Source organism: Puma concolor, chromosome C2 (genome assembly GCF_028749965.1).
Source record: "Puma concolor isolate L17-30 chromosome C2, mPumCon1.1.hap2, whole genome shotgun sequence".
Classification (NCBI taxonomy): domain Eukaryota; kingdom Metazoa; phylum Chordata; class Mammalia; order Carnivora; family Felidae; genus Puma; species Puma concolor.
The window spans coordinates 57,231,649-57,375,827 of NC_141675.1; positions in this window are offsets into that span (position 1 = coordinate 57,231,649).

A 144,179-nucleotide genomic window follows, 5' to 3' on the forward strand; every position below is an offset into this window, starting at 1 on the left:
TTCATCATGGGTAACATGCACTCACTGATGCATGGCTACCACCTGAAGCCTTGATCTGGGTGATTACATGGATGTACTCAGTTTGTTAAAATTCATTAAGCTGGATCTCCAAGATTTGTGCATGCTTTTTCTGTGTAATAAGATTGTTTAATGAATTCTTATATTGTTGAATTTAATCAATTGATTAGTTTAAAAGTTAATTTTTCCCTAGTTATGTTGTCAGGAATTGTGAGAAATAACAGATCAGATATAGAAAATAAGAGTTAGCTTTTACTTTTCTCATCTATGTGTAATGCCATGTCTAGTTTAAAGCCATATTTGGGCAAATTTCCAAGGAACTGAGATGTGAAAAATAACTTAGGGTTAAGTGTAAATTTATTGTGAAATAGTATATATTGTGATATTAACTATAAGACTAGATATATGAGAGGCACTTAATAAATGCTTTTCCTTTCCTCTTTGTTATTTTTTTAAACTTGCATTTATTTGTTTATTTAAAATAGATTGTATTCTTTTAGGGCAGTTCTAAGCTCACTGCAAAATTGAGGGAAAGTATAGAGATACTTTTATTATTTAAAGAATTTGAGGTTGCTCATATTTCTATTGAAACTCCATTCCTAAATTTTAATCTCTGTAATTTGGGTGAAAACATTATTAAATAATTTTAAAACCATTAAAATCACCCCTTATATAATAGAAAAAAGAAAAGTTCTTCCTAATTGTGTTGGTACCAAGACACTGTTAATCAGCACGTTTGCCTGGATATCTCTGCCAGAGGAAGCAGTTGTGGTGTAACAACTGGGTCACCTTCTTAACAGCTTTATTATGCAGTAGTTCCTGTATTTTCTTGTTGACAGATTTAGAGCACTTTGTGAAAGCAATAATTGTACTGGGACTACAGCTGGCAGGCTTCCTTAGTGAAAAAGTAGAATGAGGTTGCTATAATACTTTTAACTGTTAAAAGGCAAATGGAGCAGCCTGTATAGTTTCATTAAGGGATTACACTGTCTCTAACACTGGAACTAATTAAAATTGTTTTGAATAGACAATAGTGAATTGCTATGCAACATCTTCCCAAGTATAAGTTAGCAGATTCCTCACGAAAATGTTCTCTTGGATTACCAATACCAGAGGGATGCTATGAACACAAGTAAAGGAACCACAAAATGAATCACTTGGATATATTTAATTCATTGAAATTCATCTTTCAAATAAAACAGGGCAACTCTTCCTCATCCTTTAGTAAAGACCTAAAGGGAAGGTAAAGGTGTTATATTTCTATTTCTTTCTTTCTTACTATTATATATTGTAAATTGGTCCATCTTGTTAAATAAACCCTGTGTGCACAGAGGTAGAATGACTTCCTACACAAATTTAGCTTGCTATGTTTTGTGATTGAATAACTCCTTGTTTTGTACAAAAATTCTTTCTCACCAAGAATTCATCATTCTATCATAGAAGGTAAATCTGATGTTATGTATTCAGCATTTAACTGTAAATGCCTAATTCAGTAGGTGGCAAAAGCTTTGGTGAAATGTACTAAAGTGTAAATGTTTGGAATCATGTTATTTTCTGAGGGATATTGATAGAAAGTCATGTATCCTCTAAAAGTAACAGGGAGAGTGCAAAAATGGCAGGTTTGGCACAGCACAATTGATTAATTTTAGGAGTAGAGGAGCAAACATGAACAATTTTCTAAAAATCAACATCACAATAATATTTAATTTTAAAATGCAGTAGAGATAATGTAATATTTGTTGAAAATATACTGAATATATTGAAATGTATAGAGTCACTATTTTTGAATAATGTATCATTGCCTAATCCTCAGATTGAAGTGTCTTTTAAAAGAACATAATGAGAACATGAGATTCTAGGAGATTTATTATATACACATAAGTTAAATATGAAATAAAAAATTCAAATTTATAATTTGAGTATTAAGGCTTGTACAGTATTGAAGCATTCAGTCATTTAGTTTATGCATGTGGGATGTAGTTTTTATACTGCTGCATTATTTTGCATTTTTAATATCCTTTCAAGTTTAAGAGTCTTTGAAAACACCAAGAATGTTAGATATTTCTCCAATATTGAATTATGAAATATTGTATTATTTTTAAGTTATTAAAATAATTAATGCTGAATAGCTTATCAAATGCTCTCTTATATTTCTCAGAAATATAGTATCATTAAAGTAATGTAATTTTCATTTAAATATTTTTCAGTCTCACATTTTCTAACATAAAACATAATAGAAAAATGAGTCTCTGGTAAATTTAGCTTGTTAAAGAGAGACTACTATATCTTCAAGGTGATTATGGATGGAGATTTGAATAAATATGAATTTTTGAATACATATTGAGTCACTGCTCTACTTTGTAGAGCAAATGGATGTCTGACTTAGGTAAAATTTTTAGCCAATTTTACTCTAAAGATATAATTTTTCTTATATTAGTCAATATATCTCTGTAAGAGATATTTTGTGTCTTTATATAAAATTATAAACTTTCCTTGAATATTAGTACAGAAACCTTCCTAGAAACACATTTTAGTGAAACTGAAGAAAAAGAAGAGGAAAGTTTCTCAGTATTTTAGATTCTGGGGAAATATTTAGGTTCTGGAAATTATTAAATACTAAAAATAACTATATTATTTAATATACTTATAAAAATTAATGTGTTATTTATAATTGATATACAATTTTGCACATCTAACCTGTAGCTTACTGCTATATTGCAATTAATGATAACAGTTTTTTGTAATATAGTATGGATTATGGTTCATGAAAAGGGATACAAATAGAAATTAATCTATAATGTCATTAATATGAATGGCTGTATCAATATTGATTTCACTATCTTGGAATTTATAACAATTTATATTGATTTTACAATCTTGGAATTTTTAACAATTCACACGTTTAAAAATAATTTAACTGTAGTTTTGATTTCCTAAAAACCAGTGAGGGAATTTCTCCTTTTTCCCCAAATGAAGTAACAGGATGGGTGTTTTCCCTCTTGTCTAAAACAAAATATAAAACAGGCAAAATATCTAAAACAATAGGTCTTTAAGACACTGGAATCAGGGGGTAAAGGAGAGTAATTCTTGAAAGAACAAAAAGACAAGGTGATCCTTACAGTTAACCCAGTTTATAGTGCCCTGAGACAGCTTCGTGTATGTGGTATACTGAGGGGGAACTGAGCCCAGTTGACCAACCTCAGAGTCCAGCAACACAAAGGCAGCCAAGCTCTCAGAATATTGAAGAGAAGAGAGTGTTGAGAGAGAGAACACTAATGAAATGGAGAAGCCCATTTCTGAAACGTTCATCATTCCCTCTAAGACCAGAAATAAGAAAGGAACTTCCACGTCTCCCACTTCTATTCATTTTTGTATTGATGGATGGGTGCAGCCAGTACTATCAGACAAGAAAAAGAAATAAAATTCTTTCATTTTGGAGATACCATGTCACAGATGACATGATTGCCTAGGTAGAAAAGCCATAAGAGAGTATTAGAGCCACTAAGTGAGCTTAGCAAGGTTGCAGAATACATAATAAACGTAGGGGGGAAAAACATTTTATTTCTATATATTGGTAACAAACACTAAGAAATTGAAATTAAAAATACTGTTTATCCTAGCATTAAAAAATGTGAAATATTTAGGGATAAATCTGACAGAAGTGGGAAAGATGTACCTACATCCACATTTACAAAACAGTGATGAAAAAAAATTAAAGAAAAACTAAATAAATGGAGGCATTTGCTCTACTCTTGGTTAAAAATACTTAATATTATTATGTCAAGTCATCCAACTTAATCTTTATGTTAAAATATTTTCAATAAAATCAGATTTTTTTTTCAAAATTGAAAATCTGATTCTGAAATTCATGAAGAAATGCAAAAGCTAGAATAACAAGGTTGAAAAAGAGCATAGTAGGCAGGTTAACACTAAACTATTTCAAGACTTATTATAATTAAAACTATCTCTATTGGTGTAAGTACAGAAAAATAGATCAGTGTTACAGAACAGAATTGAAAAATAGGTCCACACATATTTAGGCAATGGATTTTGACAAAGTTTCAAGGAGATTCATTGAAGAAAGGAGTCTTTTTTAACAGTTGGTGTTGGAACAATTGGATATTCATATGTAAATAAAGGAACTCCCATCTATATCTCACATCATATATAAAAATTAACTCAAAATAGATCACAAAAGTATCACCCACAAGTATAAACTATCAGAAGAAAACATGGGAAAACAATTTTTGTGGCTTTGGTTTAAGTGAAGGTACCATAGATACAACTGATTGATCAATGAAAAAAAATTGATAAATTGGACATAATGAAAATTAAAAGCTTTAGCTCTTCAAAAGATGCTTTAAGAGAAACAGAAATAAAGCATGAGGGGAACCTGGGTGGCTCAGTCGGTTAAGTGTCTAACTTCAGCTCATGTCATGATCTCATGGATTTTGGTTCAAGCCCTGTATCTGGGCTCTGGTGACAGCTTTTCAAAGCCTGGAACCTGCTTTGAATTCTGTGTGTCTCTCTCTCAAAAACAAACAAACATTAAAAAAAAAAAAGAAAAAGAAAAAGCAACATACTATGAAAGATTATTTGCGAAGTGCATACCTGACTTAAGGGTTACATCTTCTGTGGTAGGGTCCCTTCCCTAAGGAAAAAAGATAAACCTCAAGGCAACCTGGCTCTATGTGTATGTGGCATCCCTCATGACCTTGTAACATGAGACCACTTAATCAGACTGCATGTTTGTGTGTTACCATATATGGGAGACCAAGAAATAAAAAATGTGTAAAAAACTACACCACGTGGCATTCAGGGCTCAGTTCTTCGGGTACAAATCCAACTGAGCCATGCTGGCACAAATAAAATTGCTTCCTGGAAAGAAAAGCCCGTTGTCATGACTCTCTGCGCGAGAATCCTACTACACTACAATATATGAAGAACTATTAAACTAAATAAAAGGACATGGGGAGAAAGCCACCATATAAAAATGGGCAAAATATTTTAACAAGGACTTTATCATAGAAAGTAGATGGGGGTGCCTGGGTGGCTCAGTAGGTTAAGCATCCAACTTCGCTCAGGTCATGATCTCGTGGTTTGTGAGTTTGAGCCCCAAGTTGGGCTCTGTGCTGACAGCTTGGAGCATGGAACCTGCTTTGGATTCTGTGTCTCCCTCTCTGCCCCTCCCCCACCCACGCTCTGTCTCTCAAAAATAAACATTTTTTGAAAAAAGAAATTAAAAAATATATATGGATGTCAGATAAGCTCAGGATTAGATGCTCAACATCATCATACATTTGGAAAATAAAAGCTAAAACTGTAATATCTCTATATACATATAAACATGGCTAAAATTAAAATGATAGATCATACTAAAATTAAAATGATAAGTGTTGGCAAGTATGTGGAGGAACTGAAATTCTCATACATTTTTAGTGGTAGGAGTGTTAGCTCATAACACTTCAAAAAATTACTCAGTTTCCTAAAACGGTAAACATATATCAGTTACATGATCTAGCCATTCTACTCCTAAGTATTTGCCTAAGAGGAAAGAAGGTTTATATTCTTACAAATATTTGCTCATAAATGTTCATAGCAGCTTTAATTTGTACGGGCCTAAAACTTAACAGATGAATGGATTCAAGTTGTGTATCCATACAATGGAATACTGAGTAATAAAGAGAAATGAATTTTTGATACAGCAGAATGGATAGGTATCAAAAATATTAGGCTAAGTGAAAGGATTTAGCCAAAAGACTGCGTATTACATTCCCATTCAGACAAAACTCAACGCAAACTCTAGTGGCAAAGAGCAAAGCAGTTGTTGCTTGAGGAGGTGTGGAGTGGCATGGCAGGAGGCAGTGATTATAAAGGAACATGAGAAAACTTGCGGAGATAAGAAATGGGCTCAGTATTGTGATTTTGATGATAATTTCCGGTACAGGCCTATGTCAAAACTTAAGAAATTGTATGCTTGAAATATGTGGAGTCTAATATGTGTTAATTATACCTCAGTAAATTTATTAAACACACTGATAAGTTAAACAAAAGAGGATGGGAAAGCTTTACCCCTACATTAATCTATCCTTAGATTGAGTTTCATCTGGTAACTGCATGAAAATACGGTTTCATCAGGTGATATTTTGTCAATTTACTTATATGTTATATACTTATGAAGTTTTATTTAATTTGAGGGAGAGCATGTGTGGGCAGGGGAGTGGCAGAGAGGGAGAGAGAGAATCCCACACAGGCTTTCAGTGCAGAACCCTACTTGGGGCTCAATCTCACAACTGCGAGATCATGACCTGAACTGTTATCAAGAATTGGACACTTAACCAACTGAGCCACCCAGCCACCCCCAAAATATTTTTAAAAGTAATAATTTCAGATATGTTGATTGTAATATCTTACTAAAATTTAATTATTGCTAGGGTAGTGAAGATAGTACGGTATTGGGAAAAATATAGACAAATAGATCAATGGAAGAGAAAAGAGAGCCTAGAAATAGACTTACATAAATATTGTCAACTGTTCTTTGACAGAGGAGCAAAAGGTGATACAATGGAACAAAGATTACCTTTTGAACAAATGATGCTAGAACAACTGAACATCCACATGCAAAAAAAAAAAAAAAAATCTGGACAGATTATATACCCTTCATAAAAACAAACTAAAAATGGATCACAGACCTAACTATAAAATGCAAAACTGTAAAACTCCTAGAAGGTATCGTAGGAGAAAATCTAGTTGACCTTGCCTATGGTGATGCCTTTGTGATACAGCAGCAAGGGCACAATCCATGAAAGAAATAATTGATAAGCTGAACTTCATTAAAATTAAAAACTTTTGCTCTGTGGAAGACAATGTCAAGAGAATCAGAAGGCAAGCCATAGACTTGGAGAAAATATTTTCATTTCATACCTGATAAAGGACTGTTATCCAAAAATAGAAGTCTTAAAACTCAGCAGTAAGAAAACAAACATATTTATTTACAAAAATAGGCCAAACACCTTAACAGACAACTCACCAAAGAAAATGTATAGATCACAAAAACATTTGAAAAGATACTCCAGGTTATATATCATCTAGGAAATGTAAGTTAAAACAACAAAGATATACCACTATACACTGATGAGAATGGCGAAAACCGAGAATACCAAATTCTGGTAAGGATGTGGAGCAAAAGGAACTATCGTACATTGCTGGTTGGGATGCAAACTCTCTCTGGAAGACAGTTTGGCGGTTTACTACAAAACTAGACATATTCTTACCATATGATCCAGCAGTTGCACTCCTTGGTATTTACCCAAAGAATTGAAAATGTATGTCCACCCAAAAACCTCACAAGTTTATACTAGCTTTGTTTATAATGGCCAGAAACTTGGAAGGCACCCAGATGTTGTTCAGTATATTAGTGGATAAAGAAACTCTGGTAGAAGAAAATAGAATATTATTCAGCACTAAAAAGATGTGAGCCATCAAGCCATGAAAACATATGCAGCAACTTTAAATGCATGTTACTGAATGAAAGAAGTTAATAACAAAAAAGCTACAATTTGTATCATTTCAGCTATATAACATTCTGGAAAAGCAAAACAATGGCAGCAGCAGAAAGATTAGTGGTTGCTAGGGGTTTAAGAAGAAAGAGACATGAGTAGATGGAGCACAGAGGATCTTTAGGGCAGTGAAAGGATTCTGTATGATACTATAATGGTATATACGTACCATTAAACATTTGTCTAAACCCACAGAATGTACAACAGCAAAGTTGAACCCTATTGTAAAAGTGGACTTTGGTTAAAATGATGTGTCAGTGTAGGTTCATCACTTGTAACAAATGTACCATTCTGGTGGAGAAAGTTGATAATGGGGGAGGCTATATGAGTGGGTGTGGGTGATATATGTGATATCTCTGATACCTTCTCAATTTTACTGTGAACCTAAAACTTCTCTAAAAAGCAAAGACTATTAAAAACATTAATGATAGTTCAGATGAGTCTTCTCAATTTCTATAAATATTATTTCCTTCCAATAATATTTTATAATCTAAAATACATTGATAAAACATTAAACATAACACCATGTGCCTAATATTGTGCTAAATATTTTATGAACATTGAATATATGCAAAATATGAAGTTATAAATAGGCAAGGAAATAGTAATCAAATATTTCAGTTCTCATAGTTTTGCTTAATAACAATTCAGAACTTATTAGTAAATATATATATTTACATACATTGCCTCCTGAAAAAAGCTTATGAAATGGTAGTGAACATATTTTTTGTCTTGTCTATATTCCACAGTTAATGTTATATTTTAATTGTTCATATTTCTTTTAAAAATGTTATTTAGAATTACCTTGTATTTAAAAATGAATGTACTATGGAAAAGAAACATTTTCAGTTATTCTTGTTGATGAAAGTGTAAATTTTTCAAACTCTTTGAAAGGTTTTACTAGTATTAACTGGTAAGATAATACAGGTATTATCTACTTAAATATTACAGACATACCTTGTGATTGTATGTTGTATACATATGTGGGTATGGACATTAATTATGAATTATTTATTGGCATATGTTGTATAATAACAATCCATATGTCCTTTAATAGTATGTTAAATACCAGTCATAAAGTAGGTGCTATATGGTTGTTGAGCATAGCTTTGCTAGCTACCTCTGTCACTTTATATATCTTGTTATGAAATTAACTCCTCTTAAGTAAGGACAGAAAAAAGAAGAGGTATAAAAATGTCAAAATATGCTACCATTTGTATTATAAAACATAAAAGAGAATACATATATACATAATATGTAATAATGTAGAAATATAGAAAATAAGATAGTGATAGTGATTCCTTGTGAAGAGGTAAACTATAACATTGTGGGAATGAGAGGAGGGGGATTTATGTTTAAATCCAGATCTATTTTTATGCATCAACATTTTTTGTCATATATATTTCCTAATAAGCATCCTGTGGCTTAAATCATTAGAGGGGCATTAAAATATTAAAAAAAGAAAGAAAAGAAGGAAGTAAAGAAACCCAAAGTCAAAGAAATAAAACACCACTAAGAAATGCTACTCTAAAAATATTTCTCCTTAGCAGTTTGGTCAGCAAGTTCACTCATCATCAAGGAGAAATCAATTTTCAAAAGCTGTAGACAACTATTTAAGTCAAAAGTCTGAATCACTCCAGTGGGAAATACAGTAAAAGATAAACATGCTGCTGTCACTTTGGGATTTATGTCTGTCTAAGTGAAGGAAACACATACAGCCCTGCATTCCAGATCTCAGAGGCCAAAATGACCTCCCTATGCTGAGATTGAAATACTCTTAAATAACCAGTTGAAAATTGATAGTTCATTCCTTTGAAAGAACTGAATCCATTCAAAAGTTATACTGCAATATTCTGTTTTTACCACCAAAGGAAACTTCTTAGCTGAGTTTAGTGTTATTTAATTTCACATACTTTTAAACCAAGTTGAAACACATCCAAAAGAATACGACCAAGCAGGACTGATAAGCATGTTTTCATAAGTCGTATCTCTGTCATTACTTTAATCTGGTCTTGAGCGTATTATTTACTTTTTTCATTTCTGCAGCTGTTTATCATTTGTGGATCATCATTATCTATCCATAGCCAATAATTGCACATACCTCCCCATGACCCCAAAGAATTAATGATAGCCTAAAAAATAAGGCAGGGATAATAATCACCTTACTGGTAGTGTAAGTGTATAGGATGGCTTGTAAGTGTATGGGATGGCTTGTTCCACTCTATGAAACATGCCACCATCTTTTTATGCACTGAAACATAATGTATAGCTTGAATCTTGGTAAAAGAAAAAAAAATACAGGTTTAAATGAAAACTGACTCTCTATCCTTTGGCAATTGTTTTACCTTTTTCAATCCGTTTTTGCTAGGTCCAGTGAAAGGTACTAATCCCTTCTTTGGAAAAGCCATACTTGAGTATTTTATGATCACAATGAACCAAAATGCACATATGAAGCTAGAAACAGGCCCAAATGGTTTCATTGCCTCTTCAGCCCCCATTCAGTGTGATGCACACAGAAGTTACCTGCTCTGTTCTTGCCTTCTTAGTGGACAAATGTTCAAAAACGAATAGCCCAGACCTCATTGTGACTGCACCTCATATGGCAAAATGATCATAAACAGAAGGACTTGTCCACTATCTGCCAATTAGATTAATCCTGAATCCAAAAAAAGTTATTTTATCACTTCTATTTTATTCTTTGTAACCCAAATTTTTGGTCAATTGAACTATCCAACCACAATTCTCATTTGTCTCATTTGGCACAGTGAGATTTCTATTATTAATAATATTTTATATATGTGAAAACTTAATGTTCATAATTTCTAAACAAAGAATTATTATGATTATGGAATTTATAGACATTCCATTTTTCTTTCTTTTAGCTGATGTCCTAGGAATAGACACACATAATTTGGTTTATTCTTTTTAAAATCAAAAGAATAGAGGTCCCTGGGTGGCTTAGTTAGTTAGGAGTTCAGGTCTTAATCTCAGGGTCATGAGTTCAAGCCCCCCATTGGGCTCCACGCTGAGCATGAAGCTTACTTAAAATAAAATTAAAACCTAAAAAAAAAAAAGAGACAACAACAAAAGAATAATGACAGCGTCTTAATTCCATCTTATCTCAAGATAAAGTATATTGGGTACTGGGTTGGGCCAGAGGTTTAAGACTCCTTATTTCATTTATAAAACACAGTTAATTCCATGGGGGTGAGTTTGTACATACCACCTCTGGTTGTATCATTATATGAGATAATGGAACAATGTCTGGAACAAATGGTAATTGTGCCACAAATGCAAGCACTGAGAAAATGGATTGGTTATTTGCTCTAGTAACTATGGTCTCTAGCTTCAAGTGGTGCTCCTGTCTCTAAAAGTATATTATACCCATGAGTGTACCTCTAAATAATACAGGAGTGATATCAACATCTATTATTTACTACTACCATATTTAGGTTTGGGTTTTTGTGCGTTAATAAGGCATGGCCTTGTTGCAGAGATACAACTACACTTTTTTTTAAGAATCACAGTGTATAAGCACTTTACTCCATTGATGAGTACTCATGTACTTTTCATAACAAGAAAGCAGTGATTTCTACAGCTAGATGGAGTGTGGAGAAAGTAAATCATATGGTGGTCTAATCTCAAACAGAGCTTTGAAGTCCAGACAATTGCCAGCAAGAATGCAAGGCAATGGGAGCTCTAATTCATTTTTGGTGGAAATGCAAAATGCTTACAACCACTTCAGAAGACAGTTTGACTTTTTCTTACAGAGTTAACTACAGTACTGCTCTACAGTCTAGCAGCTACACTCCCAGGTATTTACCCAATTGATTTAAAAATTTATGTCTATACAGAAACTTTCATGTGAATGTTTTTAGTAGCTTTATTCATAATCACAAGAAACTGGCAGGATTCAGTGTATCTTTCAAGATGAATGGATAAACAGTTTTGGGTATGCTTATACAATGGTACACTATTCATCAAAAAATTATAAAAAAAAAAGTAATAAGCTATAATCCACGTAGAGACATGGTTGGTTCTTAAGTGAGTATTGGTAAATGAAGGAAGCCAGTCAGAAAATGCAACATATCATGTGATTCTATTTATATGACATTGTCAAAATACAAATCTGTGTAGATAGTAAATTGATCTCTGATTGCCAGGGATTTAGGGTATACAATATTGAGAGTTGAATATGTGAAACACAGGGGAATTTTTTAATCCAGTGAAACTATTCCCTCTGGTTCTGCAATGGTGCATATGTGACACTATATATTTGTCAGAACCCATAGAACTTTATAGCTTAAAGACTGAAGCTTAATTTATGAAAAATTGAAAAGTCAGAAGGTTGAGGGACTGCAGGATGGAGTTCAAAGTGCAAAAAATAAATCTAACTGCATTAAAATGATGGAGCTACCTGCACTGATGGTGTGGTTGAGAAGAGTGGTGACCTAAGAAACTATAGAATGGAGTGGAGTCTGTAAGTCTAAAGGTAAAAGGAATTGAATATAAGCACTCTACTCAAGTTCATAAGGTCTTTCCCATGGGATTATGGGTTAACAGTTCTGAAACTACATGTACACTGGGATTGAGCAATTAAATACATGGCAGGTACTAGGGGCTAAGTTTCTTACTGGTAAACTTCCATTCTAGTACTGTACTGCCATAAATAATGCTACAGTGAACATCCTGTATATGAATTATAAAAATGCATTTGTTAATATCTTTGGATGTATAATAGGAGTAGACTTGTTCGATGGTAGACTGCCCGTGTACTTTATTCTATAATATAGGACACACTAGTAAGTGAAAGTAAGCTACCCTTTCGCTGTCACCCTGGTTGTGAGACATGCTGGTTTCGTGGTGAGATAGTACATTCTCATAAGTCTTTGCACTTGGGGTTTAGTTATCTGTTGCTGCCATCTTGAAATACTTAATAATTTTACCTTTAATTTGTGATTTGTCAGATCTGTTGGAAGATGGAGCATGTATAGGGATTTAGGGGAGGGGTATGAGGAGTGGCTTGGAGCCTCAGTTCATTTGCCATCCTATATCCCAGCACCGCTCCTTGAGTTGGGTTCTTGGTTGCTTGCTCCTCACATCCTTCCCACTTCCCTCACCTACTCATGTTCCTTAAGTTTAGCCTGACTTCATACTCCGGGCCCTGCTCCAAGACAACTGACACCCTCCTTCAGGGCAAGTTGAGCCAGTAAGGGAGGGGAGGCCTGAGTACTACAGTTGCCTGTCCCCAGCAGGGGCCTCAACTCTGGCACAGAGGAAGATGGCAGTGTTAGGTTAGGTAGTCTTCACTACCCCAGGATGCCATTGTCCCAGTTTTGATGAATGACTCTGGTAGGCCCAGCCTCATATTCATCCCTGACCCAGCTAAAGAGAACTTCCTGGTGAAGAGACTGCATTCACCATCCTCATAGATTAAGGGTGGCAGGCCCATGCGAAAACAAGATGGGTTTCTCTGCCCTCAAGCCATAGTTTGATGTGTCATTCTAACTATTGGCAGGAGGAGAACCAGGAGTTCTCCCTGCATGTATCCTTTGGCTCTTCCTTGGCTTGGTGTATTTTATCCTTTTATCTGCATGTTTGAGGTATTTGTATGATTTTCTCGTTCAGTTTATTAGTGTGGGAATTACATCAGTCTATGTTTCCTGATGTCAAACATTCCTTGCATGCCTTGGATAAAATTCAATTTATCAGCAGCACTTTGAGAACATCAAGTGTATGAAAAGTGTTCATCATAAGGTTTGTATAAAAATCTAACTCAGACAGGCAAGAAAGAAAGAATGAACAAATGCACTCACTTGGGTAATAAATACAGCTAAACATTATAATAAAGCTCAGCCAGAAGAAAAATCGTAAGTTTAAAAGGTAGGATAGAGCAAGTGAAATGCATTTCAGAAGCAGGATGGTTAAGTGTTAGAAAATTTACTACTGATTATCTTAATAGGGCAATAGAAAAAGGTAAAATGTCAAATAATTATGTAGAAGTAAAACTAGTAGGTGATAAAAATAAGAGTTAATTCACAACCCTGCTTAAAACTCTCATTAAAATGGTACAATAATTCTTTAATATGTCCTAATATAGTAGTAATCAACAGCCACTCTCAAATGTAATTGTTAAACGTTAAAGTCATTATCACTAAAATTCAGAAGATCATATACAGGGACATTTTGCTGTGTTCAAAGCAATGCAATAAGAATAAATATAGAAATGTAAAAAATTATCTACTGTTACAGGGTGATGATACTTTAATCATGTAAAGGTTGTTTAATTTTATAACAATAAAAATCTAAGTAAGTCAACTAGAAAAAAATTCTTAATAAGAATGTTCAGGAAGATAGCATATTCACAAATCATTAACTTTTTTTGAAAATAAAACTACAAGAACTTATTCTGAACAAGCACGAAGCAACACAATATGTGAATAAAATATCTAATTTCTGGTTACAGTATAATACAGTACATATATATTCTATGTAAATATAAGTTTTCTATGTAAATATAACAAATTAATAAAATAGGGTTGAAAGATTAACATGAAAAAATCTGTAGGTATAGTTACAGATAAATTTCATGTATGTAGATAGATTGATGTGAAGAATATAATTATTTAGCCATGTTTTTGTCTACTATATTACTTGCATAATGATAGTATGTCATCTCTATAGAAAAGGTAGATTGTAGGTGTAGTATGTCATCTCTATAGAAAAGGTAGAAAAGTAAGTGTTGTTTTTGCTTTTTATTAATGTAGATGTCTGTATAATCTTTTTTTATGATACCAATATATGAAACCAGACATGCTAGAAGTGTCATGTTTGATTGCATTAGTTCCAGGGGCGCCTGGGTGGCGCAGTCGGTTAAGCGTCTGACTTCAACCAGGTCACGATCTCACGGTCCGTGAGTTCGAGCCCCGCGTCGGGCTCTGGGCTGATGGCTCAGAGCCTGGAGCCTGTTTCCGATTCTGTGTCTCCCTCTCTCTCTGCCCCTCGCCCGTTCATGCTCTGTCTCTCTCTGTCCCAAAAATAAATAAACGTTGATTGCATTAGTTCCAAAAGACATATAAAATTTATGTCAAAATAACAAGGAGAGGAATCATATTTTAATATAAGTACATATTAATCTCTAATACTTAACAATATATTACAATCAGGAAGGGAGGTATACTCCAAATTAGAATAGATAGGGAGGGGTGCTTGAGTGGCTGAGTTGGTTGAACATCCGACTTTTGCTTAGTTCATGATCTCACTGTTCCCAACTTTGAGCCCCACATTAGGTTCTGTGCTTACATCTCAGAGCCTAGATCCTGTTTCAGATTCTGTGTCTCCCTCTTTCTCTCTCTCTCTGCCCCTACCCTGCTTGCACTCTGTCTCTTTGTCTCTCTCTCAAAGATAAATAAACATTAAAAAAATTAAAAGATATACATAAAAAGGGATGAATTTTAAAAAAGGGAGCATCAACAGAAAAGTTCTAAAATTAATATAAAATAGTATACAAAGTACAACATCACAAGAAATCAGAAATATGCAAATTAAAATAATTAGTGCTCATATTATACATTGATTATAACATGAAAACAGATAATTATGCTTAAAGAAACTGTGAAGTGGTTCGTGTCTGTATCAGTTTTGTGTTATTAGGCACACAGTTTCTGCTGCCTCACCTGTCAGTGTGTTGACCAAAAACCAAACACAGAAACAACTTAAAATAAACTCTAAAATGTTCCTAACTGTTGACCCAGTAATGCTCCTTCCAAATTTTATCCCAGGTAAGCTCTTAAGGATATTAGTCATGATTAAGCTACTGGAATTTTATTACAATGTTGTTTTTATTATCAGAAAGTTGACATCACACAAGAACAATGGGAGCATAAACCATGGCATATCACTCTGGTGAGAAATATTAATTCATTAAAATGAGTACTGTTGAATTAAAACAAAAGTTGTTGGTAAATATTTTGTGCAGTATGGTCCTATTTAAGTAAAATATGTTTTATCAGTTGAAAAAGCTATTTGGAAGTAATGAGGAAAACATGTTAGAATTGCCTAAACAAGGAAGTGTTTATTTTATTCACTTAACAAGGATGTAGTTGTTAGCATTTACCAGAGTCTTCAGGGTGCTGATCATCAGAGGCATTGGTTGCTTCATACTTTCTACTTCACCTTCTATAGTGTGTGAAAATCTTCCATCATGCTTATTTACTTATACTCCTGAGATGGTTTCTAAAGTCCTGGATATTATATCCACTTTCAAGAGGAATAAGAGAGAAAAGGACAGTTTTATCTACATATCTCTCCTCAACTTAAAAAAAAAAAAAAAAAAAAAAAAAAAAATTCACAGAATTCTACCCACATCTCATTGACTGAAACTTTGATGTTAACACTCCTAACTGGAGTTAGGAGTTAGGACAAGAATGTCCAATATGGCTCCTGTCATTCCACTTTCTTCCTACCCTTTTGTAATACTCTTTCCTCAAATGTGCCCTGAATCAATTCTAATGAATAGAATAAGGCAAGAATTAAAGATGTTATTTCGACATTAGGTTATAATTCCACAATTTTTGATATGAAAATAAACAGTTATTAAAAGTAAAAAAAAAAATAAAAACATTAGGTCACAAAAAATAATGGCATCATGTTGGGCTCTCTCCTTTTCTTGCTTGATGTGAGGAAAGTTAATTCTGTGTTGTAAGTTGTTTAAGGAGTGATGCATGTGGCAAGGAACTGATATCTCTAGCTAACCAGCACAAGAGAGAAATTGGAGGACCTTGAGATGACTCCAGCCTTGGCCTCAACTCTGATTGTAGCTTTCTTAGAGACCCCGAGCCGAAGGACCCAGGTAAATTGCACCAAGATTCTTGATTCACAGAAAGTGTGAGATGGTAAATGTTTGAGCAGTTAGGTTTTGGGGATAATTTGTTACTCAGCACTATATGACAAAGGCTACTCTATAGTCATAGATGTTTAGCTAGGAGACAGAAAATGTTGAAGAATCTGTAGAGAAAAAAAAAAAAAAAAACCTCTGTGAATAATTGCATTTTCAGTGTTTTATATTTTTGCTTTTATCATTTTGCTTATTGTTTTAATGAACATACATTTCTTGTGACAGTGAGATATATATAGTGTACAACTATACTTTAACACAAGTATTTGTGAACCCAAATATTAGTTTGAATCTCACATTCAGAAAATGATTAAGAAATTCTTTAATATACACTATTAACAAACTATTAAAAACACCCTTACTTTAAAGCCAATGATAAATTTAGGAATTCCTGTGGAACAAAGGTAACCATAATGGAAGAAAAAATTAGAAGTGAGGAAATATTCATATTTTGAAAAGTTTGTAGAAATTCATTGAATTAAAAGAAAACAACAAAAAAACAATGAATGAACTAGAAACATCAATAAATATTTTTCCCAAAATAAATTTCTTACTACTATTATTTACCAAGAATTAAAACTTAACTCTTCAATATACTCTTGTTAGAAATATTTCTCATGGTAACTCACATCAGCTGGCCTTGATTGAGCTCAGAATTTCTATTTTCAATCTGTTCTCTTTTAAGAAAAAGAATCTTATTTTTCAAAAAACTTGTGTTGCATTTACTAACTCATCCAGAGGTATCTCAATTTCTTATTCAATGATTTAGCATCATATTATTAAATCCTTTTGTGAAAATGGGCTTCAAAAGTGGAAGTGTAATTATTAAAATTCAGTTCATTGTCATGGAAGGTGAATAGAGTAGAAAATATTTATATAAAGCTAATCAGAATTGGTATGGAAAGTTTAGAGTGTTCAAAATCAGCATGAATAACAATGTAAGATCATTTACCTTCTTTAAAAATGTTACATACCCTAATATACAAAACAGAGAATAATTAACATCTTTATAACAATATTTTTAGATATTATATGGTAATCAAAATTCCAATTAATCAATATGCAGTTCTTAAGCAGTTATCAAGAGCAAGGTACGACATTAGATGGAAGAGGCTTGCTTAGTATGTACATTTAATACTTAGGTTGAACAACTAATTTAATATATATATACATATCATATATATTATAATATATTCATAAACTTGATGAATTATTCCAAATCATTAATATTATGGGTTGTCCTTATCATGACTAAATTTCTCAGACACTAGAAAACTGTGAAGCATTAGTGATGTTTATTTCCTAGCTAGGTTGCTGGCATAGCAGACAAACTCTTTACAAATGAGCTGCTACCAGTAGAAGCTAAATGCAGAGGCTGCATACCCCTGTTCCATATCCATTTCTTATCCATTTCTTCGAAACATTGTAACATTCTACATTCCATTTCCTTTCCCTAAATTTTTGTTTTTACTACGGACAATCACACATTACCAGAAAAAAGAATCGCTATAGGCCTTGTATCATAAGCCATTTGTCCCGCTGCTTACCGTGTCTAGTATGATACGCAGTTATGGTCACTCTGTGATTGACTGCACTTCAATCAGTGTCTTTAGGGTCTTTCAGTAGAATATGTCCTGTCCTGTCCATGTTCTATCCTGTTTTGTCACATGTGTAAGTGAGCAGGCATACCTTGTCTATGGAACGATACCATTCAAACATAAGATGCTCCTATTAATTATGGACTCAGTAACAAGTTCCTAAAATTTTACCTGATACCATCTTTTGCTAGCATAAATGGAAACATAAGAAACTTCACATATACTCTAAGAAACCAAGAAATATAAATAATACACATGAATACAATAATAAACATATAAATAAAATATATTGATATAGTTCACTTAGTCTCAAATAAGAACAATTATGAATCTGAAAATTTCGTTATTAAAAAAATCATTCTAATTATAATTTAATCAGAATTCATGGAATGCCACATAAAGCATCTAGAATAGGTTGGCATGTCTTAAGTCTGCCTATTTGTTCAGGTATTGGAAAGGATACTGTGGTTTTCATTAGTATATCTCTAGATATTCATATAAAAATAATACCATTAAAATGGCAACTTGAGATAAAACAAAAAACAGTATCTTAACATTATTGTGGAATATCATACATTTTTTATTTTACTACCTCTTGCCAATTTTCAACGACTGTCACTTTGTCCTGTAGAATTAGCAGGCCTGTAGTACAGAGTTATTTTTGAAGTAAACATATTCTAATGAACATCATAAATCTTAACACATTGTTTCTTCTCTTTGGAAATACTGCTTTATAGTTAATACACACATTGAAACAGCATATTAAAGAAACCACAAAATATGAACTAAGATCTTCAATTTGGTGTGCTAGAGAAGTGTTCAGTAATCAAAATATCTGTATTTGATAAATACTATGCAAGTAATTCTGTGCCTTGTATGAGATGAGACTTGATTGTGAATCAGGTTGCTTCAGATAAGCACACCTGTTACATTTGCATTTTATTGAGGTTTTAGTTCAGCACAAGCTATATTATCAACTATGTAAGGTGTTTTCCAATTTAGAATCAGTGCAGTCTCTGGAAACTTTGAAAATGCACTATTCAGTACTAGTTAATTTGTACCAAATACCATCCAAAATGTTTTTTTTTTTCCATCCTAAGTTAATTTGATTCCTTTTTGAAAGAGCTTTGCTCTATTCCTTGATAAATTGAGCAATTAAAAAAAAGCTAACTATCAACGACATGAAAGTTTGCCTGGAAAAAATTCAGCACCATTTCTCAGAGTAAATAAAAGAATGTTTACTGTGACCTGAGAATATGTTTAAGTAAAGAGAAAAATACATTTTCTAGAGGTACTAATGAATTGTGAAAAGGAAGATTTTAGGATTTCTATAAATAGTTGTTACATGAAGTCCCATTCTATTTTAGCAGAGAGCATGGTAGAAAAATGCAACGTAAATGAGCACCATCAATAACATTAATTACCTGCTGCCTCTGCAGATGTGTATGTTAGAGACAGCAGGCCAGACAGGTTTTACTAAAGCAAGACAAACTCCTGAATCATACAGCCACGAAGGGCAAGCTGTATCATGGAATCAGTTAGAGCTGACTTTATCACTGAGATAGACATGCTACCAGATTAAAATGCAAATCATGCTGCCAGTGCTGCATTGATAGACAACACTGTGCACAGAATAGGATGGATGCTGTATATACAGAGAAACAAAAACTGTCTAGCCCATGGAATGCTCCATGTATTTTGGAAATACATGCAAAGAATAATACTGCTGATGAGTTGGCATGCTTAAATAACTGCTTGTTTTCTACCTTATACCACTTCAAGACCTTGTATCTAACAGATTTCCTAAATACCTTGCAAAAGTCTTGCTGACTTATTTGTTACCCAAATCAACCATTTTTATTAAATTCAATAGAACTACAAAGAGGTGATGTACTGTATTGATTTAGAGAGATACAACAAATTTAGTTAGTACCTTTAACTGACAATGTCAGAATTTGAAAGTATATATGTTCTTTTATGAAAAAAAACATAAGCATACAAAGAATATAAGAAATATGAAGTATCAACATTTTGGGAAGCTATAAAGAAGAAGGATGATTAGTTACTACATGACAGCAAGAGTGACTTCTGTGTCTGCATGATCTGTAAAGTAGGAGTTAATAATAGTATCTAACACAAGGGGATGTTTGGAGAATTAAAAGAGAATATAAAGTTCTTGCCACAGTGGTATGTAGGTAATGCTATATAAGTGTTTGTTGATATTATTACTAATACAGATTACATACAAAGAAGTTAAACAGTAGGTTCCATTTTTTATTCCTGCCCAGCAAAGTAACTTCCCCACTTGGCATAAATGATATAATTTTTCTGGAGAAAGTAAACTAGAAGGATGGGAGAGATGCCTCCATGAAAAGATGGGGATAAAGTACTGGCTCCCTGGATGCTAGCAATGATTTTTATACCTCCTACACAGAAATTGGGAAATTTCTCCCTAGTTTAAATGACTCTCCAAATAGAAAATGTCTAGTAAAATTCATGTTTGGGGAGGCTTGACTGACAAAAAAAAATCATTGACAGCTTTATGACCCAACAGTGACCCCCATGAGAGTCAGGTCCTTTAGCCCATCTGCCCAAAAAAGACATATAGGTTCTAAACAACATCTATTGTCTAACTCTTACATAAGAATCAGAGCTGAGAATCAAAAAATATTTGTAGAAATTCTCAACAACAAAAAGGGAGGTTGTTTTAATTATCTGTGACTAAAATAAAGCTATGTAATAAACTACCTCAAAACTTAGGAGGAAAATGACACAAAGCATGCTTTCTCATTCATCTATCTGAGGATTGGGTGAAATTCACCTGATCCAAGCTGAACTCATCTGGGTTTTGCTCCAAATTGTGGATTGAGTACAGGTATGATCTGATATCTTTTATTCTTCTAGATCAGCATACTATCTAGTTCCTATTCTTATCATGGGTGTAGAGGTACATGAAGAGCAAAACACAGGATGCTTCTCAAGATCTAGGCTCAGAAATGGTACATTGTTACTACCACCCACATTTCACTGGCAAAAGCAAGTCACTAAGCTAAGAATAAAATTACTAAACTGGAGAATTAGGTTAGCTATTTTCAATTTACTTCTTACTAATTAAATTGAGAATTTGTTTCTCATATATACTCCAACCTCATAATACATACCTAATACAGTTGTGCACAATTTTGTTTTGGTTGAGTTTATACTCAGGTTTTACACTGATTGATAATTTTTTTTAATGTTTATTTAGTTTTGGGAGAGAGAAAGAGCAGAAAGTGAACAGGGGAAGGGCAGAGAGAGAGGGAAACACAGAATCTGAAGCAGGCTCCAGGCTCCAAGTTGGCAGCACAGAGCCCGATGTGGGGCTTGAACCCACAGACTACAAGATTATGAGCTGAGCTGAAGTCGGACGCTTAACCAACTGAGCCACACAGGCACCCCAGTTTTTGCATTTTCTACTATGCACATATAAATATTACAGTATACTAAAGCCATGATAAGTGAAGCCACTGTGCTGTCAGTGCATTTTTGTACATATTACTCTTTGTTTTATCAGCAGTTAATAATTGCTTCACTTTACTGATTGCTTACCTTATCTATATATGTAATACTACTTTATACCAACATTCTATCAGATCTGTAAAAGTTATCATAAGATAGAACAAACACACTGTATAATCAAGTAGCCATTGAAACTGACTAAAATCGAAAGATAAAAGAAATAGAAGATAACAGCATGGGATTTAGAAATGTTGGCTTAGGTAGTAGAGGAATCAGGCCAAAACAGATTCCTCTGAAGAAAGAGAACTAGGATGAAGAAGGATTGTGTCATAGAAGCCTCTTCAACATTATAAATTATAAGCTACTATTTGGCTAAACTATATATAAGTATTAACTATAGAGAATACTATATAATTTAAAAACATGTATTGATAGAAATAAAATTAATTAAATCACTAAATTTAAGGGGAAATATGCCAGTCACAGAGAGCAGAATATATAAAACAAGGAAAAAAGAACTGAAGGTTGTTTTTATTTGTAACCCATCAAGAAAGGAGAAAGCTAGGCATACTTGCAATGTGTCCAAACTGATCAGAGAGAGATCAACTATCATGGGATTGAGCATGTGCTAGTCTTAATGGTTTTAAAAGTCCACATTAGGATAGTGATATTATCCCATTGATTTTTAGAAAACAGAAATGGATGTCTTAGGTATTAATTAAATGATCCTTATGCCTATCCATGTTTTGAACCAGCTTTACCTATTGATATTTACTAAGAAACAGAGTTGTTTTTGTCCTTTATCTAAACTGGCCAAGACTGGTGATATTGTAGCAGCCAGATGCTAATAGTGCATTCCCTGCCCTTACCATCAGCCAGGCACATTGAGTCTTCCCTGAGGGGAGAGTAGAAACCCATGAGTCACTTAATTTTGTTTTCTTTTTTCGTAATAACAATCTATTTTTATGATCCTGATTCCCTTTCTCACTTTCATTTCCTTTCCTTACTTAATTTATCTATTTGTCAGGATACTTGTGAATATTTATGCCTCATGTTTAGCACAAGGACGTGAAGTAAATTACATATACTCTCCTTTCTCTATTGGATATATCTGCTTTTTTTTCAAATTTCAAACTACTCAACCAAATTTAATTTCCTTTTTTATAACTAAGGGAAAAGTTTCTTACTGATTTATTTTGTGAAAGAAGACTGAAATATCTTGGAGTTCTCTAAGAATAGGGTTAACTTTTTTTTTTTAATTAAGAGACTTCATTTTTAGAACATTTTTAGATTTACAGAAATACTGAGCAAATAATATATATGATTCCTCATATACCATCTGTACCACCCCACATAATTTCCCCTATTTTTAGCCACTTGCATTAGTGTGGAATATCTGTTACAACTTATGAACCAATATTGATGTATTATTATTAGTGAAAGTTCACAGTTTACACTAAGAATCACAATTTGTATTGTATAGTTCTGTGTGTTTTGACAAATGCAAAACACCTTTTATCCACCACTACAGTATCCTACAGAATAGTTTTACCATCCTAAAATTCCCTTTTGTCTCAGCTATTTTGACCATCCCCTCAATTGCTCCCTCAAGTTCTTAAAAAATACTGATCTTTTTACTGAGTCTGTAGTTTTGCCTTTTCCAGAATGCCATATTGTTGGAAGAGCACATTATATATAGTGCTTTCTCAGATCAGCTTCTTTCACATGGCAGTATGCATCTGAGATTCCTCCAAGTAATTTTGCAGTTTGATAGCTCATGCTTTCTTAATGCTGAATAATAGTCCATTGTAGGGATGGACTGCAGTTTTTTAAATTCATTTACCTATTGAAGAACATCTTAGTTGCTTCTAGTTTGAGGCAATTATGGATAAAGTTTCTGTATATTTATTAACAGAATTTTTGTGATCATAAGTTTTCATTTTAATTAGGTAAATACCTAATAGTGTGATTACATTTAGGTTTATAGAAAAAAAAAATTGCTAAACTGCTATCCAATGGGCTGTACTATTTTATATCCCACCAACAATGAATGAGAGTTTTGCTACTCCACATCCTAGCCAGCATTTGGTGTGGTCAGCGTTTTAGATTAGCCATTATAATAGAGTGTAGTGGTTATCTTACTGTTTTAATTTGAAGATCTCTAACTAATGACATATGATGTTAAATGACTTTTCAAATGCTTATTTTCCATCTTTATGTCCATTTTAGTGAGATATCCATTCAGATTATTTGCCCTTATTTGTTTTGTGGGGATATTTATTTTTTTAATATTGGGGTTAGAGAGTCATTTGTATTGGGATTTTTCAGAGAAACAGAAACAACCGATAGGATATATGAGGACAAGTATTATAGGAATTGGCTAATATGGTTATGAGGGCCAAGCCATCATCTGGCATCTATAAACTGGGTACATACGAAAGCCATCAGTGTCACTCAGTTTATTTATTTTTTTACTTATTTCTGGCTTTATTTGTTTATTTTAATTTTTAAATTTTTTAAAATTTGATATAATTCACTTTATTTTTTTAAAAAGAATTTATTGTCAAGTTAGCTAACATACAGTGGATACAGTGTGCTCTTGGTTTGGAGGTAGGTTCTCGTTATTCATTGCTTACATACAATATCCAGTACTCATCTCAACAAGTGCCTTCCTCAGTGCCCATCACCCATTTTCCCTCTACCCTCCCCCCCCATCAACCTTCAGTGTTCTCTTTATTTAAGAGTCCGTTATGGTTTTCCTCTCTGTTTGAAACTGTTTTTTCCCCTTCCTCACCCCACCATGGTCTTAAGTTTCTCAGGTTCCATATATGAGTGAAAACATATGATAGCTGTCTTTCTCTGACTTATTTCACTTAGCATAATAGCCTCCAGTTCCATCCACATTTTTGCAAATGGCAGGATCTCATTTTTCTCATTGCCAAGTAGTATTCCATTGTATATATAAACCACATCTCCTCTTTCCATTCATCAGTTGATGGACATTTGGGCTCCTTCCATAATTTGGCTATTGTTGAAAGTGCTGCTAAAAACATTGGGGTACTTGTGCCCCTACAAGTCAGCACTTCTGTATCCTTTGGATAAATTCCTAGTAGTGCTATTGCTGGGTTATAGGGTAGTTATATTTTTAATTTTTGAGGAACCTCCAAACTGTTTTCCAGAGTGGCTGTACCAGTTTGCATTCCCACTAACAGTGCAAGAGGGTTTCCATTTTTCCACATCCTCGCCAATATCTGTCATTTCCTGAGTTGTTAATTTTAGCTACTCTAGCCAGTGTGAAGTGGTATCTCAGTGTGGTTTTGATTTGTATTATCCTGATGATGAGTGTTGTTGAGCATCTTTTCATGTGTCTGTTGGCCATCTGGATGTCATCTTTGGAGAAGTCTCTATTCGTGTCTTCTGCCCATTTCTTCACTGGATCATTTGTTTTTTGGGTGTTGAGTTTGGTAAATTCTTTATGCTTTTTGGATACTAACCTTTTATCTGGTATGTCATTTGCAAATATCTTCTCCCATTCTGTCGGTTGCCTTTTAGTTTTGTTGATTGTTTCCTTTGTAGTGCAGAAGCTTTTTATCTTGATGAAGTCCTATAGTTCATTTTTGCTTTCATTTCTTTAGCTTTCGGAGACATGTCAAGTAAGAAGTTGCTGTGGCCGAGGTCAAAGCAACTGTTTTGTAATTGTGCCTGGTTTCTCCTCTAGGGTTTTGATGGTTTCTGGTCTCACATTAAGGTCTTTCACCCATTTTGAGTTTATTTTTGTGTATGTGTGAGAAAGTAGTCCAACTTCATTCTTCTGAATGTTGCTGTGCAGTTCTCCCAGAACCATTTGTTAAACACACTGTCTTTTTCCCATTGGATACTGTTACCTGCTTTGTCAAATATTAGTTGGCTATACATTTGTGGGTCCAATTCTGGTTTCTCTATTCCATTGTTCTATGTGTCTGTTTTTGTGCCAATACCATACTGTCTTGATGATTACAGCTTTGTAGTAAAGGCTAAAGTCTGGGATTGTGATGCCTCCCTCTTTGATTTTCTTTTACAACATTATTTTAACTATTTGGGGTCTTTTGTGGCTCCATACACATTTTAGGATTGTTTGTTTTAACTCTGAGTAGAATGCTGGTGCAATTTTGATAGGGATTGCACTGAATGTATAGATTGCTTTGGGTAGTATCGACATTTTAACAGTATTTGTTCTTCCAATCCATGAGTGTGAAATGTTTTTCCATTTCTTTGTGTCTTCTTCAGTGTCTTTCATACAATTTCTGTAGTTCCCAGCATACAGATCTTTTACATCTTTGGTTAGATTTATTCCTAGGTATTTTATGGTTCTTGGTGCAATTGTAAATGGGATTGATTTCTTGATTTCTCCTTCTGTTGCTTCCTTATTGGTGTATAGGAATGCAACCAAATTCTACCCATTGATTTTGTATCCTGTGACTTTCCTGAATTCATGTATCAGTTCTAGCAACTTTTTGGTGTAGTCTTTGGGGTTTTCCATGTCGAGAATCATGTCATCTGTGAATAGTGACAGTTTGACTTCTTTACCCATTTTTGTGCCTTTTATTTCATTTTGTTGTCTGAGTGCTGAGGCTAAGACTTCCAACACTATGTTAAACAACAGTGGTGAGAGTGGACATCTGTCATGTTCCTGATCTCAGGGGAAAAGCTTTCAGTTTTTCCCCATAGAGGATGATATTAGCTGTGGGCTTTTCATATATGGCTTTTATGATCTTAAGGTATGTTCTTTCTACCCAGACTTTCTTGAGATTTTTTTTTTTTTTTAAGAAAGGATGCTGTATTTTGTCAAATGCTTTCTCTGCATCTATTGACAGGATCATATGATTCTTATCCTTTCTTCTGTTAATGTGATGTATCACACTGATTGATTTGTGAATATTGAACCAGCCCTATAGCCCAGGAATGAATCCCACTTGATCATGGTGGATAATTCTTTTAATATACTGTTGAATTTGATTTGTTAGTATCCTGTTGAGAATTTTTGCATCCATGTTCATCAAGGGTGTTGGCCTGTAATTCTCCTTTTTAGTGGAGTCTCTGTCTGGTTTGGGAATCAAGGTAATCCTGGCTTCATAGAATGAGTCTGGAAGCTTTCCCTCCATTTCTATTTTTCATAACAGCTTGAAAAAGATAACTCTGCTTTAAAAGTCTGGTAGAATTCACTTGGGAAGCCATCTGGCCCAGGACTCTAATTTGTTTGGAGATTTTTGATAACCTATTCAATTTCTTTGCTGGCTGTGGGTCTGTTCAAGATTTGTATTTCTTCCTGTTTGAGTTTTGGAACAGTGTGGGTATCTAGGAATTTGTCCATTTCTTCCAGGTTGTCCAATTTGTTGGCATATAATTTTTCATAGTATTCCCTGATCATTGCTTGTATTTCTGTGGTGATGGTTGTGATCTGTCCTCTTTTATTTGTGATTTAATCCATTTGGGTTCTGTCTCTTTTCTGTTTGAGAAGTCTGGCTAGGGGTTTATCAACCTTGTTAATTTTTTCAAAAAAACAGTTCTTAGATTCATGGATCTGTTTTGTTATTTTGGATTCTATATTGTTTATTTCTGCTCTAATCTTTATTTCTCTTCTTCTGTGGGCTTTGGGTTTTTTGTTTATGTTTTTTGCTGTTCTGCTTCTAATTCCTTTAGATATGTGGTTAAATTTTGTATTTAAGATTTTTCTTGTTTCTTGAGGCCTGGATTGCAATGTATTTTCCTCTTAATACTACTTTTGCTGTGCTCCAAAGGGTTTGGAGTGTCATGTTTTCATTTTCATTTGCTTCCATATATTTTTTAATTTCATCTTTCATTGCCTAGTTGACCCATTCATTCTTTAGTAGGATATTCTTTAACCTCCATGTATTTGGAGGCTTTCCAAAAAAATTTTTTTGTGGTTGATTTCAAGTTTCACAGCATTGTGATCTGAAAATATGCATGGTATGATCTCAGTTCTTTTCTATTTATTGAGGGCTGTTTTGTGACCCAGTATGTGATCTATCTTGGAGAATGTTCCATGTGCACTAGAGAAGGATGTGTATTCTGCTGTTTTGGATTGAAAAGTTCTGAATATATCTGTCAAGTCCATCTGATCCAGTGTATCATTCAAGGCCATTGTTTATTTATTGATTTTTTTCCTAGATGATCTGTCCATTGTTGTAAGTGGAGTATTAAAGTCCCCTGCAATTACCTTGTTCTTATCAGTAAGATTGCTTAAGTTTGTGAATAATTGACTTATATATTTGGGGAATTCCAAGTTGGCGGCATAGACATTTACAATTTTTAGCTCTTCTTGATGAATAGAAGAGTTATTATAATATAATTATAACATAATGCCCTTCTTCATCTCTTATTACAGCCTTTTATTTAAAATCTAGTTTGTCTGATAAAAGTATGGCTACTCCAGTTTTCTTTTGACCTACAGTAGCATGATAGATGGTTCTCCATCCCCTCACTTTCAATCTGAAGGTGTCCTCAGGTCTAAAATGTGTCTCTTGTGGACAGCATATAGATGGATCTTGTTTTTTTTAATCCATTCTGATACCCTGTGTCTTTTGATTGGAGTATTCTATTTACATTCAGAGTTATTGAAAGATATGGATTTAGTGTCATTGTGTTATCTGTAGGTTTCATGCTTGTATTTATGTCTCTGGTCCTTTGTAGTCTTGGCAACATTCCACTCACAGAGCCACCCTTAGGGTCTTTTGCAGGTCTGATTTAGTGGTCATGAACTCCTTCAGTTTTTGTTTGAAGGACAAACAAAACATTTTTTCTCTTCATCACATTGAATATTTCCTGCCACTTCCTTCTGGCCTGCCAGTTTCAGTGAACAGGTCTGCCATTACCCTTTTTTGTCTACCTTTGTAGGTTAAGGCTCGTTTGTCCCTAGTTGCTTTCATAATTCTCTCTTTATCTTTGTATTTTTGCCAGTTTCACTATGATATGCCATGGAGAAGACCTATTCCTGTTACATCTGAAGCAAATTCTCTGTGCCTCCTGGATTAGGATGTCTGCTTCCTTCCCCAGTTAGGGAAGTTCTCAGCTATAATTTGTTCAAGTAAACCTTCTGCCCCTTTCTCTCTTCTTCTGGAACTCCTATAATATGGATATTATTACTTTTCATTGAGTCACTTAGTTCTCTAATCCTCCCCTCATGGTCTAGTATTCTCTTATCTCTCTTTTTCTCAGCTTCATAATTTCCCATAATTTTATCTTCTATTTCAATTTTTCTCCCCTGTGTTTCCTCCATCCTTGCTGTCACTGCATCTACTTTATTTTGAACCTCAATTTACAACATTTCTTAATTTCTTTTAACTATTTCATAGTTCCTTGATCTTCAGTAATGAATTCTCTGCTATCTTCTATGTTTTTTTCAAGTCCAGCTATTAATACTATGACTATTATTCTAAATTCTTGTTCAGATATACTGTTTCTATCTGTTTTGAGCAATTCTCTAGCTGTCATTTCTTCTTGGAATTTCTTTTGAGGAGAATTCTTCTGTTTTGTCATTTTGGCAAGTTTTCTGTCCCTTGTGTGTTTTAATAGCTTTTTCTGTGTCCTGCACCTGCGAGAACTACTCTATTAAAAAGGGGTCATGTGCTGTGCAGGGCCTTGACCTTCAGGAGGTATTTTTGGAGTGTGTCACATGCTCTCTGTTGTTGTGAGTCTGGTTGCTTTATCTCCCTACTCATAGTGGTGGTATGGACCTTTCATCAGGTGTGCTTTGATTTGTTCATTGGAGTAGCCCTGGGGAAAAAAAATGGGGGTGGTGATGGTGAAAGAAACCTTATTCCATACAAAGAGAGAAATGACAGGGGTGGAAAAAAGAAAAGAAAAAAAATGATGAGGAAGAGAATCAGAGAAACTATACAGCTTAATCCAGAGAGAGAAAGAGAGAGAGAGAGAGAAAAGAAGAAGAAGAAGAAGAAGAAGAAGAAGCAGCAGCAGCAGCAGCAGCAGCAGCAGCAGCAGAAGAGGAAGAGGAAGAAGAGGAGGAAGAAGAGGAAGAGGAAGAAGAGGAGGAGGAGGAGGAGGAGGAGGAGGAGGAGGAGGAGGAGGAAGAAGAAGAAGAAGAAGAAGAAGAAGAAGAAGAAGAAGAAGAAGAAGAAGAAGAAGAAAATAAAGAAGAAGGGGATATAGAAGAGATGTAAAAAGAACAGATTAAAAATGTCCGCTTAAGGGGAGACTGGGTGGCTCAGTCAGTTAAGTGTTGAACTTCAGCTAAGGTCATGATCTCATGGTTCATAGGTTTGAGCCCTGAGTTGGGCTCTGTGTTGACAGTTTAGAGCCTGGAGCCTGCTTTGGATTCTGTGTCTCCCTGTCTCTCTGCCCCTTCCCTGCTCACACTCTGTGTCTCTCTGTCTCTCAAAAAAAAAAAAAAATGTTTAAAAAATTAAAGAAAAAACTGTCTGCTTAAACAAACCAACAACCAGAATTTCCAGACTAGAGAAGGGAAGAACTAAGAGGAAGAAAAGGAAGAAAAAAGAAAAAAAAAGTGTGTGTGTACTGACTGGTTCAGTCAGTGTCAATCTTGCTCTGTTAGATAGCATTTACGAGGCACAGAGGGGCATGGCCTAGTGTAGGCAGGTCCCACCTCCAGTGTGGGTCCTTTGTCTGCTTCCTGAACCCCACCTTGTTCGTGATGGGGACAAAAATGGCGACACCCCAAGCTCTCCCTGCCTAGACCAGGTGTACCAAACCACTTTGCTCAGGCTGTCTTCACAGTGCTGCAAGGGTGCGAACTGGCTGGTTTGTCCTGCTACACAGTCTCCTGCACCAGGGCTGGCTGCCCCATGCTTCCCAGACATGCAAACAAGGTGGCTAACTCCAGTCTGAAGAAAGACCCACAGCTAGAAATTTTATTATTACTTCTCCGTTTTTTCTGTTCCCTGGTTCGTGATTTTTCTCTTGTCCAAATATAATCTTATACTTCCACAGCCTTTCTTTCTTTTCCTTTTGTCTCTCCACAGAAGGGGACCCTTCTTCTCCATTCCTATGCAGCCCATTTTATCTCTCCCAGTTTGCAATCAGGCAACTATGGACTGCCAAGTTGTTTCTGGAGACGTTTCTGTCACTCTATAGCTTGGATTCCTAGAATCCCAAACCTTCTGGCCTCAATACTGCTGTGTTTGAGGGACAAGAGAACTTCATGTCCCCCTACTTCTCTGCCATGTTGACTCCTCCCTCATTCAGTTTAAATCTGAAGGGCTGAGAAATAGGGGAGCTAATGGTGTAAGTCTTGGTTTGAGTCTGAAGATCTGAGAACCAGGATGACAATATTCAAGGCAAAGAAAAGATTGATGTCCCTATTCAAGCAGAGAGAAAATTTATACTTTCTCTGCTTTTTGCTCTATTCAGGCAGGCCCTTGTGGATGAGATGATGCCCATTGCCTTGTTGAGGGCAATCTTTACTCAATGTGTCAATTCAAATTCTAATCTCTTTCAGAAACAGTCTCACAAACATACCCAGAAATGATCTTTTACCAGCTATTGGGGCATCCTTTAGCTCAGTCAAGTTGACACATAATATTAACCATCATGAAGTCTTTTATCAGATATATGTTTAGCAAATATTTTCTCCCAGCCTTGGCTTGTATATTCATTCTCTTAACAGTGCCTTATCACAGCTGTGATTTTCTGTATTCATGGGTATCTATAGTTTTTGGGGTGGGAGTTTGCCTTGTGACATCAATTCTCTGATTGATCTAAGAATAGCGGTTGATTTTCAGTTTGTTCATCATTTTGTTGTTTTTATGAGAATATGAATGATGACTTCCAAGCTTTTTACTTGTCATAACTGAACACAGAAGTTGGTTTATCTTTTCACATTTTTGCAAAACTTTTTTTTTAAGTCTTTATCTAAATTCCAGTTAGGTAACATACAGTGTAGTATTAGTTTCAAGTGATTCAGCACTTCCATACAACACCCAGTGCTCATCACAAGTGGACTCCTTAATCCCCATCACCTATTTAAGTCATACCCCCATCCTTTTAAAACATAGACTTCTTAATCCAAGACCACTTAGAATCTATCCCTGAAATAAAGTAGTAAAAGCTACCAAAAAATGTGTACATTCACAGGATAATTCAAAGGAACAGTATTTTTCTACTATACATTATTTCTACAGTGAAAGAGTTACAGAAGGATCAAACAGATGGTACAGGGTTCCCACATACCTATCTCCCCACTGCACCACACAGGTCCCCTAACCATCAGTTATCTGCAATGGTGTGACACATTTTTTATAATGAACTAACTAACATTGGCTCATCCTTAGGGGTGGAAGTCCGTAATTTCCTTTAGGGTTAATTATTTCTGTTGTATATTCTATGGGTTTTGACGAACATATAATGACAAATATATACTATCATATCACATAGAATAGTTTTACTGCCCTACAACTCCCGTGTGCTCTACTTATTCCTCTCTCCCTGTCCCTAAATCACTGGAAACAATTTGTCTTTTCACTGTATCCATGGCTTTGCCTTCACAGAATGTCATATAATTGGAATCGTACAGTATATAGTTTTTTCACATTGCCTTCTTTAACTTAATAGTTTGTACTTAAGGGCCCTCCATTCCTTTTTATGGCTTGATAGCTCATTTATTATTATTACTGATTATTCTGTTGTCTGGATGTATCACAGTTTATTCATTCACCTGGGGAAAGACATTTGGTTACTTCATAGTTTCAGCAATTCTTAATAAATCTGTTATGAATATTTGTGAGAAGGTGCTTGTGAGGGCATACATTTTGAACTCATTTGGGTAAATACCAAGGAAAACAGTTTCTGGATCATATTGTGAGATGTTTAGTTTTGCAAAAAAAGCAAATACAAATTTTCTTTAAAAAATGTCTACCATTTTACATTCCTCCCAGTAGTGAATAAGAGTTGTTTTGCTCCACAAACTTACAAACATTTAGTTTTGTCAGCATTTTGTATTTTAGCCATTTTAATAGGTGTATACTAGTATCTTATTATTGTTTTAATTTGCATTTTCCTGATGACAGGATGTGGAGCATCTTTTCGTATGCTTATTTTCCATGTGCATATGAAGTTTGCAGTATTATGAAGTATCTGTTCTGATCTTTTGCCGAATTCTTTAAGATTTTCTTCTGTTGTTAATTTAAATCTTTTGTGTATATTTTAGACACCAGTCACTTTCAGATCTGTGGTTTGCAAATATGTTCTTCCTATTTGTGGCTTGTCTTTTCTTTCCTGTAACTGTTTTTCAAAGACGATGTGCTTTATATTTAAATGAAGTCCAGTTTATCAGTTTTTTCATTCATACGTCATGCTTTTGGTGTATCTAAAACGGGATCACCATAACCAAGGTCATCCAAGTTTTCTCCTATATTATCTTCTAGTAGTTTTTTAATTTTGCATTCTACATTTAAGTCTTATTCGAGTTAATTTTTGTGACAAGTATAAGTCGTCTCTATTTTTATTTGTTTTCCAAATGGATGTCCAGCTCTTCCATCATGATTTATTGAAAAACCCTTCTCTATGTTCCGTTGTCTTTGATGCTGTGTCAAAAATCAATTGACTGTATCAGTGTGGATCTATTTCTGGGTTTTCTGTTCTATTCCATTCATTTATTTATGTCTTTTTCATCCAGTACTACAGTGCTTTTATTCCTGCTGCATAGTAAGACTTGAACTGTCAACTTTATTGGTATCATATTTAAAGTAGCAAAAGGTTCACAAAATGGTTGTGTGAATATGTGATATTTTAACTACTTAAAATATTTTGAAACTTAAATGAATGAGGAGTATATTTAAACAACTTTTTTTTAATGTTTATTTTTGAGAGAGAGACAGAGCACTAGTGGGGGAGGGACAGAGAGAGAAAGAGACACAGAATCTAAAGCAGCCTCCAGGCTCTGAGCTGTCAGCACGGAGCCTGATGCGGGGCTCAAACTCATGAACAGCGAGATCATGACCTGAGCTGAAGTTGGACGCCAACTGAATGAGCCACCCAGGTGCCCCAGAATATCATTGAGTGGTCCTCAGCGCATTATGTTTGGTAGAAAAAATAAAAGTGAAACAGTGTGAAGGAAGGAATGGAAAAGAGCATAGCATTGGGAGAAGTGACAGAGACAGGATGCTCAGGTGCATTTGGATACTGAGACCTACAAACACTACTCCTTCAGATTTTACATTTTTATCTTAGTTGGTTCATATTACTAGGATTTTTCAGTCAATAGGATTTTCTCTCCAGTATCCTGTTTCTTTCCTAGATAACAGAAAATTCCGTCTTACCCATCTCTTCATTGACATGTCCTTGTTGGGGAACACTGTTCTCTAATGTGACAAATCAATCCAATATATTGCCATCATGGAGTCAACTAAAGTTCCATTTATTGTGTAGAACTCTGCCCAAAGTTCTCTGTTTGACAATATACAACTTTTTTCCTCTTTTTCTGTAACTTTAATAGGTTCCAAATTGCCTACATGAACATTTGTTACTTTATTACTTTCACGTGCAAAAACTTTATGGTTTAAAACTTAATAAAAATAATTATTACACCTTATTGACAACAGGCACACCAAGAATCCAAACTTTGTTTCTGATGCCATTTTCTAGTAAAAGGGATCACAATACATTAGATAAATGGCTGTTTCTAGGGCTCAAGCAGGAAGAATTCAAGATGTGTCTGAAGCATTATGGGTGTCAGAAATCAAGAAACTACTAATTTTTTTTAATGTTTATTTTTGAGTCAGAGATAGAGTGTGAGCAGGGGAGGGCCAGAAAGAGAGCGATACATAGAATCTGAAGCATGCTCCAGGCTCTGAGCTGTCAGCACAGAGACTGATGCAGAGCTTGATCCCACAAACTGTGAGACCACGACCTGAACCTAAGTTGGACATTCAACAGGCTGAGCCACCCAGGCACCCTGAAAGTAAGAAAGTATTAAAATCAAAAGACTAGGGGCATGTAAATGAATATAGAAGCCTATTAAAAAGCTCCCAATAGCCAAACCTGAAACAGTTTGAGCAAGAAGACAAACAAAAGAATAGTATTAGATTATAAACCAAAGTATAAAATAAATATCAGTGAGTCCATAGTGATATAAATAAAATGCTGAATAAATGCATAAATGAAAGTCAAGAGACAAGTCTTTTTAGTAAAACACCAAATTTTTCTCCTCTTGAGTGTGGACTATACTTAGTGGATATTTCTATAGAATAGAGTATATAAAGAGAAAAAGAAAATGTAAATTTATAAGTACAGAAACAAGGCAAATAGTACTTTGACTAGGTAATCAGGGTTTAGATCATCAGTGGAGAGCTCTACTCCCTGATGTGATGAGAATTGTACTTCTAATCTGTGCTGTTCTCCAAAACCCATAACTCCATGTAACCATAAAATAAACTGCAGACAAACCAAATTAAAATACATTCTACAAAATATCAATACTATTCAAAACTATCATGAAACAAAGTGTGAAAAACTGTTAACAGTGAAGTCTAAGGGGACATTTGGAGTAAATATAATGTAGTATGTTGGATGAGATCCTGGAGCAGAAAAATGACATTTGGGGAAAGCTAGTGAAATCTAATTAGAGTATGGATTTTAGTTAGTAGCAATGTACAATTTTGATTCCTAACTTGTGACAAACATGCCATACTAGTGTAAGATGTTAACAATTGGGGAACCTGGGTGAGAGGTGTACAGAAACTCACTGTACGATAGCTGCAACTTTTCTGTAAATCTAAAACTATAGTAAAATAAAAGGTTTATTAAAAATAATCACTTCCTTAAATTTTTATCTCTTGCAAGCAATTGTCACATACATATAATATGTACAATCTATTAACACTGTTTATTTTTTATTTACTACACCAAATAGGACATTGATGCACAAATATTAACTCTAATGCATTAGTTTTCCATTGTTGCCTAGCAATTTACTCCAAACATAGTGGTTTAGAACAATGCCCATTTACTAACACATGGTTGATATCTGGTACAACATGGGATTCTTTGTTCCGTGTCTCACTGGGCTGAAATCAAGGTATGACTAGGGCTCAGGTCCCACCTGGGGCTCTTTCAAGATCACTGGTTGTCAGAGAATTTGTTTCCTTGCAGTTGCAAGATTGAGGTCTCCCTTTCCTTGCTGGCCATCATCTGGGGGCCAACCCCAGCTTCTAGGGTTTGCCCATATTCTCATATCCTCATAAGTTAGAAATGGCATGTCCAGGACCTCATGGTATTTACTCATATCTGTGACTTCCTACCTTGCTTCTTGAGGGAAAATCTTTTAAAGGCCTCATGTAATTTTATTTGCTCTGACCTGCACCAAAATTCTGGGAAAATCTTCCTATTTTTAAAAATCAACAGATGAGTAGCATTAATTACATCTGCAACTCCCTTTTGCCATGTAAAGTAACACATTCATGGGTTTGAAGAGTTATAATATTCTCAATCCTCAGGATTACAGTGGAAAATATGGGGGGCATTTCTCAATGTAATTTATTGCTGGTCTGAATATTATACATATTTTATTTCATAGATGTCATTTGGAATTTTTGTAGGTTATGAGACAAAAATAAATATTCATATTAGGATTTGCACTAAATTTTGCTCGTATTTTAATTCCAAGATACTCTTTTGTGAATATTTTAGTTATATTTATGAGGAACTGGAGTTTGAGAAAGATTGTTGTTTTCTTAAAATTTTTTTTTTTCTTTTTTTCAACGTTTTTATTTATTTTTTTTGGGACAGAGAGAGACAGAGCATGAACGGGGGAGGGGCAGAGAGAGAGGGAGACACAGAATCGGAAACAGGCTCCAGGCTCTGAGCCATCAGCCCAGAGCCCGACGCGGGGCTCGAACTCATGGACCGCGAGATCGTGACCTGGCTGAAGTCGGACGCTTAACCGACTGCGCCACCCAGGCGCCCCAGATTGTTGTTTTCTTATAGTGCTTACGGTAATAGGTGCCCTGCTTATATCTGAACAGAAAACATTTGCAAACCAATATGTAATGAGAATTAAAGTTTATTTTCCATTGAGCAAAATAAAAGTATTATTACCTAAATTCAGTGGGGCATACAAGAAATATATATATATATATATATATATATATATATATATATATATATATATACACACACATACATATACATACACACACATATATACACACACACACACACATACATTCATAGTATATTTATAGTATTTAGAATATACTAATTTTTATAGTATATTTATTTCATAGTTACTGGATACTTGAATTGTTTCAAAGTGTTGGCTATTCTAAATAAGCCACTATGATAATTCTTGTATATATATTTTCATAAATATATGTAATCATTTTTCTTAGATAAATATCTAGGATAGGGATTACAAGTATAGAGTATGATGCTTAGCTTTAGTAAATAGCATCAAATAATTTTGCAACATGGTTGTAGGCTCTAATCATTTATACCTCCATCAGTAATATGTGAGACTTTTGCTTCACTTATTTGTCATTTATTTATTTACTTATTTATTCATTCATTTGATATTTGAACCATTGAAATGTGTGTATATTGTTGTTGCATTGTTTAAACATGCATTTAACTAATGACTAAGTTGAGCACTTGTGATTAATTTTATTGGCTATCTATATCTTTTGTGATTTTTTCCATTTAAGTTTTTTTTTTTTGCCCAGTTTTATTTCCTTTTTATTGCTTTATAAAAATTCCTTATATATTCTAGATGTGTTTGGATTTATGCATTCAAAATATTTTCTCCTGTTCTACAGATTGCCTTTTCACTCTGTTAGTCATGCTTTTTGAAACTAGTATTTGTTAATTTTATATTGCCCAATATACATTTTTATTTTCCTTTCTGGTTTGCTCTTTGATCCTATTTTTAAAGAAATGTTTGCTTAGTAAAAACTCATGAAGATGTTCTATATTTTCTTCCGAAACCTTATTGTTTATCCATTCACATTTATGTATGTATTCTATGTAGAATTAACTTTGAATTATGCTGTGAGATAGGAATAGAGGTCAATATTATGGCTTTTATATTTGAATATATAAATAGTACAGCACTACTTTTGAAATGACCATTCTTTCTTCCCCAAATTGCAAAGTTATCTTTACCATAAATTATTTGATTGCATGTGTGTGGGTCAGTTTTTTTAATCTCTGTTCTGTTCAAAATGTGTTTTAAATGATACTGCTTTAGTGCTTTGTCTGATTATTACAGTTATATATAAATAATAATTATTAAAACTTCTAATATTCAGTATTAACTATTGTAACATTTTGGTGAGTTTTCTTCTAGTCAATAAAACACAAGGGCACACACTCACACACACATGCACCGTGTCTCTAAATCATCTCCATGCTCTAAACCAATACTAATTTGGCACACTTTAATGTTTTTTATTAGTATATTTGTATTTTTCTAATTCCTTATTTTAGCCTGTGATTTGAAAAGAAAATAGTTTTAGTTTTTTAGTAAATGATCTTCTTGGCTTTTTATTTATAATGGAACTTTGATTATAAACTCTAACCCAAGGAAATTTTATGTGACTGAACATAAGCATTTGATAGTATGTCAACAAGGTTGCAGAATCCTAGCTTTGAGAATCCAAGTTGGATGGAGTTTAGGAATGAAGACGGGTAAGCTGTACTCATACAGATAGTTTTATAATTATAAAGCAGGATTTCTCAACACTCGCACTATTAGTATTTAAAGCTGAATAATTTTTTGCTGTGGGAGACAGTCTTATACATGTGGGGTGTTTAGCAGAATCCTCACTACCCACTAGATGCCAATAGCACTCCTCAGTTGTGACAACCAAGGATAGATAGCTCCAGACATTGCCAGATGTATCCTGGAGGAAGAGGATTGCCCTAGGTTGAAAATACTGTTATAGGGAAAAAGTTAAATTCCTTTGGCTGTAAGCTCATGTAATCAGTCTTTCTTATATTTCTAGTCTCAGTCTTCTATATCCATTCCTATGGGCCAAAGTCTGCAAGTGGACAATTCAAAGATATCTCTGAGGTTTACTGAGAGGGAAGGAAGTGATGCTAACATTCATTCTTCTGAGATTTAAACATTGTCTTTGATAAATTCATCATGCTCAGACTGCATAATCTGACAAGAAAATATGGCAGACCCTGGAAGTGTGTTGATAGTATTTAACAGTAGTACATGCTACAGAATAGATTTTGTGACTAAGTGCATTTCTGATGCTAGAATGTTCCATAACCTGCCACTTTTAAAATTATGTTAAAGCCTGTGCCAAAAATTGCTGATACATGAACATCTAGTTTACACAGAGATGGAAGGGAGATTGAGCGCTTATATGGTTATAATGCTGGGAAGAACTGACTTATAGACTGTCTTACCTCCCTACAGAACAAAAATACCATCAGAAGTTACTAGTAAACCTGAGGATGAGATGGTGATCATTGGTTTCCACATTATCCGTTATGTAATTGGGGTCTGTTGAGGTCTCCCAATAGTGGAGATGGGCGAGCCTTGTTGGCATTAGTACCCTGCAGAGTCCAGGGCAGAATAGCCAGGCTGAAAGCTTCAGTGATCACAATACTTAATACAAGGGAAATGCTTTGCCTTAGTTGGTTGAATATCATAATTCTGGTGGCAACATCATTAAGGGGTGCAAACATTCAGTGTCATGGGAAATAGGATCTTTCAGGGAACTGATACAGTCAACTGAACTCTATAAAGCAGCAATAATAACCACAAGTGAGGCAACTTAGCTCAATACTCAGCCTTTCCAGTTTTCAATTAATGAAACAAGGCATTCAGATCTGAGCACTGGGTTGTACCTGGGTTATACCTTGTAGTACCTGGGTTTTCCTAGGAATGATGGGCTGTGCAGTGTTGTTGGAGATAAAATGCAAGTGTCCTGTAATTTGTAGGCAAAAATCCCACAATATTTAATTAGGACACTAAATGAAATGGAAACATATCTGATTATTGAGTCAATTGGTAGAACTGGACAAGAGAGACACACTAATCTATATCGAATAAGGATGATAAGCTATTTAAACATTTGTAGTCCACTGAGATCTGGAAACTCAAGTGGAGAGATGAATGAATTTATTTATGGTGAAGTTAGAAAATGAGGAAAAATAATTAAAATATTTCTGCTTTGCATAATCTTTACCATTTATCTTTTCAAAACCTGCTTTATCTCTCGTAAGAACATAAGAGATTTCAAATCAAACTCCATCTGTTTTGTAACCCTCACCATGATGTAGCCAATTGCTGTATTTAGACTTCTCTGGTAATTAAACCAAAGACCTTCTACCCTGATGTGCTCACACATTTTTGTTGCAGCTTCAATGGTTTTGTCTGTCTTTCCCAAGATTTCATTATAAACTCTGGCTAAATAGTATAGAGTTTGTTTTGGGGGAGGGTGTGTGTGTGTGTGTGTGTGTGTGTGTGTGTGTGTGTGTGTGTGTGCGCGCGCACACATGCGTGTACATGAATGCCTGCTTAAATGACCTACAGTAATCTGAGCCTCACGTAGATGAAACATTGCTATTTCATTAATTTGAGTATCTCTACAAACTACAGTAGTGCCAGTTTTAAACTAGGAATAGGTTTATTTGTTCTTGCTTCAGTTGCATTATCCTCTTTATGGCTATTTTTGTAATTATTTTTAAAAAATCTTCTTTTATTTGGTCTTACAGAACTTATATTTGAAAATTCTAGTATCCTTCAGCTGTTCTTTCCTTGGCTCAATTCCATATATATCAAGTTTATAGATAACTATATGTATAAAGATCAATTAATTGTCTTCCTATATTAACTTCACTATTTGTCATTTTTTATTTGTTTTTTTTTTGTTTGTTTTTTGTTTTTGGCAGTAAGAGTAGGGGGTTAGTGATAAATTTACATGGACCAAATCGCGTGTGTATTTTGTTTTTTTGTTTGTTTTTTTACAACTCTGAGCAGTCTCTAAATGTGATTTTAGTTTTCATTTTTTCACTTTCTAATTACATCCTTGATCTCCTTGAACAATGTTGTCATTACTCACCATTTACATGGCTTTCACAATGCTCATGTTCCCAGTTGCTTCAGAAAGTTGTATAATCTTCATTAATTATTGCTCGGCTGAACTGAGCTCTATGTCATCTCTCGGGCTGCAGTAAGCCTTCAGCAGGCAGCATCCCATTTTCTGCTGAATACCCCTAATTCTAGAGCCAATGGATCTCTAAAATAAATAGTAGTTGGTGGCACAAATAGTTGTAACCATCTAAGCACCCAGTGCCACTCTAGAACTCAGTTTAGTGGGGCACCTGGGTGGCTCAGTCAGTTGAATGTCTGACTCTTGATTTGGTTCAGGTCATGATCCCAGGCTTGCGGGAACAAGCCCTGCATTGGGCTCCACAATGAGCTTGGAGCCTGCTTATGATTCTTTCTTTCTCTCCGCTCCACCCCCGCCCCAGTACTCACTCTCAAAAAGAAAAAAAAAATAACATATACATATATATCACCATTTAGTGAAAATAATATCTACATTCTTCTCCCAGAAGAAATATTTGTATCTGAAATATTTGTATTTAAGAGAAGAAAGAAAGAGCACTGGCTCTATTTTCTCCTTTTGTGTTTGTGTGGTGGTGGTGGTTTGTGTGTAGTGTTTTTTCCCTTTTATCTGAATTCTGATTCACATGGAAAAGTAGAAAGAATGTGATATTTACTCTAAGAAGACTCTTTAAAATTTTGTCCTACTTTGTGTTAAGAAAATGAACATGTGGCAAATTCTTAAATAGCAATTTTCTCAGCAATACCACTGAGGTATACTGGTCAAATAATAAACTGCTTGAACATTGTTAACTAGGTAGTTGGAAGAAATTTTAAAAACACTTTTATGTGATTTTTTTTTCTGTTTAGGTCATGTGCACATGAACTGAATATGTTGCTAAACCTTCACCAACATTCACTCTTAATCCTCTTATGAATAAAATTCACATATGTATTGCATTATCATTCCCTCCTTGTGTTCAGCATAGATCATTTAAAAACAAGTTATTTTAAATATAGCTGACTTTATTTTTCCTTTGAGCCTTTAAAGATACTTTGAACAGACAGACTATAGGTGAGAATTAAAATAAACGGAAGTATTTCTTTTTAACTGTATGGTGAAGGATTTTATCAAGGTTGCCAAGGATGGTCTTATATTCTGATTTTCATTTGCCTGAGATAGATAATAAACTGTGCTTCAAAACACTTATGCTTTGTAAGGATCTGTGGAAATATAACTTGAAGGCAATTATGAAATAGAAAAGCCAGACTATAGATCATTTAACCTTGAGGAAATTTGATTATATTCTAATGCCGTTTGCTTATTTGCATAATGGAAGAAGTATTATACTTTTGAATTGTACAATGATTTAGACATATGTTCTTTATGGTATGCTTCTGAAATCTGTGCCAGAGATTGGAAAGAAGTTATTGAATTCAAGAAAAATGTTTATGTAAATTGTTTTAACAGAATTTGGAAAATTAAAGTGTGTCTTTCATCACTCTCTTTTTTTCCAGTGATATTATGTTATTGAAATATGCCTATAGAAATATGGCTGTTGAAATACTGAAATATGGCTAGAAATCCTTCCCTATTTTTTGACATACTGATAAAACTTCATATATTTTATATCTGCTTATAATTCTACTGTAACTACATTACACTAAAATACCTGCCTGGATAGTAAAAAAGTGTGAAATTATGTACTGTAAAAAACATTCTGTTGAGCATTCAAATTTATCTGAAAATCATGAAATGCATTTCTTCCTTCCTTCCTCCTCCATCTCTCTCTTTCTCTTACAAAAATGCTTTTATTTTATTTTTTTTTCGACGTTTATTTATTTTTGGGACAGAGAGAGACAGAGCATGAACGGGGGAGGGGCAGAGAGAGAGGGAGACACAGAATCGGAAACAGGCTCCAGGCTCTGAGCCATCAGCCCAGAGCCTGACGCGGGGCTCGAACCCACGGACCGCGAGATCGTAACCTGGCTGAAGTCGGACGCTTAACCGACTGCGCCACCCAGGCGCCCCCACAAAAATGCTTTTAAATACAGAATTAAGTGTAGGAATAGAAACAGATTTATGGCCGTTTCTTGTTTTATTAGCACTAACAGGTGACTAGGCTTAGAAATAAATTGAGGTTTTGGTACTATGATTTCCATATTTATATTTCACTAAAATTAGGGATGTTACCTTGTTCTTAAATTATTACAAGTATTCAAATTAACAAAAGAGATGTCTGTTGAATTTTAAAGGATCTTTTTAGAGACTAGAGTGAGGTCCATAGAGTCCAGTACAAGAAATGAATAGGAAACATGTTCAGATTACTTCACAGTGCTGCAGGCAAGTAGCTTACCATATTTAAATAATCTAGTGTCTGACATGTATTTAGTAAATATCAATCATTTTTATTTTTCGTTTGGAATTTTGCTCAATAAAACAGGGTTAAATTATAAAATATTGTATATTTGTGGAAGCTGCAGTTTTATTCCTTATTGCACTTGTACCTTCTAGGTCCCTATGATTATATAGTATGCTTCAATTTGTCTATTAAATCATCATACATTAATCTAGTACCTATAATATTTCTAGAAGTTAAAATAGTCTTTTTTATTCATGAATTAGAAAACACATGCTGTAAATAATAACATAGTGATTTTCCTTAATATGTAAAGTAGTAGAGTGATGGAATAATTTAAAAGTCATTTGGGAAGCGCTATGCTTTCTTTTACCTCCCTGAATCACATGACTAGCTATTCCATAAGTGGAGGATATTTTCAAACTAAAGTTAGAAACCCTCAGTGAAACAATGGTACAACCTCATTATAGAATGAATGGTCTTTTCTGAACTAGTATTGAAACTCTTGTTTTTAATTTTTTTTATGTTTATTTTTGAGAGAGAGAGAGAGAGAGAGACAGACAGCATGAGCGGGGAAGGGGCAGAGAGAGAGAGGGAGAAACAGAATCTGATGTAGGCTCTCGGCTCTGAGCTATCAGCATAGCTCCTGATGTGAGGTTCGAACCCAGGGACCACAAAAACATGACCTGAGCCAAAATTGGATGCTTTACTGACTGAGCCACCTGTAGTAAAACCTTGATTTGAGAGATATATTTGTTCCAGAAACATGCTTAGCACTTGTGTATCACAGTGAATTTTAAGAACCATTGGACAGTTGTGATCATGTGACATTTGTCATAACGTACACTCATATTGCAAGACATTGCTCATTTATCAAGTTAAAATTTATTACAAGTGTTTGCTCGTCTTGCGGAACACTTGCAGCACAAGTTTACTCACAGTCCAAGGTTTTACTTATAATATAGTTTTTGATTGGGTGGGGGGTGTTCATATTCTGGCATAGTGCTTGGTGTGTGGTGCTTGATGCATTTTTATTGAATGTATCCGTTAATAAGTATACGTTCTTGTTTCTGACTTTAAAATGTCTTTTTGAGCACAACCCAAGGATTGTCTCATCCTGTTAGGAAATTCAGTTTGGGATATGGCGTGTTTGACCAGACCTGGTAGTTTAAAAAGGGTGCCAGAAAAATCTCATGGAAAAGACCGTATCAACATTTGTATTTGAAGGAGGAATCTGGAGATTAATGGTGGAAATTAGACCCAAGAAGATCTCTGCAGTACTATGGGTTTTGTTTTGCCCACATGGTCATTATGTCTTAAGACAGGCAAATTTTGATACCTTGAATTTGCCTGAATCTGATAAATGAAAGTAATGAGGTAAGATTTTACAGTGATAAAGAAAATTTGAGAAGAAAAAATAAATATCTAATTTGTTTCTTTTGAATTTTTGAATTTAACTTGGAATATTCATATTTTATACATGAATATTTACACATAAAAGATACCCAATATACTATTTCTCAAATAAGATGAAATATTGTTTTTCTATTTTCGGTTAATTTATTAAATAACATTTTAAAATTATTATTTGGTAGTGGTTATCATGTTTTATGCTTTCATCTTTTTCCCCATCTACAGTCTGTAACTAGACATCCATTCATTAAGACATAACTTATGCCTAGGGAAAGGTCAAAATGAAGGTGTCTCAGCATTGCCTTATGGTTGAATTGACCCCAGTGTCCTTCCATACCCGTAAGTGTCCAATAAATTGCCATATTTAGAAATATGTAGATATGGAGTACTCAATTGTGTTGGCATCTTCACAGCCTTTCTCTTTCTTTTTGGCAGATTCACTGCCTTTTGGCCAAATCACAATGAACAGTTCAAGAGCTTTTAATTATGCAGTATTTTCATTATCTTAGATAGAAATGATTTGAGTGGGGTCAGTATCAAAGGACATGATTTCAACTTTACATTTTCATATCTAAAACCACATAAGTAGGAAGCCAAAATCAAATAAAACATTTCTTCTCAGGAATATATCCATATTCCAAGTGGAGAAGCTTCAACTTTTAAATTTTCTACTCAAACCCCCACTTAGAAAATTGATATATTAAGCTATTAATCCTTTTATTAACAATTAATAGTATGTAGTGCTAAGGATCCAGCTTTTAAAGCAGGCTAATCAATAGAGATAACAGCATTTAGCATTGGCAGCTACTGTTGCATAAAGAATCAACATATTGTTTTTATTCTTGATATTTTTCAGTGGATTATTTTTTATCTGGTTAAAGAAGGTTACTTTTTTCCTGGTGAAAAAAGTTTCATTAAACAGAAAACTAGTAGGAAATGTTTTGTACACTCATATGACATCATAAGGTTCTACTTTCTTAGGTGGATTGAACCCCCAAAATTAATTTTGGAATTAAAACAGTATTCTTCCAATAGTAATATGTGTATTTAATCATTATGGTATATTTCAGAGGACACATAGAGTAGTTTTCTTAATTATATTTTTATTTTTAGCCTGTAGCCCACATGGACATGTTTCTTCAGTCTTATCAGGGCATGATATAAAATGAATCATATTATGATCACCTATTAAGGAATAGTATTATCTCATATGGAATGAACTTTCCTTGATTATTAATCTCTATTCTGTATATCCTCTTGATATAGACCCTCATGTTACATTCTCAGAGGAACTTAGGAGAGCTTCTTGAATTTTTCTGAATTTGTGTTCAATAAGTTTAGGCAAAGAGGCCCACAGCCTAAAATTCAGGAGTCTATATCCAGCATTTAGTTTAAAGAAACACAGTCCTGCATTGACGACCTTCACTCAGCCCTGGATGAGCTTTCAAAGATTTGTTTGTCCCTTGAGCAACAGGAATTCAGATTAGGTCTAAGCCTCAGTGTTTTATATGTCCTGAATAAGTAACTTATCTGCTAACAGCCTAATCACTGTAAGTTAAAAAAAAAAAAAAGAAAAAAAAGTCAGATCCTTTAGTTGCACAAATGTGAATTTACTCTAGAACATTGTATCTCAGGCATGTGAAATATAGGTAGGGTATCATTATATGATCCATATGAATTCTAGAGTTAATTTTGTCTAAGAATCCTAAACTCACCACTAGTGGCTATAAAGAAGAGAATCATTTGACAAACTAAATTCTGATTGTAACATCTTAAATGGAATGCTACTGATTCTTCTTCTTATTACCAACATAAGAGCTTAAAGTAGGAAATAAAGAATTGTATTTTATATCAAATATGTACTCAAATCTCAAGAGTTTAAATTGTACACTTAATCAGTAAAATTCATTGTACTAAGTTCAAACAAAATTTTCTTCAGTAATTTGTAGTTGAGGATTCTACTCTGTACTTGGCCCAAAGGATGGATATGTACATATATGTATATATATATTCTGTAAGAGTGTTTTTATATTTTTTAAAAGTTTATTTATTTATTTTGAGAAAGAGAGAGAATGGGATCGGTGGGGGGCAGAGGGAGAAGGAGACAGAGAATCCCAAGTGGACTCTGCTCTGACAAGGTGAAGCTCTACATGGGGTGCGATCTCAAGAACCATGAGATCATGACCTGAGGCGAAATCAAGAGTCTGATGCTGAATCTACTGAGCCACCCAGATGCCCCTGCAACAGTGTTTTTAAAACTAGTCATATGAGGATCTCTTTAAAAATGCAAATTTAATTTAGAGAGTTCTGGAGTGGAGTGGAGCAGGGGACTTATTTTGGTATAAAGGTGCAAGCTGGTCCACCAACCTCTCCTTGCGTATCAGAGTCCTAAAGGCCATTTAGTTCATTTGATAACCAAAGGTCTTAACAAATTAATGAGTGTAAATTTGATAAGTTTTACTATAGAGCTGGGAATTCGGCTTTAAGAACATATCAAAGACTGGGACACTAAATCTTTCTGGGGGTGATAGGGAAGGTTTTATTATGGTGGTAACATATAAACTGAGTCTGAGAAGATGTAGAACTTTGCTAATCAAGTTATTATTAATTATGACTCATTTCTGGCATAAGGAATAATATATAAAGACAGTGGCTCATGAAATTCAGTGTGGTAAGAATCTAGGTATTTATGTGGGAACCAGTGTACTAGAAGGATGTTGGGAGGGTAGGTTGGCCCAGATTGTAAGGGCCAAATTAACAAAATAGGTTTTATACACTGTACTTTGCATAAACAAAAGAGGTATACAGATAATGGAGTAGAATTACTGCTTCCTTTTTAACAAAATAATTCTGAAAGACATACTCAGAATACATTAAGATAGAAAGTTTTGTGACAATGAAACAAGATAGAAGACCCTTAAAATAGTTCAAAAGAGAGAAGATAATGGTCTACATTAAGGTAGATGTGTCAGGGATGGAGAAGAATAGCCCATTTTAACAAATATACTGGGTTTCATTAATAGTAACCGGTGACTGATATGGTCATGAGAATTAGAGGGAGCAATAAATTATGATATCATATTTTCTATTCAAGGAGACAGGATGGCAGCATTAAAAATTACCACATGTCAAAATTCTGTTCTTACTAAAGTATAGCTACCACTACCCATAAACTCAGTAAAGTGTTGTTAAAGTTAATAGATAATAATTATCAATTCACATATTACAAATCTTTTTTTAACATCATGTTGATCAAAATACTTTTATGTTTAAAAGTAGAAATGATTTCCATAGGCTTCAGAATTGTGAACAAACACATTTTCTTCAGTGTGATAAAGAAGAGAATATTTTAAATTTTTGTTGTTTTACTTTACATGTTACTTGCCAGTTTTTTCCTGGGCTTTTGGTAGTTTTATTTTCAATTGAAAAAAAAATGTTTCTGATATAATTGGACCATTTCCACTTTTACTGGACTCTAACTGCATGTTTAGCAGTGATAGTGAAAACATTATCAAAAAGTTACAATACACAGGTATAGGCTTATGGAGGATAAGGGAATTTATGGGTTTTGTAGGTAATAACTTAAGATTGAAAAGATAAAATTTAAAGTCAGAACACTATACTGCCATTTTGTTTTTAGGAACGGAAAAGTTTTCTAAATCCTTATTACATATTATCTGAACTCAGCTGTAGTTTATACCAATGTAAAAGGAAAAGTATTTTACACAAAATGAGTATAAATGTAAAGCCTTCCTTTCAGTAGTATCCTGCAGTATTTACAATAGCTAACAGCATGACTTTTGGAAAGTTGAGCATATAATAGTAATTTGTCATTTTTCTCCAAGTTCATTGACATTGTCAAGGCATATTTAACCCAGCAGGAGAATTTAAATTTCATACTTGGTGATTTCATGAAGTATTCCTCTTACCCTGAGGTTTCAGCTAAAAACTCCCTTTTCATTTCTTTCAATAAATTACCATCTATTCATATTTCATGGCTTCATTAGAATGTTCAGATGCAAATAATCAAAACACCACCTGCTTTCAAACTATGTTTATCTAAAAGTTTACTTCTCATTTGTAATTTGGATAATGGCTGAAGAAACATTTATGAATATAATCTCTGTAGGCAAGCAGAATTATGGAATTTGGTCAGAATTCCATGTGGTGTAACATGATTTGTTTTATCAGTTGGCTTCAATTTAAATTGGTTGTATTGTATTAGACTGTTATTACCACTGGGGAAAAATAAAACAAGGTAAGACAAAATGGGACAATCATATTTGAATTTCAATAACTAAAAGGAAAACAAAACTGTTTCTTTAGTAGGAACTGTGTGCTCCTAACAGTTTTGTTTTAACTCTGCTTAATAGAGAACCCCATCCTCAAATCAGTTTCATACTGTCTTATACTATCATTCCCCTGTACCGACCCTGGCCCCAAACTGGATGCCCCTACGTTCCTATGAATTATAATAACAGTTTTCCAGTTCATGCAGATAATGAGTCTTAAAGACCTCTCTCTTTACGTCTTTTCCTTAATATTCATAATGCTAATATCACTTATTAAATCTATGCAGTAACCAAGTGCTATGTTAAGTACTATATTTATTATCCTATAATGGGAATCAAAGGCAACAGATTGAAAAGAAAAAGAAAACTAGATCAAATAACAAATTTAGTAATTTTTGTTTCAGTAGATGTTATCATGCCTATAGTATGTCACGTACATTTTGTAGAGTAGGACACTACAGTTTATTTACCTTGCCCTATCAAGGTACACAGCAGGTACATGCCAGAGGTGAAATCTGAAACATTTTTCACTGTACTACATTGTTTCAGTCCTTTATATTTAAAATGTAAGAGGGGCGCCTGGGTGGCGCAGTTGGTTAAGCGTCCAACTTCAGACAGGTCACGATCTCGCGGTCCGTGAGTTCGAGCCCCGCGTCAGGCTCTGGGCTGATGGCTCGGAGCCTGGAGCCTGTTTCCGATTCTGTGTCTCCCTCTCTCTCTGCCCCTCCCCCGCTCATGCTCTGTCTCTCTCTGTCCCAAAAATAAATAAACGTTTAAAAAAAAAAAAATGTAAGAATTTTGCCACCAAATTATATCTTGTTTTATTCCAACTCTTAGATTCACTTTCCTTTTCTATTTGTACTTCACGGAGCCAGGTCCATAGTCCTGACAGTTCACACTCAGTTTGCTTTCATACCTGCTCCAAAATGGTCCCCCTACTTCTACCCTCATCCACTCTGCCATTCTGCTTTCCACTGCCAGCTAGAATCCTTCAGGTCTAAAATGCATTTACTTCATATAATGTCTCAAAGCAATGACATATGTTTGACTTACAAGGCCTTTCTAATTTTATCCTATCGCTTCTTAAATACATTTTTCGTTCTATTACTGTTGGATGTTTAGATATCTCATACTGATTTTATCGTTGCTAACAACCTATGTAGGCCACCGTGACTAGTGTGAATTTTGTGTTGAACTCCAGCCTTGAATCCTCTCCTGGCATTTTAATCTTCATCTGTACAAGTCCCATACATTTCACAAAGCACAAATTAGAATCCATTACCTACTTAGACATCATTTTACCTGTTGCTTTTGATACAAAGCTTTCCCATTGATAAACGCGATCTGGTCTTTAGAATAAGTTTTATATATTTTCCTAAAATTACCTATAGTTTATTAAGTTTTAACATGCATCAAGAATCTTGATAACTATGAATGCTATATTTTTTAATAATCACAGTAACTCACTGAGTCATATACTATCATTAAGCTTAACAGGAAAAAAAGAGTAGCTTCCTCAATGTTGCATAATTAGTAAATACTAATTTTATTAGATAAAGCTTTTTGTTTCCATTGTGGTTGATAGAAAAATTGATTATTTTTCTTTTTCCACACAGAGTGTAAATGATTTTAAAAACTTGAGGATTCATAGTCTTCACACTTTCTTCCAATCAATATTTTTATTTTTTTTTAAATTTTTTTTTCAACGTTTATTTTTATTTTTGGGACAGAGAGAGACAGAGCATGAATGGGGGAGGGGCAGAGAGAGAGGGAGACACAGAATCGGAAACAGGCTCCAGGCTCCGAGCCATCAGCCCAGAGCCCGACGCGGGGCTAGAACTCACCGACCGCGAGATCGTGACCTGGCTGAAGTTGGACGCTTAACTGACTGCGCCACCCAGGTGCTCCGAATCAATATTTTTAAAGTCATTTCATATCACATTGTCACATTTGACCGTAAGTCAGCACAGAGCCTGAGGTGGGGCTCTATCCCACAACCTTGGGATCATGACAAGCCGAAACCAAGAGTCGGATGCTTAACCTACTGAGCCACCCAGGTACCCAGAATCATATTTTTAACCCCCACACTTAAATACCCATGTTTACAACACTATATTATATTTTTAGTTTCTGTATACATTTCATTTATATTAATTATTTCTGTAACCCACTCAGATTTAGCTGTGGATAGGTTGCTAAATTGAAGACTTATACACTATACTACTTTCAACCATGCATAAATATCTTTGTTTTGTCATTTCACACATAAAACAAATGTGTGTAAGATAATAAGTATATAGAAGATCCTAATGTGTTTCCCTATTTTTGGCTAAAATAGCATTTGAAGAAGTCCGAGTATTTCTGCCATTTTATCTGATTATAATATTCAAACATAAATCATACTGTCTTTGAAATTAATGTGATTATAACCAAATAACTATTACATTGAATCACACGAAATTGCCTGTAATACACTATCTTGGTCTACATGACAATTTTGTAAGATTATGCTTAATATTTATGTATCAGATTTAACTTTGGTTCAGAAATTTATTCTTAAAAGATTAAAATTAATTCTAAAATACAAATGGTCCATAAATAAGCTGCTTGAAAGGTTGTTAATATGATTTATACATAAAATATTCATATTAATGAATGAATGTTGAAAGGGTTCTATTCAAAGCCCCCTCCTCAACCAAGCTTACAGACAAAAGTCACAGGTGTCTACGCTTGGCCCTAACTCTTTATTTTTCTAAGTCATGGTGCCCCACCTTCTCAGAAAAGACTCCACCTTCTCTAGCCAGACCACAACCCACATTTCTGGACAAACTCCAAAGAGAACCCCTCGAGAAACTTGTCACCTCATGCTCTACCTGGCCAAGAGTCAACCCCTTCCCTAGACCTCCTCCACAGTGAGTGTAGCTGCAACTCTCACATCCTTAAAACTACTTAAAAGGCCTAGTCTAACAGACAGCTGACATTCCAATTGATATTTGGTCCTTCACTCTTTGTACAATTCTGTGCCACCTGTGTCACCAGCCACCCTAACAAGTGTAAAATAAGAAAACCAGAGTATATTTTATGTTTTCTTCCTACTTTTATAATTATTAAAGCATTCAACCAACTACTATGTAAAGCATCCAGTAAAATTAGTCCAAGGCTAATTATATTATGGATATAAAATGGAGAAGACAGGACCGACTGGGTGCCTCAGTCAGTTGGGTGGCTGACTTCGGCTTAGGTCACGATCTCACAGTTCGTGAGTTTGAGCCCTGTGTCGGGTTCTGTGCTGACAGCTCAGAGCCTGGAGCCTGCTTCACAATCTGTGTCTCCCTCTCTCTCTGCCCCTCCCCAGCTTGCACTCTGTCTCTCTCTCAAAAATAAATGAAACATTAAAAAAATTAAATGGAGAAGACATATATGTAGATGTAGCCAGAAATTGGGCACAAGGTGCATTCACGAGCCAGTTTATAGGGTGTAGACATGAAAATATTGGAAAATACAGGAAACTGGATAAGTAAAAGTCAGTGGTAGAGACTTTAGTGTATAAAATAGATTTTGAAATGGATAATTTGCTTTTAAATGATAATTTCTAAATAAAGAGACTTTAGGTTCTAAAATGAAACTTAGATAAATAAATACATTTGTATATTTTTAAGAAGCTCACATTTCAGAAATGGTCACAGCTATGCATACAATGTTTTTCATACCAAGCTGTGTATACTGTTTTATGGTTATATAGGATGTTTGTTCATGCTGGTTAACACCAACATAATTTTTAAAACATTTTTTCTCATTTTAAAAGTAGTTTAGTTTCACGATAGGGTATCTAGAAAATATGGGAAATAAAATACTTCACCAGAAGCTGGGCCACGTTTTCCTTATCTGTTTTGCCCAGACTTTTAAATCTGAGATAGGTGTGTGCCTTCATTATTGTATGTTTCTCTAAGACTCATTGAGAAATTCTAATTAGTATCTGCTCAACTGTATTGAACATACTTGCTGCAAAAATTTATTAAAATTACAGAAAATACATCTCATTTTAAATATTAAATGTATATTACTACTGAATGTTTGAAGAGAAACAGGATTTGACTAATCTCCAAGTTTCTTCACCAACATATTAACTACAAAAGAAAAAACAGTAACCTTACAGGGGACTACTCAAATGATACCAACTTAGCCAAATGATCAAACTTAACATTATCAGTAATAACCTATCAATATCATGGACCCCTAGATATGATGTACTAAGAAAGACAAACATCACTGTTGTGCTGTTACTGCCAAACATGCCTAACTATTCCAATCATGAATGAATATCAGACAAATATAAATTGAAAGACATTTTACAAATGAACTTATCAAGACTCGTGAAAATTGTCAAAGTTGTGAAAGACCAGGAAAAAGAATATGGAATCGTTACATTCTGGAAGAGATTGAAGAGAAATAACAACAATTGCAATGTGTGATCCTGGTCACAATCTTAGAATGGGAAAAGGACATTAGAGAAAAAAATTGGTAAAAATTTCATGGGTATTGTTTAGTAATATTGTATCAATGTTTTTTCTTCCTAATTGTACTATGGTTATATATGATAGTAACATTAGAGGAAGCAGGGTGAGAAGACTCCCTGATATTTTGCAACTTCTTATTAATTAATTAAGTGAAATAAATAAATTTAATTCAAAATAGAAAGTTAAAAAAGAAAAAAAAAAAAAAAACACTTTAGCAGCCTACCAGAAAAAGGAAGAGGAAGAAAGGAGATGGGAAAGGAAGGTACAGTATAGGCAGAGGTAGATTTTTTTTTTTTTTTGTAAGACTGGAAAGAAAATTACAAATTAAAGCAGGGAAGAAGCCAAAAATGCTTTCTGAGCTTAAGCAGGAGAAAGCCAACAAAGTAAAACCTCTTGTTTCTAACAAAGTTTAAGCACAGTCATCAAATGCAAGTCTAGGATACTTAAAAGTACAGTCTAAGGGTATATATTTCATATCCTTCTCGGTGGTTACCTGGGAATAAAGTGTCATGAACAGCATTTTAGGCTGTGCTGAAACTTCTGGTTGACAGGCTCAGAGTATTGATTTCAGATGATTTAGAATTTTCTTCCACATTGGAGATAATAAGTTAATGTAGAGTAGGTCTGTGTATCAGTATAAAAAAAAAAAAAAACAAAAACGGAGGGTGGAAGGGCAGCAGAATTGTATTTACAGTCATATTGGTAATTGATTCATTTTTCTACGAATAGTTGATTTTTCCTTGTAGGGCTACACTGTCCAGAATATAATAAGCATGTTACTAAAATTTACACTTTCTGTCTTTCTACTGTGTTGTTTTCTGTTATCAGTTATGTCTGAATAAACAAAAGAGAAGACATTGCTTTGTTGCAGGAGAGAATCTGAGTATTTGATCTAGGCAGAAGAGAGTGGGACAAGACAAAATATCTCCATCCCTTTTCTCAGTGGACAGCACTTCTCTTTCAGACATATTTATCATATAATACCTATTGATCCTCAACACAGTTCCATCAGCCTTGATATAGTTGATGAGAATAGTTTACCCAGACAGTGCACACTAAGTTGTTTCTTTGCTTCATAGAACTCTTGAATATAATTGGTTCGCTTTTTTATTTATTTATTCAGGATGATTTTCCTAAGAAGTTTGGAGAAGTTGACACATGGGTTGCTCTCAGATTCCATTTAAAATTAAAAACAATAGTAATCTTATTTTATCAGAGGGAAAAAAGTGAGTTCCATATGTATTACATGTTGTGTGTGTGTGTGTGTGTGTATATATATATATATACGCACACACACATACATATGTACATACATACACACACATATAATTTGTTTCATTGAAAGATATCATTACTTTACAATTTTTTTAATGTTTGAATTTTTAGTTAAAGCTTTAAAAGTGGGTTACCAAAATAAAATCATATGTGGTACTTTAAATAATTGTTTACCTTTTCAAATTGAACTTTTGTGAATTTCCAGAAGATGAGGACTAGATATTTTGAGAATGTTTAGTGCGTCTGAGACTCCTCAGAACTACCCTTTAGTTTTTCTATTAATAAATACTGTATTTGACTTTTCTCATGGTTTGTTTCCCATCCACAGACCCTACAATGAAATCAACTACCAAATTATAGTTAATTTATACTTTCAGTACTAGGAGAAACAAGGAAAATATTCATCAACATGAACACCCTACCAAAATCTTTAACAGTTATTGCAGCTTGATCTTAACTGTAATAAACAAGTACACACATACTGGATTTGATTATTTTTCAGAAATTCTCTTTAAATCCTAAAGTGAAATGTGGAATTGCTTATTTTTTCTTCTTTAAAAGCATATTTATAGGTACTTCATTTGCCGGAAGAACTCTTTCTTCATAATATTTGATTAAAATATTTAGAGGCAATTATTCTATATTATGTTACATTTTTAAACTATAGTTCTGATTAAAAAATAAAAAATAATCTCAATCATATTTTTTTAGAAATTCTAAAGACATACAAATTTAGTTCTATCAAGAGCGTTCATTTTCATTGATGTGAATAAGTTAAAGAGAAAAGTGCCTAGCTCTTGTGGCTGCATATGACAATGCATACAAATATGGAGGTAATCTTTCTCAAAGTATTTTCATTAGCTGCTGTAAAAGACATGTGATATTACCTCCTACTTGATAGAGGCAGAATTAATAAAGACATGAACACATTCTAAGTATCATTGAGATGTACTACTAATCTATACATTTTCATGGAAAAATAAGGGTTGGAGCAATTTTTTACCTGAGTGGTTCTGTTATAAGCAAAAATGAATGTCCAGACTGTACATATGATTTAATTTTATGTTATCAATAATTGAATAGAGGTTTCCAATTTTAAAAATATCTCATTTTGATTTTGATCTTCGTGAAACATTGGAAATTTACTGTTGTCATTTCTCAGTGAAGATAACAGGGTCAGCTAATGAGTATACCAAGGTCACATCTCTTGCAGATTTTAATTTTTTTTTTCAACGTTTATTTATTTTTGGGACAGAGAGAGACAGAGCACGAACGGGGGAGGGGCAGAGAGAGAGGGAGACACAGAATCGGAAACAGGCTCCAGGCTCTGAGCTATCAGCCCAGAGCCTGACGCGGGGCTCGAACTCACGGACCGCGAGATCGTGACCTGGCTGAAGTCGGACGCTTAACCGACTGCGCCACCCAGGCGCCCCTCTTGCAGATTTTAAATATGAAACTCAAATATACAGTCTCTAAGTCCAGTAACATGTTCTTTCCATGACATGATGCATATCTATAGGATCAGTAGATATCCGAAGCACTCAATTAGGACATTTCCACAGTTTATTGAAGTATGAGGCAGTGCATTGTTATATAATATTTATCAGCCTGGACCCATGTTTTGGTGTTTGTTTTAACACTTTGAAATATTTATTGTATCTATAAAAATGTTACAAAAAAGTAGCTATTATAATCATAACATGTCCTTAACTATATCTCCTCCAGTGACATTGGTTTTACATGTGGATGTTTTGATGGTTTTGGTAACATATTTAGACTTGAATAGTGATTTAACTGTTTATTAAGTGTTAAGTATATTTTTATAACATTGTTACATTCTACGTATAACTTGTAGTATACATACACAGATATGTACATAAAATCATCCATATTTTTTCCTCACATGTACTAAGCAAAGGAAAGATTTCCAAAATTCCTATCTGTTCTGCATGTGAATGTACCTAATTATGTTCTGATTGACAAGGCTTTAAACTTATATTCTTGTAAAGGATAGATTTAGAGGCTTGGCTACACTAAAAATTATCATCTGTGTGCATTTTAAAATCTTGTTATGAAAGCATTATGTTAGCCATGAATTCTTTAAAGCAAAATCCTGTATAGAGTTTAGGTAATGTCCATTTATATACACAAACACCACATGTACACACATGTATTTAGCATAGTTTTGAACTCCTTAATACTATAATCACTCTGAGGTAGCCATGTACCATTTTTATATTATCTGTAAATTCTACAGTAATGCATATCTGAAATGACATGGGGGGAATGATATCAACATCATGATGGTGTAAGTCATTCCTCTTTTCTGTCCCCTTTGATTTACAATTATGGGACATAATTAACTTCAAACAAACAAACAGGCAAAAACACCTCAGCACAGTATACCAAGATATCTGAGGAATCCATTCATCTGTGCACCTGAAAGTGGGTGGATCTGACGGTGGAGGAGATGACAGAGCAAAGGAAGTGGGGATGGAGCCAGTGGAGGCAGAGGTAGTGATGTCAGAGAAGGTCACAGCTAGTTAAGCAGCAGGCCTGCAGAACCCATCTGTTACAGGAGGGTGAAGGCAGTGAGTGGGGGTCTGTCTGTCCATACTTGCTGCAACTGGAAAGACCAGCTTCTGTCAGAACAGAGAACACAGTAGTTGGGGAGGGCAAGGAAAAGGAAGGAGGCAAAGAGAATTGAAGGAAAGAGTCTCTTGCTTTCTGCCTGGGAGGTAAGAGAACTGCCCACAGATTTCTAGGACCCTCCCCAACTTTAGGATTCCCCATGCTGGGCCACTGGCACACCCAAAGCCACAATGGCTTGCTACATACTTCCCTGTTGCACTGTTGCCACTCTTTGCCTTTTTTTTTTTTTTTTAAATGTTTGTGGTCCCAACTTTAGCGGCAAATCAGCTCCTATAAGAGAAGCCAAAAACTTGTGCTATAGCGTCACTAGGAAAACAAAAGGAATGCTCCTATTAACATGTTGAACTATTTGAATCAAAGTAAACAAAACCTTGCCTAAATAAGGTGTTCACAACTTCAAATACAGCAGCAGATACATGTCCCATCAAACACCATGCAAAATCATGGTAATATAGTATCACACAAAGAAAATGACAATTTTCTAGCAACCAAACCCAAAGAATTGGAGTATTGTGATCTGATCAATAATTAAAAATAGCTGTTATGATGAAATTCAACAAGCCACAAGGAGACTCAGAAAGTGAATATAGCGGACTCTTGAACAGCACAAGTTTGAACTGCACAGGGCCACTTACACATGGGTTGTTTTTAATAAAGGCAGTACAGCACTGTGAATATATTTTCTCTTATTTTCTTCATAACATTTTCTTTAGCTTTATTGTAAGAATACAGTACATAATATAACATAAAGTATGTATTAATTGTTTACGTTATTGGTAAGGCTTCCAATCAACTGTAGGCTGTTAGTAAAGTTTTGGAAGAATCAAAAGTTATACATGGATTTTCAACTACATGGGAGGTCAGTGCCCCTCACCCCTGTGTTTTTTCTAGGGCCAACTGTACAGTGATCTCTGGAATATAATTAACATACAAAAGGAGTATTTTACCTAAGAGATTTAAATTCTAAAATAGAACCAAACAGAAATTTTAGAGTGGAAGAATTAAAAAAGAGATGAAGAATATATTAGAAAGCATTGGAAATAGAGCAGATGAGAGAATTACCAATCTCAAGGATGTTAATAGAAATGATTCATAGGGAAGAAGATAGAGAATTAAGATTTTTTTAAATGTGAAGAAACCCTGACTTCATTAGAAAAAACATCATCATAATGATGAGTATCCCAGAAGGTGAAGAGAGAATGAGGGGACAGAGAGCCTAATTAAAGAAATAATAGCTGAAAACTTTCCAAACTTGGGGAAGGAACTGGGTATACAAATCCTTGAAACTGATACAACACCTTATTATCTTAAAGAGATACCTTCTCTAGGAAACATTATTTTAAAACTGTCAAAGTCCATAAAAAAGAATTTTAAAAACAGCAAAGAAGAAAAATAGAGACAGTAACCTACAAAAGTACCCCCATTAGGCCATCAGCAGATTTTTCATCAGAAACTCTATAGGACAGGAGAGAGTGGAATGACATATTCAAGATATTGAAAGATAAAAACCACCAGCTAAGAATATTCTATCTAGAAATGTTATCCTTTAGATATGAAGGGGAAATAAGAGTTTTCCTTCACAAACAAAAGCTGAGGGAGTTCACTAACACTAGACCTGCCTTACAGGAAATGCTGAAAGGAGCTCTTTAAGCTGAAATGGAAAGAAAAAATACACAGAATTGTGATTAAGGTGATAAATAGAATGCTCTAACTTTTATTTTTTTTTTTATTTTTTTTTCAACGTTTATTCATTTTTTGGGGGGGACAGAGAGAGACAGAGCATGAACGGGGGAGGGGGAGAGAGAGAGGGAGACACAGAATCGGAAGCAGGCTCCAGGCTCTGAGCCATCAGCCCAGAGCCTGACGCGGGGCTCAAACTCACGGACCGCGAGATCGTGACCTGGCTGAAGTCGGACGCTCAACCGACTGCGCCACCCAGGCGCCCCGAATGCTCTAACTTTTAAAGAAAATAATATTAAACTCTTAACTACAGTACTCCACCCCCCGTCATCCATGGAGGACACATTCTTAGACTCTCATTGGATTCCTGAAACTGTAGATTGTACTGAACACTTTATTCTCATTCTCTCTCTCTCTCTCTCTCTCTCTCTATATATATATATATATACACACACACATATACATGGCTATGATCGAGTTTAATTTATAGATTAGACACAGGGATAAAGAACAAAAATAATAGAACAATTGTAACTATATTATAATAAAAGTTATATAAATATCTCTGTCTCCCCATGAGAGTATTGTACTGTACTCACACTTGTGATGATGTGAAATGATGAAATGCCTATGTAGTGAGATGAAGTGAGGTGAGTGACATAGTCATTGTGTCATAGTATTAGGCTACTATTGACCTTCTGAAACCTCAGAAAGTGGATAATCTGCTTCTGGACCACAGTTAATCATGGTTAACTGAAACAGCAGGTAATGAAGGACTGCCATATAGCATAAAGGTAAAAGGAAAAGGGCATTAAAAACTATACTACAACATAGTAACGAAGCCAAAGCATAAGAAGAAATAACTTGTGACATCAAAAATATAAAAAGTGAAGAGTAAAATGATAGAACCTTTATAGGCATAGAAGATAAGTTGCTATTAGCATAAAAAAGACTATATTATCTGTGAGATGTAATATGCAAATCTCATGGTAACCACAAAGCATAAGCCTAGAGCAGAGACACAAAACATTTAAAAAGGGGGGTGGTTATTGAGCAAATCACCATGGAAACCAATTTACAAAGGTACAAAGAAACAAAGAAAAAGAAACAATGGAGACAAAATAACCAGAAGGAAAAAGATAAAATGGCAGCAGCAAATGCCTACATATCAATAATCCTGAATATAATAGATGCATTGAACTCACCAGTCAAAAGGCTCAGAGTAACTGCATGGGTAAAAACAAACAAAACCACCAAACCCCAAGTATATATCCCACCTACAAGAGACTCATTTCAGATCCAAAGACATATAGGCTCAAAGTGAAAGGATAAAAGATGATATTCCAAGCACTTAACAAAAAGAAGGTGGCTATAACTATACTTAGAAAAAGAGACTTCAAGCCTAAAAGGGTAACAAAAAACAAAGACAGTCATTCATGATAAAGACGTTAATATATCAAGAAGATACATCAATCATGAACATATTTGCTCCCAGTACCAGGCCCCAAAATATATTAAGCAATTAATAGCAAAATTAAGGAAGAATTGGACAATACTATATTTTGGGGGAACTTCTACACCTCACTATCAGAAATGGGATGATTGTCCAGACAAAAAACAAGGAAATTTTCAATTGAATCACACTTTAGAATACATGGACTTAATAGACCTATTCACATTCCATCCATTATCATCAGAGTACACATTTTTCTCAAGTACGCATGGAACTGTGTCCAGGATAGATCATGTGATAGTCCACAAAACACATCTTAGGAAACCTAAGATTGAAAGCTACCAAGTATCTTTTCTGACCACAATAGTAACAAAGGTAGAAATCAACAGGAGGAAGGTGAGATGGTCTACAAATATGTGGAATCTAACCACACTTCTGAACACCCAGTGGGTCAGAGAAAAAAAATCAAAGGGGAAATAAACAGTTACTTCAAAACAAATGAAAAAAAAACCATATCAAATATTATAGGCTGCAATAAAGGCAGTTCAGAGAAAATTTTACAGTAATGCATGTATTAAGTTAGAGATTCAAATAACCTAACTTTATACCTCAAGGAACTAGAAAAAGAATAAATTAAGCCCAAAGTTAGCAGAAGGAAGGAAATGCTAAGGCTCAGAGCAGAAATAAATGAAATAGAGACCAGAAAAAAACAATTGAAAACATCAGTGAAACTAAACCGGTTCTCTCAAAAGATAAAACTGACACATCTTTAGCTAAACTAAGAAAAGCAGTCAAATAAAATCAAATGAAAGAGGAAACATTTCAACTGATACTACAGAAATACATAGAATCATAAGAGACTGCTATGAATAATTATATGCCAAAAAATTGTATAACCTAGAAGAAATGGATAAATTTCTGGAAACTTATGACCTACCAAGACTGAATCAGGAAAAAATAGAAAATCTGAACAGATCAATAATGAGTAAAGAAATTGAATCAGTAATCAAAAAACTTCCAACTCTCTCTCTCTCTCTCTCTCTCTCCAGGACCTGATGGCTTCACTGGAGAATTCTATCTAACATTTAAAGGAGAAGTAATACCAATCCTTCTCAAATTCTTCCAAACTATTAAGGAGGGAACACTTTCAAACTCATTCTATGAAGCCAGAATTACTTTGATATCAAACCAGGTAAGCATAGCACAAGAAAACAAAGCTATTAGGCCAATATTCCTGATGATATAGATGTAAAAATTCTCAAGAAAATACTAGCAAAACGAATTTAAGAACACAGTAAAAGATTTATACAATATAGCCAAATGGGATGTTTCCTGGGATGCAGGGATATTCAACATACACAAACAATAAATATAACATATCACATCAATAAATTGAAAGATAAAAATCACATGATCATCTCAATAGCTGCAGAAAAAGCATTTGACAAAACACAACATCCTTTCATGATAAAAACTTACCAGACTGGGTGTAGAGGGAACACACTTCAGCAAAATAAAGGACATACACATATAACAAACATTATATACAGTGGATACAAATTGAAATGTGTTTCCTCTCAGGAACAAGGTAAGGGTGCCCACTCTCACCACCCCTATTCAGTGTAGCACTGGATGTTCTACCTAGAGCAATTCGGCACCACAAAGAAATAAAAAGCATCCAAATGTAAAGGAAGAAGCAAAATTGTTTGCTGATGATATGGCCCTATACTTAGAAAATCTCAAAGAATCCATCAAAAACTGTTGTAATTAATAATTTCAGTAAAATGGCAGGATAAAAACAACATAAAAAATCAAATACATGCCTTTATGCTAATGATGAAGCATCTGAAAATAAATAAAACCATCTCATTCAGAATAGCATCAAAAACAATAAGATATTTAAGAATAAATTTAAACAGGTAAGTAAAAGATCTGTACAGTGAAAACTACAAAACTTTGCTGAAAGGAATTTAAGAGGACACAGACAAATGGAATGACATTCTGTGTTCATGGATTGGAAGAATTAATATTGCTAAAATGGTCACAGTACCCAAAACCATCTTACAGATTTAATTCAATTCTTATCAAAATACCAAAGGCATTCTTCACATAAATAGAAGAAATAATCCTAAATTTGTATGGAACCCCAAAGACCCTGATAGCCGAAGCAGTGGTGAGAAGAAAGAACAAATCTAAAGGTATCATGGTTCCAGATTTCAAACAATACTACAAAGTCATAGTGATAAAAACAGTGTGGTATTGACATAAAATAATAACCACATTGACCAAAGGAACCAAATAGAGATCCCAGAATTAAGCGCTGGCATGGACATTCCACTACTATTCAACAAGAGATCCAAGAATTTCCAAAGGGGAAAGGATAGTCTCTTCAACAAATGGTGCTGGGATGAAGAAAGACACGCAGAACCATGAAATTGGACCCTTATCTCACACGGGTCGTTAAAGTTAACTTAAAGTGGATCAAATACTTAAACATAAGACCTGATACCATAAAATCCTAGAAGAAGATGTAGGAAAGAAGCTCACCAGTATTGGTCTTGGCAACAATTTTATGGGCATGATGCTAAAAGCACAAATAACACAGGCCAAAATCCACAGATGGGACTACATCAAACTCAAAATCTCTGCACAGCAAAGGAAATAACAAAATGAAAGACATTTTAGAGATAGGAAGAAAATTTCTGCAAACCATTTATCAAATAAGGGGTTAATATTCAGTGTATTAAGAATTCAGTCAACTTAGGGGCACCTGGGTGGCTCAGTCAGTTGAGTATCTGACTCTTGATTTTGACTCATGTCATGGTCAAGTTGTGGGATCGAGCCCCGCATCAGGCTCCACACTGGCTTAAGATTCTCTCTCTCTCTCTCTCTCTCTCTCTCTCTCTCTCTCTCTCTCTGTCCTTCTCCCCCATTCACGCTTTTGTGCTTTCTCTCTCTCTCTCTCAAAAAAAAAAAAAAAGTCAAATCAATAACAAAAAACAAAAAATCTGATTACAAAATGGGCAGAAGGATTAGATAGGCATTTCTTCAAATAGGATGTCAAAATGGGCAACAGATACATGAAAAGATGCTCAACATCACTAACCATCAGGGAAATGCAAGTAAAAACCTCAATGAGATACCAATTTGCACCTATTAGAATGCTGCCATCAAGATGTCAAGAGACAACAGGTGCTGGCAAAGATGTGATATAAAGGGAGCCCTGATACATTGTTGGTGTGAATGTAAACTAATCCAACCACTATAAAGAACAATATGGACGTTTCTCAGAAAATTAAAAATCTACCACCCAATCCAACTATTCCACTTTGGGTATATACCCAAAGGAAATAAAAATAGGATTTTGGAGAGAGGTATGTACTTCCATATTTATCACAGCATTATTCACAATAGCGGAGCTATGGAAACCACCCAAATACTCATCAACAGATGAATGGATGAAAAAAAGATATGATACATATGCACAATGGAATATTATTCAGCCATGATAAAGGAGAATATCCTTCAATTGCAACAGCATGGGTGAGCACATTATGCGATATGAAGTAAATCAGAGAAAGACAAATAGGAATGATATCACACATAGAATCTGAAAGAGTTAAACTTATAAAAAACAGAATAAAATGGGACTTACCAGGGGACAAGAGTGATGAGATAATAGCGATTGTGTTTAAGAGTATAATTTATAATAAGTAGTAAATGAGTCATAGAGATCTGACACACAGTATAATGAATGACAATAATATATATATAATATGTATTATAATTATGCAATGTGGTAAACATGGTTATATCTCATATTACAATATATAAATATATTAAAATAACATGCTGTACACCATAAACTTAAAAATGTGAAATGTCAAATTTATTTAAAAAATAAACAATCTAGATTAAACATGAAAAATTCCATGGAAGTTCACTATACAGTACCTGACTATATTGCAACTAAGAAAACAAATACAGGCTAATAGACTAATGATTTTTGTCAAAAAGTACTTGAGTTATAAGGTTCAACCTAGCATTGCTAGATACTTATCTTCATTTTTATGAACATTTATTAAGTCTTCATTCTATTTCCAATGAAAGAGATATAATTTGCAAAAAGCCTTTCTTTATAGGACAAAGGTGTGAAAGTATAAAATAACGTGTGGTTCACAAAGTACATCACTACCAAAGCTGCACTTGATACTAAAGCAGTTACAAGTTATTACCAAAAACAAAACAAAACAAAAAAAATGAAAAAAACAAAAAAATATTTATATACATAAGTAAAATTATAAGTGGGGTATATACTATTCCTTAGCTTGTCCCAGTGGATTTACACATTAAACAGTGATTCTCAATGTGTTTCTCCGAAGAAAATCAGTTTGGAATTTCTGCCCTCATACCTTATTTCTCTAGACACAAGCATGTAAGTTTAATTTTCCTTGAAGGAGGAGAGGAACTGTTGGCATCTGATTGTCATTTTTTTTTCCTGAAAGACTTTACTGAGATATGATTATATTTAATAAAATGCATTCATTTATATTGTTTGAGGAGCTTTAACAAATTTTATTTATTTCTGTTTTCTTTAAATGTTCCTCTGAGACTTCTTTGTTGGCTTCTCTCTTACTCCCTTCTTGAGGCCACCATTTATTTGCTTAGCACTATAGATCATTTTTCTCCTTTTGGGAACATTTTGTATGGAATTAAAAAAATATGTCTGGCCTCTTTGACTCAGAATAATGTTTTGGATTAATTTATGTCATTCCATGTGTCATAAGTTTTTCTTGTTTTCACAATCACATGCGTGTGTGTGTATGTATGTATGTTTTGGGCAGTAGCAAAGAAATATGGGGGATTTACTCATCTAAACAGAGGGCTCAAACCTTTGCATTGGATCCTTATTGAAATATTTTCCAATAAACTGCTTGTCTTCCAATATGTTATATGCAACAGGAAATTTTCGCATTTATTAATCTGTCAGCATTCACCTATCAAACTGCCATTCCTTGCAGACACTTTCCACAGATTTTCTCAGTAGAGTGACATTATAGAATCGAAGTTTAATATATTACAATTGTTCTTAACCAATGGTTACATGGAAAACTTTTATAAGAATTTCCCCAAACTTAGTATAACAATTTAAATTAACAAAAATAAGAAAATTTGAGCTGTATTTCAAATATAACTGTAGAATATCAGGATCACAAGTAAATATTTTGAAAAAAATATGTCAAATGCTGACAATGGGGATGTATGTCTGAGTTCTTCTTGAATTTGAGAAAGGCATCAGAGCCTCCTTCTCAGTCTGAACTATTCTCTGCAACTGCATATTTGTCCTGTATATGGTTTTTTAAGTGTAAATATGTTCATATTTTTCTCTTGTTTTTGTTTAGTGTTGTAAAAATGGACTTCTGAAATTTGAAAAAGTGTGGATAAAATGTAGAGAAAGAAGCAAAAATTTAGAAAAGTAATTTCAATGTAAGGAAAGATGTACCTGCAAATAGTTAGGTGACCAAGAAATAATGTTTTAGGCATTTTGTGATTGTTATTTCTACATAGATGTTTACTGTGTTTTGATGCATTTTAGGAATTTAATGGGGGAGTTCAATTGATGTGTAACACGGATATAATATTCCAATTTGAAATCATGGCATTAGGTTCCTGGTTAATATTATCAGGCAGAAATATGGATTTTTTTAAGACTAAATGATATCGTTACTCACGAAATACTTGATTCTTACGGATTTTAAATTGTGCCAACGTTTTGGATGATAATTTTTTTTCATGTAAGTTTATGAAGCTAGCTTACTCTTAAGAAACATCTTGACTTGGAACATAAAAAAGGGCAGTCTTACATGTGAATACACATGAGAAAAATCTAAATCCAATATCAAACTTAGCAACATAAATATAAATAATATGAGTGAATAGTTATGTAAGATATCAGTATAGCTCTAATAGAGAATATTTACTTCTTTTTAAAATATTATTAATAGGCAAAATGAGAAAAAAACATCAGTTGATAGATGATAAAATGACATTTCAAATAATTAAGCATTAAACATGAAAACGTTTATTTTATATAAATTATTATTTATAGAGTTACAATAATTAATAAATAACATAATACTGTATCTATTTTAAGCTAGTAGTCAATGTCATTATAATAGCTGGCACTCTATTGATGGCTTATTATGCCCCAGGCACTGCTTGTTAGTTTACATGCATTAATTTAATTTTCACAAGAATTCTAGATTTAGGTTCTATCCAATTCACCATTTGATAGTGAGAGAAACAGAGAAATAAAAGCTTTTATGTAGAGAAACAGAATCTGACCATATGTAATCTCAAATTAATGTATGTGCCTTTAATATTTCTGCCATTCTGTCCCTTATATCATATTTTATTTTTTAAAAATGTTTGAGAGACGGTGAGCAGGGAAGGGGCAGAGAAAGAGGGTGACACAGAATGACTAGCAGGCTCTCTGCTGTCAGCTCAGAGCCCAGTGTGGGGCTTTATCCTGTGAACCATGAGATCATGACCTGAGGCGAAACCAAGAATTGGATGGTTAACCAACTGAGCCACCCAGGTGCCCCTAACTTAGATTTTTAATGAAACAAGAACTAAATTTACTGGTTTCAAATTCCACTGGAGGTTCATGAGCAGAACTTTTCCCAGTAATTGTTTTGATTTTATTTGTACAGCAAGCCAGTTGGGTCATGAGAATGTCTCCTCCTTCTTCCAAAGAGAGAAATCTAGCTTTGTCTGGGCTTGTGGTTTACCACTTCTTCCATCTTTATGAAGCATAATGGATTGTAACAATCCTCAGGCCCTAAAGTTACTAAGTACAGAGTAGCTAACATTCTCAGATACTTCTCTAAATAGTTAGCACTTGAAATCCAGATTATACAAAATCAAAGAGCCTGTGCATTTTCTCATTATCTGAACTGAGAACAATGGGTATTATTAGAGCTCCTCAGCTAGATCAGGACACATACTTTATCCAGCAGAATTTCCTGGCTTTGATGGGTCTTTCTGGGTAATGATAGGAAGATAATGATAGGAGAATGAAAGACACATGTTTTTGTTTTTGTTTTAATAAATTATATAGCATAATCAATACTATGTAATATGGCATTCATTTTTAAATTCTGGTGTATAAGAGATGAAAAATAGGAAGAGACTCTCCATCCATGATACAGATTCTCTCAATTACTAATGGTGTGACTTGAGGCAGATAAATTACTGTTTTTTTTTTAATTTTTTAATGTTTATTTTTCAGAGAGTGAGACAGAGCACAAGTTGGGGAGGGGCAGAGAGAGAGAGAGAGAGGGAGACACAGAATCTGAAGCAGGCTCCAGGTTCCGAGCTGTCAGTACAGAACCCGACACGGGGCTTGAACCCACAAACTGTGAGCTCATGTCCTGAGACAAAGTCGGTCACTTAACTGACTGAGCCCCCCAGGTGCCCATAAATTACTCTTTTTGACTCAGTTTTCTCATACATTAAAAAAAAAAAAAAATATATATATATATATATATATATATATATGTTAAAGTTGTAGACCCAAGGCACAGTATCTGGTATGTAATAAATTTCAGTAAGTGATAATCACTGCCATTATTAATTGCTACCAATATGTCTATTACCACCATTAAACTATTGTAATATGAAAAATGCCACCAACTAGATTCCTAATAATATCAGGACAGAGATGCATGATTTTAGCACATTTCATATTCTAGAAATGAAATTTGGTAAGAAAAAATGTGAGAAGTATAAATAAAAGAAGAGGTAATTATTTGGAGTATTTTTAGATAATGTGATTTTTAAATTAGAAATCTAAGAAAAATCAACTGAAAATGTTATGACTAACCTAATATAAAAACTGTGCTTGGGGCCCCTGGGTGGCGCAGTCGGTTAAGCGTCCGACTTCAGCCAGGTCACGATCTCGCGGTCCGTGAGTTCGAGCCCCGCGTCGGGCTCTGGGCTGATGGCTCGGAGCCTGGAGCCTGTTTCTGATTCTGTGTCTCCCTCTCTCTCTGCCCCTCCCCCATTCATGCTCTGTCTCTCTCTGTCCCAAAAATAAATAAAAAAAAGTTGAAAAAAAAACAAACAAAAAAAAAAAAAAAAAACTGTGCTTTTCTACATAGTAGAAAATGTAAAAGGAAGAAAAGATTAAAATATATTGAGAAAAGTGATCTCACTGATAGTTCAGTACAAATATAAGAAATCCATGGAATGCATTTAATAAGATATCTGTAATATGTACATGAAGAATATTGCAAAAATCAAATGAGATCCATGAAAGAAACTTGAAATAAGTACTAATTGATATCTTCCTATAGGTAGAAAGAATACATAATTTTTAAGTTGGTAATTACCTCAAATTTGTAAACTTTATATATTTACACGGTATCTTGTTTTGGTTTCAGAAATGATCACAACATTTTCCTATGGGAAATGACCATACCTATTTTTAAAAACATAGTTGTTTTAACATCAGGTCTTGATATGTGCTATAAATCTATTGCAAATAAATTACATAATTGATTGTGGAATGAATAAATAGACTGATGGATCATAATATAAAATCAATATCCTTTGTAAATACAAAAGAATGAAACTAGATTTTGGATTGGTTTAGAAAAAGTAGATTCAATAAGTGGTTAACTAGGAAAACATTGGGGGTGAAATGAAGTTGGAATTCTTAACCTTACACCAACATTTTACAAGAAATGTTAGATATGTTCCTATGCTCATGGAAGTCTTTTATAACATTATGTAATATAGTTACGTAAATTATTTTTATTATATACTTTAAAATATTTTGTTAAAGAACACAGAAACAAAATTTAAGTGACAGGAAATAGTCTGAAACATTATTTGCATTATAAATAAAATATGGATAGACTGATAATGTATGCTCAAAAATGTCAAAAATCCTATAATATTCTCACTTTTGAACCTAGTATTTTAGTTCTAGAATTCATCCTATAAAACTATGTATATATGTACATCCAAAGATTTTCATTGTAGGTTTGACCTTACAAACAGGCTAAGCATCCATCTATTTAATATTAGTGTCAATTTGTAATGTAAATAATTTAGTCTTTAAAAATGATTCCATTGAAGAATATGTATTGACATGGGGAGATTTACATTTTATGTATACATATATATCTTATATCTTAATATATAAGTATTATATATGTGTGTTTATAGACATGCAATGTTTCATTAGTTTCAGGTGTACAACATAGTAATTCAACAATTCTATACATTGTGCTATGCTTACCGCAAGCGTAAGCATATGCTTACATACAATGCTATTACATACAATGTCACCATACAATGCTATTACAATACCATTGCCTGTATTCCTTATGCTGTGCCTTTTATTCCCATGACTTTTCATTCCACAACTGGAAGTCTGTATATTCTACCCCCCTTCACTCATTTTGCCCATTCCTCCTTTTCCCTCCCCTCTGGCAACTGTCAGTTTGTTTTCTGTATTTATAGGTCTGATTCTGCTTTTTTCTTTTTTTTTTTTTTTTTGTTCATTTGTTTTTCTAGACACTACATATGAGTGAAAATCATATGCTATTTGTCTTTCTTGGCATGACTTATTTCACTCTAAGTCCATCCATGTTGTTGCAAATGGCATGATCTCATCTTTTTTTATGGTGATATATATACACAAGTACCACACACACACACACACACACACACACACACACACACACACACACACACAACATCTTCCTTATCCATTCCCATGTAAACACAATAATATTGTTGGGGTTATGCTTTCATTGAACTCCTTAAGTCTGTTTTCTTCTTTCAATTTAATACAATTTGAACTATAAAAAATATATAGAATATTTTATTTAAAAATTTTGGAGAGAAACACTAATTTCACTTCTATGTGGAATTTAAGAAACAAAACAGATGAGCATAGGGAAAGGAAGAAAAAGAGAGTCATACCACAAGAGACTCTTTTTAGTTTTTTTTAATGTTTGTTTATTTTGTGAGAGAGAGACAGAGAGCAAACTGGAGGGGCAGAGAGAGAGGGAGAGAGAGAATCCCAAGCAGGTACTGTGTTGTTAGCACAGAGACTGACTTGGGGCTCAAATTCACAAGCCATGAGATCATGACCTGAGCTGAAATCAAGAGTTGGATGCTTAACAAAATGAGCCACCCAAGGTGCCCCAGAGACTCATAAAAAGTTATAGAGAGGAAAAGAGACAAACTATAAGAGACTCTTAAAAACTGAGAATAAACTGAGGGTTGATGGGGGCTGGGAGGGAGGGCAAAGTGGGTAATGGGCATTGAGGAGGGCACCTGTTGGGATGTGCACTAGGTGTTGTATGGAAACCAATTTGACAATAAATTTCATATTAAAAAAAAACCAAACAGGGTTGCTGGAGGCAAGGTGGGCAGGGGGTGGGCTAAAAGTGTAGTGGGTATTAAGGAAGACACTTGTGATGAACACTGGGTCTTATATGTAAGTGATGAATCACTGAATTCTACTTCTGAAACCATTATTACACTATATGTTAACTAACTGGAATTTAAATAAAAACTTGAAATGTAAAGAAAAAAAATTGGGAGTTGCTTGGATGGCTCAGTCAGTAGAGCATGCAACTCTTGATCTCGGGGTCATGAGTTCAGCCCCATGTTGGGCACAGAACTTAAATAAATAAATAAATAGATAGATAGATAGATAGATAGATAGGCAGGCAGGCAGGCATGACTCAGTTGGTTGAGTGTCTGTCTGACTCTTAGTTTCAGCTCAGGTCATGATCCCAGAGTTGTGGGATCGAGTCCTGCATCAGGCTCTGTGCTGAGCATGGAGACTGCTTAAGATTCTTTCTCTCTCTCTCCCTCTGCCCCTCTGCCCTGCTTATGCACTCTCTCTAAAATGAAAAAAAAAATCATAAATAAATAAAATATCACAAAATCTTAAAAAGAAACCTATTAAAATGAGACAGATGGGGACCTAATTTTTTTAAAGAAATTAAGATTTAAAAAATTGTTTCATTCCCCCGCACCTTTGTAGTCACTCCAGACTACTTCAATCAGATTTCAGTCAATATAGCTTTGCCATTTCTAAGTTTTCATGAAAGATGGTGTCATAAAGAATGAAGTTGCATGCATCTGGTTTTTTATTTACCATAGTGCTTTTGAGATTGAAACAATTTTACGTGATTAATAATTCACTTATTTTCACTGCTAAGAAACTCCAATTAAATGTTGAATAGTAGCTATGATATGAAAAAACCTGTCAATAGATGAATAAGTAAAGAAAGTGTGTACTTATAGTTGAATATTATTCAGCCTTTAAAAAGAAGGAAATACTGTCATATGCAATGACATGGATGAACCTGGAGGATGTTATGCTAAGTAAGCCATACATAGAAAGATAAGCATTGCATAATTTAACTTATATGTGGAATCTTAAAAAATAAAAGTCAAATTCATAGTAATAGTAGAATGGTGATTACCAGAGGCAGAGGTGGAGGCTACAGGACAGGTGTAGACACTGATTAAAGGATACAAACATTGAGTTATAAGTTGAATAACTTTTGGAGATCTGGTGTACATTACAGTGACTATAGTTAATAATGTACCATATACTTGAAATATCCTAATAGAGTGGATCTCAAGTGTTCCCACTACAAAGAGAAAAACAAAACGTAACTATAGGAGATAATGGATATGTTCGTTACCTTGAATGTGGTAATTCAGTTCACAGTGTATACATATACCAAAATACCATGTTGTATACTTTTTTTTTTTCTTCATGGTAAGGGTACTCTTTAATCCTCATCACTTATTTCACCTATCTCTCCACTCACCTTCCCTCTGGTAACTATAAATTTGTTCTGTACAGTAAAGAGTCTGTTTCTTGGTATTCTCTTTCTCTTTTTCCTTGGCTTATTTGTATTGTTTCTTAAATTCCACATGTGAGTGACATCATATGGTATTTGTCATTCTCTGATTTATCTCACTGAGCATATACTCTCTAGCTCCATCCACGTTGTTGCAAATGGTAAGATTTCATTCCTCTTTATGGCCGAATACTTTTTCATTGTGTATATATACCACATCTTCTTTATTCATTCATCTGTGAATGGATATTTGGGTTGCTTCCATAATTTGGCTGTTATAAATAATGCTGCAATAAACATAGAGGTGCATGTATCCCTTTGAATTAGTGTTTTGTATTTTAGGGGTAAATACCCAGTGGTGCAATTACTGGATTGTAGAGTAGTTTATTTTTAACTTTTTGAGGAATGTCCATACCGTTTTCGAGAGTGGTTGCACCGGTTTGCATTCCTACCAACAGTGGAAGAGGGTTCTTTTTTCTCCATATCCATGCTAACACTTGTTGTTTCTTGTGTTTTCAGTTTAACCATTCTGACAGGTGTGAGGTGATAGCTCATTGTAGCTTTGATTGGTGTTTTCCTGATGATGAGTGATGTTGAGTATATTTTCATGTGCCTGTTGGCCATATGTATTTTCTTCATACTTTAAATATCTTCAACATTTATTTGTGAAAAACAAATAAGTAAAAATTCAGAAAAAGAAGTTAGAGGGCAGTAATCATTACCTTCTTTCATTCAAACTTAGTAGAGAAAGAATCCAGTCATTTGATACTAAGTTGATGTTGACTTTTGAATTTCTGCAGATGACCTTTATCAGATTAAAGGTTACCCACATTTGGGAAGACAGTTTGCTTTACTCTGTCAATCAATTCCAATGTTAATCTCATTTAGAAAACCCTCATGGACACATCCAGAAATAATGTTGACCAAATAAATATCTGGGCACCCTATGACCCAGTCAAGTTAGCACATATAAAGTTAACACAAATAAGGAGTATAATAAGAACATAAGCCTTCCTAATATGATAACAACTATCCTGAATAAAACCAGAAATGGGCTAACTCTTACCCAGCAGAGAATGTAAGGTCCATGTGTGATGTTTACATGTTTACTTTTCTCTTTGATGTCCCGTAACTTAAACATTATGAAGCAAGTTAACAATACTTAAATATTATGATATAAAGTTAATACATCTTATGTTACATGGTAAGGAAATAACAGAAGGAAGAAAACAGAGACTAGTGTGTATATGTGTATATTCACAAACACACACAGGTATTTTTATAAATATTAAGGAGGAAATTCTAATGAGAATTATAATCCTCATTTTTGTTTCTGTAACTGGTTATGTGGTTGTAGCCAGTATTACAGCTGCCTGTTTCCAATGTCCATTGCATTTCATTTGTCTTCAGGAACCACCTCAGCTGGTCATGGTTCTTTACTCAGTGGGGCACTCCAAACCTTCATTCCTGAAAAATCTGGTCCATATTAGTAGTTCTTCCTGGATTAAGTTGCTGTAATTTCCCATTTACCTTAATCACAGGGCATGCATCTTAGTGAATTTAGGCTTCTATGAAAAAAATACTATAGACTTGGTGGCTGAAACAACAAACATTAATTTCTCATAGTTTTGGAGCCTGAGAGCTGGCAGATTTGCTTTCTGATAAAGAACCTCTATCTGATTAGCAGATGACTGCCTTCTTGCTGTGTTCTCACGTGGTAGTGATGGGGGTGGGGGGGAAGAGAGAGAATAAAAGAGAGAGACAGAAAACTAGAGAGTCACAGTAAGAGCGAGAGCGAGCAAGCAAGAGAGAGAGATCTGGTGTCTTCTTATTATAAGGGCATTATTCTCACCATAGGAACTCCACCCTCATGACTTCATGTAAACCTAATTACCTCCCAAAGGCCCCACCTGCAAATACCATCACATTGGTGATTAGGGCTTCAACATGGAATTTTAAGAGGACACAATAGCCCACAGGAGGATAGTGATACCAAGAGATGATCTAAGGGGTCTCCTGTATTTCAGACATACTCTTCTTTACCTCCACAGTGCAGTAGCAGTTTAATTTCCCATTGATAATCAGGATCAATCCCGCAGATAGCACAGTCCTGTCCTCTTTGTTGATTTAGAAACATGAGGAGTCTATAGTGATCAGGCAGCAATCTTAACTTGCAGTTAAATCATTGCTGTGTCTACTTATAGAAGTATTCTTCCCTCTGAGACTAGGACCTCAAGGTGATAATATGTAAGGTTGAAGGTCAGAAAGCAAAAATCTTGCTGGTGCCACTCCCATTTTCACACCTTGATTCCTGGACCCTTGAGTCCTTTCTGTGGGAGAAATAGCACCATATATTGGGTGCTGGTTCAGAACATACACAGCCTTCTGGAGAACCTTGCCTCAGCCTTGCCAGATTCAAATTTGTTAAATGCCTATAGAATATATTGCTTCAAAATTTCATTAGGACAATTTATAACAGCACTCCAGCCAGTTTTAAGGGTTAACTTGTTTTAAGGTAGCACACTCCTTCCTTGCTGACATAAAGTCCTTGATCTGTAATAGAATTACTTTACTTTCTTAGAGATTTGTAGAACGGTGGCCTTGGGAAATTAAGGACCAGAACATTCTCAGGCCACAGAGGCCAGCAAGTCGGTTTGAATCCACCTTGGCTTTCTGATTAGCTCAGTAATCTTTCACCAAAATGGTTTTCTTTTTTAAGGTCACACAGATGACTTTACTGACTTCCCTTTGTACATCTGAAGACCTTACCCTCCTTTGCAGAGAGAACAGAGTATACTCTTATACAACCCTTGAGTACCAAGGAATCAGCCCCTCTTGGCCAACCACCTCCGGATACCAAATAACTAGAACTTCTTGCACAGCCTCTGAGCACCAAGATAATTCTGTAGCTGGCATCATAGAGTCTGCACATAATTAAGAAATGTCACTGATTTAGCTGATAAAACCCCTTTAAAAAATCTGGGCAAGGCAGAAACCTGGGAGTTGGCCTTTGGACAAGAGTCTGTCTTCTCCCTCCTGGTGGTGGGGCTCCTGAATAAAGTTTGCATTACCTTCAATCAAAACTCCTCTCTTGAGTATTGGCCTTTCAAATGACTGGGCAGCAGAGCTTGGGTTTCAGTAACAAATCGAGTCAATAATGTTTTAAGCTGTTGAGTAATTTTAGAGTAATCGATTTTCTTAAAATAGGTAAATAGATCAAACTTGGTAACTTTGTTACATTCACATAGCTTTGTTCACACTGGAAATCAAACACCAGGTTAAAAATTTTTTTAATGTTTATTTTTGAGAGAAAGAGAGCGTGAGCAGGGGAGGGGCAGAGAGAGAGGGAGACACAGAATCCAAAGCAGGCTCTAGGCTCTGAGCTGTCAGTACAGAGCTCGATGCGGGGCTAGAACTCACAAACCATGAGATCATGACTGGAGTCGAGGTTGGACACTTAACCGACTGAGCCATGTAAGCTCCCCAAACAGCATGTTTGTATACAAACACAAAAGATTATGACAAATTTATTAAGGACTGATTGTAATGTTTAAAAGTCGAAGACATGAAACTATCATAACTTACACTATTCATAGTTGTAACTGATTTAGTAGACCAAACCTATAATAATATATTAGAAAGATGTATTTTTGAAAGTGTACATTGTCATTGGCTTAAAAAGAAAGGAATGTCATAAAATGAAGACTATATATTTCTCATCTAATTGGTCGTGGCATAATGAATCAGTTAAATCATACTTATTGAAGCTGAAATGATGATACATTGAATTCAATTTTTAGAAAGACTGTTCCTCAACTTGGGGGCTTTGTTTTCATTGTTACTCTTTTCATTTTTCTTCAAAAACTTTCTAAACAATTACCATCTCTGTATCACCTGGTATGGAGAAAAATGACATTATGGGTATTAAATTATTATGTTTTGTTTATAACACATGTTCATGAAATAGTGTGAAACTCATTATTTCTGGCATTGCACAGAGCAGTGCATTAGTAAATTAGGAACAGAATTTTCTACAGCATGAGTGATATAATTGATTAGTCCACCCCAGCATTCTAAAGCCTGCATAATTTTTGAAATGGAATTTTCTGCATCTATTTCTATAAGAGTAACAAATCTCATCTAGTTAGTGTAAGGGCATTAACAGTGTCTAACAAAGAAATATTGGTGATTTTGTAGAGTTCTTTGAAAGGAATAATCCTAAGTATCATTGTCTAAAATTTTCATAAATAATAAGCATAAATGGGAATGGATTGGAAGGTGTATCTTCCATGATTGAATGAGAATGGACAAATAATGTTTTGGAAGAGAAGAAACTTAGAAGAATCTAGGGAATACAGCAAGGGGCCTAGAGAGACCTGTGAAGTTCTGCCATTGAATTCATATAAGTCTTAATTCTGTTATCTTGGAGACTTAGTCAAATTCTCAGGAAAAAGGGAAGCTGACTTATTTAGATTAGATACACATTCTTAGTCTAGTTATATAGATTTGGGGAAGAAAAGAGGAAGATCACACAGTAGAAACTGATTGACAGTGACAGTAGTTTGTCAGTGGAGAGACTGAGACCACGCCTAAATGATCACCTTCCTGGGAGTCTGAAGGAAAGCTCCTATTCAGATATCCTTCAGGGAAAATGCTGAGAATAGTATCTACCACTTTTCTGCAAGCTGTATTGTGTTCTTTTATTTCATTGGTAGGATTTATCTGAGTGTCCACTATTCATTTTGTTTCTCATAAACCTTATAGATTTATTGAAAATAATAAATTGCCTTTTGTTCCATTTACCTAGTTTTCTAGAAAAGCATTTCATTGTACTCCCAGCTGCCCCCCATCTCTATTGTGTATCAGTGCAATAACTCTTTTCATATTTATAAACATATAATTTCTGATTTTTCTCCTGAGATTCCTCAGCTGGCGTGGTCTGTCCACCTGCTTGGATCGGCCCTGGTAGACCATGGGGTCTATTGCACAGCTACAGTCTGGCAACTTCCTCGATCTCTTACCCTTATACTTTTCTTAGTTGCCATCCAGGAAGAAACCTGTAGAACCCCATGTAGAGCAAGTATTGCTTGTGTCCTGGATTTCATATTTTACTCTTTTATATTTTCTTTTTTGCTGTATGATACACACTGAAATGAATATTTGGGCAGAGTTCAGAGTATGGCAATTTTTGTTTAAGTTTTAAAATGGTTTTATCTTAATTCTTGACTGGAATCAGAATTCTGAAATAAAAATACTTTTCAACCAGAATATTGAAGGCATCACTTTGTTGCATTATAATTTTTCTAAACTAGTAATCATTTTGTCTTTACTATATAATACTTATATTGTGGATAGTATATTAGGCAAATATAACAGACAACAAGGACTCTTTGCCCAGTGCTTTCTAATGAGACATATTTCTGCCTGGATGTGATAGCTTTATGTGCAGTATATAGTCATGCTGTTCTATTTCCAGAAACATTAATCAAATTAATAGTGTTTTATCTTATCCGATAGGTTCTATAATCATCAATAGGTATCAAAGACAAACAAAGTAAAGTTATATAAGGTATTAAATGTAAAAGATTAGAAAATATAGCATCCAAAAAAATAAGTGTTCTAAAAAAATGAGAAAATGAGAAGGGGGAATATGTCAAAAGGATCTTCATTTAGTTGTGATTTTGAGAGAAGCACAGCTGATAAAGGTGGTCTCCTCATCTTGTTCCCTAAATATATCTTTCTTAACTCATTTTAATGAATAGTTGTATCTTTTCCCTAGTTTATATTTAGAAACCAGAAAGTCTATATCTTTTCTGTTGACATAAAGATAATACATATTTTATTTCTCTCTTAATTACCCAGTACTCTATATCTACCTGATAACCAGCTTAATTCAAACTGTCATTGCTCCCTTCAATTATTTTTCCATTAACACTATTCTCACTCTAAATTGCAAATATTAACTCATAAAACTTCAGTATGTCTCTGTTCCCTTAATACACAGCTTTAATTTTTTAGGACACTTCATAAAGGCTTTTTTATGACATAATCCTTGGTTAAGTGACAAGAATTCCTGTATACCCTACCCTTATCAATGCCTTTACATACTAGCCTTACACAGTAACTAAAACATCTTAGAATGTTCCATCGTCCACTTTGTCTGTTTTCTGTAATTGTATATGTTCCTATCAATGAATTGGAAGATCTTCCCTCACCACTCTTATTGAAGCTAATGCCTACACTTACTAATCTTGACATTATTAATAATCCTCCAAAAAGCATCTGGAAAGATTACTATACTTAGGGCTTTGGGTACATCCTTTACTTACCAAAGAAACTTTTCTAATATGCCCTATTGTGACTGAAATTTCCCACTAAACTGTTGGTTCCACTAAATTTTGAGTCATTTAAAGGTATAAATTGTGTTTACTTCATCTTGGACTAACAGCAAGTAAAGACGTGGTATAAACTAGGTGTGAAATAAAAATATGTTGAATAAATAGGCAGATGAAAAAATTGGGCAAATTCTCAACATTTTCTTTATTTATAGAAAAGAAACACTGGACTAGCTGTTCCATACACTGCTACTGAGATCAATCCAACCAAGGAAACAATACAGTTTCTTAAACAGGATCAAATGAGCTTTGCATTTGAAAGGTTTTGAAAAATTTTTATTATTTTTTTTCCTGCTGTGACATCTATTGTTGTACCAGCTGAAAATGTTAAAGTGGTTCTGTAAATGAATCTGAAATTTGCAAATTTGGTTGGATATGACACATTTCATGTTTTCAAGGTATTATAGCCAGGCAATAATTGCTCACAGTACTAGTCTTCCATAATACATTGACATCTTGCTGTGGATTACTCATTTCGCTAAATGACACAGTGTTCCCACTGTCAGCTCACAGTGTTTACACAACAGATGTACCTCAACAACTTAAAATTATTTTACCTAGCAAAAGGAGTTTATATATTGGAGATTATATAACAGTTCTGAAGCTAACTTCTAACTTTGCTTATTTAATCAGGCAAATAAAATGTTTTCAGAATTGAATAAGGCATTGGAAAAAAAGGACTCTGAATTTTCCTTTCAACCTTGAGATTTTCTTTAATTTTTTGGAAATACTATACACATGAACAGAATTTCTAGTAAGAGCTCCAAGAATCTCATCAGTTTTAACTTCAGCACAATAAATAAATAAATTTAGAAGCATTTTCTATCTGTTTTTTCCTGAAGCTCCCAAAGAACCCTATATGTGAAAGCCAAAGAATTTTTGTCCTATTTTGTGCCTAGGAATAGAAGGTATTTTATAATCCATTCTATACTTTGAGCACTTGATTTTCTGGTACATGCTTAGTGACCTACTATTAACAGATTATAAGATCTTATTATACAAGCCTTTCTATCCCTTTCCTTTTCCTAAGTAATTTTTTTGCATTTGTAGATTTTTTTTATACTTAAAAAAGAAATAATATGCATGAACTGCAAATCCCATCATTACTGAAGAAATAAATTCAAAGATATATATAATTCTTAGATTTTCTTTTTTTATCTTTTTCTGGGTAATTTTTCCATTAGATTAAACTAATTTAATCATAGCTTGGAAATGATTGCACAGAATAGTAACTATGTGCATGCTGCTAACTCTCAAAATTTCTCTAGGTTCTTGGCAGGTTTTCAGACCATACTTTAGGGTTTTCACTTTATATCCAGTTTTTATGCATGTTTTATGCAATTAGCATATTTTATTGTTCCCAGAGCTCCAAACAATATGCAATTGCAATTAGATATGTGTATATCAAATGGTTTTTAGAATCTCAGAAGTTAAAATATGTAAACACTTCCTGGGGTAGTTTAGCACAAATTTAGAAGCCAACCATTTTTTTTTTTTTTTTTTTTTTAAATTTTTTTTTTTTTTTTTTTTATGTGTATTTATTCTTGAGAGACAGAGAGAGATCGAGTGTGAGCAGGGGAGGGACAGAGAGAGAGGGAGGGAGGCACAGAATCCCAAGCAGTCTCCAGGCTCTGAGCTGTCAGCACAGAGCCCGACCCGGGGCTTGGGGCTTGAACCCACGAACCGTGAGATCATGACCTGAGCTGAAGTCAGACGTTTATCTGACTGAGCCACCCAGGCGCCCCAAGCCAACCATTTTTAAAAAAGTTTGATGTGGGGCGCCTGGGTGGCGCAGTCGGTTAAGCGTCCGACTTCAGCCAGGTCACGATCTCGCGGTCCGTGAGTTCGAGCCCCGCGTCGGGCTCTGGGCTGATGGCTCAGAGCCTGGAGCCTGTTTCCGATTCTGTGTCTCCCTCTCTCTCTGCCCCTCCCCCGTTCATGCTCTGTCTCTCTCTGTCTCAAAAATAAATAAACATTAAAAAAAAAAATTAAAAAAAAAAAGTTTGATGTGAATAGAACCCAATGCTTATAATATTTACACAAAATGCATAACTTGGAAAACAAAGCAAAGCAAGAGACATACTCTTAAATTTTTATCAACAAAGATTTATTGGATTAAGATAATTACTGGATCTCTGTATGTGTCTCTGGTTTAAATATCTGAGAGCTAAAAGTATAATTCTGTGTCAGTTTATGAACTTAAAATTACAAACTATTTTATGTGTTAAGGGCCTTTCCAGTATTTAAATCATCACATCCAAGCCCCAAGTGATAAATATTCCCTGTGTAACAGTATTAAAATGAATTTATTTACAAATCTTGTTGAGCCTAAACTTTGGAGAACAGTGGGGTGCCTGGGTGGCTCAGTCGGCTAAGCATCCAACTTCGGCTCAGGTCATGATCTCGCAGTTCGTGAGTTCGCAGCTCAGAGCCTGAAGCCTGCTTCAGGTTCTGTGTCTCCTCTCTCTGTTCCTCCCCTGCTCATGCTCTGTCTCTCTCTCTCTCTCTCTCTAAAAAATAAATAAAGGTTAAAAAAATTAAACTTTGGAGAATACTAACTTTTTGAAACATGTTCATATGTTGTACAGAATTCCCAAGTTTGCCATCATCCTCTATGTTATGCTGACTGAAAATCCAGTATTTCAGTGTTTCATCATATCACAGCTCAGGCTGAATGCGTGCTTTTGTCTTTACAAAAGTTCAAATTCCCCTTTGCCCCTCTGTCAATCATATCACAGTACCCTAGTGTCTCAAATTCATAATCTGTAATCTTGTGAAAATAATTCAGTCTGACCATTCATAATAGACATTGATTTTTTATCTTTTCACCCCAACTTAATAGCATCTTTGCACTTCTGTGCTTCTGTAATGCTGGCTTAGATTTTTATATAGGTTGACACCATTCTCACTATATGGATAGACCTTGACTGACCAAGAAATCACTGTATCCCCATTAGTCTTACAGGAAATTCACATGAATTAGTTAAGGGTAAAGCCCAGGATACATTTACAGAGTTGGGAAAGAAAAACGGTTCCTTTTAAAAGTAAGAATATTTGGTATGATCTTTAAAAGTGCTTTTGCCATTTCTGGGAAATCCTCCTAAAGCCATATCCACACATGAAGAATGGAAGATCTAGGAGGAATACTCCAGAGATTCAAAACTTTTTATAATGTGTAATGTTTTGGTCAAATAGTGTTTGAGTTTGGGTATGCTCCTGAACTTTACTGTTACTTAGACTGGTAGATTATGTTTCTTGATTAAGGCTGTTTAATTCTAGTTTCTATGATTACTAATGGCAAAATGCTTTAGAAAAGAAATTTATATACTATTTTCATTTTTTTAATCTTTTAATGGTACAGTGGGAATCACCAGAAAATGAGTTTTCCATGTAGGAAAGTGACTAATCCATGTAGCAAAAATCATAGGAGAACAATAATTAGAGGAAAGAAAAGAAAAGAAAAAAAGAAAAGAGAAAAGAAAAGAAAAGAAAAGAAAAAATCATCCTTTGTTAACGGGGTTTCTTTCATCCTGGTTAAAACAAGAACTGCATATGGAAAGAGGAAGTAGTAGTTAAACAACAGGAGACATTTCATTTATATCATCTTTTGTTAGCATCTTTTGTTTATTGCCTGTTTTGCTTTCAGTTTTAATTGTTGTCACTGCAGCTCTAGAATTAACTTGACCAACTTGTAATTATCACTTAGGCATATCAGTACACTGATAGCACTTGATCATAGATTTCTATAAGTTAACTGATAAGCATAAGAAAAATTAAGAATCTGTCGACCATATGTTTGCTCTTTTGCTAGGAATATCTTACAGAGAAATGGTTCACATTTATGTTTATGTCTGTTTCTGTTTATAGATCCATCTAAATATCGAACTAAATATGTATTTTTAATTTTTCTATATATCTGTCTTTCCTGCCTATCTACCTATCTGTATATATAGAGAAAGAAAGAGGACAGATGATAAGGTCGTTTAAACAAAATCAGTGAATCATCTTTATTTTCATATGACTTGATTAAAGTGTAAAAGAAACTATATGAAAAACGAAATCTGCCTCAGACTTTGAGTCTGGGGTTCTCTCTTGTCCTGCCAGAGAGTGGATGCAGAACTGAATATGAGAGAGGTTAATTACCAGGAGGAGACAAGAGCCCCAAGTAAGGGTCCTTGCTCCATATTTATTAGGATCAGAAGGCTTACAAACCTTTTGGACATGTAGAAAGAGACAGTAAGACAGTGATCATTAACTCATGTGTTTGAGAGAAAGGGGGTTTTGAAAGTAAGCAGCGTTAGGGTTTAGGGTCAATACAAATCAAAGTCCCTGCACGAAGCAGTGGGGCGCTTACTGCAGTCACCAGGCACCATGTCTGTTTGTCTTTACTTTTCTAGGGGCTAAGACAAATACACCATGCTACCTCAGGGTTAACAAGGCATTTTTCTCACTAATTAGCTCTGGGTGCTTTCACCCTGTAGTGGCTTTCCACTCTATGCATTGTTTTACTTAATGATAAATCCTGGAAACTTTTGCCCTGATGCAGTGGCTTTCTGCCTCTACCTGTTCCTCTACCTGTTCTTGGACTCTTTTGTCCTGTGGAAGTGGCTTTCCGCTCTATGCTTTGTTCTACACTGGGCATTTTCACTCTGTGTTGGCTTTCGACCCTAAGTCTTGTTAACCCATTGGTGCAGGCTCAGGGAATTCTTAAACGTATTCCCCATAAAAATCTTTGAATCCTTAAATGAATTTGGCAAGGTTGTAGGATAAAATGTCAACATAAAAAATGTATTTTATATACAGTGAAGAACTAAAATATGAAATAAAAAAAGCTAAATACGTACCAAAAAATGAATTGCTTGTGTAGGGAGTGTGTATGTGTGTGTATGTATATGTGTGTGTGTATGTGTGTGTGTATGGCATCTAGATGTGAAAAACTACAAAGTGTACTGATTAGTGAAATAAAGAAAATATAAATAAATTCATGGTCATGGGTTGGAACATTCATTATTGTTAAGACGTCCTTTTATCCAATTTGTTTTATAGATTTATTTATTTATTTTTAATTTTTTTTTAACATTTATTTATTTTTTGAGACAGAGAGAGACAGAGCATGAACGGGGGAGGGGCAGAGAGAGAGGGAGACACAGAATCGGAAACAGGCTCCAGGCTCCGAGCCATCAGCCCAGAGCCCGACGCGGGGCTCAAACTCACGGACCGTGAGATCGTGACCTGAGCTGAAGTCGGACACCCAACCGACTGAGCCACCCAGGCACCCCTGTTTTATAGATTTAAAACAACTCCAATCAAAATCTGTGCACATTTTTTTTTTTGCGTATATTGAAAAACTTATTCTAAAATTATATGGAATGCCAAAAGAACTAGAATAGTCAAAACAAGTCTGAAAACAGACAAACATAAGATTTGGAATATCATAATACCTGATTCCAAGACTTATAAACCTATAGTAATCAAGACAGTTGATATGGATAAAAGTATAGATTTATAGACCGGTGGAACAAAATAGAGTCCATAATTAAACCCAAACAGATATTGTTTAACCAATCTTTGACAAAGTTGCAAAGGCAATAGAATGGGTTAGAATGATATTTTTAACAAATAGTGTTGGAATAATTTGACTTTCATGTGCAAAAATAGAATGAGCACTGGGTGTTAAATGTAAGTGATGGATCACTAGGTTCTTCTCCTGAAACCAATACTACATGTATGTTAACTTACTTGGATTTAAATAAATACAATTATTTAATAAATAAAATAATAATACAATAAAAAGAATGAATTTGCCATAAATCTCACACATTGTACAAAAATTAACTCATGATTCACAAACCTTAATGTCAAAGGTGCAGATATAAAAAGTCCTGAGGAAAACTTGGGAGTAAAAATGTATGACTTTGATTTGGCAATGAATTTTTAGATACAACTCCAAAGGCATATTCCATAGGAAAAACAATGATGGAAGTAAAAGAGTATGGAGAGAAAATGGTAACCTTTGAAGAACTCTGGCTAATACTGTCTTAACTAAGTGATCAAGGTTAACATCACCAGAGGTTCCTTGTGGACATCATTACCCCTTGATATGATGTGATAGGCATTTCACCTCTGTTTTATTCTTTCCAAAACCATGTCCAGTCATCAAACAAACCCAAATTGAGAGTTATTCTACAAAATATCTCATAATTATTCCTTTTACTCCTCAAAACTTTCTGGGCTGGGAAAAACAAAGACTAAGAAACTATTCACAGAACGGAGGGCATTAACGGAAGCACAGTATTTAAATGAAATACAGTATTCTAGATGAAGTCCTACAACAGAAAAGACATGAAAGAAAAGCTGGTGGAATCCAAATAAAATCTAGAGTTTAGTTTTTAAAAATCAGTGAATCTAGGTGAAGATTATAAGGGTGTTTCTTATATTTAAAAAAACAAAAAACAAAAAAACTTAGGTTTGCCTTGCTGGCTCATTCAGTGAAACATGAGACTCAGTCTCAGGGGCATGAGTTTGAGCCCCACTTTGAGTGTAGAGATTACTTAAAAAAAGTCATTTTAAAGTTCCTATAAAAACTCATGAAGATAAAATTATTTATTCTCATTGACTACAATAGTAAAAATGTTACTGCTGTTCTGGAGGGGAAATTTTGGCTCTAAATTATCATACCATGATAAGTAAACTTATATATAATTTATTGGAACTTAGTAATAAGTAGAAAAATCTTTCAGAAACAACTATGTAAAATGTGAGTATCAACACCGAAGTCATGTGACAACAGACAGCAGACACTGATTATCTTTTTAAAAATTTGGCTGTTTAGTGTTGGTCTATTTTCTCTTTTAATATATTATGTAATATTACTTTAAAATGCAATGTGGAATTATTCTTCTGGCATAATGGATCACCAGCTTTGTTTCCTATCATGATCATTCTGCCACAGGAAAAATAACAACACAAAGCAGAAAAAAAATCAAATAATTTTCACTAAAATAATAACCCAATCTCTCCCTCCCTGTCTCTTTCTCTCTCTCTCTCTCTCTCTCTCCCTCTCTCTCCCTCTCTCTCCCTCTCTCTCCCTCCCCCTCCCCCTCCCTCCCCCCCACCCTCTCCTCTCTCTCTCTCTCTCTCTCTCTCGCTATATATATATATATATATATATATATATTCATTTGCATATTACAAAATAAAGAAAGGAGACTTTAGGTTGATGTTAATATGACGTTATTCATATTTTTTACTGTTTATTTTTGAGAAAGAGACAGAGCTTGGGGCTGGGGGGACAGAGAGAGAGGGAGACATGGAATCCAAAGCAGACTCCAGGATTTGAGCTGTCAGCACAAAGCCTGACGTGGGGCTCAAACCCAAGAACCAGGAGATCATGACCTGAGCTGAAGCTGGACGCTTAGCTGACCAAGCCACCCAGGCGCCTCCCACCTTATTCATTTGCATCATGGAAACAGATGTCTTACTAGCTGTCACTTCATTTTGAGGTAGAAATTATTTGATTTACCCGTTTTCAAGGATTTTCAATTGTGCTTACTCATAAACTTTTAAATATATCCTTTAATTCCAAGATGATAAATAATTATTGTTGATTTTCAGCCAGTTTCAGCACCCCTCAGGACATACTGTAGTGCCCTCAGCTCTTCTGATTATCTTCCTCCCATCTCTGCCCCTACCTAAGACCTAACAACAAGAGGTTTAATTTCTAGAGTATAGAAGAGTTCCAAAAACCCTACTGTCTAGGCTTTGCTAATTGGTCAGGTATTTTGAGTTTTGTCCATATCATTGATATATTAGAAAATAATTCTATAGACCATTTCCTTAATTGTGTGAGATGGAATAGTCATCCTAGAAATATCAGTAGGTATACAAGCAGAAACGGTGTTTGTGCTGAAAGGTACATGGAAGGTTTCTTGTTTTTCTCCTTTGAGAGATTCATATACACATAAGCATTTTTAAGGCTCAGAGCTATCTTCCCATAAATAAATCTATTTAGATTTGATTAGCTTGACATTTCCAAGTTGTATTTGAAAGGGTCACAATTTGTTCAGGGTTATCTCTTTACTAGTCACAGAATGCTATTATGTAATGTTCTGTATAACACAATATAAAAGTGCTACTCTGAACAGCACTTTTTGGTGCCAAAATATATTTAGAAAATATTTGCACAATAAAATGTATAGAAATACTTTGTATTTTATTTTTCTTAGAGCTGCTCAAATAAGAGTTGGATGTTTACCGTGGGGTATTGTAAAAGGCGAAAGATTTATGCGATCTGAAGAGAAACCAGAGTATAACTGTGGGGTATTGTATAAGCTAACTCACTGTTGTGAGACATCTCCTTTATTTTTTAAAAGTGGTATAAATACATTCTTAAAGAAGAAAATTTACTTTTAAAAAGAAAATCTGGTAATGCTTGTTTAATAATCAGTTTTAGTAGTTCATCAGATTTCAGGGGCTTATGATTGTAGCATATTTTCCTTGAATGGGTGACTTATGCATATTTAGAAGTGACTGATATTTTGAGTTTAGGCTACTGCTAGTATTCTCCATTGTAACATGAAGAGAAATATGGGGGAATTAGACATCCCCAACTAGGGACAATCCAACTACTGAATTGTCACATTCTTTATTGGAGGGCCTGAGAAAGGGGATTTGCTGGTTAATAAGCACAGGATCCAAAGGGTTAAGGCACTAACACTTTATATTTTAATAATTCATAGCAGAAATTCCAGAAACTATAGTGAGGGACCCAAACAGGCAAATAGAATAGCATGTACTTGTGAACATTTGCAATTATACAGTAGGATCCTATTTTTAGGAATGAGTTTACTAGAAGAAGAGAGTAGTAAGTCTTAAATTGTTGACTATCAAGGGATTGTGAACATGAATAGTTAGTGTTCCAGTTATCACAATTTTGGCAAAGGAAAAAAAAAATCCTAGTAGCACTAACTGATATGACCAGATCTGCCTAATTCTCTGTGGCCTCGATTACTATGAAGACAGACTTAGCTTATAAAATACCCATTATATTATCTTCTCATAATGCATTGTAACATTTTTCTTTAAATCAAGCCAGAGTCGGGGGATAAGTTCTCAAATTATTCCCCCTTTGGAGCCTTGGGAGCCTGTGTAATTCAAGGTCCAGGCAAGGAGATGATTGCTTATGGACAGACACTGGTAAGGAAGCTGGGAGTGTGGTAGATCACACTGCGTTGGAACATGTGTTTTGATAATTTTCTGAAGTGTTGTAATTAAAATAATAAGAGATCAATTTCTGCTAAAATGGCTTATAACATCAAATGATAATTTTATTTGAATAGCTGACTAAGAGGCTGAGGTTTGGAATGTGTTTAGTCATTTTGGAGTTGCGAGAACAGGGGATGGTGCATAGGGAGAGGGGGCAAGGGAATCTTATACGGGCTCCATGCCCAGCGCAGAGCCTAAGTCAGGGCTTGATCTCATGACCATGAGATCATGACCTGAGCTAAAATTAAGAGTTGTGCGGCACTGAGTTGTGCCTGACTGAGCCACCCAGGTGCCCTGAAGTATAGTTTTTATATTTATTCATTGTGTTTTTGAGAATCTGTTCATATCAGATGAAATTTTAAAAGTGGAGCAGTTTTATATTTGGCAAACATATCTCCTCTTTGCTAATGCAAGGAGAGTAACATGGTCCCTAATTGTCTTTTTTCCATTACATACTAGGTAAAATCATACAATGAATCTGTGTTTAATGTATGCTTTGAGATCTGTGGCTACCTAAACGTGAAGAAAAGCTAGATATTGCAGCATGGAACTAGCTATAGCATAGAAGTCTATGATATTTACATGAGGTGCATTTTCAATATGTTATTCAGAATAAAAACAGGACGCTTGGGAAATCATGCTAAACCCATATATTACTTAAATTATTGTCATGTTCTTAACTTCAGATAATAGTATGTGAGTATATGCCATATCTTTCTCCTTTTATATCCCAGTAACCAAGTGGTTTATAACAATAAGAGAAAGTTTCTTACTCATGTGGAAATTATTGCACATGAGCAAATATGTGGGTTTTTTCTTCAAACAGGCATAGAATCATCATTCCAGATTTCCTGTAAATTTAGGCACTTCTACTTCCCCTCGCTCAAAAGGCATATTTGAAAGCAAATTAAATTACTTAGCTAATTTTCCAGTCACATTAGGAAATAGAATCCCCCTTTGTGTAGAGGGCACAAATGGTACGCTTGAGCTGGAATGCGTGTGCTGAAAAAGCCCATGCATATCAAGGGTAAAGTGCCTATAAAATGCTAACTAGCTATATATCATAAACATCACTCATTTTACCATTGAAAAATTATTATAATTAATGAGCCCTCAGTGCATATTAAAATAGCAGTAGTTGAAATGGGCCCTGTAGTTGCCTTTCATGTATGCTCTTGTGTTTAAGGTCCTTTTGGATGCTAACAAATCCTGGGGTGTGTTTTCTTGATTTGGATACATCAAGTTATCTAATTCACTCTTAGATTGTCAATTAATGTTTACGAAATAATGTGCTCTTGAGTTGTAGAATAATATTTCTTTAATTCCCAGATTTATTTATTTATTTTAATTTTTAAATTCATCTTATATTTTTTATTTACCTATTTAATTAAATTATTTTAAAATGCTTATTTGTTTTTGAGAGAGAGAGAGAGAGAGAGAGAGAGAGAACAAGGAGTGAAGGGGCAGAGAGAGAGGGAGACAGAGAATCCAAAGCAGAGGGAGACACAGATGTATCTGTCTGTCTGTCTATCCATCTATCTATCTATCTCCTGTCAACTATGTCAAAATTGCCAGATACTTCTCAGTATTACTGCTAGTTTTAGTTATATAAACCTGGTCCATGATATTTAAAGGGCATTAATCTGAAATGACTTATTTTTCTGTTATTTTTCACTTTATTGATAAAGATAGGTAAAATTTCAGGTTTTTCCATTCTGGCTATGATTAATTGTATTGAAAATACAGTCTGGCTGGAATCTACTATAAAACCAGAGAAAATATATAAGGCAAATTTTTTCGGCAATAGAAAAGCAGTTAATCGGGCGCCTGGGTGGCGCAGTCGGTTGAGTGTCCGACTTCGGCCAGGTCATGATCTCGCGGTCCGTGAGTTCGAGCCCCGCATCGGGCTCTGGGCTGATGGCTCGGAGCCTGGAGCCTGTTTCTGATTCTGTGTCTCCCTCTCTCTCTGCTCCTCCCCCGTTCATGCTCTGTCTCTCTCTGTCCCAAAAATAAATAAACGTTGGAAAAAAAAAAAATTAAAAAAAAAAAGAAAAGCAGTTAATCTAGAGAATACCTTTGAGCAAAGACAAACACAAGGTTGGCCCACATTTACCTATGTATTCTCCCTGGGGTCAAGTTTTGGACTATGGCCTAGTGTCTTGAAGTCTAAACAGAATAGTGGTCTCAATGAGCTGAGGAAGCATAAATTGACCCGAAATTGGGGCTACTAATCCAACTGGAATTTGGGCTCCTGAGTACCAGGAGGAGGGTAGGGGCAGAAGTCTGCATGGTAGTTCCTTGCAGGTCCTTGGCCAAGCATTTATTTTGTTGCTTCTTGAGTGGCTGGTCTCCTTGAATGCTATCAAGTGTGCTTCCTGTCAAACTGAGTGAAACAAAGGTTATCAGAGGTCACACAGGGCTCAGACATGTTGAAGTTTAGCCTAGTGAGTGAGAGAAGACACATCACTGATTACTTCAAACATCACCTGGGACTTTAGAAAACCATAATTTAGGAGTAAGGCTCACATTCTAGGGTAAGAACTATGACCTTGGACTAAGGAATTTTAACTTTCTGCCAGGAAAAAAAAATCAAAACCTTTTTAAACAGTAGAACACAAATTTCTTTCAGTCTATCATTTACAATGCTCACCACGAAATCTAAAATTATTGAACACATAAGAAAAACAGACTTTAGGGGTGCCTGGGTGGCTCAGTCAGTTAAGTGTCTGACTTCAGCTCAAGTCATAATCTCAGGGTTGGTGGATTTGAGCCCCGTGTTGGGTTCTGTGCTGACAACACAGAGCCTGGAGCCTGCTTTGGCTTCTGTGTCTCCCCCTCTCTCTTCCTCTCCGCACTCATTTTATGTGTTTCTCTCTGTCTCTCAAAAATGAATAAATATTTAAAAAAATTAAAAGAAAAACAATTTAAGATCACTTAGCATTCAAGATAATTAGCAGATGCATTTTAAAGAAGTTATTACATCTACTCTCTCTCTCCCTCTCTACTTCTCTCTCTTTACATCTATTCTCTCTCTCCCTCTCTGCTTCTCTTTCTTTCCCTCTACCTCTACTGCTGTCTTCCCCTGTACCTCTGTCTATACCTTTATCACTTTATGGCTAAATATTGAGGGCAAAGATGACCATAATGAGCAAACAGATTAGGATTATCAACAGAGAGAAGGAAACTAAAAACCAAGTGAAAATTCTGGAACTAAAAATACAATATCTGAAATTAAATCAAACAAACACTGAAGTTTTTAATAGATTTTGAAGATATCAGAAGGATTATTAGTCAATTTAAAGATGTAGAAACAGCAGTTTTTCAATCTGAAGAAGATAAAAGGGATTGACAAAAATTATTGAACCAAGTTTTGGGAGCCTCTGGAACAATACTAAATATGCTACCATACATGCAATTAGAGACTCAAAACAGAAGGAACACAAGGGTACAGAGAATATTTGGAAGAAAAAAATTTACAGTTTCTCACAGTTTGAGAAAGATAGCAACTACAGGAAGTTATGGGAACCTCATACTGGATAAATCCAAAGAACATAACACTTATGAAAATCATAGTTAAGCTGCTGAAATCAAACAAAATAGAAAATTGCTTTAGAACCATTCTCTTCTACCAACTAGCTGTGTGGCATTGATCTTATTTTTATTATTTTTTTTGCTGTCAGTCCTTTTTCTTATCCATCTGACAAATACCATTTAATAAATTCCATAATAGTAAAGTTTCTAACAATTTAAAAACACCAGTACTAATGGAGCGTTGGAAGAAATATCTCTGTCAAGTGGTGCAATAATAAAAAAGGAGAAGGAATAGGAGCCGTGGGTGATGAAGTTACTTATTAGCCATATACTTTCTGTTGCTTATCATCATTATTATTGCTATTATTATTATTATTATTATTATTATTAAAATAATAAAGTGAAGTATAGCTGTTAAATACTAAAAATATTAAATTATAGAAAATGATGTTTTTCTGGAAGGGAAATCACATAGAGGAATTAAAGACTGATGAGGAGGAATCCTAAGAAAGAAATATTCAGGAGAGAGAGGGTAAGTGTTGGACAAAGTTTCCTGAGAATGCAAAACCAGTAGCACCATGAATAGATGAGAGGTGATGGGTTAGCCTTGGGAGGGAAAAAGGTATGGCTCTCCTTCAGACCAGGTCAGGGCATGGACAGCAATAGGTACTATTTCAGAAATGTTTTTAGATGTAAGGTTGGGAAATTGGACAGTTGATGCTAGATAGTGTCTATTTGATCTGGATTGTACAAGATAAGGTCATCACTTGAGATGATAGGGGGCAGTGGTAGAGATTAAGACTGGAAAATAGTGATAAAATTTAAAATAACTATTGTAGAAATAGAAAATTTGGCTGACTCTGGGTTAAGTATAAAGATTCTGAGTTTGCTTGAGTGTCTTGGCTTAACATATAAAAAAATCCTAAGTCCTAAATGTGTAAGAGTGTGGAGCCAAAAGATATGTGTGTGTGTGTATGTGTGTGTGTATTTTTTTCTCCTAGCACCACTGAGCATGCTGAGAAAACGGGATCTCAAATTATTTTTCCTGTGTAGGAAGTATACATACTGGGTGGGAGAATTATGTTAATTTTTTAACTGGGAGATCTTATAGTAGAAGTTGACACCGTTTACTAATGAGCAGAAATTTTATGCATAATCATCTGGAGCTATTCAAGCTCATGAAGTTACTTGTTGGTCATGGAATTTACATGAGAGATCCTATGTTACAGTTTTAATACCTGGCAGACTGTTATGGGAACACAGTCAGTGAATTTATGCTGATAGTAGCACTTGGGAATTAGGTGCTGAAATTCTGCTGCTTCGTAATTGGATTTTGGCAACTCCTCTTAATTTCCTCTGGATAAAACATAGCACTACTAGCAAGTGGCATACTACAGTGTTACTTGGAGTTTTGTTAAGTGGCAAATTGCTGTTGAAACTACTGGCATTTTTAGTCAACACAGAAAAGCACGATACAATTTAGAATAAAACTCATGGGGTTAACCCAAAGTGTTTCAAAAAGGAGGAATGCCATTCCTCAGTAGGAAACATTAGATTTTCCTACTTTTTGAGGAAATAAACTATTTATATTTAAGGCTGTTTAAGAAGGGATTTTATGTGACTGCTTTATGTTTCGTAGCTGCTGTTGCTTCAAATAAAAGGTAGAAATAACTTTGATTCTTCAAAATATTTAGAAAAGGACCAAGAGCTGTTTATTAGTTATGTGTCTTATCAAGTTATCTTGCAGAAGGGTCAGTATGTTAAATAGAAGATCAGGCAGCTTGTAGCAAATTCTTTGTAGTCAAGGTCAAGTAGACTTAAGGCTATAGCACAGAAAGACACAAATCTTTCCGTTTCTTCAGGAAGCTTATTAAGCACAAGAGAGGGGCTCAAAGCCATTGTTCTAAATGGATGGTAAATTGGCTAAGAACTGTGGTCATGAAGTCAGTGTTGAGTTGGATGCTTATATGGTGATAAGGAATTTAGTTAACCTCAGGGGTGTGATTATTTAGCATTAATTGTAAAATATTCAAGCCTTCCTGCCTCATGATATCTGTGCCACAAAAATACGTAACATAATGAAATCTTTAATGAGTTTTAAATTAAGTTGTTTTATAGAGATAAGATATTTACAATTCATTTTATAATAGGTGGGTAACACATCAGGATTGGGAGCTAACTATCAAAGCCCAAATTAAACTTCATTTTTACTAGGATGCTTAACCTTCAGTTCTAGTTAACCTTTAACCAAGGATAACGGTGGGTATTGAGATTCTCCGAATGGCATTTAACAGCAACTTTTACTCCAAATCACTTCTTTATATTTAGCGAAAAGAGAAAGAGGGGGCAGGTCATGGAGAGGCTTGTCAACATTTTCCATTGGTTCTTGATTTCATGAATGCCTTCAAGTAAAAGAAAAAAAAAAAAAAAAACAAGTACAGATTCTAGGATATGTTGAAAGTAAGTACAACTGGACCTGTGAATAGATGAGTAAAAAGGGGAGCTCTTGTTCATAAAATCTCACAATGGGAAATGAATCAGGAATCATCCTTATTTTGGTTGCATAGAGTAGAACACCTATTCTTTGTACCCTCACCTGCATTCTTTGTATCTCTGTTTTCTGAAGCCCTCCATTAACAGAATTACAGAAAGTGCTCTAACTTTTCTTTAGCATTTTCAGCAAAAGTCTTTCTTAGACATTATCATTATTATTGTATACATATACACCTTTGTGAAATTGACATATGTATATGTATGTGATGTCCTAAGGTAAATTACATTGTTTTTTGTAATGTTCACCCATGGTCTGTATTCTTAAAAACACGTAATTCTGTAGTAGAGGACATCTTTCCAAGAGCCCTGATTCATAATGACAGAGGTTCTACTGACTGAGGATTTTGCCCAGATTGCTGTTTACTGCATGGTGCTTTAGGAAAAAAACTTGAATCTTCATTTTAGTTGCTTTGGTAAGTTTCAGAATTAGTTCTCATACAGACTTTCCACCCCCCCATGCAACAAACAATAAAAGATAAAAGACTTGGAAATATAACATTGGAAACCTTTTAAAGATGGGCAAAAGTAAAAATATTTAGAGAGGTCAGTTATAGTTACCTAGCTTTCAATTAATTTTCCAGTTGAAAATCCATCAAAACATGTATTTCCTGTTTAACATGTCATAATTAGGTAAGACATGAGAAGCTAATAAAACATTTTTAAATGGCTTTATATAATCTGTATCAAGATGGAATAAATATTTATAGTCCAAGAAAATGGATACTGCTGGACTTCAGCTTCTGTTTTTGTAATTCATCACATTCCTGCAAAAATAACAGCAATTATGTTAATAGCCCTCTTCATAACAACTATGGTTGATAAATGACATCAATTTACTGGTGTCCAGACATGAAGTAAACTTTTTGGGGGCTCCATAATTCAGATCACAGTTAAATCCTGACATTTTCCTATCACATTGCTGTTATCTGCCTCTTCATGGGCATCGAGATTGCTGTGCCTGTGAACTGTTCTGGAAAGCATTATTATAATTGTTTAGTTCCCAGTTGAAATAGCTCCTCTTTGTGGACATCTTCCCATAGTCACACTACCCACAGTATTTCAGTTTTTCTTTCTCCATCTGTGTTAGGGTCAAGAGAAGCCCACTTTTTAAAGTTTCCTGTGAATGTTTGTATTATTCACTGATTCATTTGTTGAGGATTTTTTTATTTATTTGTTTCCAGTATGCCTATTTCATATTTCCATATAAAATATAGATTATTAATTTCTGTATCATTTATATATACAAGTTGGTTTTTACATTTAAGTAAAAATTATTTCTACACATAGAAATTGGTTTTTACATTTATGTAGTCTGTCTTCATCTTTGAAACATCCATTTGTACCAGTAATTTTGTTCTGAAATGGCTTTGTTTACCTACATATATAAATCAACTTTCTAACTCTTTTTTTCATTTGCCCTTTCCTTTTCTACATAGCCAGAATCTTCTTTTTTGAAATAGAAAATAATATGTAAATAAAGACATGATAAAACTCAACTGCTTGAAATCATCTAGTAGCTATCCCATTTACTTGGACCAAAACTCAACTCCTTACCATTGACTACTAACTAGACTCTGTATGATCTAGCCTCTGCAAACACTTCAGTGTTATCCCTAATTGCAATCCAGCCATGTGGACCTATTTTCTGATTCTAAAACATGTGTTTGTTCTCATATTAGGGAATTGCCAATTTCTCCTCACTTTGCCTAGAATTCTTTTATTTTCCCCCGACACCTTTACATGGCAGTTGGTTTTCTGATCATTTAAATTTTAGCTGAAAATATCATCTCTTCTTAAATGTCTTCCATGAAATCCTTTCCAAAGTAAAATGTGTCCCATTCCTCAGAAATGCTCTCTGTTTAAGTGCTCTTTTTATTTTTATTACAGTTTTACTTACCTGAAATTGTCATTGTTTGTTTCTTTGTTCTTTGTCTCCCCTTTAATATAATAGAATCTCCATCAGAAAATGAACTTTGTCTCCCTTGTTCCCTACTGTATCCCCGGTGCAGGAAATATTGCCATGCAGATCGCATTAAACAACTATTGAACTGTCTTTCTTACACGATTCTCAGTAGATTCTTTCGTTAATAATATGAATAGAAAAGACCCCAATCTTCATTCCTAGATGCTTCTTTATGTAAGTTCACTTCATTTCACTAGAAGTAAATGCCAAGGAGGAGAAAAGTTCTATCATTCATGAAGGGCCTAGGAAATGAAATGCAGTAAATATATTTTTTTTTTTGGTAATTTTTGCAAGAACCCTATGACGAAAGCAGCGTTATCTCTGTTTTACAAATGAGGTACATGAGGTTGAGAGAGATTAAATAATTTGAAGTTCAGAAATTGCCTCAAGCGCTGTTTCAAAGATTGTGATATTTTTATTACACTATTCTTACTCTCTTTGCTGAAGTATATATAATGTTGATTTTTAATATTCTGTAGCATATATAGGCCAACGGGGATTGCATTTTTCACTATATATTGTTCATTTAGAAGTTCAGGGTAACAAAAAGTGGTATGATTCATCAGATGTGTAAGAAATATTTTGTGTTGGTCTTTATTAGATGTTATACAAACTGTTTAGTCACAAGGATATTAGAACTAAAGTCAATTATTCTAAGGTAGTTTATTGACTACAGCTACATACCCTTTTGATGACCTCTACTTATCTGTGTTCAGTGACATAATACATAATGTTCATTTATATGAGTCTAAAATCATCTAAAATTTAGTTGTACAAATATACTGACATGTTTTTATTATAGTAAAACCCTATGGTAAAAAAACAAAATGAGTTTGTCAAAAGGTATTTTATATAATGATAATTCTGGTGATTTAATTTACAAAAACTGTGTTAGAGTCTTACTCATTTTCAAACTCAAGAAGTGTGAAAAAATGCTTGGAAAAAGACAATTCACTGTGATTTTTAGGGTAAATTTTTAGATACATTTCTGAAGTACTAAACAATTACTAAGTAATGAAGTCTATTATAAACGACCAGATTTAAGTTGAACTGCTGATGCTGTTGTTGAGTAATGCATGGTGCTTCATAGGCTTCTGCAAATTCTCTACAGCAGAGTCTGATACTCCTTTCCCTATAGTGGAAAACTGACAACTTCCTATAGCAAAAAACTGATATCAAATTGCTTTATTTGAACAATTTTAATCTCCCCTATATTGTTAAGTAACATTTACCCTAACTAGCTCCCTAGAATTTCCAGATTTGCTTCTTCACTTACTGAGTGGTAATGAAAACAATATCCTGGAAAATTATTGCCTCACTATGTTGTACTAGAAGATGATTGCCTTATCTAAGAGCCCTCTATCCCCCGCCCCTGCCACCTTAGATATTCCCCACGGAGGAGTCGATGTTCTCTGTGCCAATAGGTTATATGTTACAAGAAGTTCTCAGTAGGATCTTCCATATCCAGGATACATTTATTTCTCTAGTGTTATGCAAAGCTCAAATTCAGATAGGAACTCAGTTCTATCATATGCATATGTGGAGAAACTTCTAATATTAATCTAAAAATTATATAAATATGTATATAATTTTATATATTATTTACAATTTATATATTATTTACAATTATATATATATGTACATATATATATATATATATGTAATTGACTTTAGTGACTCCATAAACAATGATTTGACACTGATATCTAACAACCAGTTTCTTAAGGACTACAGCTTCTAACATGAGTCTTGCTTGGTTTTGGCTATCTGCAGGGTCTCAGGTAGCAGAGGATACTATCATAAGATGGAGGGGGTTTTTTGTTTGTTTTATTTTATTTTTTTTATTTTTGTTTTTGTTTCAAGTTTTGATTTAAATTCCAGTTAACGTATAGTGTAATAATTTATTTCAGCAGAATTTAGTGATTTATCAGTTACATACAACACCCAGTGGTCATCACAAGTGCCCTCTTTAATCCCTATCACCCAGGTAACCCATCACCCCACCCACCACCTCTCCAGCAACCCTGTTTGTTCTCTGTAGATAAGAGTCTGTTTTATTGTTTGCCTCTCCCTCAATCTTTTTCCCACCTATGTTCAGTAAGAAGGAGTTTTATGTACGGTAATAAAGGTGTTACACATATTATTTTGGGGGAACTCAAAGAGAACAATCAAATCTAAACGTTGGCTGAAAATTTAATTAATCTTATCTCTCCGGACTGATTCCCAAGTTATAAAGAAAATAAATCCTAAGAAAGTTCATTCATTTATAATTTCAAAATATTTGAAATACCCTTAGGGGCGCCTGGGTGGCGCAGTTGGTTAAGCGTCCGACTTCAGCCAGGTCACGATCTCGCGGTCCGTGAGTTCGAGCCGCGGTCCATGAGTTCGAGCCCCGCGTTGGGCTCTGGGCTGATGGCTCAGAGCCTGGAGCCTGTTTCCGATTCTGTGTCTCCCTCTCTCTCTGCCCCTCCCCCGTTCATGCTCTGTCTCTCTCTGTCCCAAAAATAAATAAACGTTGAAAAAAAAAAAAATTAAAAAAAAAAAAAAAAAAAAGAAATACCCTTGGATGGTTTATTATTCAGTCAAACCAGATTAACCATTTTCTTCATATAAAATGTATTTATAAAGCAGATGTTCTTCATATTTTGAAGCTATAAAATGAATGTTAGTTCATATAACTAATCATGACTGGAGACCAGTTATTTTTCTACCACCTGTTCTTAGCACCTTTCCTCCTCAGAACACTGAGGGCAAATTTTAAGAATCCTGACCCAGAAGATTGTTTCTGGAATTCTTCTCAGACAGGATGATATAACACAATAAAACACATTATAATACAGCAAGTCCATCTAGTTTGTTGTTCTTTTAAAATCTGTTGTTTTTAACATAGAAGTCCAAGAGTATATATGGCATTTCCATGCCTTTTACTTGGGCAAAAAGGGACCATCTAAATACTGGCAAATAATCTGTAAGCTCTGGTTTGCTGATGTCTCATTGGCTTAACAATGCAATTTACAATCTGATGTTAGCAATTATCTTATTTTAAAGAGATCACTTCCATTCACAGAGGACAAAACCCAACCTATAAACCTCAGGGTCGCATAGAATGCTTCAGTGCTCTCCTGTTTCTAAGAGACCAGGGTAGCTACTTAGGTTTGCCTACATGTAAGTATAGTAACCCATAGGTTGCTTGAAATGGGAAGTAGAAAAAAGTGGTGAGAGAACCCAGAGATTGAGAGACCCTGTGAGCACTGAACCTATGATAAAAGGCATTAGAATGCTGGTTTGACAGATATTCTTAACTATTTATGCTGGGTTGTTAAACACGATGGTAAATGCAGACACATTAAAGAGGGAGATAGGAGAGAATGGCCTGGGTGCGAGTTGGAAGGCAGGAACTAACAAAGCTGTTTTTAGAAATAAACTTTATATTTCTGCTGCTAATGTTACCAAGAAGAAAATTATATATTTCTTTAAGTACTTTAAAAAATGCCTCAAAGCATCTGAACGTCAACATTTAATGTAAAGGGAAACATTATTTTTTTATTATATAATCCAATTTGATAAAATAACATTTATTTTTAACAAAATTTATTCTTCAGTAATGGGAGTATAATAATTACAAAGTTTAAATAGAACTGTGGATTTCATGTTTGCAGATTTTAAAAACGCATATTCTTTATTAGCTAGGCTATTTGTTTAGTTGCTTTAGTAGAGAGCAAATAATAGTGCCTTAAACAGGGTACAAGACTCATTTCCTCAAGCACACAAAAGTCTGATAAAGTGGGTTGTGGGGTACTGCAAGTCATATAAGTGCACAACTCCTTCTGCCTTCTTGCTTCATCATCCCTAATTGCACAGCCAGTGCTGGTGCATTCACTGCCTTTTTCCATACCAGTTCTTAGAATAGAGAAGAGAGGAAGGAGAAAAACAGCTTCTCCTGAAGGATATGATTAAGAAATTGTACACATAATTTTCCCTCCTATCCCACTGAGCAAGATTGAATTCAACATGGTCTTTGCTGCAAGTGGGGCTGTAAAAGTCTAGCTGCAAAAAGGGCTTGCTAGCCCTAGAAATTTCTCAGGACTGGAAAACCAAAATTTCCCTTACTAAATGAAACGGGGGGGGGGGGGGGGATTGGTATTGAAAGTCTCTGCATTTTTCCTTTTTTTTTTTTTTTTATTAAAAAAGTTTTTTTTAACGTTTATTTATTTTTGACACAGAGACAGACCATGAACAGGGGAGGGGCAGAGAGAGAGGGAGACACAGAATCTGAAACAGGCTCCAGGCTCTGAGCTGTCAGCACAGAGTCTGACGCGGGGCTTGAACTTATGGACCGTGAAATCATGTCCTGAGCCGAAGTCGGATGCTTAACCAACCGAGCCACCCAGGTGCCCCATGCATTTTTTCTTAAAAAAAAAAAAAGTTTGTGAAATTAGTTGCTGTTTTTAACTTCATTAAACAAAAGAGAGAGGTACAAAAATATATATCACTATTTTAGATTTAAAAATAACTGAGGAGCGCCTGGGTGGCTCAGTTGGTTAAGTGTTTGACTTCAGCTCAGGTCATGATCTCATGGTTCATGAGTTTGAGCCCCACGTCAGACTCTGTGCTAATAGCTCAGAGCCTACAGCCTGCTTCAGATTGTGTGTCTCCCTTTCCCTCTGCCCCTCCCCAGCTCTCACTCTATCTCTCTCAAAAAATAAATAAACATTAAAAAATTAAAAAAAGAAAAATAAAAATAACTGAAATATCACTTAAATATATATATGTATATATATATACACACACACAAAATGTATATGTATAAATACATAATCTGATGTTTATAATTAATTTATTTTTATTTGTCTTGAATTGCTAAATGTTATATGATACTCCCATACTGCCTTTACATTTAAACATATTTATAGTTTGATTTTACAGATAATAAAAATATATACCAAAAAAAAAAATGGATAGTCCTTTCAAAATGCATGTGAGACTTAAGGACAGAGTGATAACTAGGACACAAATACATATAATTCTTTATTTTTAGGTCATTTTGAACCACCAGACTCCCAAATATCTTTGTATCAAGTTACACATATTGACCTGTGAGGATTCTGAATTTCAGGGGCCAATGTTTTCATAAGCTTACATAAATCTAAGTAAAAAGTAATAACATACTAAAAATAAACAAGCGTGTTCTTATCTTTTATCTTTTCCATAGGAAAATGTACAAATGCCACTTCTCATAACCAACAGAAAAATGTCTAAAGTAGTAAAAAAAATATATAATATTGAAGGAAAAGGAAAATAATAAAATAACAACTGTATTACCAGAAAGAAAGTATAGTAGTGTGATTATATGTTGCAAAATATGGAGAGTGAGTCCTTGTTGGTCAATATTATGCTCCTAATCTATATTGATAGACTGAATGTAATTGCCTTATTTCGGAAATACTTTTTCAGCCTCTCTGTTAGCTAAATATACTTTAAGCAACAATTTTTTTTTCTATACTACATATATTAAAAAAACAACATGTGAAGTAGCTTCCTTATAGTAAAGCTTTTGAAACACGTGTATAAGCTATATAATTGGTATATTTTATGTTTTACATGTAGTATGTAGTAAAATAAAATATATATTACTTAACTAAAATTTCTAAAGTATATCACTGAAATCTTTTACTCATTTTCTACATGGGTGGAATTTTTCTTGTGGGAGAGAAGACCTGAAAAACTGAGGGAAGGGGAAGAGGAAGTCATTGATAAAAGGATTGATTGATGATGATGCTCTGAATTCAGGTTTCCCAACTCAAACATTATTTATCCTTATTTCAATATTTCCAGATTTTGGTCAATTATCTTCCACATTTTCCAGGATATGATTTCTTCATATACCTCGCCCTCCTAATCTTTTATTGGTTCCAGTAGATAACTGTCCTCTAAATTCACGAGAAGAGGGGCGCCTGGGTGGCGCAATCGGTTAAGCGTCCGACTTCAGCCAGGTCACGATCTCGCGGTCCGTGAGTTCGAGCCCCGCGTCAGGCTCTGGGCTGATGGCTCAGAGCCTGGAGCCTGTTTCCAATTCTGTGTCTCCCTCTCTCTCTGCCCCTCCCCCGTTCATGCTCTGTCTCTCTCTGTCCCAAAAATAAATAAACGTTGAAAAAAAAATTAAAAAAAAAAATAATAAATTCACGAGAAGAAAATTGAATAAAAATAGAGTAATTCACCTGTATATTTATCCACATTCTATATTTTGAATCCTATTTTAACAGATATTATCCTCCCTCTGCTCAAAAGTTCATCCATTTATTTTATTGTTTCTCTTGCATTTTAAAAACTCTCTCAAGTATCTACATCACATAAATGTCTAAAATGATGTTCTTCAGGGCGCCTGGGTGACTCAGTCAGTTAAGCATCTGACTCTTGATTTCTGCTCAGGTCATGATTTTATGGTTCATGGATTGAGCCCTGCATTAGGCTCTGTGCTGACAGCATGGAGCCTGCTTAGGATTCTCTCTCTTCCTCTCTCTCTGTCCCTATCCTGCTTATACCTTCTCTCTCTCTCTCTCTCTCAAATAGAAAAATAAACTTAAAAAAAGTGATATTCTTCAAATTTTTAAAACTAAATTGTGTAATTTAAGGAAATTAAAACTATTACCAATCACATTCGCAGTTAATTCTTTCATGACCCCTCTAAGACAACCTCATTAAAAAATTATATCCTCCCCTTTCAGTTTTCTTTGACTCTCCCACATACTTTTTTCCTTAATATAAAATATCAGTTCTCCAAAGATCTCTAGTCTTTTACATTATTTTTCTTTTTAACACTTATTACAACTCACATATTTCTTTGTTTACTGTCTGCCTTTCACCCACAATCAAACATAAATACCATGAGAGAAAGGACTACATATGTTTTCTCACTGCAACCAACCTTACCTCTCAAAGAGTTTCTTTTACATATAGCTGCTCAACACTTATCTGCTAAATGAACGATCAAATGAGCAATGTTGACTTTCCTTGTGGTATGATATTTGGTATTAAATGAGAAAATACTAAAATGAAGAGAACTTTCAAACAATTTAGTTACATTGCCAGTGTCATATGGATAAACTCAAGATCAGGGGAATCAAAGCAAGTGCTAATACCTAAATTTCAAAGGTTTTAATGAGAAATAGTTTAAGGATTTTATTTTTTAATGTTTATTTACTTGGAAAGAGAGAGAGGACACACAAATAGGTGAGGGGCAGAGAGAAAGGGAGAGAGAGTATCCAAAGCAGGCTCCATGCTGTCAATGTGGAACCCGACATGGGGCTCAATCCCATGAACGAGATCATAACGTAAGCGAAAATCAAGAATTGAATGCTTCACTGACTGAGCCACCTGGGCACCCCAAAATAGTTTAAGAATTTTAATATGTTTTTAGAATGACTTTGAAGCTTAAACTGTAAGTACTGTCTTTATCCATTTAAATTTCTTTAATATTGTTTAGAAATCACACTCCAAATCATTAAATAAATCATAGTAAAAATTTTGATAACATGTAAGTTTTCATCATGGATTTCAATAAATTTGATCTGTCAGTCCTCTCTTTCAGGTTACATTGGTTTACTTTTTTATATTTAGACTTTTATGTTTGTAAATCATTGAGTAAATTCCTATAACATAAGCAGCTCTTCAGAGAAATGAGAAATAAGTTGATGCATTATCTCAGTGGAAGGTTGGAATGTGTGGGAATTACTTGTTATTTCACGGAATTTCAGAAATTCAGTCAGCTTTGATATAACAACTGTTGGTTGACCTGATTAAAGTGAACCTCTCATCCAGTTGATTTAAGTCTACTTCGCTGCTACCAAAGAATCTAAAATATGTTCTATTTTAGACAACCATCTGGCCCCTAAATTCAAAACTTTACTTGACTGCAGTCCTAGGAAACAGACTTTTTGTTTCTAATTAAATTGTGTTTTATTCTGTTGTATATAAAACTTCTTACAATCTGGCAAGTACTTTTTTTTTTTTTTTTACTTATACGGATAATTTTCCTTTATCATGAATTTTACCTGAATAAAGCAGTCAGAAGAGTTAGTAGAAAGTCAGTCATGGTGAAAAACTGATTTTGGATTTGTCAGAGAACTGTGACAAGGAGGAAGGAAGAGAGAGAGAGAGAAAAAAATTTTCAGAAGAAAATAATTTAATATACTGTATTGTAATCATGTTTTTCAGACAGGGTCGAATTCTCTGCTGATAAACTGAAAGATGACGTGTGCTTCACGATTTTTATATATCATTTATGTTGTCATTCCATCTTTCTGGGTATCTAATTTAGTAAAGTTTCCTTCAATGAAGTTTACTGGAAATTTTGATAATTTTTATTCTTCCCTCAATAACATGGACAGTTCATGTTAGTGGTGAAGAGATAGCTGGAGGCTACTGAACAATAATGGATCCACAATAGAAAATGCACCATTTGGGGCGCCTGGGTGGCGCAGTCGGTTAAGCGTCCGACTTCAGCCAGGTCACGATCTCGCGCTCCGTTGAGTTCGAGCCCCGCGTCGGGCTCTGGGCTGATGGCTCAGAGCCTGGAGCCTGTTTCCAATTCTGTGTCTCCCTCTCTCTCTGCCCCTCCCCCGTTCATGCTCTGTCTCTCTCTGTCCCAAAAATAAAAAAACGTTGAAAAAAAAAATTAAAAAAAAAAAAAAAAAAAAAGAAAATGCACCATTTTATGCTCTCAGTGGTGGCCTCCAATGGTGATTTGTATTGATGGTTTCTAATTAAAATCCCTGAAGGTCCCTCTTGAAGGTTTTCATGTATTCTAAAAGTATTTATCAGGTGCATATTGTGCACCCTCTATGTCTGGCGCTAGAGGTACAGAGTTAAATCAGATTGACACAGTATCTCTTCTCAAGTAAGAGTGCATTTAACAAAAGTGAAGTGCCTGGTTGAGGCTTTAATGTCAGTATAAATAAGTACCCTTTCCTCCTCATTTCTTTAAAGGTGTTTGTAATTATAAGTATAGAGTTTTTTTTTTTTTTTTGAAAAAGCAAACAATATAGAAGTATAAAAAAAAAATTGAAAGCACCCATCCCTAGCCTTCATTATGCTTTATGTATCTACCATCCACAGTGTGCACACGTACATGCATATTGACATACATGCTCCATGTTTTTGTGAGTCTTACCTCCAGGAGTCCTATCAGGGTCTCACAGAGAATTTGGGGAATAATTCCTCAATGCTTCTGGCAATATGAATATAGTTGAGCTGAACAGCATAATCAGTCAATTGCATTTAATTAGCATCTCCTATAGGCTGAATTTGCCCCCAAATTCATATGTTGAAATACTAACCCCCCGATATGATGGTATTAAGAGGTGGGATATTTGGCAAATGATTAAGTCATGAGGGTAGAGTCTTTAAGAATGAGATTAGTACCCTTATAAAGGAGACACCAGAGAGTTCTCTTGCTCTTCTTCTGCCATGTGAAAACACAGTGATAGGATGGCTGTCTGTGAACCAGGAAGAGAGTCTTCACCGGAATTCCACTATACTTGCTCCCTGATCTCAAACTTGTAGTCTCCAGAATTGTGAGAAATAAAATTCTGTTGTTTATAAGCCACTCAGTCAATGGTATTCTGTCATAGTAGCCTGAATAGATCAAGATAGCATCTATACACTACGTCATCCAACAACAGCAGAATACACATTCTTCTTAAACTTACTTGGAACATTAACCAAGATAGACCACATACTGTGACATGAAACATATTTAACAAATTTAAAAGAATAGAGACTGTATAAAATATCTTCTCTGATTGTAATGGAATGAAACTAGAAATCAATGATGGAAAGATAGCTGGAATAACTCAATATTTGAAGACTAAACAGCACAGTTCTAAATAACCCAGGGTCAAAGAAATCCTAAGGAATATTTTAAAATATTGTGAACTAAGTAAAAATGAAAATATAACATAAAATTTGTGGGATACAGCAAACGCAGTACTTACATGGAAATTTAAGCATTGAATGTATTAGAAAAGAAGAAAGATCTATAATCATAAGCCGAGATTTAATCATAGGAAGCTAGAAAAAGAAGAACACATAAAACAGTATAATGAAATGAAAATTAGAGCAGATGAAAATCTGAAAAGAGAAAATCAATAGAGAAAGATCAATAAAAATCCAGATCTTTGAAAATATCAATATAATGGAGAATAATCCAGCCATGCTAAATGGTGGAAGATAATTACTCTAGTAGGAACCAAGTGCTAAGGCAATATATAGAATAAAGTTTAGTGATTTCAAATTTTTTAATGTATTTATTTATTTTTGAGACAGAGAGAGATGGAGCATGAGCAGGGGAGGGTCAGAGAGGGAGGGAGACACAGAATCTGAAGCAGGCTCCAGGCTCTGAGCTGTCAGCACAGAGTCTGACACGGGGCTCGAACTCACAGACTGTGAGATCATGACCTGATCTCACCTGATCATGACCCAGGTGCCCCAAAGTTAAGTGATTTTAAAGAAAAGTAAGGAAGTTAGTATGATTAGAACTCTAGATCATGAGAGAATGAACCTATGGTTACTTCACATACTGCCTTGTAGGGAATAATAAAGAGTTTGTATTCATTCTAAAAGAAATAGACATTTGAAAATTTATAAGTATGAAATCACATGACTTATTCTACATATTTTATCAGTCATTCTGACAATGTTGTAAAAAATTGAAGAGCATGTTTAGAAACAAGAAGCCAGGGGCACCTGGCTGAGCACCTGGGTGGCTCAGTTGTTTAAGCATCTGACCTCAACTCAGGTCATGATCTCTGGTTCATGAGTTCGAGCCCCATGTTGGACTCTGTGCTGGTAGTTCAGAACCTGGAGCCTGCTTCAGATCTGTGTGTCCCTCGCTCTCTGCCCCTCCCCTACTCACCCTCAGCCTCTCTCTCTCAAAACTAAACATTAAAAACAATAAAACAAGGAAGCCAGAAAGTTAGATTTTGCACAAGGTTTATTTAAAATAATGGTGATTTGGATGTTGAGGTGGTAGCCAAGGTAAAGAGAAACTGATGTATTCAAGACATAATGTTATGGAGAATATATTCCTAGAAGCATATTATTCAAATAATTTTTAAATTCTTAATTTAGAGAGGAACTGTCAAGTTATACTCCAGAACTCCAGTACCAAATAACACTCCAATTGACAAGATATGTTTGTCAGTAAAATTGGTTACCATAATTTTTTTCTGTCAATTTACCCTCAAAAATATCCTAATTCTGTTTTGCATAGTTAGCAGTTAAATGTCTCTAATTTGAGTGCAATCCTCCCCTACCCTGTGTGCTGTGCTTTTTCTTTGAAAAATTTGATACATGTAATTGCCTTAGGCAACTTGTGTTATATTGTAATGCTGTAATTTCATACACATTCTAACCAGGGATCTATGTTTTCACTTTTATTTGAGTCCTATGGACAAGTCCTATGGATTTGATCTTCAGAAAAGTTCTTCCTTCAGGGAGTGAAAGGTATCCAAACAAACTGAGAGACTCCTGTCCCCGTGAGTGCATGCTTGAGTATTTGGGATAAAATCCATTTCTCATCTGACTTCAGTGGGGTTGGATTCACTCAGATATAAGATTGAAAATACCAACATATAAATCTAATCTTCTGTTATCTCCATCTGTTATTGTCTTTAGACCTAATCCTCCTCAAAAATGCCAATTTGAATTTAATTTAGGTTAAAAAATGAAAGAACAGAAAGATTCTCATTTTGCAACTTAAAAAAGTAATTGTTACAGAAACCTGCCGTGGATTTATATTTGATATGAAATTTACTTAAAAAAAAAGTTTCACTATTCTTTATTGTGCCATGATAAATCTAAGTTGCATTCACCAAAGGGACTAATGGGCCTGCAAATTGGATAAACTATTTACTTTTCTTGATAGAACAGAACTGTGCTGAATTGGAAAATGAAACACATTTTTTTTTTTTAATTAATGCCCCAGTGCCTAGGTCAGGCTTGGGTGATAGGAGGAATTCAGTAAATATTTATTGAGCAAATGGCTAAAAGAATGAACAAAAATGTAATGTTTTATTAAGCAGGATTATGCATTAGTTTAAACATTCCCCTTAAAATAAATCACAGGAGTTAGCTTAATGTACTACAGCAAGACTGGTTAGCATAGATAATTCTCAATTCATATCCCAGACCTTCCACCATAAGAGCCAAGTGACTTTGAGAAAGTTGAATTCTCTGGGATTCTTCCTCTGCAAAAAATTTGTTAAAAGAATGTATATTTTACCTGGTTATTATGTGCTTTTAAGATATTGAATATAAAGTTACTAGTACATTGTAGGAGAAATGAGTTGATAGAAATTATGATGTAGAAATATTATTTAAAAATAATTTTAGTGTAATTAAATGCCTAGGATTTTTTATAACAGCTTTATTGAAGTATAATTATCTACTATATAATTCACTCATTTAAGGTATGCAGTGTATCATATTTTTAGTTTATTCACAGTTGCCCAACATTATTACCACAATATCTTATCATGCCCTCTCAAAAAAAAACATAGCCATTAGGATTCACTCACCCACCATCTCTCCCCAACCCCACAGCCCTAGGAAAAGATTAATCTGCTTTCTGCCTGTTTAGATTTGCTTATTCTGGGCATTATATAAATATACATATATATACATATGTGTATACACACCCAGTTTATAGATATACACACGTAGTGTGTATGTATATGTATGTACAATGTGTATATGTATGTATGTATATATATGTACACATATATATGTATACATAGGGTGTATGTATGTATATGTATATACACACAGTACATGTATATACACACACACACACATATAGAAACTCATTTATCTTTTGTGACTAACTTCTTTTACTTATTACCACAATATTTTCAGAGTTCATCAGATTGTGACTTGTAATCAGTTCTTCATTTTTTATGGCTAAATAATACTCCATTTTATGAATATATATATATATATATATATACATATATATATATATATGTTTTTAATAAATATTATTTACCAAATTTATTTTCCATTCTTCAATTGGTGAATATTCAGGTTGTTTCTATTTTTTTTGGCTCTTATGAATGATGTTACTCTGAACATCTATGTACATATTTTGTGTGGATTTTTGTTTTTAATTCTCTTAGGCCTATACCTAGAAGTGGAATTCCTGGGGCATAAGATAACATTGTGTTTAAAGTTTGGGAGATTTTTCCAAAGCAGTTGTACAATCTTAACATTTCTACTAGCAGTATATGAGAATTTTGAGTTCTCCCTATTCTCAACAATAGTTGTTATCTGACTTTTTTATTCTAGCGTGTGAGGTGGTATCTCATTATGGTTATTTTGTTTTTTTGTTTTTTTTTTTTTCACTATGATTTTGATTTGCATTTCTCTTGGTTGCTAATTGCTTACCACCAAACTTTCATTGTTTTACAGTTCTCTTAACTCTGGCTTAACTCAGAGTGAACTTCATAGACTCAGTTCTAGCTAAAGTCAGTTTCCTCAGGAACAGCTTCATGGCCCCCTGTAACATGGCATGTCTGAGGTAGAACTACTACTCTGTGACTGTGGGCTGGGTAGAAGAAGAGGGTCCTAAGACATCTTAGCTGTGTATTCCTGAATAGAGCTTCTGCAACAGGGAGCCGGGGTAGATGATAAATGCTGGTGGCCTGCCCCTCTGAGGTGTTGCTGCAGCCCTTGACTTGGAGCATGGGGAAAAGGAGCACAACCTTCGTGGTCACACTCACCTGGTCTGGAGCTTCTGCCTTGATGAGCTGGTGTGTTTGGAGGGTAGCTCCAAGCTAATCATGGCTCAGGTACCGTGGACTACCACTGCTCTAATGAAATTTAAAAGGTTTTCTGCAATTTTTTTTCCCCTCTATTGCATTCCCTTAGGATGGTTTCTAGAGACTTTAAGTGCTTTGTTTGTTTGCTTTTATCATTTTTACCAGTTGTGGTTGTTTTCACTGGGAAGCAGATGCACAGTGAAACTCGGAAGTCATTCCAGAAGTTGTCAGCCAAACTTGGATTATTTTTTCCACGGAAGAGCAAATGATTAAAATTATTTAATGCAGCTAAAATTGATGTCACATGCATGGTTAACTGTATGTGGCTTTTGTGGTTTCTTAAAATTTTACTAAAAATATAAGGCACATATAGAAAAGCTCATAAATATTGTACAGCTGAATGATTTATTAAAGAACAGAAAAAACCTGAGTAATAATTACCCTGAGTAATTACTCAGGTTTTTTTGTATACACACACACACACACACACACACACACACACACACACAAAGGCCTGGATTTATGCTGATAATATTAAGACATACTATGAGTATGTGGACAAATGTCTTGCTTTATTTTGTATTATATCTTGTTTAAATAAATGTTTAATAACAGAAACAGTCCTTAAAAATCCAAATATTTACTTTTGTCCTCAACTCTAGCATATAGGGAGCTTGGAAGTCACCACTACTCTCAGCGTAACAAGAAAAAATTAGAAAAACTCAAAATCAGTTACTTGTCCTGGACATTATAGAAAACTGAGGCCGTAGGGCTGTCTCTGGACGGACAGGCACATAGAGAAAAAGAAAGCAACTAAGGTCTGCTACCCAGAGCAAAGTCTTTTGGAGCTACAGAGTAGTAGGAACATGGGTGGTAGTAATGGATTGATGGACACCGAGTGTGGGCTAGAGTGTGAGTCAGAAACTCCTTGGTGCTCAGTCTTCATATGGCCTCTAAACTTTTATGGATCTTTCCCTATAGTCACATCATATGTTTGCAAATGCAATGAATATTGAATAGTGACCAAGATGGTAGATATTATTATTTCAACTATATTCATAATCCCTTTAGATCAATCAAAAAGAATATAAATAAATTTTTTTATTTTACTTTAGGTTGTTCCTTCTTCAGTGGACTCTCTTTCTTTATGTAAATCCACATTTCTGAATTTGTTTTCCTTTTCTCTGAGAAACATCTTTAAGCATTGCTTGCAAGGCAGGTCTTCTAGTGATGAATTACCTTAGGTTTTTTTTTTTTTTTTTTTTTCCTTTGGGTCTGAGAAAATTTTTGTTTCTCATTCACTTTGGAAGGAAAATGCCACTGGATATAAAATTCTAGGTTGTGTGTTATATATTTATGTGTGTTTTCTTTCAACCCTTTAAATAATTCACTATACTCTCTTTTTGTTCCACTGTTTTCTGATTAGAAATCCATTCTAATTTTTATCTTTGCTTTTCTATGGGTAAGCTCTCTTCACATTGTTTTTCAAGATTTTCTTTCTTTTGTAGGCAGTCATATTATGACATGCCTTTGTGCAGGTGTTTTTTTTTTTGCGGGGGGGGGGGGAGGTATTTGTCCTGTTTGACATTCTCTGAGCTTCTGGTTGTGGTTTGGTGTCTGTTATTAATTTGGAAAGGTATCAGCTAGCATTGCTTTAAATATTTATTTTGCTTTATTCTTTCTTCTCCCGTTATTCCAGTTACAAATGTCACCTTTTGAAATGTCATACAGTTCTTAAATGGCCCATTCTGAGGTTTTAGAAAAAAAATGTTTTTCTCTTTATATTCCAATTTGTAAAGTATCTATTGATATATCTTTCAGCTCATGATTATTTTCTTAACTTTGTCTGTTTTGGAGGAGCCCATTAAAGTCATTCATCATTTGTATTACGGTACTTTTTATTTCTAGCGTTTCTTTTCTATTTTTCTTAATCTTCTTGCTTACATTACTAAATTATTCTTATATCTTATTTTTTTCATGAGTTCCCTTATCATATTAACCATAGTTATTTTAAATTATTTATCTGATAATTCCAAAATCAGTGTCATATATGAATCTGGTTCTGATGCTTCCTTTATCTCTTCAAACTATGCTTTTTCTTGGTTTTTAGCAAACCTTGTATTTTTGTTGTTGTTGTTGAAAGCTTCACACTAAGTCTTTAGTGTGAAGATTTATGTTACTCTGGGTAGGCTTTGTGCTATGTAACATTTCTGTAGCAATAAGTGCCAGGGTTTCAGACCTCTCAATATTCCTTTTATTTTTCTCTCCTGTGGCCTTTGAGCTTTACTAAATATTTCTTTTAAGAGAAGATCTTTCTTTTTTTCTTTTAATTTTAGAGGAAGGTGGAGAGGTGGCAGGGGGAGAGAGAGGGAGGGAAGGAGGGAGGGAGGGAGAGAGAGAAAGAGAGAGAGAATATCTCAAGCAGGATCTGTGCAGAGCTCAACCCAAAGTTTGATGTCACAATCTTGGGGTCAAGACCTGAGCCTAGGGGCGCCTGGGTGGCTCAGTCGGTTAAGCATCTGACTTCGGCTCAGGTCATGATCTCACGGTCCGTGAGTTCGAGCCCCGCGTCGGGCTCTGTGCTGACAGCTCAGAGCCTGGAGCCTGTTTCAGATTTTGTGTCTCCCTCTCTCTGACCCAACCCTGTTCATGCTCTGTCTCCTCTGTCTCAAAAATAAATAAAGGTTAAAAAAAAAATTGAAAAAAAAAAAAAAAAAGACCTGAGCCTAAATCAAGGGTCAGACACTCAATCACCTGAACTACCCAGGTGCCCCAAGGATCTTTCTTGAGCTCTTTTTACTGAAGTCCACTGTTGTTACACTGGAGCCCTCCTGGCTTGTGGTAAGGTATAGGCAAGGAGAAGTATTCTATAATCCTGTGATTAAATCCATCACTTAGTGGGTCTGTTCCATGGGGTGTGGCCTGCACAGTGTTTCCTAGCCACCTCTACCCCGTGCTGTAAGACAAGAGGTTAAAGGGGACTACAGTCAGGGAAATGTCTTTCCCCTGTGTCAGCTCACTCAGCGTTAAAGTCTTTTCCACTGGACAGTAGGTCTTTCTGAGGGAGGACACTATGAGTATATTTCACAGTGGTAAGTTTTCCTTTTCCCCTGCAAGAGCTATGATGGTATCTTTCCTGTGATTGCTCCTGGTAACACCCTCAAGGCTACGGTGAGCTCCCTAAGGCTGCACTTTCTCATTCTCATATTAGTTCACACTCTGCTTCTATTAACTCTTCAAAACTTAACCATTTAAATGATCCTGCCAGTTCCTGGCTGGAGGTATCTATGTTATGTATACAGAATTCTGCTGGGACTCTCAGGGTTTATTTCTCTCCAAATATTAGGGTGGCATTTTGCTCCCTAACCTGACTTCCCTAATGGGTGCAGCAAATGTAATTGATATGTTTGCTCAGCCTTTTTAAAAAAAAATATTTTAAGAGAAGGAGTAACAATATTCAAACTCTTTATATGCCAGAGGTAAAAGTGGAGTTCTCAATCATCACTTTAAATATGGTTATATAATGATCCAAGTTAAAAGACAGTGCATTAAAACATAACTCTTTGTTGTCCTTTAAAAACTCACTTTAAATTAAATGCTCAGATTAATAATAGAGGAGTGAATAAAAAAAATGCTAAAATTAAAGAAAACTGGAATAGCTATATTAATTTCAGACAAAACTGAGTTCCAATAAAATTAATCCGAGAGAAATAGGAGCATTACATAATGATAAATGGATGAAGTCTCCAAGAAGACATAATAATCTGAAACATAAATGCATCTAAAAAGAATGCTTTAAAATATATGAAGTAAAAACTGATATAACTTAATAAAGAAATATAGAATTCCCTGTGGTAATCGAGAACTTCAACACCCTTGTCAGTAATTGATATAACAAACAGGCAGAAAATTTGTAATTATATAGTAGACATGAACAGCACTATAAATCAACTTACTATAATTGACATTTGTAGAGTACTCTAACAACATCAGAATACACTTATTTTTAAGTTCACAAAAATATTCACAATGATAGAACACCTCATGAGTATTAAACATACCTTAAGGAATTTAAAAGAATAAAAATCATATGAGGTACGGGGGAGCCTGGGTGTCTCAGTCATTTGTGTCCAACTCTTGATTTTGGTTCAGGTCATGATCTCATGGTTTGTGGGATCAAGCCCTGTGTCAGGCTCTGCTGTGACAGCCCAGAGCCTGCTTGGGGTTCTCCCTCTCTCTGCTACTTCCCTACTTGTACACACTCTGTCTCTCTCAAAATAAATAAATAAACATTAAAAAATTTATATGAGGTGTGTTCCAAACATTATTTATAATATATATATTTTTAATATAGATATGATCACTTTATTTTAATCCTAACAGCTCAGCTTCATATCAGTAATGGTAGAAAAACTCATTTCTTAAGACTTACCTAGCTTTTTTGTTTGTTTTAATACTGGAATAGGCAAAAACAAAACAAAACAACAACAACAAAAAAGTAGTTTTTATCCCTTGTAGTCTTCATCTATTTGTCTACATATATTAGAAAAGAAGAAACCTCTTAAATCAATAACCAGGGTACTAGAAAAGAAGAACAAATTAGGCCTAAAGCAAGCAGAAGAAAGAAAATAACAATTAGAGCAGAAATCTAAATTTGAAAACAGAAAAATAATAGAGAAAAAAATAATGACATAAAAAACTAGTTCTTTCAAAAGATCAAAAACTGATAAACTTCTAGCCATGGAAACCAAGAAAAAAAAAGATACAAATTACTAAATATCATATGAACAGTAATGGAGTATTACAAATAGCTCTGTGTTCAGAAATTTTGTAATTTAGATGAAGTGGACTAATTCCTTTAAAGTCACAAGCTACCAAAAGTCATATAAGGAGAGACATAATCTGAATGCATGTATATCTGTTAAATAAATTCAATCAATAATTAATAACCTGCCCCAAAATAAAGCGGTAGACTCAGATGGTGTTTTGGTGAAATCTATGAGACTTTTAAGGATGATTGGATGCTAGTTCTCCATAATTTCATCCAGAAAATAGGAGCAGAGTTAACACTTCCTAACTCATTTTGTGAGGTTAATGTTATCCTAATACCAAACAAAATAAATACATTACAGAAAAAGGAAACTGCAAACCACTGTTTCTCATGAACAAAGTTGCAAGCATCCTTTGAAGAATAAAAACAAATTGAATTCAGCAATATAAAAACTATATTATGATGGGTGATTCATTCCAGGAAAGCAAGGCTGGTTTTAAATATATAAATCAATCACTATATTTCATGCTACAAACAGACTAAAGAACGTGTGAAAGTATAATACTGTAACAAAGTAGTCTGAGAAAATCAGTTCAACATAATTAGAACAAATTCACAATAAAAGGTAAAGAATAGGAAGAGAGAAATTCCTTAACCAAATAAAAGCAACATAGAAGACCCAGCTATACTTACAGCTAATATCATCCTTAATGCTGAGAATATCTGGAGGCTTTTCCCCAGATAATCAAGAAAAGGCAAGGATATCCTCTCCAATGACTCCTATTCATCATACTGGAAATCTTAACTAGTTCAATAAGACCCAAAAAAGTGTGTGTGTGTGTGTGTGTGTGTGTGTGTGTGTGTGTGTGTGTGTGTGTGTATGCTATATTTTATTCGTTTATTTCTAACCTGATTATGTAGAAAACTCCAAAATATCTTGAAAAAATGTCTGGAACTAATAAGCAAGTGTAGCAAGGCCACAGGATACAGGTTTTATTTTTGTATACCCAAAAAGTCAATCCTTTTCCTATGTATCAGCATTGAGTAATTGAAATTTGAAATTAAAATTCAATACCCTTTATTAATAGCACCAAAAAAGTATTAGGTATAAGTAACAAAATATGTGCATGGTCTGTAAGTAGAAAACTATAAAAAACCAATGAAGGAAATTAGAGGAGCTAATTAAATGGAGAATTATTTCTCCACTTGTTTAGATCCAATGTAAATCTTATCAAAATATTTGAAGGGTATGTTGTAAATATCAGTCAACTCCTTATGAAATGTACATGTAATGGCAAAAGACCTAGAATATTCAAAGAAGAATAAAGTCAGAGGACTAAATGGTACCCCAAACCAAGACAACTCTACAGCTACCACAGTCAAGACTGCAATACTATGAAAGAATAGACACATAGGTCAAGATAACAGACTAGAGTGCAGAAATAGAGCCACAAAAATAAATCTAACTGATATTTGACAAAGACACAGAGGCAATTTAGTGGAGGAAAGATAATTTTTTCTCCCCAGTAAACGGTGATGGAGCAATAGGTTGTCCTTATGAAAAAGGATAAACCTAAGCAAAATATATATTTAACACAGAAATGAAATAAAAGTGGATGATATCCCTAAACACAAATGCAAATATATAATATTTCTAGAGGAAAACAAAAGTAAATATATATTGCCTTGGGTTTGTTAATGAGTTTTCTTAAAAAAAAAAAAACAAAAAACAAAAAACAAAGGAATGATCCTTAAAGGTAAAAAAGAAAAAAAAATTAGTAGGAATTTTTAAAATTAAAACTTATGATCTCTGAAATGTATTGTTAAAAGAATGATAAGATAGGGGTGCCTGGATGGCTCAGTTAAGTGTTCGACTCTTGGTTTTGGCTCTGGTCAGGAGCTTATGGTTGGTGAGACAGAGCCCCATATTGGGCTTGGTGCTGCTGGCATGGAGTCTGCTTAGGATTCTCTCTCTCCTTCTCTTTGCCCTTCCCCTGCTTGCATTTTCTTTCTTTCTTTCTTTCTCTTTCTTTCTTTCTTTCTTTCTTTCTTTCTTTCTTTCTTTCTTTCTTTCTTTCTTTCTTTCTTTCTCTCTCTCTCTCTCTCTCTCTCTCTCTCTCTCTCTCTCTCTCTCCCCCCAAAAATAAACTTAAGAAAAGTTTTAAAACTAAAAAAAATTAAAAGAAAGAATAACAAGACAGAGCACAGAATGGTTGAAAATGTTTCCAAGTTATATATGTGGTAAATTACTATACTCAAAATATACAAGGAACTCTTAGATTTGAAGATAAAAAAAAGGAATGAAAGCAATCTCATGACCCTGAGGACTATCAAAGATTAGTACCATAATCAAAATTTGAGAAGAGTTTTAGTTGCATAATGATTTCTATTACCTGTCAAATTCTATAATTTGAACATAGGTGGATCTTGAAGATTATGATTGTAATAAATTTAATAGGATGACAGCTTTTAATTACCTGTTATTTAAATGAAATATGCTTTTTGGACTTTTTCAGTACAAGACAGATTCTTGTACTTAACATGTGTTTATGAACTGGCCAATGCTTGGTTTCTCTATGACAACAATCCTCCAAATGTGGCCTGTGAGACCCTGATGGAGGATTGGGGAGCAGGGCACTCAAGCAGGTTGTTGTTGTTGTTGTTGTTGTTGTTGTTGATTTTAATTTAATGTCCTAGAAGAGATTAATCAAGAAATACTGACTCATGAGAATCTTTGTGAGAGTCTGTGAGGACAAACTAAAGTCACATAGAATATTTCTGTTTTTAAGTTTGGTTATATTTGCAAAAATAGTACCTAACTTTAGGCACATCAGCACAAATCATTGTAGTGGCCCTTAAAAGATGAAATTAGTGTGGATTTGGAGCCAGAAGTTAAAGGATCAATGCTTTTCAGGTTCTGAAGAAAATCATGTTTAACTCTAGTTTTTCTGTTTTTTTTTTTTTATTATTTTTTAATTTTTTCAGAAGAGGTTGTCTCTGAAGTATATAGACAAGAGATAGAAAGTTCCAAACACTGAAGAAAGAATATAATGTTGAACATATGATCTGTCCAGCAGTTTGAACATAGAATTGCAGAATTGTCCCAACATCCATACTGTTTTCCGAACCTATCTAGGAACAGAGATGGCTGGGAGAAAATGAAGATCCACTAAAGCGATTTTGGTCGTGTAGCTGTTCTGACTTAGAGATCTATTTTCAGTGACTCTCTAGCAGTTTTGAACCATTGGGTAACACCTTAACTCTAGTTAATATTGAATTAATCCCTTGTTTCTAATGTAGCGATATTTAATGTAAATATGGAAATGAAGTATATTATTTGGAATACATTTACTTTGAGATGGCTTCCTCATTATTTCTTAGCTTAAAAATGCGATTCTACATATAAGTGAATGTAGAATATTTTCCATCCTAGAATCAGAAAACAGGCTGAACACAAGACATATTTTATAGCCTTCCTTCTAACTGATGGTATAGTGTAAGTGCTTTGTAAGTGGTATTACTGAGAATAGTGCAAGTAGTCGTTATTAAAGTTTTTACTGCCTTTATATCAGAGTCCTTGCCAATGTTAGATAATAAGGTAAATTACTCTATATTAACAACTATTTCATGCTTTTAGGAAAATTAAGAGTTTCTTTGCTCTTCAATTCTTAGTTTCATAATTTAACATGATAACTACTTTGTAGAATTCTTAGTTTAGGTTGGTTTTGAAATAGTTTGTATGTCTCTTTTGACATTGATCTCATCATTCTACATTTGCTCTACCAAAAAGTAAGAACTATTATCCAATGGAATTACTTGGTAAACATTAAATTCATCCTTATATATACAAAATGTATATTTCTGATAAAAAGCTTTACGTGTTACTTTGATAGTGGTATTATTATTATATAAAATGTCATTTTATCTCACAGTACCTTGCAAAGAAATTATCATTGCAAGTAGAGCATTCTGTAAATATTGTGAATCCATATTATCAACTAGCATAAGGGCATTTCCTATAGATGCTTCCTAAGTTTGTATTGAAGAAAATTATTATATTACCTAATGACTATCATTTACATTATTTTTTTTTAACGTTTATTTATTTATTTTTTTTTATTTTTGGGACAGAGAGAGACAGAGCATGAACGGGGGAGGGGCAGAGAGAGAGGGAGACACAGAATCGGAAACAGGCTCCAGGCTCTGAGCCATCAGCCGAGAGCCTGACGCGGGGCTCGAACTCACGGACCGCGAGATCATGACCTGGCTGAAGTCGGACGCTTAACCGACTGCGCCACCCAGGCGCCCCTCATTTACATTATTAAAACTTGATCCAAATAGTTGTTTTTCCCAGTTACTTTTATTCACTTATTTTTAAGTAAACTTTTTATTTTGAGATAATTTTAGGTTTACAAGCAGTTTTGGGAAATAACGTTGAGAGATATGTGCTCTGTACTTGGTTTTCCTCAATAGAAATACCTTGCAAAACTGTAGTTTTCCAGGATATTGGCATTGATACGGACATGATACAGAACATTTCTATCAGCACAGGATCCCTCTTGCTGGCCTGTTGTAGCCAAACCAACTTGGTAATTGTTACACATTTCTTAACTACCAGCAGACACACACACACACACACACACACACACACACACACACACACACACACACACGCAGGAACAAACTTGAATGATTCAAAGAAAAGCAAAGTGAACAAAGAGGTATGGCTGGATCTCAGTGGGAAAAGTGAACGGTGAAGAGACCACAGATTTGCAGGGAACTAAATTTTATAGTGCCTTATAATCCATGTTAGGAATTTAAACTGGTTTATATTTATATTTGTTTTGGTTAAATAAAATGATGCATTTTAAACTAAAAATTCAGAAAATGGAACAATTTTAGGGAATTTGCCTTTTTAATACATTACATTTACCTGAAAAAAAATTACAAGCCCAAACCAAATTAAGTTCCCATGCTGAATGTTACTGCTGAACAACAATTGTCCTATCTTCACAGTCAATAAGTACTAAATGATTAGCAGAATTTAGTTACTGAAGATTACCCCTCAGCTCTCACTTCTTTACTTTAATTTTCATGGAATCTGTTATTAAATATTGGTCTCTTATTGTCTTCAAAATACCTACTAAATTGGTTTTTCAGAATAAATTAATTTTTCAAAATTATGGTAATAAATTGAGAGAAATAAAACAATACATTTATTACAAATTGTAAACTTTTCATCTCTTTTTAATGTCAAATCCTTTTGTCCGTGAATATGTATATGTGGGTTTTTATTCATATTAATTATAAAATAAATCCAATTTTCATCATTTTTTTCACTTAACATTATATAAAGATCTTTCATGTTTATTATATTGCTGATAGTATCCATTCTGTGCTAAAATCTAGAACTTATTAAAGAATACCTTATATTATAGGGACACCTTGGGTGGCTCAGTTGGTTGAGTGTCTGACTAGGCTGAGGTCATGATCTCCTAGTTCCTGAGTTCCAGCCCCACATTGGGCTAGCTGCCATCAGCTGGGAGCCTGCTTTGGATCCTCTGGCCATCTGTCTCTGCCCCTCCCACGCTTGCACTTTCTCTCTCAAAAATAAATAAACATTAAAAAAAGAATACCTATTTATTATCAACTCAATAATGTGACTTGTATTTTCACAATCAACACAGGGCACCTAATATAATATTAAATTACAGATTATATTTATTATGCAGAAATAATTTATAATTTATCCTTATAAAATAAGTATACTTTGGCAGTCTTGCTTCAAAATACCTCATTATAGACTTTGCCTTAATACTAGATGATTTTTCTAAGACTTTTCACTGATTGTTCATATTATAAATTTGACAGAAAACAAAAAATATGTATATTTTCTCTCAGCACCAGTTTAAAATTTCGGAATGCAAATACACTATTATACAGAACTTCATTGGTTGGAAAAAATTAATCCTATCTATAGGCTGTAGCCATGAATATTCAAAATGTTCCAAACACTTAACCATAATTGTACATTTCCTAGTCCTGTTATGATTGCAGAATAAATATACTTTCATTTCAGTTTGTTATTTGAGAGATATGTCTTGTGGGTAAGAAAGAAAGTAATAATTTCTTGTCACAAAAAAGCTATAATTATATGTATTTATATTTAACCTTTGTAGATACTACTCATTAGCATCTAGTTGCACCCGCTTGGTTTACATCTTGAAATACAACTTCGGTATAATGCCAGTAATGACTATGGTAATCTTCGACCTATGACTTTTTTTTTCTTTAAAAGTACTGCATCAGTGTCAGAGTGTAAATTTCTAAGAAGAAGGCTTCAGGTGGTAGCCACACCTTTTTTCCTACTATTATAATAAATTCAGTCATGTGAATACCAGTTTTAGAAAACATCTGCTCTTTTATTATAAAATAGAAAGATAGCACTAAAAGAACTGACCTTAAGAGCTAGTGTTGAAAAGGAAGAACATAGAACAGAATTGACTCAAGAGAATTCAAACTCATTAAATAATAGGGAGGGAGAGATCTAGTTACTCTGACTTTTTACACCTTACAGTGCTGAATAAAATTAAAACTCTTCTCAGCAACTAGTTTTAGTGTCTTGAAATTGGAGCACACCAAAAAGCAATATGAATTCTTTTTAAAGTATGTGTTCTGTCCCTTTTATCGTTTGTCATCACCCTTATGTATATATTGTATTATTAAAAATAACATTGTGCAGGTTTTGGAAGTTTAAGGAAATTTTGCCACCCTGACATGTTTCCGCATAGCTCATATGTGCAAATGTTTGTTGAATTTAGAGAATCACAACTGCTTTTATCCCTTTAGAAATGTCTTTTAGATTTTGTTCTCACATTAAATGTGTTTAATGGAATGAAAAGTAGAATTAGAGCAAAATGATCAGGATTCATTTGTGCTAATGAATGGATTATTGTGTCATATGTTAATAGATGTGGACAAGCCATTTTAGTCTTTCAGAAGGATAAAATAGATGACCTGTTGTTTTACCCCCAATTTTTTTAATGTTACTTTTGAGAGAGAGAGAGACAGAGTATAAGTGGGGGAAGGCCTGAGAAAGAGGGAGACACAGAAGGTGAAGCAGGTTCCAGGCTCTGAGCTGTCAGCACATAGCCCAACGTGGGGCTTGAACCCACAAACCGCAAGATCATGACCTGAGCCGAAGTTGGATGCTTAACTGACTAAACCACCCAGGTTCCCCTGTTTTATCCAAAATTTAAAATCTGTCATCTTTATTTTTTTGAGATATTCAGATTCCATGACTATTAAAAACAAGTAACATAAAAGGTAAAATAGAGATGTTTCACATTTTATTTCATATTACTACTAGCTATCCTAATACTTACATTAAATATAAAAATAAGTGTGTGTAGGGGCACCTGGGTGGCTCAGTCGGTTAAGCATCCAACCTTGGCCCAGGTCGTGATCTTGCGGTTCATGAGTTCAAGCCCCACATTGGGCTCTGTGCTGACAGCTCAGAGCCTGGAGCCTGCTTATGATTCTGTGTCTCCCTCTCTTTGCCCTTGCCCTGCTCGTGCTCTGTTGCTCTCAAAATAAGAATAAACGTTAATAAAAAAAAAAAAAAGTGTATGTATCTGTACCATAACCAATGAATGTTTTATTATTTATAGTTATATTCCTCTTTTCTGGCACATGTATCATTTTCTTCTGGAAACACCTACTTGCTTGTTATTATCTTTTGTGATTTGAAGCAAATTGCCCGAATCTGACTCTGATTAACAATTCCACTAGGGTTGTGGTATAATTATCTGTGGTATAATTATAAAAAAGACCAACCTCAACTGACAATGCTTCTTACCAGAGAAGGTTCTTAGGGAAGGATGAATTTTCCAACCTGTTTGGGACTAATCAATCTCTTGTCAAAGGCATATCTTTCTTTTATTATCTCATGGTAGATTAGAAACTTCTAGCCTATATATAGCACCCAGTTTCTGTGCTTCTTAGGTATACACTTACCTAAAATGATTACATAAATTTGGACTTTTTCATAGAGCCTGCTTTCTTCTAATTTTTTTTTTTATTTCTTCAGCAGTTTTCATAACACAATGAATGTGAAAAATTCACTGTGAAATAGCGCTAACATATATCCATTAAGGTTAGTTACTCTCTAATAAAGTCCTCAATTTATTAGTAAGAAAGTTTTAAGTTAAAGGAAGTTAAATTATTTCACATCAAAAAAAACTTGAAAATTACAGAAGAACATTCTCACCTTATTCTATGAGGTTAGCATAATCCTATTGTAAAAACTTATACTAAGACATTATAAGGGAAGTAAAATTACTAAGATTAATCAAAAATAAAGGCTTACATATTTTATTAAAATACTGACCATAAAAAGATCCATCAGTATTTTTTAAAAGATAAAACGTCAAGGCAAGGTAGAATTTATGTGAAAAATGAAAAGTTGATTAACAATGAAAAAGTCAATCAGTTTAATTCAATAATTCTAAAAACAACAAAAAATTTCTACTGACAGAGCTTTTAACAGTCATTTCTAGTAAAACTGTCAGCAAACCAGGAATATAAAGAGATTTTCTCAGACTTATATCTGGCATCTATGTGACTTGGGGAGATGCAAAGATTTTTGAAGGAGAACACAAAAATCATAAACTGTAAAGTGAAAAAATATATATAAATTTAAAATATCTTTTAATGAGCACAAGGCTAATTTAAATTTAAATAAGTCAAATTTATCATTTATGGTTATCTATTTCTGCTATTTATTTCTAAAATGCATATATTATTTGGAAAATTTATAAATATCTTATATTTTGGATGCTATTTGTTATGGTTCATTGCTAGAATTTAAAAGTATTTTCAATTTTTGTATATTAAAGTTGTATTCTATGACCTTGCTCAATTGGCTTATCCTATCTATTAGTACCGTGCACATTCCTTATGACTTATTACAACATTAACAATCATGCCATCTAAAATTAAGTATGCTTACTTTTTGAGTTTATTCTTCTCATTTTCTTACTCTGTAGAAATGGCTAGTATCTCAAGTTCATTGTTGTTTACAAATAGTTAAGTGTACAGATATTCACCTTGTTTGCAGTTTTCTGGAGAAAAAGTTCAATATTTCAACATTAACCATGGTGGTAGCTGTTACTTTTCTTACTTGCAGTTTTTGAGGGACCTGGTAGAGAGAAAGAGGGTAGAAATATTTACAGTATTTTTCTGGATGGTGTAATTAAAATAGATTGAAAATTATTTGTAACAAAATAGTTAAAATTTGAGTAAAATATAATTTGTACAGAAGAAATACCTATTTATATAAAATATGCAGCATAGCACAATGACTCTGGAATGTCCACTGATTCACAAAATTCTATTTTGTAATATAGAATATTAACACTATAAGGAAAACTAGCAGTTTTACCTAATAGAGATGATGCTAATCTCACTATCGCCAAGATCTTAGGCATGAACATGTTTACATAATTTAGATTTTTCCCTGGATAAAATTAGGAAATTTAAACTAAAATGTAAATATTCCATTTATAGATTGTGAAATCTTAGAAAGTAAATCAGGATAATATGGGTTAACTATGTCTTTAGAAGTTAGGGATTGATAAATTTGCAGGAAAAATAGAGAATTTAATTTACTGTATTAAATCTTAAACCTCATACTAATTATTTAGAATTAGGCAACAAAGTAATGATATTTTGTGAAGAAGTAGAAATTTTATAATGATTGATATGCACTGAATACTTCTAGCTTATTCAGAGCTAGAAGTTGCTCATAGTTTAGAGCAACTGTACCTTGGACATTTAATCCTTTGCAATAACTATTTTGCTGATATGTTTAAAGTAAGGGACAAAGTAGGAGTCACATGAGCATAATACAATGATATTGGTGTTGTTTAGTTTTGATCACTTTTTTTTTAACTTTTATTAACTTAGTTATACTACCTACAGATTGTTGTACAGACCTCTTGTCTAAATGCCAGCAATTATAGTCCAACTTCTGGATTTGATATAGCATTGACTTTGATCAGATAAGCGATCATTTTTCTTTCAATACTATTTAGGATTATTATGATGATTATTATTATTACTTGGCAAATGTATAATAGCATTTGGGTTTTTGCATTTTCCTTCACAGTATTGCCTGAATTTAACTACTTATAGTCCCTTATCCCGGCCTTGTTTTGTCCTGGAAATGCAGAAGTTTAGATTTGCAATAATAGCAGTAAGTAAGTATAAATAAAACAAAAATGCAGGCAGATCTCTAGATGTCCAGACTTTAGGATTCAGTAAGTTGTGATCCAGAAGTAGTGCATCAGAGGCAAGGGATCACAGTCTGGTATCCCAGTTAGGACTCAGTTAATTACATAGGTCAGGTTCAATAAGCATAACTCAGAACATCTAAACTTTCTAATTCACAATAAACACAAAAATACTAAAGTTCAATCTTGCAGCAATTATTTGGTTCTCTAAATTTTCTGTAGTCTGATACTACTACTGGGCTTCTTTTGTGTGTTTGAATCCATAATTTTGTTTTTCAATTTTTAATTACTTTCATTAAGAATGAATGAATGTATGGGGAGTTTGGGTGGCTCAGTCGGTTGTGTCCACCCCTTGGTTTTGACTCAGGTCATGATCTCACAGTTTCATCAGTTCGAGCCCCGCATTGGGCTCTGTGTGGATAGTGCAGAGCTTGCTTGGCATTTTCTGTCTTCTTCTCTTTCTGCCCCCTTCCCACTTGCACTGTCTCCATCTCTCTCAAAATAAATAAATAAACTTAAAAAAAAAGTGAATCAAATATCAAATTAACCAGTCAAATATCAAATATTAACCAATGTTTTGGTATATGCTATTGATTTATTGGGGGGTTACAAACATTACAAAAAAAATAAAACTTAACTTTATAAGAATATATACATAATTTTAATGCTTATAATAAACAGGTAGCATAAAACTTTTTTTTTTGTTTTTTTCTGCAAGAGATTGTAGACAGGATATGCAACATTAGTGTTTGGTTTTGAAAGTCAAGTTGTTATTTAATGTATGGCTGATCAGAAATATTTTACCATTTTTATTCCCTTTGATATCTTAACTAAGGTTTCTTTCATCTGTCGCTTCTTCAGAATAGTGAAATGCCACCTGGGAATTAAGAAGAATTTGAGTGCCTCACATGATAACAACATAATTCTAGTTGTCAAAGGTGCTTTGATTAATGTACTGGAGAAAATCAGTTAGGCTTCACCCTCCAGAGTTCTGGCTTTCTTGAAGCTGGTGTACAGGATATCATAACTCTTATTTGAAGCCCTGAACAGAGCTTTCTATATCTTTTGGTGATTCTGTGCAGAGCCAGGTGACAAAACAACCGCAACACACCTTGGTTCACTCTGCATTTTACATTAAAGGAAATTAGCAGACAGGAAGATATTAGGATTATCTGTGCCCACAAGATAGGATGCCTATGACCAATGAAGAAGATCAAGTGAGGAAAAATTATACATAAAAAGTGAATGTTAACATAAAACTCTTAAAATTATTTCATATTATGGAAACATCCTATTGATTTTAAAAACATGATTATTTGGAAGAAGAATATTAAGTAAGCCCTCAGTACTGGCTTACACAATCAAATCCTGTCTTTTGTGGCATCACTGCTTTTTAACAACTAGTGATATAGAGGTTGTGTGGACAATACAGTTTTGAAATTACTTTGGGAAACAATCTTAATGGTACTCACTTTATTTCAAATGTCAGTAACAAAGGACATAAACAGAAATATCTGTACACAGTGTTTATTTTTGAAATATATTGTCTTGAAGGAAAGTTAAAAGTTGTTGAGATTTCCTGCAAGGATAAATAGGGAACAATTAAAGGGTTTGTAGTTACTTGTTTACTGACTCTGTAAATCATTTTTTCTCCAGAGAAACTAATGACAGTGCTCACAGTCTTAAAATATTATTTAATATTTATTTTGAAAAATTAAGAGTTATAAAATTTTTCCTTCATCTCTTTCTGGATCTCTTAATTGGAGGCATCTCAAGAGAATTTGTAAACTTAAGGAAAGCATGGTAAAGGCTTTTGCCAAAGCTTTCTTTGTGTAATAATAATAACAAATTCAGAAATAGTGTTACATCATTACATCTTTCTCTGGTATTGCTATCATCATACCAACTGTATGCTCATAATAGTTAATTTTAATGTAGTATGTAATATGCATTTTTATGTAAAGTATAGATAATAGACATTTTAAGATTGTAGATAGTGAACCGAAGTATTCAGAAAGAGGCTGCAAAGAGAGTGAAGCCAAAATAGATACCACTGTGGGATAAAATACCTCCTTTAGAAGACATCATAAACAAAGAAAAATTGAAGATACTCATCTATTTGGAGTGAAATTCATTCTGATGAGTACAGTATGATACAATGGAGTAGAGAGGCAAAGGGTCAGTCGTGGAGCCTAAGAGCCAACCTAAAGAGAATGGATTTTATTCTTTAAAAAGTCTGGACAGAGGCTGAAGCGTCAGAGAAAATTCTCTCTCCCATAAAACACATATGAAATTGTACAATATAACAAAATTAACACCTAAATACAAAATTTGCATTAAAGGCAGGAGAAAGACATCACTAGATGGCAAATACAAAGGGAAAACACAAAACTACGAGGTGAATTCAGAAATTGGGGGAGGGCTTAAAAGAAGGGACTACATAATAAAGGATCAGATTTAGTGTCTCCAATGATGGACGCTTAGACTTCAGGCTTGTTCATAAAGATGCATCAGAAAAGAATCCCCTGCATAAATTTAGGGTGCACAGTCACTTCTCTAAAATGGACACTTGATTAACTCCAACTACTGATCTGAGCTGCAGTGAAGAAAATGGCTAAAGCAGTAGGAGGAAAAGGAGTCTTATAAAAAGAACCCAAGGAATGAGTCAGGCATTGACTCAAACTCCTGCTTTTCACTACTCATATTGTCCAGCAACCCTAAACTGAAAAAGTACTGATAGCAACTAAATTTAGCAAAAGAAAAATGTAAAGATTCCCAAATAGGAATGTCAACAATTGAGGTTATGTATATGCTACACAGATAGCATATGAGACATAATGGTAAACAACCCTGAAAAAGAATCAACAATTTAAATATGTCACAAAATCACATCTTCAAAATAGCACAAAATAGAACAACCAGAAATTGATTTCTATATAAGCATACTTAAAACATTCAGTATGCATGGGGTATGATTCATTGTGAAGTAAAAGAGTACTAAACATGTTACAAACAAATAGGAAATCTGGAAATAAAATAGTAGGTATGACTTTTATTGAGTTTATAGAATAGAAGCAACTCAAAAGAAAAATTAATATATTAAAAGATTATTTCAAATTACCTAGAATATAGCACACAAAATAAAGATATAGAAAACATGAAAGAGAAGTTACAAGATGGAATATAGAGTGGAAACTTCAATAAGATCTAGTAGGAGTTCCTGAAGAAGGAATAGTGTACTAGCCAACTTAAAAGAGGTAATAAGGAAACAGAGAGATAAGAAATTCTCCCAAATCCTTTGTCAGCCAGACTAGCAGTGTTTGTACCAGACACTATGGGGAGAGAGGAGTAATCTAACATTTAATGAGTTTCTCCAGTATTATTTTAGCTATCTAAGTGCTAATTCAATAGGATATACAACTACCTACATTTAGGAGGTTTGAACATGAATATAATGTGAAAGACTATATACGGTTAATGAAAATCGCAACTTTAAATTATATAGTTTTTCACCAAAACCCATAAAATACCTAGGAGTAAATGTAACCAAAGAGGTGAAAAGTCTATACACTGAAAACTATAGACAGTTTATGAAAGAAATTAAAGAATACACATAAAAATGGAAAAATATTTCATGCTCCTGGATAGGAAGAACAAATATTAAAATGTCAATACTATGAAAAGCAATCTACATACTCAATGCAATACCTATCAAAATAACACCATCATTCTTCATAGAGCTAAAACAAACACTCTTAAAATTTGTATGGAACTGGAAAAAAAACCAAATAGCCAAAGCAATCTTGAAAAAGAAAACCAAAGCAGGAGGCATCACAATCCCAGACTTCAAGATATATTAGAAAGCTTTAATCATCAAGATAGTATGGTACTGGCACAGAAACAGACACTTAGATCAATGGAACAGAACAGAGACCCAGAAATGGACCCACAAATGTATGGCCAACTAATCTTTGACAAAGCAGTAAAGAATATCCAATGGAATAAAAACACAGTCTCTTCAGCAAATGGTGCTGGGAAGGCTGGACCAGTTTCTTACACCATACACAAAAATAAACTCTAAATGGATGAAAGACCTAAATGTAAGACAGAAAGCCATCAAAATCCTAGACGAGAAGGCAGGCAAAAACTTGACCTCGGCTACAGCAACTCCTTCATACATCTGCAGAGGTGAAGGAAACAAAAGCAAAAATGAACTATTGAGACTTCATGAAAATAAAAAGCTTCTGCACAGAGAAGGAAACAGTCAGCAAAACTAAAAGGCAACTGATGGAATGGGAGAAGATATTTGCAAATGACATATTAGATAAAGAGTTATTACCTAAAATCTATGAAGAACTTATCAAACTCAACACCCAAAAAACAAATAATCCAATGAAGAAATAGGCAAAAGACATGAATAGACACTTCTCCAAAGAAGACATCCAGATGGCCAACTGACAAATGAAAAGATGCTCAACATCACTCATTATCAGGGAAATACAAATCAAAACCACAATGAGTTACCACCTCACACCTGTCACAATGGCTAACATTAGCAACTCGGCAACAACAGATGTTGGCGAGGATGCAGAGAAAGAGGATATCTTTTGTACTGCTGGTGGGAATGCAAACTGGTGCAGCCACTCTGGAAAACAGTATGGAGGTTCCTCAGAAAATTAAAAATAGAACTAGCAGTTGCACTCCTAGGTATTTATCTAAGGGGTACACGTGTGCTCTTTGGAAGGAACATGCACCCCAATGTTTATAGCAGTGCTATCAACAATAGCCAAATTATGAAAAGTGCCCAAATTTCCATTGACAGATGACTGGATAAAGAAGATGTGGTGTGTGTGTGTGTGTGTGTGTGTGTGTGTGTGTGTGTGTGTGTGTGTGTGTGTGTGTATGTATACACACACACACACACACACACACACACACACACACAATGGAATATTACCCGGCAATCAAAAAGAATGAAATCTTGTCATTTGAACTACATGGATGGAACTGGAGGGTGTTATGCTAAGGGAAATTAGAGAAAGACAAATATCATGACTTCACACATATGAGGAATTTAAGATACAAAGCAGATGAACATAAGGGAAGCAAAACTAATTGGGGCGCCTGGGTGGCTCAGTCAGTTAAGCATCTGACTTCAGCTCAGGTCATGATCTCGCGGTCTGTGAGTTCAAGCCCCACATCTGGCTCTGTGCTGAACGCTCAGAGCCTGGAGCCTGTTTCAGTTTCTGTGTCTCCCTCTGTCTCTGACCCTCCCCCATTCATGCTCTGTTTCTCTCTGTCTCAAAAATAATAAATAAACGTTAAAAAAAATTAAAAAAACTAATAAAAACAGGAAGGGGGATATGGGGCATTTGGGTGGCTCAGTTGGTTCAGCATCCGAGTTTGGTTCAGGTCACGATCTCACAGTCTCTGAGTTCAAGCCCTGTGTTGTCAGCCCTGTGCTGACAGTTCAGAGCCTGGAGCCTGCTTCAGATTCTGTGTCCCCCCCACCCTCTCTCTGCCCCCCCCCCACCACTTGTGCTCTATCTTACTCTGTCTCTCAAAACTAAATAAAAATGTTAAAAAAAATTAAAAAAAAAACAGGAAGGGGAAAAAACATGAGACTTTTAAATATAGAGAACATAAGAGGGTTGCTGGAGGAGTTGTGGGAGGGGGATGGGCTAAGTGGGTAAGGGGCATTAAGGAATCTACTCCTGAAATCATTGTTGCACTATATGCTAAGTTGGATGTAAATTAAAAAATAAATCAATTAAGAAAAATTTCTAGTTTTAAGTTCTCCATTCTCCAAGTTTTTAATTTTTACATGCTATCCTGTTTAGCGCTTTGCCAGAGCATCAAAACAGGATGTCCTACATGCCCCACAGTCTCAGCCATTTCTGTAGGAAGAATTTGTTCCCTTTTATAAATATACTGTTTCCTCAATGCTGTTCTGTAGAGTGGGATATAGCCATAGAGAACACAACTCACCACAAATTAACTGTGAAATATAGAAGTTACAAAGCACAGGGGTTACATTTACCTAAATTCTAGTGTTGGGCAAATACTAGTATACCTAGATTGTTTAGCTCCACTAAAATCAGATTATCTGTATATTCAGTGTGTTTCATTTTAAGAATCCATGAAGTACTGAAGTAAAGTAAAAATGTAAATATTTAAAAAATAATTTTCTTTTTCTTTCTTTCTTTCTTTCTTTCTTTCTTTCTTTCTTTCTTTCTTTCTTTCTTTCTTTCTTTCTCTCTCTCTCTCTCTCTCTCTCTCTCTCTCTCTCTCTTTCTTTCTTTCTTTGTTTCTTTCTTTCTTCTTTGTTTCTTTCTTTTTCTTTCCAGGTAGAGAGAAGGAGAGCGCAAGCCAGGGAGGGACAGAGGAAAAGGGAGAGGGAGAATCCTAAACAGGCACCATGCCTGAAGCCCCCTGTGGGGCTCAGTCTAACCATAGACTGTGAGATCATTACCTCAGCCAGAGTCAAGAGTCAGTTGCTTAACTGACTGAGCCACCAGGCATCTGCAAAAGTTTTGCTGAAGTGTGATTTTCAACCTAATTTCACTAGCAGTTTTTAGGGATGCATGTTCACTTCATCCAGAACAGGTGTGGTGTGTATAGTTTCTGGCAGTTTCATGTGAAACATCGGGGGAGTAAAAGGGTTGGAACTAGAAGGAAATCTTTTTTTGGGAAACTAGCTTTGGTCTTGGCTCAGAAGATATAGATGGCTGGATCATTTTATGACCCTTGACCCCATTTTTTCATGAATTCAACAAATGGTTTTACATTTATTGCTTTGTTCCAGTTCTCACACACACAAAGACACACACACATATGTGCATGTGCACATTCACATATAGGTAGCAAGAGATAATAAAAAGTAAACAGTTAAATTAATTCTGTTTAGTGATGATTGCTATGAATACAATAAAACAGGGTAAGAGAGTAAATGGTGTTGGTAGATTGTGGTTATATTAAGTGCAGTGTGAATAAAGGTCATTTCTGAGGAGGTAATAACTGAAAAAAAAAGGAAAGTAAAGAGATCTATGATATGGCACATAACTAGATTTTATTTCCCAGCGTGCCTTGTAGGCAGAGAGACTATATGACTAAATTGTGGCCAATAGAATGTATGCGCTTGTGATGTACTTCATCTCCAGGCCTAGTTCTTAAAAATTTCTTGAAAAAGCTATTGTTCATATGCCCTTTATCCATATTCTAGCTGAACCTAGAAGTTCTGATTACCTCCAGGCAGCTGTAATAATAAGATGATAGAATCACAGGTTTCTGAATGTGTAGAAGTCTTTCATCTACTTGAGTAGAAGCATGGTTAAGCAGTAAATAAACTTTTGTTACTTTCAGCCACTGATATTTTGATACACCATTTTGCCTATTTCTATAAATATAGATATTAGTATGTGAACTTGTGTAAGTTACTTAATTACTCTGTATTTCAGTTTCCTCATTTGGAAAATGGGTTTCTAATAGTATATCCCCATGAGGTTGTTTTGAAGATTGGATTAATGCATGGACAAAATTTGGGATACTATAATAAGTGTTCAGCGAGTTTGACCATTGTTACTGGCATCTCAGAGAAGAGTTCCTAGTTGAGAGTGCACAAAGACAAAGTCAAGGCCCTAACAAGCTTGAGGTGCAGCAAAGAGTGCAATGGGCATAAAAGTGGGGATAGGAGATGAGTTCAGTGATTAAGATGAGGCCAGGTCTAGTAGAGTCTTAAAGGGTAATTCAAAGACAGTGGGAGATTTTTAATATGGGAATTTAGAGCTAAGAAATATCAATCTGACTTTTGGGTGGAGGGTATACTCTTTACAGGTAGCATAGTCAGTTATGAAGTTATTACAAAAAGACTGGTGATGGTGATGTTTAGACCAGGATGGGAGCAGTATGGATGATGTAGTGGTCAATAAAGTGCAGCCCTTGCACACGCCTTATGGTCTTTATCAGTTAATAATATTTAATTAAATTACTCCTATGTGCCAGGCACTGTCCTATATATAAAGATATATTAATGCATTTATAATGAAAAGAAGCAGTATGTAGGATCTATATGTGCCAGGCACTTTATGTGAGTCTAAGAATGAAGAAAGGATAGAATTCTTGTTCTAAAATTATGTTCAACCTAGAGTTTGGCAAAAAGAAAGAGTGACCAGGTAATTACAAAAACATCCAGGAAATAATATGTTAGCAGCTGGAATGAGGTGCAGAAAGAAAATACAGGATGATACCAACATAGCCTGGAAATATCCAAGAAGATTTCCCAAAGGTATTTATACATAGGATTAAACAGAAGGACTGACTGCGCTACAATTATCCATCTTTAAAATGAGTAATTAAGATTTGATGAGTAATATTTAGAAATTTAAACATTATTGCAAAATTTACATTATATTTTTCAATTATTTCAGGAAAGTACAAATTTCATACTGCTTTTTATCTTCACCCAGTAGTGGCTAGCAGAGTGCTTGCTTTATTATGTGATGAGTTGATGCACTTGACTCTAGGCAATCTGTATTCTTTGGCATAGCACATTGTCCTTTTTCCACTCTGAGAAGAACCTTATCCAGTTTCTTATGGCACATCTTTTACATTATCATGGATACTGGATACTGGCAGTTAGAGTCAGCAATTGTTATCCCACGCTCCATGCAAGCTCTGATGAGAATAATATTTAACAAGGGAATGAATTGTGGGTTTTCCCTTTTATACAAGGAAAGATGCTTATTTGGGTTTTCCTTCTGATCAAAGAGAATCAGGTTGGGTAATTAAAAGGAACTTTCATAGTGATGTGATAGATTCATTTTATAAAGGTAAAAAATGTAGAATTTTAAAGAAAATGCAAGATAGGGGATGCATTGAAAAGCATTGATGAATTTTCAGAATCCTCATTATGTTTTTGGTTTGCTGAAACTGTCACAAGCATAGCTTCCTAGAGAATGCAGAGGTGTTCCACAGAGCTTTGTACTGAATTAATTGGGAAGGCTTTGGTATATTAAAACAATTTAGCTCTGTGAAAAGTGCTCTTGGTATTTTGAGAGGGATTGCATTAAATATGTATATTGCTTTGGGTAATATAGACACTTAACAGTATTGTTCTTCCACTCCATGAGCATGGACTATTTTTCCCTTTCTTTGTGTCATCTTCACTTTATTTCATCAGTATTTTGTACTTTTCAGAGCACAAGTCTTTTACCTTTTTAGTTAGGTTTATTCCTAGGTACATTATGGTATTTGGTACAATTGTAAATCGGATTGATTCCTTCATTTCTCTTTCTGCTGCTCCTTTATTGGTGTAGAGAAATGCAACATATTTCTGTATGTTGTTTTTGTATCCTGTGAGTTTACTGAATTCCTGTATCACTGCTAGCAGTTTTTTGGTGGTCTTTCTGGGTTTCTATATAGAGTATCACGTCATCTGCAAATAGTGAAAGTTTGAATTCTTCCTTGCAGATTTTGATGCCTTTTATTGCTTTTTGTTGTCTGCTGTGCCTACGACTTTGAATACTATGTTAAATAATAGTGGTGCGAATTGGGCATCCTTGTCTTGTTCCAGATCATAGAGGAAAAGCTCTGTTTTCCCCCCATTTAAGATGATATTAGCTGTAGATTTTTCATACAGACTATATTATGTTGAGGTATGTTCTCTCTAATCTGACTTTGTTGAGGGTTTTTATCATGAATGGATATTATATTTGGTCAAATGCTTTCTCCACATCTATTGAAGGGATCATATGGTCTTATACTTTTTTTATTAATGTGGTGTATCATGTTGATTTGCGAATTAACAACCCTTTAAGCCCAAGAAGAAATCTTGATCGTAGTGAATGATTCTTTTAATGTACTGTTAAATTCAGTTTGTTAGTATTTTATTGAGAATTTTTGCATCCATGCTCATCAGGGATATTGACCTGTAGTTCTCTCTCTTTTTTTTTTTTTTTTTTGGTGGAGTCTTTGGTTTTGGAGGTCATGGCCTCATAGAATGAATTTGGAAGTTTTCCTTTCTTTTCTATTTTTTTTTTGAATAGTTTGAAAATAATAGGTATTAACTCTAACTTAAATGTTTGGTGGAATTTGTGAAGGCATCTGGCCCTGGACTTTATTTGTTGGGAGGTTTTTGTTTACTGATTCACTTTCTTTGCTGGTTATCAGTTTGTTCAAGTTTTCTATTTCTTCCTGATTCAGTTTTGATAGTTTATATGTTTCTTTGAATTTATCCATTTCTTCCAGGTTGTCCATTTTGTTGGCGTATAGTTTCTCATGATATTCTCTTATAATTTTTTGTATTTCTGTGGTGTTGGTATTGGCACAAAAAGGCACATAGATCAATAGAACAGAACAGAAAACCCAGAAGTGCACCCACAAGTATATGGTCAATTGATCTTCGAGGAAAACAGGAAAGAATACCCAATGGGAAAAAAGACATGCTCTTTAACAAATGGTATTGGGAAAACTGGACAGCAACATACTGGAAAAATGAAACTGGACAACTTTCTTACATCAAACACAAAAATAAATTCAAAATGGATGAAAGACATAAATGTGAGACAGGAAACCATCAAAATCCTAGAGAACAGAGACAGTAACCTCTTCTACTTATTTCTAAATATAATTCCTGAGACAAAAGGAAATAAAAGCAAAAATAAATTATTGGGGCCTCATCAAAGTAAAAAGTTTCTGTACAATGAACAAAACAAAGGAAACAATCAACAAAATAAAGGGCAACCTTTGGAATGAAATAATGTGTTTTCAAATGATATATCTGATAAAAAGTTAGTATCCAAATTATATAAAGAATCTATAAAACTCAACACCCCCCACCCCAAATAACCCAATTAAAAATGGGCAGAAGACATGAATAGATATTTTTCCAAAGAGGACATACAAATTGACAGCAGACATGAAAAGATGCTCATTATCACTTAGCATCAGGGAAATACAAATCAAAACTACAATGAGATGTCATCTCACACCTGTCAGAATGGCTAAAATTAACAACACAGGAAACAACAAACGTTGGTGAGGATGCAGAGAAAGGGGAACCCTCTTGCGGTATTGAGTGGAATGTAAACTGATGCATCCACTTTGGAGAACAGTATGGAGGTTCCTCTAAGAATACAACTACCCTATGATCCAGCAATTGCATTAGTAGCTATTTACCCAAATAATGCAAAAATACTAATTCAGAGAGATATATGCACTCTGATGTTCATAGCAGCATTATCTACAATAGCCAAATTATGGAAATAGCCCAAATGTCCGTTGACTAATGAATGGATTAAAAAAAAAAGAGGTTATTATCTATCTATCTATCTATCTATCTATCTATCTATCTATCTATCTTATATATGGAATATATATGGAATATAAATCAGCCACAAAAAAGAATGAAATCTTGGGGCACCTGGGTGGCTCAGTGGGTTAAGCATCTGACTCTTGGTTTTGACACAGGTCATGATCTCTTGGTTCATGAGTTCAAGCCCCACATCGGGCTCTGTGCTGGCAGCACAGAGCCTGCTTCTGGTGCTCTCTCTCTCTCTCTCTCTCTCTCTCTCGCTCCCCTCTCTTCCTGTCTGTTCCTCCTCTGCTCACTCTGTCTCTAAAAATAAATAAATAAACTTTAAAAAAATAGAATGAAATCTTGACATTTGCGAGTGCATGGATAGAACTAGAGAGTATTATGCTAAGGGAAGTTAGAGAAAGACAAATACAATTTGGTTTCACTCATACGTGGAATTTAGGAACCAAAACAAAGGAGCAAAGACAAAAAAAGAGAGAGGCAAACCAAGAACAGACTCTCAATAGTAGAGAACAAACTGATAGTTTCCAGAGGGGAGATGTGTAGGGGATGGGTTAAATAGGTGATGGGGATTAAGGAAGGCACTTGTTATGATGAGCACTAGGTGATACATGGAAGTGTTGAATCACTAGATTGTACACCTGAAACTAATATTACATTGTATATTAACTAACTGAAGTTTAAATGAAAACTTCTAAAAATTTGAAAAAAAAAGAAAATTAAAAAAAAAGAAAAATTACAAGCCTTTCCAAAAAATAAAAATAAAACAATTTAGCTATATAATCAATTCTCAAACATTAATACATTGTTTTCAATCATTATAGATAATAAAACTAACTGGAAATATTTGAAAGAAAATTAAATTTTTACAAATTAGAAATGTTCAAATTTTAATTCTAGATTGATATTTCATCCTATTTAATTTAATATGTCTCTGAAGTAATAGAGGGTCTTTGCCAGTACAAAACTAAAGATGTTTCCATAAAAATGCTGACCTCATAATATGATTTATTTCTCATTTTTTTTTTTTTTATATTGACACTTTGTATTCTGGTATTTAAGAACACTGCGTGGGTTCCTATGATTTTTGTGATCTTGATAAGATGGAAATAATAATAGTATCAACCTCATCAGATTTGTTTGAAATTTAAAAGTCACACAGATGAAAGCATTTATCACTGTTCCTGGCTCATTGTAGATCTACTGATTAATAATAAGCTTTTTCACTTACCTTCTGGCAAAAGAGTAAGATAACCTTGTCAGATAAACTAGAGCAGTATCTTTCAGTTAATGGTATGTATTTGATGTACATGGAGATTTTTATTTTAATACAGATAATATGGACTGCCTCTAACCCAATTATTTCGTAGTTACTGGAGATAACAGTGACCCCAAATTAATAATAATTGCTATCCTAGATCATTTTCAATCTTTCTGCTTATTGTTAAGCCCCATGATAATGGAATAGAAACAGATAACATTGTTGGTCCAAAATTTGTGTCTTCTGAATCTTCCATTCTGGTTTCTTAGCAATCACTTTTTGAAGTAGTATTTTTATATGGAGATTGAGAAGTTACATGTACACATACATTTTGATGACATTTAGAGTTAGTGTGGTATGGCAGAAACAAGATGAATTTAAATAGACTTGGACCTAATCCTAGCTTGGTTGCATATTAACATTAATTTCTTCATGGACTTTAGTATTCTCAAGAGTAAAATTTTTAAATATATACATAGAGTGTGTGAATTGGATTATATTACACATACAATAGTGGTAGTTTAAAGGTGTGACTGGTCTTTCCTTTTCTCCCTTCCCTTTGATTTGAATCCTCATCACTACCAGCTGTGCAATTGGCAAATACTTTAGTTTGCATCTACAATTAGGAAGACCTCATAAAGTTATTGTAGTGTATTAAATAAGATGTTTAATTGTGATTTTTAAAAAAGCAATAAACCACTATATATATATATATATATATATATATATATATATATATATATATATATATATATATATATATATATTAGTTGCACTGAAAAAAATTACATAATCACAAAACACTGGTCATAGTTCAGGTTAAATTTTATTTACAATAAAATCTGAACTTTGTGTTGTTTTTACCTTCCCTCATTTCCTTGAATTGTGCATTAAAAATCCAGTACTACATATTTTTCTGTGTCAATGAACAAAACACCTAAGGTTTAATATTTTATCATTTTCAAAAAGTTCTGCATAATAAGCATGTGTTAGTTTCTTTAATATGTATGACACACCTCTTGTTTTTGAAATTAATGTTTTCGATGAAAATCAGTTAGATTGTACAACATATTAAGCATATTGCTCCAAGGGATTAAGAAATAAGAGTTATAATTCTTAATAGCTCCTCATGGAAAATTGCTCAGAGTGATGTCTCATAGGCAATGTACTATAGTTAATGAAAGGTCTATGATAATTTTAAAGTTTGATTTATTCTAAACAGAAGGGGAAAAAAAACACAGAACACTCTACATACTTCCACCCCTTCAAACCCCGCCCCCCCCAAGAAATCAATCTAAAAATTGAAAATTATTGCAATTCTGTGCAGCTAATGGGGAGCTTATGGTGTTTGATTTCAAAGATGGATATATCAAGGTGAACTTGTTCTAGCTTTTGTGTGGAATGAATGTGTAACTTTTCCAGAAATCGTTTTCCTTTTTGGATATATTGTAGCTTGAAAAAAATGGGGATAATGAAAGAAAGGCAAGAGCATTAAGTTTAGTATAAGGCACATATTGAACATTTAGTAAACAGCAATATGTGGAAAGGAATATATACTGATCCAGATAGATCCGTATTGACATACTTTTCTGAAGAATGTCTTCTTCATCAGATTTTACATACATTGTCTAATACCAACTGCATTATTAAAACAAATTTAGTATTCATCTCATCAGGCATTTCAGAAAAGGGAGGGGGGACAGAAAACTTAAAAGTAGGTGCTAAAAGCAAAGAATAAAAGGAAAGAAGTTTCACTAGTCATCCATTTATTACATTCTAAATCCCCTGGTCTGTAGGCAAGTTATTCTCAATAGACTACTCTTGCTTGTGAGGAAATTGGCTGGCAATGATTAAGATTAAAAGGACTGTTCTTGCACATGACTTCTCTAGTTGGTTCCCATAGTGTTGTTATTTTGCCTGACATTTAATGCCATTTGGATTTTAACATTTATTCCCCCCCAAAAAACAACATATTAATCTTAACCAGCTCTGCCTTTCCTGAGGGATAAACTTTTTATATTTACCCTTCCCTCATTGGTTGCTGTCTATCAGAAAAAAGATCTGAACCTTTCAATTCCAATCACTTATCATCTAATTGCCATTGCCAAGACCTCGTCTCAAGTATCTTACCTGGTAGATGAAAAAATATTTAAGTGTAAGTATTTAGTATTATAATTTTTACTAGTATGTAGAATACATTATTTCTCTCTGTACGTTTTCCACAAAGACATCTTCACCATATAACTGTGCACATAGCTAGCATTCTTTTTCCATCTTGGTTTCCAAGGAAGGACATTTAAAATAGCAATGTTTGGTGAAAAAAAATATCTATTAATAAGCATACATTTCTTTCTTTCTTACCTACCCTTAGGCATGCTGCTGTGATGATTACACAGTATTCTAAGAAGTGGCTGACATATCAATAGCCTAATGTAGATAATTATTCTTTTTATGCAACTTTCCCAGGATTGTTTCTGCCTCAGTTTATAGTGTTCTGCTTAAGGCTCTGTTTATTAATGCATTTCTTTTTATGCTTATGAAGAATTTTTAAAAAATCTAATGTTTTATTTTTGAGAGAGAGAGAGACAGAGTGCAAGAGGTGGAGGGGCAGAGAGAGAGGGAGATCCTGAATATGAAGCAGGCTCCAGGCTCTGCGCTGTCAGCACAGAGCCTGATGCAGGACTCGAATCATGAACCGTGGGATCATGATCTGAGCCGAAGTCAGACGCTTAAGTGACTAATCCTGAAGAATTTCTAAGATACTTTAGATGAAATAAAATTCGTTTTCCATGTATTACTTTTACATTTCTACTGTTTTCATGCTTCAGCATCTTTTCATCCATCTTTTTATTTATTCATTTAATGTTTATTTAATTCTTAACAAACCTTATCATTACAACTGATGCTTTTCACATTTCTCTTTCATTATAGGTACAGCAAATTTTCTCATCTTTACAGATCCTTTTAATTTGTTTTGTGTGTGAGTAGCACTCTGATCAATGGTGTTTTTCTTTTAATTTTCTTTTGTTACGTAGTTAATCTTTTTCACGCTGGCTAAGCTGGTTGTATGTTAAAAATGGCATTGGGTATTTATAATATGTTAAAACATCCTCAGAATATGTTCAGGAGGACACTGAAGGTAGCATTTAAATAGAATCCCAGGTCAGCTATGACATTGGAAGAGAAGGTACCTGTATTAGGAAGACCATCTATCTGGATGTTGAACAATAATATGGGTGGGGAAGGCTTATTCCTGAGGCTGCTGACTTTGGTGACTAAAAAGCTAAATAGTGACAACTCAGTATTTGTACTCAGCTTGCAGAATTTGTTACTGTTATATGCACTAGTAATATTTGTATGCCTTTACTTACAGCAAGGTAACAAAAATTTATTAAACATTTTTTTTAAAAGAAAACCCTAAGAAAGCTAAGAATCTTGAATAATCAAGTTTGTAGGAGGACAGAAATTAAGAAAGGTGTGAAGCCAGGCAGTAATAACTAATAGACTGGCTGTTTAGGCTTCTGATTACTTAAGGCCATAATTTATACTTCTATGGTACTTCATAGAAGATTTGAATTTATGAGAGTAAAACCTGACTGAATTTGTTCTGGGTGGGCTGAAATTCACAATTTTAGTTATATTTTGAACAAAGGAAGTTACTTGAAAGGACAAAATAATGTGTATTTACACATTCTGGTATTTGTCAAATACCTGGATATGAAATTTAATTGTAAGATTTCATATATTAACTGCACAACTCTATTCATTTTTAAACATGCCCAAACTCAGTTTCAAAATAATTAAATCACTTGCCACGGCCACACAATTTTGTGGTGAAAAGGCAGAAATAGAATTTATATCTTGAAATTTTTAATCAATATTGGCTCTCTTCCTCCTTTTCCTTCCTTAGTCCTACAGACTAAATTATTTAAACTTTCACTTATGATATATACCACAGTTATTGAAAATTTATGGTTATTAAAGATTCCTAACTCTTAGGGGTAGAATGAAAATGTAAATGAGTAGGGAGTAATTTGAAGGAAAGACATACTATATTTTCTATCCTTGCACACTTAATGACGGAAGCACCTCATCTTAGGAAGAGGGTGCAGCATGATGACATTGAATTAAATAAAATGGGAATCAATAAAAATTACCCATAATAACATAACTGCCATTTATTTGGCCAAGTTATTTCAACTGTTTGAGGCTCAAAAAATCATTTTTGAAAATGAAGGGAATTGGGGCACCTGGTTGGCTCAGTGGGTTAAGCATCTGACTCTTGATTTCAGCTCAGGTCATGATCCCAGGATCATGGACTTGCGCCCCATGTTACCCTCTGCACTGAGCATGAAGTCTGCCTAAGGTTCTCACTCTCTCTCTGTCTCTCTCTCTCTCTGTCTCTCTACCCTGCTCATGTTCTCTCTCTAAAATTAAAAAGGAAAAAAAAGCACTCATCTAAAAAAAATGAAAATAATATATTTACCTCCTATTTATTGGGCAGATTATTTAGAATAATGCATAGAAAGCATTTAGCACTTTATTTGGAATATAAGAAAATATAAATATGCTGGTAACATTATAATAGTTATTATTAAAATTTGCTTTAGTTTATTTTCGTGTACAGAAGCTGATACCACCGTATGTGCACTTCTGATAAATGGTAATAAGAGAAGGGAAAGGTGATTTGGTTGGCATTGATAGTAAATGCTATGCTTACATCTGGTATCTCTAGGTTCATATATGTGAATTTCCTGTTTTCCAAATATAGAAGCAACTTTTTTGAAGTAAACTGTAAAGTGTCAGTATATATAAGCTTGCACATACAGACACACACTTATATTCTATTTTATGCATATATCATATAATAACCAGTTCAGCACCTGGGAATGTGTTATATTACAAATACCAGAAAACTCTAATATAATGACTTAAACAAAAGTGAGACTGAGATTTTGCAACTCAAAAATTCAGATAAGCAAATGTGTTTAGAGTTCTACTCTTTTTCAATGGTGTATTTAGATTTTTAAGTCATCAGTGTCACATCATGTCCACTAGACTATCTCCATATCTCATAGGATATCTCATATCTCCAGGTCTTATATCTCCATTTTAGAGTGAGAGAAAGAGAGAAAGCAGAATCAATACCAGCAGATTTTTGTTTGTACGGCATTGTTCTGAACTATCTCTGGTCATCCTATCTAAAAGAGAACTTGGAATATCCAGAAAAGTAGAAAGGAATCGGAAAATGACAGTGGGTTAGTCAGTGTACAGAATAAGTGCAGCATCCAGTTAACAAATAAATTGAATATAATTGAACTAATATTACAATAAGAATTGATACTGAAAAGACTGGAAGTTTCTGATTTCCTATATTTGTCTCTGTCTCAGATTGTCGGCATTTAAAAGTAGAAGACCAACCAACACTATGCGTTTTATACATTTCACTTGGGTGTAGGTATATATTAAATGCTCTTTGAAGGTGCAAAATTATGAAAGTTAGTACTCTCATTTGATTCATTCTATTTTGAAAAGGGAAGGCATTCTAATGAAATAAGGGCTTTTCCCCTGTATTATTATATTTCTATTAATACCTTATAAAACCTGGAATTTAATGCTTTATATATTTTTTGAAATCTATAAAAATATGTACATGTGTAGAATTAATTTTTGTTAGGGTTTGGTGAAATAGGAAATGGGAAAACAACTAAATATGAATGGTTTTACAACAAACTTTGACAGAGGAGAGACTATCAAGAAATATTTTTCAACAAAATGCTAACACTAAACTAAAACGGTAGTTTAAAACCTATATAAAATAAGGCACAAATAGCATTCTCTCCTAAATTAAAATATTTTTATTTCAAAACATTTTGTGAAATTGTATATTCACAATGGCTGATACAAAGCTGAAAATAAAGAACACATTTTATTTGCAAGTGTTAGCATTTTCTTTAAGGAACATAAAGGATTATTTATAAATGAAAATTATAAATAAAAAGTACTAAAAGTCTCAGATAGATATAGTTTTAGATTTACTTATCTGGGAATTTATTTTAGTCATAATGATACATATTTAGGTGGATAGTAATATCACTACTAGAAAATATAATATGAATGATAAAAATAATATTAACTACCAAAAATTAGTCTAATAAGTAAACCCAATGAATGTTTTATAAATTATTTAATCATTGAATTTTTATTCATTCATATCTATTATAATTTACCATATCGTATTCCAGCATGATATGTCACAAATGCTGTAGAAGTGGAGAAAATATGTATTATTTATTGCCAAAATTACTAGTAAATTAGAATTTTTGAAGGTTGACTAACAAATTCAGGAATAATCAGATAAGGTTTAGAATGGCAGCACACGATTTTATAAAAGGTTTAGAATGACTATTAAAAATGTAGTTCAATGTGTATGGAATATATGTCAAAATAACATTTTACTGTTCTGATGATTGAATTTTAAATAAATATATAAAAGAGTAATAATTTATAAAAATGACAAAACAACTGTCTTATTCTAGACACCTAGTGACATTTAATTTTATCTTTGATATTTGTAAGTAAATTAAAATGACTATAGTATAAATCTCATACTATTAGACAACATTTTATAAAATCAATTAACTATTTTACATTATTTATTAGACAGTTCTACATTTAGAGAAAAAATTGACTTCATAATTTTGACTTGAATTCTTTTATTCAATAAAATTCTAATTTCCAAAGTTTTTAGTCCTAAAAGGCTAAAGTCCTAATTAGGCATGAAACTCTTATGTCCCATTTCAGGTGTCTAGTCTCCAATTGTCTGATGCATCTGGGACAAGGACTGGGTGACCTGGTAAATAGTAATATTAGT